At 43.7% G+C, this 120,867-nt stretch overlaps 7 protein-coding genes, 1 long non-coding RNA gene and 2 other non-coding genes across 14 annotated transcripts; 6 read left to right on the top strand and 4 right to left on the bottom strand.

Annotated features, from left to right (window-relative positions):
• Positions 1–8,294: 8,294 nt before the first annotated feature.
• Positions 8,295–52,410, bottom strand: PSPH (phosphoserine phosphatase). 3 transcript variants are annotated; one of them, XM_045543215.1, is made up of 7 exons: positions 52,395–52,410; positions 26,446–26,565; positions 14,283–14,441; positions 12,949–13,083; positions 12,311–12,456; positions 11,205–11,353; positions 8,295–8,708 (listed from the first exon to the last, which is right to left on the bottom strand). In XM_045543215.1, exons 3-7 carry the CDS (start codon positions 14,420–14,422, stop codon positions 8,601–8,603), a joined length of 678 nt encoding a protein of 225 aa, XP_045399171.1. In that variant the 5' UTR covers positions 14,423–14,441; positions 26,446–26,565; positions 52,395–52,410; the 3' UTR covers positions 8,295–8,600. The 3 variants fall into 3 exon arrangements, with proteins under 3 accessions (XP_045399171.1, XP_045399170.1, XP_045399172.1); XM_045543214.1 differs by lacking the exon at positions 52,395–52,410 and adding an exon at positions 50,601–50,707; XM_045543216.1 differs by lacking the exon at positions 52,395–52,410 and adding an exon at positions 27,211–27,229.
• Positions 52,411–52,534: 124 nt separating this feature from the next.
• On the top strand, positions 52,535–64,483 carry CCT6A (chaperonin containing TCP1 subunit 6A). The gene is made up of 14 exons (XM_045543213.1): positions 52,535–52,830; positions 53,260–53,323; positions 55,795–55,929; positions 56,748–56,921; positions 57,448–57,551; positions 58,164–58,274; positions 58,543–58,702; positions 58,800–58,882; positions 59,751–59,847; positions 60,852–60,999; positions 61,457–61,590; positions 62,129–62,231; positions 63,153–63,225; positions 63,488–64,483. Exons 1-14 carry the CDS (start codon positions 52,694–52,696, stop codon positions 63,558–63,560), a joined length of 1,596 nt encoding a protein of 531 aa, XP_045399169.1. The 5' UTR covers positions 52,535–52,693; the 3' UTR covers positions 63,561–64,483.
• Positions 56,488–56,621, top strand: LOC123633768. The gene has a single exon (XR_006733774.1). It is a non-coding gene; the product is annotated as a small nucleolar RNA SNORA22 (small nucleolar RNA).
• LOC123633762 lies at positions 61,048–61,182 on the top strand. Its single transcript, XR_006733768.1, has one exon. It is a non-coding gene; the product is annotated as a small nucleolar RNA SNORA15 (small nucleolar RNA).
• A 258-nt stretch (positions 64,484–64,741) lies between the features above and the next one.
• On the top strand, positions 64,742–76,394 carry SUMF2 (sulfatase modifying factor 2). Its single transcript, XM_045543211.1, has 9 exons — positions 64,742–64,849; positions 66,680–66,836; positions 70,244–70,358; positions 70,787–70,831; positions 71,191–71,341; positions 72,679–72,734; positions 74,585–74,669; positions 74,854–74,998; positions 76,192–76,394. Exons 1-9 carry the CDS (start codon positions 64,786–64,788, stop codon positions 76,274–76,276), a joined length of 903 nt encoding a protein of 300 aa, XP_045399167.1. The 5' UTR covers positions 64,742–64,785; the 3' UTR covers positions 76,277–76,394.
• Positions 76,395–76,889: 495 nt separating this feature from the next.
• PHKG1 (phosphorylase kinase catalytic subunit gamma 1) lies at positions 76,890–86,097 on the bottom strand. Of its 2 annotated transcripts, XM_045543209.1 has the most exons (11): positions 85,954–86,097; positions 83,942–83,985; positions 83,748–83,862; positions 83,036–83,214; positions 82,597–82,651; positions 79,901–79,966; positions 79,482–79,645; positions 78,967–79,057; positions 78,290–78,443; positions 78,002–78,127; positions 76,890–77,674 (listed from the first exon to the last, which is right to left on the bottom strand). In XM_045543209.1, exons 3-11 carry the CDS (start codon positions 83,828–83,830, stop codon positions 77,429–77,431), a joined length of 1,164 nt encoding a protein of 387 aa, XP_045399165.1. In that variant the 5' UTR covers positions 83,831–83,862; positions 83,942–83,985; positions 85,954–86,097; the 3' UTR covers positions 76,890–77,428. The 2 variants fall into 2 exon arrangements, with proteins under 2 accessions (XP_045399165.1, XP_045399166.1); XM_045543210.1 differs by lacking the exon at positions 83,942–83,985.
• Positions 78,868–81,244, top strand: LOC123632668. Of its 2 annotated transcripts, none has more exons than XR_006733421.1 (3): positions 78,868–79,347; positions 79,507–80,121; positions 80,833–81,244. It is a non-coding gene; the product is annotated as an uncharacterized LOC123632668 (long non-coding RNA). The 2 variants fall into 2 exon arrangements; XR_006733420.1 differs by having other exon boundaries at positions 78,870–79,604; positions 79,921–80,121.
• Positions 86,098–91,422: 5,325 nt separating the features above from the next.
• CHCHD2 (coiled-coil-helix-coiled-coil-helix domain containing 2) lies at positions 91,423–95,098 on the bottom strand. The gene is made up of 4 exons (XM_045543208.1): positions 94,952–95,098; positions 93,532–93,781; positions 92,602–92,752; positions 91,423–91,719 (listed from the first exon to the last, which is right to left on the bottom strand). Exons 1-4 carry the CDS (start codon positions 94,999–95,001, stop codon positions 91,709–91,711), a joined length of 462 nt encoding a protein of 153 aa, XP_045399164.1. The 5' UTR covers positions 95,002–95,098; the 3' UTR covers positions 91,423–91,708.
• Positions 95,099–102,625: 7,527 nt separating this feature from the next.
• NUPR2 (nuclear protein 2, transcriptional regulator) lies at positions 102,626–103,478 on the bottom strand. The gene is made up of 2 exons (XM_045543207.1): positions 102,919–103,478; positions 102,626–102,839 (listed from the first exon to the last, which is right to left on the bottom strand). The coding sequence occupies exon 1, from the start codon at positions 103,415–103,417 to the stop codon at positions 103,109–103,111; it is 309 nt and encodes a 102-aa protein (XP_045399163.1). The 5' UTR covers positions 103,418–103,478; the 3' UTR covers positions 102,626–102,839; positions 102,919–103,108.
• Positions 103,479–109,348: 5,870 nt separating this feature from the next.
• On the top strand, positions 109,349–109,474 carry LOC123632663 (thymosin beta-4-like). Its single transcript, XM_045543206.1, has one exon. The coding sequence runs from the start codon at positions 109,361–109,363 to the stop codon at positions 109,472–109,474; it is 114 nt and encodes a 37-aa protein (XP_045399162.1). The 5' UTR covers positions 109,349–109,360.
• Positions 109,475–120,867: the final 11,393 nt, after the last annotated feature.

The following is a 120,867-nucleotide window of genomic DNA, read 5'->3' as shown; positions in this document are numbered from 1 at the left end:
GAGAGTTCCCCTCCAGTGATTAGGAGAGAAACAAGATGGAAATAGAGTATTCTTTACAAGCCCTGGGGTTACACAGCACACCTGGAGGCCACACGCAGGCAGTCAGGGAGCACAGGGAGAGGGGGAGGGACCTGTGGGCTAACACCTTTATTGGGGTCCAGGGCATTATCCAAACAGGTCTCCCCTTGGGGATTTCAACTGGTGGACTAAAAAGCAGGCACGAGTTCCAGGAGGTAATACAGTGACCGAGAGGAGGTCACTGTGGCATATCTGCACAGTCCGTGTGGGCTGTGAGGGTCAGCGGGGCCAGGCAAGCCGGCCACATCCAACTGTCCCACAGGGAAGTGGTCACCAGGAAGCAAGAGTTGTATAAGGCAGACATCCGGATCGGCCTCCCTGAGGACCTGGGGGCACGGGAAGAGTAGGACTGGAAACCATGTCAAGAGGCCTGCTTCTGGCATGAGAAAGTCCAACCTGTATTTCAAATGGATGCCGAAGAAACATAAAATTGTAAGAATTCACTACAATCCACTCCTTGGTGCATTGGCACATGCTTTAAATATAAAACAGTTGTAGTCCAAGTGGTGGAATCTACGGATGTAGGGACAGTGTGGCTGTGGTCATTGTGTCGGAGATGCAAGAAGAGAGACCGGCGGAAAGCTGGGGGGCAGTGATCGGAAGAGAATGAGGGAGTGGGTGGTCCTCTCCCAGCAGGTCAAGGGGTTGAATGATGTGGGGCAGGTGCCTCCTGAGGAACATAATCATCTCCATTAATTTTAGTAACCTGTGTCAGAGTTGCCTTAAGGCGTAGAAGTGTAGGGTTATGCATTTGGCCAGAGAGCAGGAAGTATACCAGGATCTGGGCTAAGCAGACAGTTCAGGAAGAAAAGCAAAAAATGCTCTGTGTCCATTTGTCTCAGGAGAGACAACCCATGGGTTTATCCATCCATGGGTGGAGGTTTCGTGTAAGGAGTAGAATCGTCTCCACTGTGGAGGTCTTAGGTTGTGGCGATGTTATGTAAGGTGATGTCTTCTCCGGCAGAGAGAGTTTGGGCCAGGACAGTGTCATCTGGGATGTGAGGCTACAGTGTCCTTTTCAAGGGGCACCCACTCAACTTGATACGGGCCTCAGTATTTGTCACTGGTTGAAACAGTGGTCTACTGGGGGGGTTGGGTGTCCAGTTGCACACCAGTAAAAGCACCCAAACCAGTAGGAATAAGACCAACAACCAAAAGAGTAGTGTGCAGCTACACCCCACAGGGTTTGTTCTGGGTGGAAGTTTAGGTTGCAATGAGTCCCTGTCAGATGACAGGCCTGGCTGGCCTGAGGGACAGTCTGTGGTAATGAGTCTCAGGAGCGTATGTGCCCCAGTCTGGCCTCACCCTTGTGGGATGGGGGCAAGATCAAAAATTTAGGATAAGGCCTGGGGCAAACTAGAGAACTTCTGGGGTTTATTTGTTGTGTTGGCATTTGAAAAGAAGTTGTTTGGGGACATCATTCTGTCTTTTAGTTAAACCAGCTATTTTGGACCCAGCAGGAACATGAAAATTCTAATGAGGGCCTCTTCCAAGAGCCCAGCATGGTTTTAAGAAGTGAAATGTGTCACATGACTCCTGTTACTATGTAACATCTACAACTCTGAAGGACACAGGTGTCCAAGCAGGGCCTTGCATTGTAGCCTTAGTATCTGTGGAGACGTGTGTGATTTTGATTCATACTTTGAGTGTCTGTGAAGCAAGAAATTCCAAGAACTTTTTTTATCTTGTTGGGGACAACTTTTAGACTAATGGCCTGGTAGTTTATAATAAATGTGAAGATGAGACCATTCGTTGACCTGAGCGCCATCGTGCACGATGGCTAACTGCCATTTGAATAGTCTACCAGCGCCCATTACTGTTCACGCAGTTAATCCCAAGCGGCTCCCCAAGTAGTCAAGGGGTCGTGGGGAGAGGGGACCTCCTCCAGCACCCTGTATCAGCTCCATCCTGCCAAGCGTGCCGAGCTTGTGGGGTGCCGTGTACATGAGCCAGAGCATAACGGGCAGCTGGGATGAGGTTCGCAGGCTTGGGATCTGCGAGAGCCTCTCTTTGCGAGACAGCCCAGTAGGTATCCTGCTGTTTGCTGTTTTAATGGCGTGTAGCATGAGGCCAAGAGGGGCAATATCTTGCATCAGAAGCCCTGGGGCAACTAATTGCCAACAGAAGTGACCCAGAAACTCCGGGAAGCATCGCAAACAGTGGCCAAAGTGAAGGTTTTTTTGAGAGCACTAACAGAAGTGCCTGTTGACTTTAATTTGTAAGTAAAATTTGTAAATGAGGATTATGTTGCTGCCAGAACCCAAAAAGTATTGTAAGAGAGTGAATTTACATGTCCTCAGTGAGTGTGTCAGATGAGCCTCCTTGGGAGAGGATGCTGTCGCTGTAGTGTCATACCTCTGGCCCTGGAGAAGGTGGGTGCCATTAAGATCTTGTCTGCTAAGACTGTGTGTGATGACCAACTGTGGAGGTCCCCATGGGTAGCCTGGAAAGGGTACTGTGTCCCTTCAGAGGCGGAGACAGACTGCGGCTTTGAAAGTCTCTGGCACTGAACAGAACAGACTAGCCAAATCTGTAGGAGCAAAATACTTACCAGTTGTTGACTGAATAGAATCAGCAATGTTAATATTCCGTATTAAGTCTGGGCCCTTGGTGGATAGGCCCACAGCATTCAGTTGTAGTAGGCACCCTTTATGTGGCGTTCTCTGGTTTGTGTGGTCAGATTTGCCAGTAGGTAAAACTGGGCTGTTAAATGGAGAAGCAGTGGGGATAATCACCCCTTTGTTAATTAGGTCTTAGGTACTAGGTTTTAATCCTCAAAGGCTCCACTTTTATTTACACTGGGCCATATTAACTATCTTAAGTTGGGGTTCATGGATCCCATTTTATTAAGCCCAGTATGTAAGTGCCAAAAACTGTATGTATTGTGTCCGAGTATCTATGTCCAACGTGGACTATTTTACAGAAATGGGGCCTGGCTGTGGGAAGTTTAGGCAAGGCTACAGTTAAAGTGAGGCACACTCATTTTTTTAATATTTTGTATATTTATTTACTTTCTCAAGATTATAGGAGCAGAGTGTTGAAACTTAGTAGGATCCCCTGACAATTTGAGTCCCAGTACTAATGAAATCTATGAATGTGTTAATTAGTGCAGTTTAGCAAAAGTTACAGTTGAATTGGAACCTATGTTGTAGAAGCACAAAAGCCAGCCAGTGTCCTTTTTATCTTTTTGTTATATAAATTCTTTGGTCTATAAGTTAGTAAATGAATTTGGGATTTCTTATGGAATCAAATTATGGAAAATATATCCATAATCCATAATATATTAAAAATAGATAATTAATTATCTTTTATTTTCCCATGTATCTAGGGGCTTGTTCATAAATCAGTAAGTAATCTAGGGCTAGCATTATGTTTGTTCCGTTTGCTCAGTACTTAAAGTTTAAAGTTCCTCTTTCTTTTTCCTTCTTGGACTTGGAGTGGCCTAAAGCGGCATATTCTCCCTTTTCTCTTTTTCTCCCTTAGGTTTTAGCCACCTGAAGCCGAGGCTTTTAGTTTCTGTCTCCGATTAACAAGAGGAAAAGGGGGAAAAGGGAGCCCAGAGCCTCCCTCTGCGGCAGCCCCTGCCGCCAGACAGTCGCTTATTTTCTCCCTTTTTTCTTTAAGTCAAATCCTTAGACTGGCTTGCGTCTCTCGGTGGCGAAAGCGTTCCTTTTCTCCCTGCTTCTGTGGCTGTTTACCGGAGCTCCTGGGGGGAGCGCGTAGCCCCTGTCGTTTCCACCTTTCAGACCTTTTCACCGGAGACAAACGGGTGCGGGGTGACCGCTGCCTCTCCGGCCCGGGATGTCGCGGTCGGAGGCGGCCGGCCGGAGAGTGCCCGTCTGCGCGGGGCCTTGGCCGCCCAAGCGGGGGCCGCCCCGTGGGCCGGGCCCTGCAGCCCCGCCGATGCCCCAGCTGCGGCCGCTGCGGGTCTGACGGGCCGAACGGGGCCGGGGAGGGAACAACGGAGGGTCATCAAGGCTCCCCTGGCGCGCTCGCTGCCGAGCTGGGACAGCAAAGGAAGCGGTCAGCGCGCCACGGTACCTCCTGGGGAAAAGGGGACGGGACTGCCACACCTCACTCCAGGGAGGGGTAGAATGCACTGTGTGGGGGTCGGGGTCCAGGGACACGCCAGACCTTGGCCTAGCCCAAGAATCCCCCTTTGGAGGGGGCAGATGGCTTTGGGAGCACCTCAAGCGTCCCCGGCAAGTAGCAGTTTAGAGTGGGCAGCCTGGCAGCACTCTGCAGATGTGACAAAGCAGCACAAAGCTGCTGAATTGCTGCCAACGGGACCCCCCGGCAGGTGGTTGCCCATGGCAACAGGATACTAATGAGCCACAGCTGCTCGGAGATACCTGCCTGTTCTCCTGGGGCACTCCCCGCCTGGCAGCCGCAGCACTTGCTTTAACTTGGGGTCTTTACGATGGACAGCTCCCCTCCAGTGATTAGGAGAGAAACAAGACCGAAATAAAGAGTGTAATATTCACCGGGAAGCCACACGCAGGAAGTCAGGGAGCACAGGGAGAGGGGGAGGGACCTGTGGGCCAACACCTTTATTGGGGTCCAGGGCATTATCCAAACAGGTCTCCCCTTGGGGATTTCAACTGGTGGACTAAAAGCAGGCACGAGTTCCAGGAGGCCATGCAGTGACCGAGAGGAGGTCACTGTGGCATATCTGCACAGTCCGTGTGGGCTGTGAGGGTCAGCGGGGCCAGGCAAGCCGGCCGCATCCAACTGTCCCACAGGGAAGTGGTCACCAGGGAGCAAGAGTCGCATAAGGCAGACATCGGATCGGCCTCCCTGAGGACCTGGGGGCACAGGGGCAGAGTAGGACTGGAAACCATGTCAAGGGTGACTAAGCCCTGCTTCTGGCATGAAAAAGTCCAACTTACATTTCAAATGGATGCTGAATCAATGGGAGGAAGAGAGGGAGAGAGAAAGTAAAAGGAGAGGGTGAGAGAAGGAAGGAAAAGAGAAAGTAGAGACTGTCCGTTCTAATGGAAAATACATGGGACTTTTAGAAAGCAGGGCAGTGTCTTATTCATACTATATTTTTGATGCAAGTTCTAGAAATTCTTATAAATTAATATAATATGGCTAGAGAAGCTCAGTAAAAACGATTCTAAAGGAGGAGAATAAACATATATAGAAATATGTCCAAAGTTAGAAAATGTCGTAGAGGCCAAGGGAAAACTTCCCCTTCGCCCTCGGAAGGTTTGCTGAAAATCACTGACAAATTTCGGCAGATGAATAGGAGAAAAGGCATACAAATTTGAGGATAGTTTTACGTGACACGGGACCCTTCAGAATGAAGACCCAACAACACAGGGGAAATTGTCCATTTTTATGCTTAGGTTCAACAAAGTATGGACAGCTGTGTAGAACTATGATTGGACAAAAAAGGTAGGATCTAATGTCAGTAGACTGAGTCGGGAACCCAGCAAGACCTGCCTGGATTCTTCTTGGCCTCTGTGAGCAGCATCCCTTCCTTCTGAGTATGGGACAGGACCCTCTCTGGAGTGGGGGGTCTTATAACCTACAGTCAAACAAGGTAGGACAGATAATTTGTGGTCAGTTTTTACACAGTAAGACAGGGGGAAAGTTATAGTAATATTCTTAGGTTTTATGGCTGGCTTTGGGGAAAGGGGGTTCTGGTTTCTATGACCCACCTTAGGGAAGAGGGATTCCAGTTTCTATGGCTAGACTCGGGGTACGGCCAGAGGTAGGAGAGCAGGAGGTCAGAGAAAAAACTTTTGCTTCTGCGGCTTCATTTTAGGGTATCCTTTTCTAAGCCCAACAATGTGATTAGCAAAGTACTAAACAGTTCTCTATTGACTTCAAACTAGGACTTTTTCCAGAGTTCCATTACCACTAAAAATGAAAATCACTTGAATTTTTTGCAAAACAGGCCTTCCATCCCAGGGAGTAAGATCTCATCTGTTATATTAATATGTTCACACTTACGATCACAGTGTTAATAAGTTATTAGCTTAGGGCAGATACTCCTGGCCCCAGTAAATTATTAACGCTCTAGCAATGTACAAGGTAAAGAATGCTGTAGAAATCACTGGCCTGGCTTCCAGCTCTGAATGTGACCTCATGGCAGTCATTAACTTTGGTGAGCATGTTTCCCATCTGTTAAAAAGACAGCAAAATCTATACTGCTGACCTCAAGGTTGTAAGATCACGTGAGCAAATGTGAAAACACCTTGGAAAATGTGAAAATAAGTGGTGTGACTCATGGTCAGGTCACTCCCCGAGTTTTCTGAACCTGATTGTAAAGATTCTAAGGGCCATAGAGGCAAAAGCCATCATGCTTGTGATACCACTTACTGAGACCAACCAGCTGAACCTCTGGAATCTCCTGCTGTCTCCTGCCCCTGCTTTTGGCAGTGGCAGTCAGATGGGCCTCCCTAAGTGTCATGGAGAAACATTTGTCTCCAGGAGAAGAGACACAGAAGAATCATCAAGTCAGCAGTTAAACCAGGGGAGAAGGTGGAGACGGGGTGGGGGTGGGGGGGGAATAAGGTCACCACTGTTTTTTTTTTGAGCATATAAAAGCTTTCAGGGACTTCTACTGTTTCAACTTAACACCAAATTTCAATTCTTAGCTTTATGATACCAATTCTTAAATTTTTCTGTTTACATAAGCAGTGCTCATAATCAGAATGAAAACTAGTATCCCCAAAACAAGAAGCCATATAACAAATGCTGCCACCACTTTCAGAATCCACCCTAGCGTCAGCATGGATGTAACTCCTGGGAGAAATGTCCTGTAGCTGCTTCCAGCGAGTCCACAATTTGAAAAGTGTGAAAGTGGTTAGTGCGGTTCTTGCATCATCTTGAATTCAGCCCTGCAACACGACAAAGCAAGGATTGTGTGCGCTGCTCTGGACAGTTTGCTGAGAGCCGGGCAGCCTATGGGCCAGAGGGGGGGTTGCCTAATTGTATAAAAGGTTCCGTGTGAGCGTGATGATGCACGGAGTCTGATTTCTGGGCAGATTAGACTCCTCGGAGCCAAATTCAGTGTCCACCCCACCTTATGTTTGAGCCACAGCGCCATGGCCAGCAGACTCTGATGGTCAGGCAGTTAGAACCGATGGGGGCCAGCAGCTCCTCAGCCGTCCCACCCTCCCGCCCACCGAGCCAACAACCTGCTCCAGCTCATGCCCCCTGCGGGGTGGCAAAGGCAGAGGCAGTTTCTTGTGCTCCCCGCAGACCTGGCACGCCTGGTCCTGCCCAGAGCTCACACTGCTGAAACGCAAACCCCACAAAACAGCTTCCAGGAGAGCTGCCAGTGAGCACTCGCAGTAGTGAAACCACTGCCTCCTTGTTCGGATCTCATTTAAATGTCGCCAAACCAATGTCATGTCTCTCCTACAGAAACTCTGATTTTGAAGGAAATTTGATTCATCTTGATTTATTTATTTGACTAAATAATTATTTGGCCAAATTTGATTATTTGGTTAAATGGTAAGTTTTTCAAATAACTTCTAATATTAAAACCTTATGACCTTTTCTACTTAATTGTCCAAGAATATCCACTGCACGTCTCTTCCTAACCCTGTATCTTTCTCTTCCCCTATTTTTCCACCAGGGAGGGTATATAATCTCACACTTTCTAAGCATGTTCTGAAATTTCCCTTGCTTGGCACTGCTCAAAATAAACATAACCTTGGCTCTCAGTCTTTCCAAGTCATCTATAAAAAAGAAATGGCTTATGTATGCTGTTAGCAGTTATTTCTTAATTCATTTAGGGGGAAATGCTGATCTTCCTTTGTGATTATAAAATTTGTTTTTATTTCTTCTACTGCATGTGATTCTTCAAATATCCATTTTTTAAGGTCAGTACTTTTGTTTAAGCCTCCATTGTTATTTTTTTTAAATGCCTTTGCAACATTTCATATATGACAAAGCCTAAGAGGTAAAAAAAAAAAAAAAAAAAAGAACTTCCAGCCCTCTGTCCCGAGGCTTCACAAGGCCGGGCAGGGCAGTGGTGGCATACTGAGCCCGGCACTAAGCATACAGGAGTCTCCACTCCGTTCCTTGCCTGGAGGTTGTTTATATGTAAACACTTATAGTACCTGAAACATTAGATATTGAAACACATAAAAGGTAGAATTGAAAATTCCACAACTCTGTTCTGATACATGGATAAACTTTTATTTATATACCAAAGGGAAAACCAATATTCACTTAAGCCTGCTGAATCCAAATTTCTAAGAGTAAAGATGTTTAATTTACTATTCACCTTTAAAAGGCTTCATATAAAATATAGCTAGGAATATACATAAAGAATTCAGATTATAAAACTCTCCAGGAAATCAATGGTCATAATAATATTGGAACTACAATTTAAAAAAAAAATCTTCTAGGAATCCTAACTGTAGTTTACTTGAAAGTACAGATAATCAGTACCAACTTTATATATCAAGTTCTAATAGGCAATTGTAAGCAAACTATATCAATCTGGGTAACTTTTAAAAATTAATCCAAAGTTGTTATGAGCTGTATAAAAATTGGTATTATTCTTCCAGTTCTCCCAAAAGCTCTACAAAATCAGTGATATACCACATGGCATTGTCCTTTACTTGCTGTCTGATCACATTTCCTCCAAATCCAATGAAAACATCCTAAAAAGAGGGCAAAAAAAAAAAAGAGGGAAATAATTTTTTTAAAAAAAAATGCAGTAGCAATCCAAGGCAGTAAGTGTTGTCTGCGAGAATGAACTGTTCCTGCGGAGAGGTGAGGCCAGCCTCCCGAGGGTGCCTCCCTGAGCACACTGTGATAAGGCGCCTCCTCGCCTCCTGCACCCACCGCACTCCCCCGTGCCTCAGCCAGGGCACCACTGCTACGGGCCGTCCGGCTGGACAACGTGGGGGCTTCAGGAGGAGGGTCCTTGCCCTCTTAGAACCAAGACAAATGCTTACAACGTAAAAATCACATCAGTGGGTAAATATTTGACTTCTACGCTGGATGGCAATCACAGCCCTGCCAGGTGATTTCAAAGAAGGGAAGATCAAAGAGAAACCTGCAATACAGTGAAAAGGCCCCTGAACCTTGGATCGGGCCCCAGCCTGTCATCTCCCCACGGTGCCTTTAAGGAACCTCAGGCACCTCCCGACCTGGGAGGCGAAGAGAGTCAGTGTGTGCACAGAAATGGTTGGGGTTTGCTTATTCGAGGTGGAAGGAGATCTGTTGGCAGCACTCTACTTTTCATAGTTAAAATCATTTATAGTTGTATCATTTCATTAATTCTACTAACTGATACCCTCTTTCAGTCAAGGTTTTTAAAAAAAAATTTTTGTTTTTTTCTTTCAAAGACTCTTGTTTCCAAATAAGTCAATGATCTTTTAAAACGCTATTTTCTCTTTTTTGGCCAGGATGTAGACACAATACTGGATACACTAATTTGAAAGTGCAAAATTCTCTTACTTGCCCTTTCCCTTCCCTTTTATTTTCATATCATACAAGGGGACGATAGCAACTAGATTCTTACCTTGAACTTGCTTCCTAGCGGGCCTTTCTGCCTGTGTGGCAGCCCTGCCTGCATGCTAGCCCCAAACCAGCTGTCCCAGCACTGACTCAGCCCTTCCCTGCCCAGACGCCTTCAAGGACTTCCTGTGACCTACAGATAACTCTGAAGTGCCACCGCCTGGCAGGTGAGGTCTCCGGCGTTTGCTGAAGGGAAGCCCCTCGCCTGCCCGTCCTTGCCGCGGACCAGTCCTGCTCTGTGCCCACCACGTCCCACCATGCTCAGCTGCCTCCCCTGTGTCCTGCCAGGCCTTCACGTGGGGGCTGCCAATCTGCCTCTAGGTCACAGATTCCTCTCACCGTCTGCGAGGGCTCCACGCCTGCACGCTCACCACTTTCTCTTGGTTCAGCCAGACTGTCACCTTTGCCTGGTAGGGACGTCTGGAATTTATTGGGAGCTCCCTGAGAAGACTCTTCATTTCACTTCTATGTAATCCTCATTAAACAAGCCCAATGTTCATTACTTAGTCAACCCCAACATTGCTCATAAACATCTAAGCATGGGCTATCTTGGACCTATTCAAATAATGTTAAAAGGATCCAAAAAGATTCGTTTTAACTACTCTTGGTTCATCATTTACGAAGACTCTCACTATTTTTAGGCCTCAGGAAACTAGGTGGTAAAAAGTTCAGCATTATATTTTTGGTGCAGTTTTTCTTAAGTTAGAATGACATGATAAAGGCAAAGCCTGATGTAAAATGGACACATTTAATATTGAAGACACTCACTATAGAGCATTTGCTTCCTGCATTGACTTTAAAATGCTTAGAAATAAAACCCCTGTTAGTCTCAAAAACCAACATTAATTCCAAAGAATAAAATGCTCTGATACTTCATAGGTAAGGCTTCCCCATCAGTAAAAAGAAGATAATACTTTACTTCACAAGGGATTAAATGAGATAATGTATGAGGAAATAATATATAAAATATAAAATGACATTACAATCTTGGTTATAATTATTAGAGTTATTCACAGGGCATGGTGGCTCACACCTGTAATCCTAGCACTCTGGGAGGCCGAGGCAGGAGGATTGCTTGAGCTCAGGAGTTCGAGACCAGCCTGAGCAAGAACAAGACCCCATCTCTACCAGGAAAATGGGAAAAATTAGCTGGGCATGGTGGCATGCGCCTATAGTTCCAGCTACTTGGGAGGCTGAGACAAGAGGATCACTTGAGCCCAGGAGTTTGAGGTTTGTGGTGAGCTGTGATGCCACTGCACTCTACCCGGGATGACAGAGTGAGACTCTGTCTCAAAAAAAAGAAAAAAGAATAGTTGTTGAAGATATTATTTGGGGAAAAAATGCCAACCTTACTGAGCACACACTTGGGCTAAAAGGCAGTGGCCATACATAGGGACAAGCGTACATAAAAAGTTTTAAAAGGTTTTTTCGTTCCTTATTCATAACTTTTCTTGGGTTTGCAAAAAATCAACTGACATAATGAGGATTAATTTGTTTTAGTTGTTTTGTTTTCTGTTTTATAATGACACTCAGTTATTTTTGGTTAACTCCTGTTGTAAATCTCTTATAGTTGTAAATCAGCTATCCAAAACAAAAGTACAACCTGAAAAAAAATTAGTATAATTAATACATACAGCAGGAGGACAGGCTTCCATGTCTGTGGCTCCATCTCCAATCATGACTATTTTCTTAAAATGAAATTTTTCCTTTAAAAATTTAATAACTTTTCCTTTTCCACCAGATTCGGCTGTTGGCTGTGTCTCATCAAAACCTGCATATTCACCTTAAAAGAGCAGATAAAACAGTGTTAAAGATCCACAGAAGTATATTACTGGGGCCAGCTTTTTGCATAGGTGATATCCTCAGTTAAATGTCACTGAAAAGGCTAAAAATGGCCTTCAGTAAAGTCACACAGCCTGGAATTCCATACCTATTCCTGGGGATACACAAGCTTTGCTTTTAAATTACAAACACTTAGGTCATAAACACCTTGGAGTGAATTAGTTGTATCCTCTAAGCTCCACTGTAGTAATTCTCCAACCTCATTGAGGTGGCAGAACACCATAAAATCATAATATATTAAATTTAAAATGTTAACATATCATTTCACCCAACAGGAAATTCCAACTTATTTTCAATCGATTATTTCTATTCTTACAGTAATTACCACATTCATTCTTGACTTCATTTTTCAATGATCTCTATCTATAGGCCCTTCAAAAATGTTCAATTAAAACATTTAAAAATGTTAATATTATTTGGTTTTAAGAATATCAGCCACCCCTGACATAAATGGAGATCTCGTGAAATATGCAACTACAGCTGTGGCTTTGCTCCGGTCCAGAGGGGGGCCAGGAGGTTTCCCCAAGGGCAGATACGGAGCAATAATCCACTAACAAAACACTACTTCCTGAGCCTAAATTGCTTCAAATGCATAACAGCTCTCATAAAATTGAAATATAACACATAACAAAATAAGTCATGTAGGATGCACAGGAATTAACATTTTACTAAAAGCAGACATTTATATACAGATGCTAAAGCTGGACAGAGGTAATGACCTAAGTCTACTTTGCAGAGCAAAGGCAACCAAGGAGCAAACGAAATCTGTCAAGAAAACCATTCGTCTCAATATTTAACCCTCATGCCACCCTGCTTAAGCTGCAATCCGACAGACGTTCCCTAGGATACTGAATAATAGAACTGATGAGAAAGGAAACCATTACCATTCAAGTCTTACCATTAAAGTAGAATTTCAGCCTATTGGCAAATACATTGGTTGCTGGGATATTGAGCTTTGACGCAACATGCTCTACGATACTCCTAAAGCCACCAGATATTAGGAAAACCTGAACATTTCGCTCTTGCAGGCGACTTACCAGCTCCCTGGAAAAATAAAATATCAAATACCAAACATTGATTAATAGAGAAAAAAGAGATTGAGTAAAAGAGAAAAAAATGAAACATGAATAAGAAACTAAAATATATGTTTTTCTCCTGAATGCATCTGCCTCAGGTACATCGGACAAGGTACACTGTCTGGGGAATTAACGTTTTACATATGTTTTCCTAAATGCACTTAGAAATTGATGGGTGGGGCGTGATTGCTCTAGGAAACCATTCTACAACTCTGTCCTGCCCATGGACCCAGAAAAGCACAAGATGAAGAAACACAAGGAAAGCCTGGGCTCTCGCTGGGGAGAGAGGGAGGCAGACGAGGCAGGACCTAACCGCCAGCCGGACAAGACCTTATGCAAGTGCCAAAAGAACCACACCGAGGGAGCTCTACAGTCACAGTCAGAAACTCTCAGGAGGATGTGCCCCAAAACACCAGTGCTGACAGGGAGACAGCGTGCCCAGAGCCGAGGCTGCTCTTACCTGATGCCGGGGGTCAGGTGCGGGGGGTGCTCGGCTATGAGCCTTTGCACCTGTTCCCTGGAGGGCTGGATCAGCGCTAGGCGCTCAGTGAGAGCGGCTTTGAAAGGCACCGCCCCACCCATGGCTCGCCGTGTCCTAGGAGTAAGAGCCAACAGTCAGGCCAGCCGCGTCACGTGCTGGGTTCCCATGCCCTGCTGCCCTAGGCCTTTATCCACCGCGAGGAAGGTGCTGCTGGGAGCCCCCTGTGCAACCGACTGCCGTGTCAAAGTCGGGGAACAAACTTTTGAAGGTTTGCTTGAGAATTACATTAATGTTTTGGCGCCATGTGCTTTGTATCCACAAATACACCATCCAGTGATCTGAGAAAACCACACATCCTATCCATAGGTACCTTTCTTGAAAGCTGTGAGCTCTTGTAAACCAAGAAAGAAACCAAAGGTTAGACACTCTTGCATCGAATGCAGCTGAAAATGAAATGGTCCATGACCCGGTGGCTGGGACTGCAGAGCGAGGTGCCACAACTGCAAAGTGGGATGGCAGGAAGGAGGGAGGGGCTCTGACCCAGGACTCACGGAGAGACTCAGCCAGAACCAGCTTTCCAGTGAACCACGAGGGCCACATCCCCAACCATGACACACAGTGCCGGACACCTGGAGGCCCCCAGGCCATCTTCTTGGTTAATGATGGTCATTTCCCTGACCAAGTTAAGAGCATGTCTCATTCATATTTGTTTGCCATAAATATTTATATAAATGGATGAATGGGCCGGGCGCGGTGGCTCACGCCTATAATCCTAGCACTCTGGGAGGCCGAGGCGGGCGGATTGTTTGAGCTCAGGAGTTCGAGACCAGCCTGAGCAAGAGCAAGACCCCATCTCTACTAAAAATAGAAAGATATTATACGGACAGCTAAAAAAATATATATAGAAAAAAACTTAGTCGGGCATGGTGGCACATGCCTGTAGTCCCAGCTACTCGGGAGGCTGAGGCAGGAGGATCGCTCGAGCCCAGGAGTTTGAGGTTGCTGTGAGCTAGGCTGACGCCACGGCACTCACTCTAGCCCGGGCAACAGAGTGAGACTCTGTCTCAGAATAAATAAATAGATTAGATAGATAGATAGATAGATAGATAGATAGATAGATAGATAGATAGATGAATGGAAAATATAAACCCCAAATTCAGTTCTAAATGATGGAAGAAAAAGCCTAGTGCCCACATTTCATAGCCAGGGACTAAAATCCAGGAATCGTGGCTCTGGTCTAACATTTCATCTAAAACAGTCACTCCTTTGAAAATCTTTCATCATTTCATAAAGTCAATAAATATTGTCCCTACATTTCTGACACAGCATCCTCGACTCCACAGATTTTGGCCAGTTCATCAATTCCTTCTTCTCTGATAACTGTGCTATCAACATCAAAACAGACTGCATCTGCTGAACAGAAAAGTTTCCTCAACTCTGAGTGGGAGACCATCCTTGGAAGAATTTTCCTCCTACAAGAGAAAAAGATAAATGTATTGAAGGACATAAAATATAATTATAAAAAGATTCTACTTTGCCTACTAAAGCCAATCTACTTTAGTTTGTATTAAAGGCAGTGCAGCCCACATGAGCATCTACTCACAGATTCATTCATCTCTTAACACATTAGCACCTTCTAAATGTCAGGCTCTGGGATTATAAAAACGAATGGGACCCAATCTCTGCTTCACGAGTTCAGTCTAGTGAAGATACCAACTGGTAAATATATTTGAAGTTGAACCAATATTCAATTATTTTTGACCTAATACTTACAGCAAAAAGGCAAGTGCTAGAAATGTGCGTGTAGCACTGTGGCACAAGTAGACAAATGTTTAATCTTGTCTGTGACACAGGGCTTCAAAGAGGCACTGGCATTTGAGCTGAATCTCAACAGGTGAGCAGTCCTCTGAGTGGGTTCCCAAAGGGCAGGGCATCAATTTGGTGTTTGCTGGGAGTATGGCGGACGGAGGTGGAGGTAAGGAGAGAGGGTGGGGATAGCAGAGGGAAGAGCGTGAGAGAAAACAAGCAGGAAGAACGAGCAGATGACCTGCTGGAAGCCACCCAAGGGCTTGGCCCCGCTGCCTGGCAGTGCACAAGCAGTCAGGCCAAGAGGAGCCCAGGGCCAGGCGAAGGAGTTTAGATTTTAACTTCCAGGTAATGGAAAACCTTGACAGGCTTTAAGCCTCAGAAGAGAGGTTTGAGCTAAATGTACACATTGGGTAGTCGCCAGTATAGAGGTGATAGCTGAAGACACGGTCTGATAACACCCACCAGGGAGACAGGGAGAGGGAGAAAAGAAGAGGGCTAAGGACAGAGCCCACAGGCCCACCTCTGTGTCACGAGCCCGGGGAGGGGGCTGAGAAGGAGAGGTCACAGGAAGAAAGGAAGGCACACTGCTGCAGAAGCTATGGAGGACAGAATCGCTAAAAGAATTTGGGTTTTTTTTATTTATTTATTTATTTATTTATTTTATTTTTTTTTTTAAGACAGAGTCTCGCTTTTTTGCCCGGGCTAGAGTGAGTGCCGTGGCGTCAGCCTAGCTCACAGCAACCTCAAACTCCTGGGCTTAAGCGATCCTCCTGCCTCAGCCTCCCGAGTAGCTGGGACTACAGGCATGCGCCACCATGCCCAGCTAATTTTTGCTATATATATTTTAGTTGGCCAGATAATTTCTTTCTATTTTTTTAGTAGAGACGGGGTCTCGCTCTTGCTCAGGCTGGTCTCGAACTCCTGACCTTGAGCGATCCACCCGCCTCGGCCTCCCAGAGTGCTAGGATTACAGGCGTGAGCCACCGCGCCTGGCCAAGGGTTTTTTTTATTTTTTAAGAAAATCATTGGACTAGCATCAGAGTGAAAGAGATGCTAAAGGTTGCCTAGAACAACCTCTCATCAAAGAGACTAACATGCCGTGTACAGGGCCACGCAGATGATGCAAATAATCTGTATTTACAACAGACTGTGGCTAGAAACAGACTCAAAGGAGCCAGTCAACCCACTTCATAACTGATTCCCAATCAACGCATTTGGCAGAATAATCTGATTCAAAATTGACCTGGTGGGGGTCGGGGGGAATCTTTTGAGCCAGGGCTCACCAAGCTACGACCTGTAGGTCAAATCCATGCTGTCACCTGTTTCTGTACGGCCCATGAGGTAAGAATGATTTTTACATTTTAAAAAGTTGGGGGAGGCCGGGCGCGGTGGCTCACGCCTGTAATCCTAGCACTCTGGGAGGCCGAGGCGGGCAGATCATTTGAGCTTCGAGACCAGCCCGAGCAAGAGCGAGACCCCATCTCTGCTAAAAATAGAAAGAAATTAGCTGGACAATTAAAAATATGTAGAAAAAAAATTAGCCGGGCATGGTGGCACATGCCTGTAGTCCCAGCTACTCAGGAGGCTGAGGCAGGAGGATCGCTTGAGCCCAGGAGTTTGAGGTTGCTGTGAGCTAGGCTGATGCCACGGCACTCTAGCCTGGGCAACAGAGTAAGACACTGTCTCAAAAAAAAAAAAAAAAAAAAAGTTGGAAAAACTAGAATAATATTTGGTGACATGTAAAAATTATATGAAATTCAAATTTCAGTGTCCATCAATAAACCTTTATTGGAACACAACCATGTTCATTTGTTTATGTGTCTATAGCTGCTTCTGCACTTCAACAGCTGAGACTGTAGGGAATGCAAAGCCTAAAATATTTATTATCTGGCCTTTTAAGGAGAAAAAATGCCAATCTATGTTTTGAGCCCTTGCAAGAGAGCGCTCCAAATAGGAGACACGAGTTCACTGGAGATCCACTAAAAAGGGGAAAGAGGGGGTAAATTAATGAATCCAGTCAGAGTAGAATTTTATACTATGCACTAATGTTATCAACCTAAGGGTAAATGAAGTTTCTGTTCAACAGAAAACTGTAAGAAATACATGAATACTAAACACGTATGCTACTGCTCTTCTACAACCTATGTTGTCTCCTACCACCATGCTCTTGTTCAAGCTGATCCCTCACTTTAGAGGACTGGCTTCCCAGGTTCACCTATTGTCCCCTCTTGGAAGCTCAGCTCCCTCGCTGGCTGGTCCCTTCTGTTCTCTCAATGGCGCAATGTCCCACCATCCAATCCTTGGTCTTCTCCATCTACACTCACTCCCGTGATGAATTTGTCCTGGCTCATGGCTTTAAATGCCACCTCTATGACTCCCAAATGAGTACGTAAAGCTCAATTCTCTCTCCCAAACTCAAAACTCCAACTACCTGCCTGACCTCCACTTATATGTTTAGTAAATAATCACCCCAAACTTAACATGTCCAAAACTGAACGGATCTTCCCTCCCTGCCAAAAACTACCCTTCTTGCAGCCTTTCTTCTCTCCCTTGATGGCAACTCCATTCTTCATTCACCCTTGACTTCTGTCTTTCTTTCACACCCCACACATCATCTTTCAGGAAATTCTCTGGGTTCCACCTTTAAAATCTAACCAAAATCTGCTCTTCACATCCACTCTGTGACTCCAGCCTGAGTCATCGATGTTTCCTGCACCAACAGCCTCCATCCCAGTGTCTGTTCTCACCATAACAGCCAGAGTAATCACTGTACTTATTATGTTTATTATTTATTGTTTATCTGTCCTCAATAGGATGTGAGTTTCACAAGAGTAGGGATCTTTACCTGCTTCATTCACTGCTGGGTCCTTAGAGCTGAGAACAGTACCTGGCACATATCAGGGCTCGATAGTATTTGTCAAATTAAGTGCATGAATAAAGCTCAAATAACATCTTCACTATAAAGTCTTCCCTGATTCCCCTCAGCTGGAAATAATCTCCCCCCAGAACCTCTATAATACTTTCTGTAGACCTGTTCTTAAATATGAAATTCACAGGCCGGGTGCGGTGGCTCACGCCTGTAATCCTAGCACTCTGGAAGGCCAAGGCAGGAGGACCGCTTGAGCTCAGGAGTTCAAGACCAGCCTGAGCAACATAGCAAGACTCCATCTCTACCACAAAAACCTTTTTAAAAAATTTTTCAGTATATATTTCTAAAAGGTAAAAACTTTTTTTTGACATGGTCATTTGCATTCTAATTTTAACTATCTCTACCAAAAAAACCTTTTTAAAAAATTTTTCAGTATATATTTCTAAAAGGTAAAAACTTTTTTTTAACATGGTCATTTGGATTTTAATTTTAACGATACTACTGTACCTGCCTATATTCAGGTTTGACTGCTAAGTAATCATAAATTATTCCAGAATCAAATCAGGTTAAGACTTAATCATAGGTTAAGATCTGATATGACCTTGTGATGATGCCCTTGCTAATTCATTCCTCATCGTTAGCATAATGTCTCTATTATTCAATTCGTTTATGCCTTTCATGATTTGGCTCCTAAGTGTTTCACCAACCTCATTCTCTACTGTTCTTCTCCCCCACAAATGCATACACACACACACAACTTATGCTCAAGGAATACAAAGGACTTGTTCCTTATATATGTCATATTTTTACTCCTTTATGCCTTTGCAAATGCTGTTCCCTCTGCCTTGAATCACCACATTCCCCATGTCACAGGGAAATTCTTATTGATTCTTCAAGGCGCAGATCAAATGACCTCCCTTACACTTACTATTTCCTCCCTTCCCCACCCAGAGAATTAATTACTCCCACTCCTCTCCTACAAGTAAACTCCTTCAGGGCAGCTCCCTTAACTGGATGAATTATCTTTACATTTCTGCATCTAGCATCCAGGAAGTGTTAGTTAAATGCTTCATGAATTAAATAAAGTTGAATGCAAACTGTTATTGAGAACTCAACAAGAAATAATACAATAAAACAATTCCAACTTCATATGCTCTTAGTCTAAAATTAAAATCCTTAACAAGCAAGGATGACTATATCCATGAGACAGAATCACCATCATATATTCTGAAGGTAAAAGAAATCTCAAAACTATCATCTGAGAGCCAGGCACAGTGGCTCATGCCTGTAATCCCAGCAACTCGGGAGGCTGAGGCAGGAGGATTGCTTGAGCCCAGGAATTTGAGATCAGCCTGGGCAACACAGCAAGAGCCCATCTCTAAAAAAATAAAAAAAAAAAAAATAAGAAAAATTATCCAGGCATGGTTGTGGTTGTAGCCTGTAGTCCAAGCTACTCAGGAGGCTGAGGCAGGAGGATAGCTTGAGCCCAGGAATTCAAGGATGCAGTGAGCTATGATCACATCATTGCACTCCAATCTGGGCAACAGAGGCAAGACCATGTCTCTTTTAAAAAAAACAAAACAAAAAAATTATCATCTGGGTCTGGTCCCATGCTTTTCTGCAGAAACAATATTAACATACTAACAGAGGTATACAAGGAAGTATATACCTCTCTATTAGCTTTACCCAAGGTCACAGAGCTAACTGAGTAAATGTTAGAGAGCTAAAACTTGGATCTCAAATGCACAGAGACAACACAGAAGAGGTGCATAAATTAAGCAGAACTAAATAAGATTAAGCATTTATAAGAACCTAAAGTGGACCCCAGGAAATGTCAAAGATTTTCATCAGGAATTCGGGCCAATGTCCTGCCAGCTGGACAATGCAATGGGTGATGATTCACTAACAGTGAAAAAAGAAAGTCTGTACTTTCTTTGGGAGACCAGCAGATAGAAACAGTTTTCATAAATAGTCAAGTTCCCACCAAGCCAGAGAACTCCAGGCAGCTCCATATTCTACTCTCTCTGTGGCTCAGAAGCCACTCCTTTGGCCCTGGTCCAGCAGGAATCAACCTAATTCATATTACACGGCCAGGCGGGCTCACTATAAAGGCCTAGAAGACAGCAGGTCTATCAGCAGAGAAGCAGAGCTTAATGCAGTGCAGTTCCGCTGAGCGTGGAGGATGAGCCATAGGGAAGTGGAGAGGAAGCCAGGAACAAACACAGGGTGTCAGAGGAGCTAAAATGAGGTAAATGAGACAGGCTACAGAACATTTTAAGAATGTGCATGAGGCAACACAACATAACTAAGAATGGGCAATACTCCTGAGAATGACTGACAGGCACCCAGAGCCTCAGAGCTAGTAAGACAAAGCCTGTCAGTCCCCAGACCCTGGCACAAGACCCGAAAGAGGAACAAATGGGCACTGTCTTCAAAAGCCTCCCAATCTTGTTGAGATAATCAGAAAAATAATTATTGTGCACGTTTTTTCCAACCATAGGTACCAGCAATAGCTTCAACAAGACTATCAGCTTCAAATATGAAAGGAAATATACATTTCCTCCAATAGAGCCAGGATTGATTTCCACACCCCAGCTGAACGCTAGTCCTGACTTACGGTTCAGAATCATTGACACCTACCTCCTGGGTTGCACTGTGTTCCCAAAGACAGAGAAAATAGGGTGCTTGCGACAAACCTTCCATTGAATTTACTTGGAAGGCTGAATTTTTCCTACGCTCTCCATGGGAGACTGAGCTGGATTATAAGACCTTAGTTCTGCTCATGAAATGCTCATGCCAGAGGGTGTGACCTCCACCCCCTTGGATTACAAGGGTTTCAACTCCCTCCCTACTTGATTGAGCTGCAGAGCAAACTTGACCTCAGTTTCCTGTAGCTCTTCCCAACCTGCACCACAAAATGCTCTGCCTCCTTGTTCACTTCAGATTCGCTCTTTTCTTCATTGTCTCCACCATCAGTGACTCATAATTAATGCATATTCAAAATTCTCAAGGCCATAGGGGGAAAAATGTGCTGAGTAAGCTCAGTTGCTTCAAAGTAAATTGCGTACATTAGAATTTCACACAAAGAAAATCGTTGCTGGGGAATGGACTCTGGATTCCTCACATCTGGCTCTCGGGGGGAGCGAGGGGACGGGGCTGGGCATGGAAGAAATCCTGGTGGAAGGGTCTGTGCTCACACACAGCAGTCCCCAGGCCCAGGCCCAACCACTGCCTTCTGCAGCTCAGAACAGAATTCCCGCCTGGCTGGCCTCCAGCTGGACCCTCTTGGGCAACCAAAGGGCCAATTGATAAAAAAGCAACTGCTGACAAGCCCTTCCCGCCCCTAGTTCCAAAGTACAAAAGCAAGTTTTCCTTCAGGGCAAGCCACAGGGGCCTGATTTTGGATAAGAGGAAAAAACCTCCATGCCCAAACTCTCCCAACGTCTCCATCCATGCACCTGTCACAAGTCCTCTGAGATGGCCTTACCTCCTTCACCTTTGGCTGCCTTCCTGTGTAAAAGAACAGATAAAAGCCAGGACGGAGGTGGTGGGGCTCAAGCGCAGTTGGGAGAACAAAGCTCCCTGGGCTTTGGCGGTGGGGCGAGTCTGCTCAGGCCGCTGGGCACTGCGACAGTGCGCGACAGATTCTGAGGAGCTCTTGAATCAGAGAGCCAAGGCGCCTCCACGTTTGGAGGGTGTGGTACATGACACTGGAAATAAAACAATTTAAAAAAAGGAACCTCCATGTAACTAGGGTAGAGTTCCACCCTGGTCAATGCAATTGCTATACATTTTATGATTTTATGATTTTTTTTTAAAGTCAGTCTTCTGGGAACCTGAGGTTTTCGTATGCCACGTAGGTTACAGCAGGCAATTTTCTTTTATTCAGGTGAAGAGTAAACTGCTAACTGATAGACGGGTAACAACCAAAGGCATATGAAACATTAACAGCAACAAAGGGCAAACCGCACTCGCGGTTCTCCAGTGCTGGGCTCCAGGGGGATGGCACTCTTCCCCCCTGGTCCTGTCCTGGATAAAAATGAAGCGTAAATTTCTGGCTGCAGATTTCTCTAAGAAATGTCTGTGGGGTTTGCAAGAGCAAGAAAAGCCTAGAAAGAGAACGAGGAAATGAACATTACGGTGCAGACATATAACAAGAAAGAGAGAGACCGTCTGGCTTCAGTCGCCCTCCTGGCAGGACTGGCACAAAACAGGCCAGACGTCAAGTTTCCAGACAGCTTCCTCGGGGAAGCGCTTCACCTCCACCTTCCTCCAGCGCTGGGAAGGTGGCAGAGGGCAAACACATTCACTTCTGTGGCTCTGAGTCTGCAAAAGCTTCAGGTCTGACAGGGAACCACCTACACCTCATTGGCAGGTACACAGACACCAGGAAGGAACAGAGGGTCTGTTGGGAGGACAAAATGCAAATACGGCGAATCAGTCCCTGCCATCTTCCAGCCAGAGTAAGCAACACTCTGAGAAGAGTTCTGCTGCCCAACAGCAAGGACCAAGCCAAGAACTTTGAATTATAACTCTCATAATTAAAACTGAAAATATAAGAGAAGTGGATAGAGGTGTTAAACCTCAGAAAGAAGGAAAAAAGATAAAAAGAAGTGGTTACAAATAGAAGGCAAGAAAAACCAGAGACTGACCTGGAAGGGGCCAAATGGCTCCTTACGAAGGAAGTAAGTAATTCAGAAAGTTTGCATGGTCCTCACGGAACTCAGAGAAAAGGATTCGGGTACTCTTCCTCACACCTGAATCGTGCGGGTAATACTCATGTGGAGGAAAAAGAGTGTAAGGTATACTCAAACCCCAGTACCTGGAAATACGAGTCGTGCATTTCTTTTTCCACTCTGCTGACCACAACTGGCTTCTGCAGGAATTCTGAATCCCACCACCTACAGGCCGGGGAAGCTGCAGCCCAGGGGAGGCTCCTCCGAGAGGACCCACCGCCCAGAATGGCAAGACAACTGAAGGAATATTTTAAATTTACTCTTTTAATATAGTTCACTCTTTCTCCTTTGACACTGCTCACATCTAAAAAGAATTGTTCTAAAGACCTTCCCTATTTCCCTGATAATCTGGGAGTCATACACTGCTACTTGACTTTTTCTTTTTAATTGGGCATGTATTAAATCATGTGAAAATTTAAGAAGTGCCTTCTATTTTGTTTCACTAACATGAAAATGACAGGACTGTGATTATTATTATGTTGAAATCCTACCTGGTAGTTTTAATAAAAGACAGAAATCTTGAAATTTATATTCCTCCCTGGCCTACCATCCAATACCAAACATTAACTCAAATGAATCACAGACCTAAACAGAAAAGCTAAAACTATATAACTTCTAAAACAAAAGAGAAAAATTTCTCAGCTGTGGTTGGCAGCTTCTCAAATGGCCCCCAGTGGACCTGCCTCCTGGTATTACCACCCTTCTATGATCCCTCCCCTTGACATGGGCTGAATTTAGTGACTCTTCTAGGTAATAGAGTGTCACTTTTGAGATTAGACTGCAACACAAATGAGTGCATGTGTAACTGTAACATCTAAATAAACTCCATGGATTGAGTTTATGCACATCCCTGCCACCACCACCTCTCTTGCTCTGAGGGAAGGCAGCTGCCATGTGGTGAGCTGCCCTATGGACAGGCCCATGTGCCAAGAACTGAGAGGTCTCCAGCCAACAGCCAATGAGGAACTGAGGCCCCCAGTTCAACAATCCTCCCCCAACAAAGCATTCAGATGAGTTGGTCTTGGCCCAACTGCAACCTCTAAGAGACCAAGCCAGAACCGCTGAGTTTAGCTGTTTCCAGATTTTTGACCCACAGAAACTGTGTCAAAAACAAAATAAACATTTGTTGTTTTAAGCTGCTGAATGTTGGGGTAATTTGTTATACAGCAATATATAGCGAACACAAAATCTTGAGGGAGACAAAAATTTCTTTTTTTTTTTTTTTTTGAGACAGAGTCTCACTCTTTTGCCCGGGCTAGAGTGAGTGCCGTGGCGTCAGCCTAGGTCACAGCAACCTCAAACTCCTGGGCTTAAGCGATCCTCCTGCCTCAGCCTCCCGAGTAGCTGGGACTACAGGCATGTACCACCATGGCCAGCTAATTTTTTCTATATATATATGTTTTTAGCTCTCCGTATAATTTCTTTTCTATTTTTAGTAGAGACGGGGTCTCGCTCTTGCTCAGGCTGGTCTCGAACTCCTGAGCTCAAACGATCCGCCCGTCTCGGCCTCCCAGAGTGCTAGGATTACAGGCATGAGCCACCACACCCGGCCTCAGAAAAATTTCTTAAATAAAACACAAAAAGCATGAATAATAAAATGAAAAATGACAGATTAGACTGTATCAAAATTAAAAACTTCTGTTCTTTAAAACACACCATTAAAGAAAAAAGAAAGAAAAGACAAGCCACAGAATGGGAGAAAATATTCATAATACATATATCTGACAAAGGCCTTGTATTCAGAATATATAAAGAATTCTTACAACTCAATAAGACAAACAACCCGTTAAAAATGATTAAAAGATTTGAATAGATATTTTGAAAAAGAAGATAGATATGTAAACAAACTCAAAAGAATGACTAAAATTAAAAAGAGTGACAATACCAAGTATTGGTGAAGACATGGAACAATGAGAACTCTTGTTCATTGCTGGTGGCTATGTAAAATGGTATAACCATTTTGGAAAACAGTTTGGTAGTTTCTTATAAAGAAACTTATATACTTGCTGTAAGACCCAGCAATCCCACTCTTGGAGATTTATCCAAAAGAAATGGAAACATATTCATAGCAGCTTTATTTGTGATTGCCCCAAACTAGAAACAACCCAAATGTCCACCAAGAGATAAAGGGATAAACAAATTGTGGTACATCCCTACAAGAGAACACTATTCAGTAATAGAAAGGAATGAATTACTGATACATGCTACAACAAGGATAAATATAAAAACATTATACTGACCAAAAGAAGCCAGGCACAAAAGAGTACATATTGTATGGTTCCATTTATATGAAACCCTAGAAAATACAAATGCTATAATGACAAAGGTCAGATCAGTAGACTAGGGGCAATGGTGGCGGGCTGACTGGATGTGCCCTCGGAAACTTTTAGGAGTGATGGAAATGTTCTATTGCAGTGTTGACTATAAGTGTGTATACATTTGTTCAAATTCATCAAAATGTGCACTTAAACTGGATGCATTCTATTGCATTAAATTATATATCAATAAAACACCAGGTTTACAAAGTTGTTAGTCATGTATCAAATTATTTGAAAAATTTCAAAATCCTGACTACTTTGTTTCACCAACATAAAAGTGACAGAACTCTGATCATTATATTGAAAACCTGCCTGTCCATTGTAATAAAATACAGAAATCTTAGATTTTATTATTTTCTTCCCTGATCTTCATTCCAATACCAGTCATCAAATATTCAAAGAGCAACTATAATACTCAAATCACATACAAAGAAAATATAGTAAACACTGGGTATCTATTCAAAGAAAAACAACTCATTGTATCAAAAAGATACCTGCACTTGTGTGTTTATCACAGCACTATTCCCAAGACAAAGATATGGAATCAACCTAAGTTTCCATCAACAGTGATTGGATAAAGAAAATGGGGGAGGGGAGTGTGTGACACACACATAGAATACTACTCAGCCACAAAAAAGAAAGAAATCATGTCTTTTGCAGCAACATGGATGGAACTGAAGCCAATACCTTAAGTGAAACAATTCAAAAACAGAAAGTCACATACCACATGTTCTCACAAGTGGGAGCTAAATAATGTGTAGACATGGACATAGAGAGTGGCATCATAGACGCTGGAGACCCGAAAATGTAGCAGGCTGGAAGGGGGTGCAGGAGGAGAAATTACTAAATGGGTACAAGGTGCACTATTTGGGTGATGGCCACACTCAAAGCCCAGGCTTCACCACTACACAATATATCCATGCAACAAAACTGCACTTGCAGGCCGGGCACGGTGGCTCACGCCTGTAATCCCAGCACTCTGGGAGGCCAAGGCGGGTGGATTGTTTGAGCTCAGGAGTTTGAGACCAGCCTGCTCAAGAGTGAGACCCCGTCTCTACTAAAAATAGAAAGAAATTATCTGGACAACTAAAACTATATAGAAAAAATTAGCCGGGCATGGTGGCACATGCCTGTAATCCCAGCTACTTAGAGGCTGAGGCAGGAGGATTGCTTGAGCCCAGGAGTTGGAGGTTGCTGTGAGCTAGGCTTACGCCACGGCACTCTAGCCCAGGCAACAGAGTGAGACTCTGTCTCAAAAAAAAAAACAAAAAACAAACTGCATTTGAACCCCCTAAATCTATAAAGATTTTAAAAAGAAAATATAGTAAACAAGTTTAATGAATGAAAGAATTATTTATTTAATTCCCAACTCGAAGTTGTATCTTTATACCAATTTATCTGATAAGTAGTTATTTAAAATTCTAATTCTACTGGGAAAGAAGATGACAAAGCCAGACACTTTCAACTCTAAATTTGGAGAATTTTCCTAATCTTGCACTGATGATTCTCCGATGCAGGATTGCATCACTCATTCACACTGTTTGGTAACAGGCAGCTGTGGGATAAGACAAGTGAAGCTATCCAAAATCAAATTAATGAAAGGCCAGCCTTGAAAGCCCAGGAAATAATTTACCTGTCCTGATTAAGAAAAATAAATATAGAATCAGAGAGGCCCTGGATAAGGAAAAGGCAAGACAGGTAAATCAGAAAGTTGGGCACAGGGAAAGGACATGCCGGGACTTACCCGGCGCTGAAGCTCCTTCCTGGGCCGCCGCCGCCTCCAGGGCTCCCGCGGCTGGAACCTTCGGGCTGCAGGGGCCGGGCTGGCTCCGCCGTTCAGGCCCGGAGTCCCGAGCGAGGAGACCTGTGCAGACAGGCAGAGCCTTTACCGAGCGCTCTCGGGAGATCTGCTGCTAAGTGGGACGGCTCCCGATCGGTTTTGCATGTGCTCTTCTAAGCTGGAGACACCAGGTCTCCGCTCTGCAAAGCCCGGTTGGGAGGAAACCTTGGCCCCGCCCCCAGGGGAGGGGCTCCCCGAGCCCGCCCTCCCCCTCCCCCCGCCCCCGGGGGCTCAAGGCCTGCGGACCCGGAGGTGGGTCGCGGTGCGAGCTTTCCCGCAGAGCGGCGACCCCCGGCGCCTCCACTTTGCAGAGGGGAAACAAAAGCGCTCCCCAAGCTTCAGAAGCCGCTCCGCACCGCCACCGCCACTTGGGGTAGGGGCACGTGAAGAAACAAGAAGGGACCTCTGCACTGATTTCGCAATTAATGAAAGCCCTTTGGGGCCCTTTTCTGAAATCCACGTTTGGCTTTATGCCCGTGCAGGAACGTAGGTCCCAAAAGGACTTCAAAAACCGCGTATAATCGCAACCAAAATGCAGAAAATCATGAGTGACAAAATGTGTCTTTGCTCCTTTTCTTTCTTTTTTAAAAATTTTCTTCTAGGTGTCACTCGCCCAGTTCCTTTTATGTTGGCTACAGCAAATAAGGGGTGTTGCCCCCAAACGTTTACCTCTGGGTGCAGCTGGCCGGAGCTGGGCACGTGGCCCACCCTAAAAGACGACCTGAAACCTCAGCTGCTGGCAGTCCGCGCTCCAGCTTCCGTCTAAGCCGGTCACCCAAGCACAGAGGATGCAAGTGCTGGGGCAGAACCTTTGGTCACAGCATCCCTAACCTTTAGCTACAGACCCCTCAAAAACACAACTCTGCCCAGGAACAAGAGTCGTGATGCTCTTTGATTGGATGTGCCTTTGAAGTTCAGTATTCCCAGATTTTATTAGTAAGAAAATGGTTGCAGGTTTGGGACACCCAGTTTAATTTCTCCCAGGTCTACCAGAGATGCTTCTGATGATAGATGTAGAGGATGAATTCTGATGTTTTTAAATAATGAGGTAAAAATATTCTATAATTAATGAAGGGGAGGGACGGCCAAATAAGGGATCTGAAATAATCTAATCAAGAACCTGACTATATTTTCTAGTAATTTTGAAATAAGTATAATAAAGGAAACAAGATTTTTTTATTATTATTATTTGTAGAGATAGGGTTTTGCTATATTGCCCAGGCTGGTCTCAAACTCCTGGCCTCAAGCCATCCTCCAGCCTCAGCCTCCCAAAGTGCTAGGACTGCAGGGGTGAGTCACAGCGCCCAACAGGAAATAAGATGTTAAACACCATATGTTTGTATCTAAGTGTCAATGGTAATTGAGAATTTATTTCAAAGGGAAAAGAAACTCAAGTACAATAAATGTGAATGACTAGAGTTAATTTATGCTATTATTCATGTTTCATAGATGTTTAATATTAAATAGAATTCAGATAAAAAATATTGAATAAAATCTGTCAGCTATTCATAGTCCTGGTATCCACCTCACTCACACCTGTACTAATGTTTGTGGGCATGAGATGGCAGTGTCTAGACACCATCAGCTAGAGCACATTATCATATTCAAGAAAACATTGTCCAGAAGACACTAAGTGGTCACATATACATGTAACAATCAGGAATTTATTTTTCCAGACAAAGCATAACTGTATAAACAGATTAAAATACACTTCATTGTTGTTCTTACTGGAATAACGTTAAGTAGCACACATGAACCAAATACAATACAATATAATGAAGTCATAATAAAAAATATTAGCAAATTATTTTACAAGGTTTCAATCACAAGTGGTTAGTAAAAAGTAATACAAGTATATGCAAATGCTATGCCATTAAAAAAAAAGGTAATACAGGTAATAACTACTGTCCTGAAAAGTTTTCTATAGATCACGTTTTTGTAAGCTAACAAATTTTCTAATGATTAATTAGGTTAGAATCATGTACTTCTTTTAAGTCATTCAGTGGTAATAAAATAGTCTTCTAAAATATAGTGAATTGGAACAATCACTCTAGAAAACAATATCGTATTGTTCAATAACATGCACATTTGCTGTTATGACCTAGCAATTCTATCTGAGGAATGCGCTCAGAAGAAACTTTTATATGAGTAGCAGGAGTCTCACATAAGAATGTTCACAACAACACTGTGAACATTCACAGTCACCATGACACCCAAATTGTCACTGGAAACTTTAAAAAGAGAGTATCATTTAATGTCATAAATGATAACTCACAACATAAAATTCAGGATGGTAGTTACATCAGGGAGTACTAAAGGAAGTGAGTCTGGGAAAAGATACATAGAGTTCTTCCATGGTGTTAATAATGTTCCTTTAAGCAGGGCAGTAGATACACAGTTGCTTTTTTGTATCTATGTGTGTATAAAATATTTGCAGATAAATGTAATATTTTATATCAATGCATTAAATACCAATACATTAAGATATAATAAATGTTTTAAAAGAATATATTTCAAAATATGATTTAATATAAATATTTGCATTCAAAATATGTTATAACATGGAAATATGCCCATATGTCACATGAATAAAGCAAGTTTCAGAACAATATATATAGTTTGATCCCCCGTTTTTGAACAGAGACAACTCTGTGTATGTCTATATCCAGGTGTGGTACATGGTTATATATCTATGTCTATATATTCATATAAAAGGACACTTTTAATAGTAGTTAATTCTGGGAGTAAAAGGAGCACAGAATTTATCTTTCTACTTTATTTGGTTTCATATTGGTTGAAATTAGTTCAAATACATTTATTATTTTTGTCATTATTTACAAGTCAATTAAAAATAAGTGCCTCAGTGACAACCAAATAATTATGTATCAAAATAGTAACCTAGCCAGGCCTATAGTCCCACTACTTAGGAGGCTGAGAGAGGAGGATCACTTGCGCCCAGGAGTTCAAGTCTAGCCTGGGCAACATAGTGAGACCTCATCTCAAAAAAAAAAAAAAAAAAAGCATAAAGATGCTAATTGGTCTCAGCCAATTGTGAAATTCTGTTCTCCACCATCCCAGCTACCCTGCAACTTAGGGTGACCGTGCATTTCCGATTTGGCCAGACAGAGTCAGGCAGAACCATACTAGGGAGTTTGTGGGAAAACAAAAGCTTTCCCAATAAACATTGCTGGCACCATTCCTTCTTCTTCCTGTCTTAAATATTAATGAGGTGACTGGAGGTACAGCAGTCACCTTGTAATGAAGAAGAAAAACCAGAAAAATGACAGCTACTCAGCTATGAAATGACTGAGCCACTGATTCCAATACCAGCAGCCACCCATCTCTGCACTTCTTGTTTTTTTAAGAAAAATAAAGTCCTATAGGTTTAAGCCAGTGTAGTTGAGCTTTCTGTTATTTGATGGTGGAAGCCTAAAAAAGCTGAACAGAGATTTTATCTGCTGCCCATCACAGAGCAGACAGAGTTTGTCATTTAAATCCTGCCAAATTAGAGGCTTTTCACTAAAACCCTGAAGGACCACAGCTTAGGAATAAGTATTATGTACCAGGACCAAGGATTTGCTCTAAGACTAAGGGGAAAACTGAAACAGACCAGTCCATAATAAAGTATAATACCAAGACATCACAAATACAACAGGATCAGCTAGTAATTTAACTTTCTGACAGCACAAATGTGAACATTCTTCAAAGGAAGATGGCAGAATCTAATTCTCTAAAATAGATCATCCACAGTGTCCAACATATAATCAAAAATTAAAGGACTTGCAAAGAAATAGGAAAATGGAACCCACAGTCAAGGGGGACAAAAAGCAATCAATTGAAAAACCGCAAGATAACAGAGATGTTACAAGACTATAAAGCATACAAGACTATAAAACAATGAAGCTAAATATATTCAAGGACTTAAATGAAAATATAGTCATAATGATTGCCCATATGAGGACACCAAGGGAAAAAGGAAATTTCTTCTAAATGGGAAATCTAAATCTGAAAAATACTATATCTAAAATGAAAATTTGTGAAAGAAAGCATCAGTGAACTTGAAGACAGATCAATAAAGAACAGAGAGAAAAACAGAGAAAGAAGAGCAAAATCAACCCAAAGCATGTAGAAGGAAAGAAATAATAAATATTAGTGCCAAAATCAATGTAACTAAAAAAAAGGGGGGGGGATTTCTAAAACCAAATCTGGTTCTTTGAGATCAATAAAATTGATGAACCTCTAGCAATATGGACAAAAAAGAGAGAAAATGCAAATTTTCCAATACAGGAATGAAGGAGGAGATACCATCATAGACCCTAAAGACATTAAGAAAATAATGAAGGAATACTCTGAATATACTATGCACATAAGGCCAACAACTGTGATGAAATGTACCAATCTCTTTAAAAACCACAAACTACCAAACTCAATCTATATGAAAAATAGATAACATGGATATACCTACATTAATTAAAGAAATTTCATCTGTAGTTTAAAAAACAAGAGGCAACAAAAAGAAATCTTTTGGAAAAAATCTGCAGGCCAAGATGGTTTCACTGGAGAATTCTACCAAACATTTAAGGAAGAATTACAGCAATGTACACAATCTCTTCTGAAAATAGAAAAGCAGAAAATACTTCTCAACTCACTTTGTGAAGCCAGTATAACCCTAATACCAAAACCAAACAAAGATATTACCCCAAAAAAGAAAACTACAGGCCAGTGTCTCAGGAAATAAGATGCAAAATTCCTCAACAAAATATTAGCAAAGCAAAACCAACAATATACAAAAAGAATTGTGCCTGGTATGGTGACTCAAGCCTTTAATCCCAACTACTCCCAAGCCTAAGGCGGAAGGATCACTTGAGGCCAGAAGTTCGAGGCCAGCCTGGGGAACATAGTGAGACTTCAGCTCTAAAAAAAAAAATGAAAAAAAATTAGTCGTGCATGCCTGTGGTCCCACCTACTCTGGAGGCTGAGGTGGGAGGATCCCTTGAGCCCAGGAGTTTCATGCTGTAGTGGGTAGGTAGCTGTGATGGTGTCACTGTACTCCAGCCTGGGTGACAGAGCGAGGCCTGTCTTTAAAAAACAACAAATAAAAGACACTGTACATCACGACCAAGTGGCATTTATTTCAGGTATGTAAGACTGGTTTGGTTTAACATTAGAAAAATCGCTCCCAACCAAGACTGCACTAAATGACTGAGCCTGCCTTGGGCAGGGCCTTCCTGGGTAGCAGGGCGCACATTCCGCCCTACCCAGCCCACCCTGAGTAAACGAGCCTGCCCCGGGCCGCAGGGAGCGGCAGTGGGGACCCCGCTCCTGGCTGGGCCTGCCTCGGACAGAGAGGAGGAGGGCGGACCCGTGCTCCCGCCCCCCGCCCCCCCACAGCTGGAGAGCGGTACAGGAAGACTGTGGCCCCTTCCCCGCCACCATGGCAGCTGCTGGAATTTGCTGTCCTGGGTGACCTCCTTTCAGCACCAGGGACGCGCCTCCACCCCAAGCCAGCAAGGCAAGCTCAGTTAGTGACCTTTCTGCCCACAGGCATTTGGCGCATCAGCCTCTGACAGTGCAGGTGGTGGGGTAGGGAGGCATGTGGGAGAGGTCCAGGTTTTAGGGTCGGGCGGCAAGTGAGAGCCCATGCCGTCTGGGAGTGTGTGGAGGAGCGCGGGAGAGCAGGGGTACTATGTGCGTCCCCTTCTGCCCTCCCCCAGAGAACCACCATATTAGACTTTACTGAACCTGGGAGACGCAATTTGCATAAACACTGGTTCCCAAAGCAACCTAATACCTCTGGTGCCTCGGGCTGAATCCGTGTAGCTTCCCCCACCACCACTCACTTTAATAAGGACTTCAGCTTGATCCAAGAGTTCTTGAGCTTCCACTATTAACCTGGTGGGAGCATCTCCCAGTGGAGTTTTCTGGGGTTAGAGAGTAGACTCTCTGGTTGAGTGGGGCCACTTCAGCCCCTCGTGGGCAGGTCCTTTAATCCCCACATACCCCTCACCAGCATTTGCAGAGCTAGAGGGCAGGCTCACCCAACCTAACCCTGCCCAGCCTCATTCCCCCACCTGCCTCAGCTGTGGTAGTGAATAAAGAACTCATCTGGAAATAGCAGGGCCCCACCCACCACCAGGGGAATTAGAGGGCTTCTCCAGAGACACAGGATGGTCACAGGATCCAAAAACAATAGTGTAGTTTCTTCCCTCCAGCAAACACCAGCTACTGACAGGAAGGTAAATTTGCATGCCTGTTACAGCATTTACAAACTCAATCATAGAGGGTATAGTTGATTCTCACTCCCAAGCACCACCTACTAACTCAGAGATTAAACTGGAGATGTCATTATCTAAAACGGAAATCCAAAAGTAAGAAATAATATATGCTTCAGATGAGGAGGAACCAGCTAAAGAACTCTGGAAGTATGAAGAATCAGAGTGAAAGGTGACCCCCAAAGGGAACACCAGCTCCCTAGCAATGGATACCAACCAAAACCAGAATGTTGAAATGTCAGATGAAGAATTTCAAACATAGATTGTAACAAAGCTTAATGAAATACAAGATAAATTAGAAACCCAACACAGAAACCACAAAAACCACGCAGGAAATGAATGAAAAATTCACTAAAGAAATTGAAATATTAAAGAAAAATTAAACAGAACTTCTGGAAATTGCAAATTCATTCAAGGAATTGCAAAACACAGTGGAAAGCCATAAGAACACGTTAGATCAGGCAGAAAAAAAGAATCTCAGAACTTGAAGACAACATCTTTCTATTAAATAAGTCAGTCAAAGAGATAGAGCAGAGAAATAAGAGGAACAAGCAAAGCCCACAAGAAATACTGGATTATGTAAAGAGGCCAAACATAAGAATCATAGGCATCCCTGAGGATGAAGAAAAAAATACACAAGGATTGGATAATTTATTCAAGGGAATAATTGAAGAAAACTTCCCTGGCCTTGCTAGAAATCTAGACATCTAGGTACAAGAAGCTCACAGGACTCATGGGAGATTCATCACAAGGAGGAATACACAACATTTAGTCATTAGACTTGCCAAAATATTAATAAACATAAAAGAGGTGCCCTATGAGCTATAAGGTGAAAGCAGCAAGTAACTTACAAAGAAAAACCCATCAGACTAACTTCAGACTTTTCAACTGAGACCTTACAAGCCAGAAGGGATTGGGGTCCCATTCTCAGTCTTCTCAAACAGAATAATCTCCAGCCTAGAATTTTGTATCCTGCAAAACTAAGTTTTGTATAAGAAGGGGAAATAAAGTCTTTCTCAGACAACCAAACACTGAGGAAATTCGACAAGACCTGCCCTGCAGGAAGTACTCAGAACTGCATTATTCATGGATCAGTAATAAATACTTAAATACATAAAAATTACCCAAAAGCTAAAGGTTGAAGGCCAAATACCATAATGGTCCAGGAGAGAAAACAAAGCAACAACTTCAACCCAACAGGAAGAACAGAAATCTACCCCACTTATCAATTCTGTCAATAAATATGAATGGCTTAAACTGCCCACTGAAGAGACATAGGCTGGCTGAATGGAAAAATATACACAAGCCAAGTATCTGCTATCTCCAGGAAACACATCTAACCCACGAGGACATATTCAGACTCAAGGTTAAGGGGTGGAAAACAATATTCCATGCTAATGGAAACAAATAGAAAGCTGGCATAGCAGTACTCATATCAGATAACTTAGTTTTCAAATCAACAAAAGTAATGAAATACAAAGATGGTCATTATATAATGGTAAAGGGAACAATTCAACAAGAAGACATAATCTTAAATATTTACACACTGAACACAAGAGCACCCAGATTCATAATGCAAATCCTACTTGATCTAAATGAAATGATAAACAGCATCACCGTAATAGTCAGGAACTTCAACACCCCGCTGACAGAACAGGACAGATCCTCCAAACAGAAAATAAACAAACAAACAAGGGGCTTAAATAGAATTCTAGACCATATGGGCCTAACAGACATTTATAGAACATTCTATCCAAAAACCACCAAATACACATTTTTCTCACCAGCTCATGGGACATTCTATAAGACTAATCACATCCTAGGCCACAAAACCTGTCTCAACAAATTTAAACAAAATAGAAATTATACCATGCATTGTCTCAGACCACAGTGGAATAAAATTAGAAATCAGCTCCAAGAGAAACACTCATCTCTACACAAAGTCAAGAAAACTAAACAACCTACTGCTGAATGATTGTCAGGTCAAAGAGGAAATTAGATGGAAATCAAAATACTCTTTGAACTAAACGATAACAGGGACACAAGTTATCAAAATCTGTGGGATACAGCTAAAGCAGTCATCAGAGGAAAATTCATAGCCATAAATACCTACATCCAATAGACAGAAGGACCACAAATCAACAACCTAATAAATCATCTCAAAGATCTGGAAAACGATGAGCAAATCAATCCCAAACTCAGCAGAAGAAAAGAAATAACCAAGATCAGAGCACAACTAAATGAAATCAGTAATAAAAGAACTATATGGAAGATCAATAAACAAAAAGGTGGGTCTTTGAAAAGATAAACAAAACTGACACGCCTCTTGCTAGGTTAACCAGAAGCAGAAAAGAAAGGACTCTAATAAGCTGAATTAGGAATAAAAAAGGAGAAATTACAACTGATACCACAGAAATACAATATATCATCTCTGAATACTATAAAAAATCTCTATGCATATGAACTTAAAAACTTGGAGGAAATGGACAAATTCTTAGAAATAACACAGATTCCTTAGGCTTAATCAGGAAGATACAGAATTCCTGAACAGACCAATATAAAGTACCGAAATTGAAGCAGTACTAAAAAGCTTTCCTCAAAAGAAAAGTCCTGGACCAGATGATTTCACACCCAAATTCTACCAGACTTACAAAAAAAACTTGTGCCTATCCTGCAGAAATTATTCCACAACATTGAAAAAAAGGAGTCCTCCCCAACACATTTTACAAACCCAACATCACTCTGTTACCAAAGCCAGGAAAGGACTCAGCAAAAAAAGAAAACTACACACCAACATCACTTATGAATATAGATGAAAAATTCTTAATAAAATCCTAGTAAATTGAATTCGAAAAAAAAATAATGTATCACGTCCAAATGGGCTTCATCCCAGAGATGCAGGGATGGTTCAACATACACAAATCTATAAATGTAATTCACCATATAAATATAAGTAAAAACAAAGACCATATGATCCTCTCAACAGATGCAGAAAAAGCATCTGACAAAATTCAGCACCGTTTTATGGTAAAAATGCTTAGCAAAATAGGCATAGGCAGGACTTACCTCAAAATGATAAAAGCCATATATGAGAAACCAACAGTCAACATCATACTAAACAGGGAAAAATTGAAAGCATTCCCACTGAGAACTGGTACCCAACAAGGTTGCCCTCTATCACCACTTATCTTCAACATAGTGTTAGAAATCCTAGCCAGAGCAATGAGACAAGTGAAGAAAATCGAGGGCATCCAAATGAGGGCAGGAGAGGTCAAACTATCACTCTTTGCAGATGCTATGATCTTATATCTAGAAAACCCCAAAGATTCTGCCAAGAGACTTCTGGAATTAATACATAAGTTCAGCAAAGTCTCGGGTTACAAAATCAATGTACACAAATCAGTAGCATTCATATACACCAGCAATAGTCAAACTGAGAAATAAATCAAAGACTCAATGCCTTTCACAATAGCAACAAATAAAATAAAACACCTAGGAATATATTTAACCAAGGAGGTGAAGGACCTCTACAGGGAGAAGTACAAAACACTGAAGAAGGAAATAGCAGAGGACCTAAACCAATGGAAAACCATACCATGCTCATAGATCAGCAGAATCAACATTTTTAAAATATCAAATTTTTGTTTTGTTTTTTGAGACAGAGTCTCACTTTGTTGCCTGGGCTAGAGTGCTGTGGCGTCAAGCTCACAGCAACCTCAAACTCCTGGGCTCAAGCGATCCTACTGCCTCAGCCTCCCGAGTATTTGGGACTATAGGCATGCACCACCATGCCCAGCTAATTTTTTCTATATATTTTTAGTTGTCCAGCTAATTTCTTTCTATTTTTAGTAGAGATGGGGTCTCGCTCTCGCTCAGGCTGGTCTCGAACTCCTGAGCTCAAATGATCTGCCCACCTCGGCCTCCCAGAGTGCTAGGATTACAGGCGTGAGCCACCGCACCTGGCCTAAAATATCAAATTGTAAAATACCCAAAGTGATCTAAACATTCAATGCAATCCCTATTAAAATACCAACACTATTTTTTGTAGATTTAGAAAAAATAATTCTATGCTTTGTATGGAACCAGAGAAGACCCTGTAGAGCCAAAGTAACTTAATCAAAAAAACAAACTGGGAGGCATCAATCAATTTACCATACTTTAAGCTATACTACAAGGCTATAGTAACCAAAACATCATGGTACTGGCATAAGAACAGAGACATAGGCCAATGGAACAGGACTAAGAACCCAGATATAAAACCATCCTCATATAGCCATTTGATCTTTGACAAAGCAAACAAAAACGTACACTGGAGAAAAGAATCCCTATTCAATAAATGGTGCTGGCTGGGCATGGTGGCTCATGCCTGTAATCCTAGCCCTCTGGGAGGCCAAGGCGGGAGGATTGCTTGAGCTCAGGAGTTTGAGACCAGCCTGAGCAAGAGCAAGACCCCATCTCTACTAAAAATAGAAAAAATTAGCCAAGTGTGGTGGCACATGCCTGTAGTCTCAGCCACTCGGCAGGACTGAGACAAAAGTATGGCTTGAGCCCAGGAGCTTGAGGTTGCTGTGAGCTAGGCTGATGCTATGGTACTCTAGCTGGGCAACGGAGTGAGACTCTGTCACAAAAAAAAAAAAAAAGGCACTGGGAATACTGGATAGCCACAGGTAGAAGACTGAAACAGGATCCTCTCATCTCTCACAAAAATCAACTCAGCAATGGAGAACAGACTTAAATCTAAGGCATGAAACCATAAGAATCCTAGAAGAATATGTTGGAAAAACTCTTATAGACATTGGCCTAGGGAAAGAATTTATGAAGAAGATCCTTAAAACAATCACAGCAACAACAAAAATAAATGGGACTTGATCAAATTAAAAAAGCTTCTGCACAAAGAAACGATCACTAGAGCAAATACACAACCTACAGAATGGAAGAAAATATTTGCATGCTATATCCAACAAGGGGCTAATAACTAGATTCTATAGAGACCTCAGGAAAATCAGCAAGAAAAAATCAAACAACCCCCCAAACTGGACAAAGGACATGAACAGAAACATTTCAAAAGATAAACTTATGGCCAAGAAACATATGAAAAAATGCTCAACATCTCTAGTCATCACAGTAATGTAAATCAAAACCATAATGACATATCACTTAACTCCAGTGAGAATGGCTTTTAACGAAAAGTCCCAAAACAACAAATGTTGGCATGTATGCGGAGAGATAGGAACACTCATACACCGCTGGTGGGACTGCAAACTAGTGCAACCTCCATGGAAAGTAATATGATGATACCTCAAAGAACTAAAAGTAGAACTACCATTTGATCCAGCAATCCCACTACTGGGCATCTACCCAAAGAACAAAAAGATATTCTATAATAAAGAAATCTGCATTTGAATGTTTATAGCAGCACAATTCATAATTGCAAAGATGTGGAAACAACCCAAGTGCCCACTGATACATGAGTAGATTAATAAAATGTGGTATATGTATACCATGGAGTACTACTTAGCCAAAAAAACAATGGTGAACTAGCACCTCTTGTATTATCCTGGATGAAGCTGGAGCCCATTCTACTAAGTGAAGTATCACAAGAATGGAAAAACAAGCACTACATGTACTCACCATCAAATTGGTACTAACTGATCAACACTTATGTGCACATATGGAAGTAACATTCATTGGGTGTTGGGCAGGTGGGAAGGGGGGATGGGTATATTCACACCTAATGGGTACAGTGAGCACTGTCTGGGGGATGGGCAAACTTGTAGCTCTGACACAGGTAGTGCAAAGACAATATATGTAACACAAATGTTTGTACCCCTGTAATATTCTGAAATTTAAAAAAATCAATCAATATAATCCACTATATCAACAGTCTCAATAGGGAATACCACATGATCTTATCAATTGACGCAGAAAAAAGCATTTGACAAAATTTAATATCCATTAATGATAAAAACTCTCAGCATGTAAAAAACTCCTCCAACTAATAAGTTTAGCAAGGTCACCGGATACACATCAACATAGAAAAATCAATTATATTTCTGTATACTAGCAATGAACAATTTGAAAACAAAATTTTAAAAACCATTTATGATAGCTTTTAAAAAAGGAAATATGAATTTAATAAAATATTAATATGTTTGGGTCTGTAGGCTAAAAATTTAAAAACATTGATGAAAGAATTCAAAGACCTCAATAGAGAGAAGCATCATATTTATGAATATAAAAAGAAAAATATTTATTTACAAAAATTTTTATCACAGCACTATTTTGTAAATATGAAATATTCAGTGAAATATTATAGTTTCATTAAAAATGATGGTATAGATGCAATAGAAGTCAAAGCTGTGCAAAAATTAAAAAAGAAAAAAATTTTAATAAAAAAATGATTGTACAGAGATATCTCTACTGATAAAGATTTTCATGATGTTTACTAAGTGAAAAGTAAGTTCTAAGACATTATGTATAGTACACCTCCATTTTTGTAAAAGGAAAAATACATACATAGATATATGCAAAGATATACATTAAAGTATTAAGAATGGCCAGGAGTGGTGGCCCATGCTTGTAATCTCAGCACGTTGGGAGGCCAAGGCAGGAGGATTACTTGAAGCCAGGAGTTCAAGACCAGGCTGGGCAACACAGCAAGACCCCATCTCTATAAAAAATTTAAAAAACTAGCTGAGTATGGTGGTGTGCACCTGTATTCCTAGCTACTTGGGAGGCTGAGGCAGGAGGATTGCTTGAGCCCAGGAGTTGTAGGCTGCAGTGAGGTATGACTGTGCCACCACACTCCAGCCTGGTTGACAGAGCAAGACCCAGTCTCTGAAAAAAAAAAAAAAGTGTGTGTGTGTGTGTATGTATACATATACATATATATAGTATGCATGTATATAAAGAATGGTTGGAATTTTCCTGTATGGTTATCTGTATTGGAATGGAGGGTTATTTTGGTTTGGTTTTGTTGCATTTTTGTTTTACTTTATGCTTGTCTTTATTTCTTTCTTACTGTATTTTTGAAAAGCATGTATTACTTGTATAATAAAACCAAGGTTATAGTTTTTAAATATAAAGTTAAAAATTATATGTGTGAATCTCTGTAGCTATGTAAAGAAAATATATATTTAACTGGAAGAAAAAATGACAGACTGGGAAAAGGGATTTGCAACATATATGACAAAAGATTATGACTGATGCCTGGGTCCAATAAGGAAAATTAAAACCATTTTGAGTATTTACAACAAAGGGAAGTTAATATAGAGAAATGGATACACATTTAGTAGAAAAATTAAGAAGCCTAACAGTATGTTGAAGCAGCTCACAGATTTACTAAGAAGCCATTATCAACACTGGGGAGGTGGGATTACCAGGAGCAGGATTATCTGGTAGGAGCAGGATTATCTGTGGTGACCTCCCCGATTGGAGCAGGAGCCACAAAGGAGATACACCCATTGCCACCTGAAGCATGAAGAAAAAATACCCTGGTTTCTCATTTCCTCTTTCCAGGGCTTCCTCTTGGCCAAATCTAGCTAGATGCCCACTTACATAGAAACCAGGGGAAAAAATGTGTTTTTCCTAGGTGTCAGACACCCCTGCCATACAGAGTAGAGCCAGGGAAGAACAAGGAATGGATATGACAAAAACAGGCCAAGGATCAGCACAGGTTATTACAAAGCAGGCCTACAATTAAGAAAGAAAAACTAATTCCAGTAGAAAAATGGACAAAGGACATGATTATACAATTCACTAATGGCCTACAAACAAATTAAAATGTCTGATGAAACTAACAAAGAAATTCAAATAAAAACAAGGAGATATGAATATTTTCAGATAGGCAAAGATGAAAGGTTGATGGGCACTCATTGGTGGTGTGAATATAAATCCATGCAACTTTTCTGCTTTGAGGTATTTATCCCAAGGAGCTCAGTCAATATAGGAATACATCTCTTCTAGGATGTTCATTAGATGACAAGTTAAACAATTTATGGTATATACTCATATTGTACAATGGGAATACAGCATAGCCATTTAAAAGGATGGTGTATATCTATATTTATTAACAAAGAACTTTTAGACATATTGAATAAAAAATGCAGAATACAAAACAGCATAAACAGTATGAGCTTATTCATATAAATCGATGTATGACTGAGAGATGTTTAAAATGATTTTTACCAAAATGTTGGTAGTTGCCTCTCAATGATTTTTACTTTCTTCCTTGTACTCTTTAGTATTTCTTGAATTTTCTATATGATCACGTATTGTGCTATCTTTGTCCTCACAGGAAATATAAAGCTATTTTTATAATAGAAAAAATGATGAAAATTTACATTACAAAGCAATATGATCACAATACATAAATATTACAGTAATATCTGACTGAATTGTCCCCCTCCCCCTCCTCCTAGAAATTATGCAAAGGAATAGAGAGATATTGGGGGGGGCAGGGGAGCCTGGAAAACCCATATTCAGCAAAACTAGAAGACAAACAGTCACTGGAGACTCCAAGACCTACATAAGGGCTACCCAGAGTAGTTGAGATTGGGCAGAAGTTTCATGGGAAGGGGCACCTGGTGTGTTTAAGGGAACCAGCGTCAGCAAATACCAGAAAACATCAGCAAAAATATTCTCTGCAGATAAGTAGTTCATGCCAAACTGAAAAAAAAAAAAATTTGTTGTCCGGAACAACCAGAGCAGAAATAGGGATAAAAAAAAAAAAACTGACGTTGGGTTAGAGCTACAGGGACCATCGTAGAAAGAGGAGGTACAGAGTATCCAAAAGAATGTCTGGGAAACACAGATATGAAAAAGCTCAGAAAGTAGATGAAAAGCTCACAAAATGCAAAGGCTGTGTCCCCTGCGTGCAATGATTGGTGATGATTCCAGGGAGCACAGGTCTGGAAGCAGAAGCCCTATAGTGCCAGTTTAGAACAGAGAACCAAAGGAGGAGGCAGGGCTGCACAAAATCCACAGAGGCAGCTGCAAACCTTTGCACTATGAAGCCTGGAAGACTGCCCTGACCCCTCTTGCCCCTCCTTCACAGAAGACCCTTGCAAATGATTGGTCCAGGAAAATACAACTTGTTCAATAATGGATTCTAAAATGAAAGAAAGAAAAAAGAAGTGACACTTTTGTTATGGGCTGAATTGTGTCCCTCCAAAATTCATATGTTGACGTTCTAACTTCCAGTACTTTAGAATGTGACCATATTTGGATATAAGGTCTTTAAATAAGTGATTAAGTTAAAATGAGGTCTTTAGAATAGGCCCTAATCCAATCTGAATGGAGTCCATATAAGGAGAGGAAATTTGGACACTGAGAGACAGCAGAAATGCGTGTGTGCACAGAACAGAGATCATTCGAGGACAGAGCGAGAAAGTGGCCACCTGCAAGCCAAAGAGAGGCCTCAGAAGAAAGCAAACCTGCCCACACTTTGATCTGAGGCTTCTAACCTCTATAACTGAGAAAATAAATTCCTGTTGTTTAAGCCATCAATCTGTGGCATTTTGTTATGTAAACTAATACAACCTTTGATACAAAATTACTATGAAAATGGTAGAAAAGAGCAGCAAAACTTACTAATAGACAACAGACACCAGAAAACTGATGGCGGCAGAACAAATGAAACTGGGATTATACATTCTGCCTTGACATTTAAAAATTTAATGAATTAGCTCCACAAAGCACAAACAAAAATACAAATGTAGAAATTCAGGGAAGAGATTACAAGATAAGAGGAGAAGAAAAGACAAAACTGACAAAACCCAGGAAAGAAGTAGAGGGAAAAAATATCAAAGAAATGAAGAGAAAACTAAAAAGAACACAAATAAAAATGGACACTCTGAAAAATACATTAACCATATAAAGGATAAAAATGAGAAAAACAAACTATAAAATAATTAGAGGGAAAATAATATAATAGTTATAGAAGATAAACAAAGGTGATCTAACACATGCATAATTGAAATTTCCAAAGAAGATAACCAAAGCATTAGAACAAAATCTGTATGTAATGATATATAAATAAAAACTACTGAATTTAAAAATAAGAAAAGAATCATTTGGGCAGCCAGGAAAATAGATCAAATAACTTATAAACAAGTGCGGGAATGGGCTGATCTCACACTTCCCCACAGATGAATTTACCAGAAGATAATAGTTACAGCAGTGTTTCTCAAAGTGAGATCCTTTAACCAGCAGCTCAGCATTACCCATGTGAAGAGTATGGGAATTCTTTGCACTGTTTTTGTAAATTCTTTGTAAGTCTGAAATTATTTCAAAATGACAAATTTGAGAAATTTCACTAAGATACCATCATGAAACTGCCAAAAAACACAAAACACAAAAGTTTAATAACATAGTATGTTGTCAAGACTGGAAAATCAGAACTCACATAAGTGCTGTGAAAAATGGTAAAATCCCAAAGAAAGATAATTTGGTAACACCCATCAAAATGACAAATGCATATACTTGAAATAAAAGTGTTTTTTAGAGACAGGGTCTCATTATGTTGCCCACGCTTATGGGGTGCACTGGCTGTTCACAGGTGCTATCATAGCTCACCACCGTCTCGAACTCTTGGCCTTAAGGGATCCTCCCACCTCAGTTTCCTGAGTAGCTGGGACTACAGGCACTCGCCACCATGCCCGGCTTACAAATACGTATACTTCTGACCTACCAATCCTACTTCTAGAATGTGTCCTATGGATATTCTAACATACATGTGAAATGTCACATGGAGACTTGTAATAGCAAACTACTGGAAACGACTAGGTTCAATAGGAGGCTATTTGATTAAATTATGATTCATTCATTCAATGAATTATGCCACTGTAAAAAATATGAGAAAGCTCGCTTTACTGACATGAAAGGATCTTCAAGATACATTGGTTAGTGAAGAAAGCAGGGCAGAAGAGTATGTATGTTATCTTTTTTAATAAGGAAAAAGGAGAAGATAATATATATTCTTATTTGTTTGCATTTTCATAAGGTAACTTTGGGAAGATACATAAGAAGCAAAAGTATTAACAGTAATCCGAAGGTTGGTGGGAACTGCGTGGGTGGAGGTAGGGCTAACAATGGCACTCTCTATTGTATACCCTTTATGTTCTTTATATTAAACAAAAATGCAAAACAATATGTACAGTATATAAGATCAATATTATATCACACATAATCCAAAGCCTGGCAGCATAGATAGTAAGTGGTTAACAATGGCATATTAGTCAGAGTTCTCCAGAGAAACAGAAACAATAGGATATGTGTGTGTACGGATAGCGATTTATTTTAAAGAACTGGCTCACACAATTGGAGTCCAAAATCAGCAGGGTAAGCCAACAGGATGGAAACCCAGGGAACAGTTGCAGTTTGAGTCCACAGGCAGCCTGTTGGCAGAATTCCTTCTTGCTAGGGGGTGGTCAGTCTTTGCTCTATTATGGCCTTCAACGATTGGATGAGGCTCACTCACATCATGGAATGTAATCTGCTTTTCTCAAAGTCAACCTTGATTTAAATGTTAATCTCGGCCGATCCTAGCACTCTGGGAGGCCGAGGCGGGTGGATCCTTTGAGCTCAGGAGTTCGAGACCAGCCTGAGCAAGAGCAAGACCCCATCTCTACTAAACACAGGAAGAAATTATATGGACATCTAAAAATATATATAGAAAAAATTAGCCGGGCATGGTGGCGCATGCCTGTAGTCCCAGCTACTCAGGAGGCTGAGGCAGGATTGCTTGAACCCAGTAGTTTGAGGTTGCTGTGAGCTAGGCTGATGCCACAGCATTCTAGCCTGGGCAACAGAGTGAGACTCTGTCTCAAAAAAACGTTAATCTCATCCAAAAAACACCTTCACAGAGACATCCAGAATAATGTTAGGCTAAATATTTGAACACTTTGGCCCAGCCAAGTTGACATAAAATTAACCATCACAAGTCCACCCCTTGTCTACGTGGCAGCCATACACACCTCCTTAAACTTCATCTCCAAATAAAGACAATAACAAGATCACACTTCCACCTAATATGATACAACTATCCTACACACAACCAAAAACACACTAACTCTTTCCCCAGAAGAAGATGCAAAGTATTTGGGTGATGTTTATTCTCCTTGATATCCTGTAACTTAAATATTATGATGTAATGTTAGTACTTAAATACTATGATATAAAGTCAATATACCCTATGTTTCATGATAAAGGGATAAGAGAGGGAAGAAAACAAAGATATTTGCTTAATACACACATAGAGACACACACAAACATATTTATAACAAAATAAGAAAGAAAGACTTATGACAAATACAGTCCTCATTTCTGTAACTGGTTATGTGGTCATAGCTAGTATTTCTAACTACCTTCTTCCACTACCCAGTCCATAGTCCCTTTGCCCTCAGCAAGCACCTCAGTTGGTTGTGGTTCTTCACGTGATGGGGTGACCCAAACCTTCATTCCTGAAGGGTGTGGGCCATTATTGGCCCTGCCTGAATTGGATAGTTGTAGTTTTCCATTGACTGCAATCACAGGGCATAGTAATACTTGGGGATGCCCTAAGGGAACTCCTGTTTTCCAGACATACTCTTCTTTACTTCCATTGTGGAGTAGCAGCCCAATTTCCCCTCGGTAGTCAGGATGAATCACCCCAGCCAGCACAGTAACTCCCTTCTTTGCCTGTTGATTCAGAGGCACGAGGGGCTCAAAGTGACTGGGCGGCAGTCTTAATTTCCAGTTCAGTGGAATCAATACTTCCTGTGCTGGTGGAAACATTCCTCCCTTTGGGAACTAAGACCTCTAGGTCAGCAGAGCATAAGGTCATGGAGAAAGGTAGCAAACATTTTCTTACTGGGGCACTCAGGTCACTAGTGAGTGGTGCCATTCCCATTTCCACCCCTTGATTCCTGGACCCATGTTTCTGGCTATGGGAGAAAAAGTACCATCTATTGCCACTGATTCAGAGGATACTTACCGTAAACCCTTCTAGAGAACCCTTCCCCAGCCCTACAAGTTACTGCTACCTAGATAGCACTATGATGCAGTCTTCAAATGGCCATTCCACTATTCTATCAAGCTAACTGCTTCGGGGCATGGGGAGGAACATGGTAAGATCAGGGAATTCCATGAGCATTAGCCCATTTCTGCACTTCTTTTGCTGTGAAGTGAGTTCCTTGATCAGAAGCCACGCTGTGTGCAATACCGTGACAGTGAATAAGGCAGTCTGCAGATCCATGGTTGGTAGTTTTGGCAGAAGCAAAACTTCTGTCAAAAGAAGAAGGACAGGCAAATGCATATCCAGAGTAAGCCTCTATTACAATCAGAACAAACTGCTGCCCCTTCCGTGATGGAAGCAGTCCAATGTAATCATACTATGACCAAGTAGCTGGTTGACCATCCTGGAGAATGGTGCCGTATCAGGGACTTGGGGTTATTCTCTACTGCTGGCAGACTGGGAACTCAGTGGTGGCTGTAGCCAGAGTGGCCTTAGTGAGTGGAAGTCCATGTTGCTGAGTCCCTGCATAACCTCCATCCCTACCACCATGGGCCACTTTTTTCATGAGTCCACTGGTTGATGACAGGGATGGCTAGGAAAAGAGACTGACTGGTATCCACAGAATGGGTCATCTTATCCACTTGATTATTAAAATCCTCTGCTGAGGTCACTCTTTAGTAAGCATGCACATGAAACACAAATAGCTTCACGTTTTTCACCCATTCAGAGAGGCCTATCCACATACCTCTTTCTCAGACTTTCTCATCACCAGTTTTCTTTCCGTAGCATTGACCATCCAGCCAAACCACTGGCCATAGCCCATGAACTGCTATTCATTAATAATTGCTCTTTCTCCTTCCAAGCAAAATGAACAACCAGGTGCACTGCTCAAAGTTCTGCCCACTGGAAGGATTTCCCTTCAGCACTGTCCTTCAGGGATACCCCAGAACATGGTTGTAGTACCACAGCTGTCCACTTTCAGGTGGTGCCTGCATGCCATGCAGAACCATCTATACTTTTTCCAAATGAGCATGGTATTTTTATAGTAAGAAAATAAAAAAAAAATAATGAAAATAATTGTTGTAGGAAGTCTTCCTTAGTAGTCTGGCACTGAGAATATATCTCCATTATAACTCTTGTGTACATTGTGTATACTATGTATATCATGTTTGTCTCTTTAACAGACTGGGAATTCTGAAGGCAAGGTCCTTCTCTTTACCTATGTATATGCTTACCCCAATCATAGTATCCTGACACAAAGCACACCCTCAGGGAGTGAATGATCAACAACAAAAATACTAATTACCCACAATCAATACCATCACTCCACCCCCCTATTGCAAACCTGCACAATTTTTAGAATTGCCTTGACCCTTCCAGACTCTGAGACTAGAAATGGTAATCGTGCAGCACATGTTTTGGAATTCTGTCGATTTTATGTCAGAAACATTTCTCACCTCTGGCCTTTTGCTATCTCCATTATCACTGCTTTAACTTGGAATATCCCACCTATTAAAACATGTGTTTTACTAAAAAAGTAATACAAGCTTACAGTATTTTTTTAAGCAATCTGTGATCAAAAATACCAACAAATTTTTTTAAACTAGATAATTCTATCATTCATCTGGAAAGAAAAACAAATGTAAAAATTGGCAAAAATATTTTGAAAAAGACTAATGAAGAGATCTAGCCCTACCAAATTTTGAAACATATTGTAAAACTATAGTAAATAAAACAGTATGGTATTGGTACTTGAGTAGATAGAGCTACGGAAGAGAACACAGTCCAAAGTAGATCCAGATACACCTGGGAATGTAACATATGCTAACAATTACATATTAATTGTGGAAAACATGAATTATTCTGTAAGAAAGTAAAATTGGATTCTGTGTGAGTTTTTTCCTAAACATTAACAATCAATTCTCCAATTCTCAAACACCAACTCTTTGATTCTCCAACATCATCTAGGTATCCACCCATTTAATTCTGACACTAACTACCTGGAGTTAGTCAGACCCCACAGGTTAAGGGTTCATTCAGTCCCACAAGACTTTCCTACTTTAGACACCAGTTGCCAAGTCTCAGGTACCCAGGCTGCTGTACTTTTGTTCCACTTGTATACAAACTCGGGTCCCAAGACCCCCTCCTCAGTTTTGATAATTTTCAAGAATGACTCACAGAACTCAGGAAATCACTTTACTTACATTTACCAGTTTATTATAAAGGATATAACTCAGGAACAGCCAGATGGAAGTGATGCCTAAGACAAGGTATGGGATGGGGAGGGCAGCACATCAGTATGTTTGTTCACCAATGCTCCAAACTTCGTTGTTCAAGCACTTTTATAACCCAGTATCCACCTGGAGGTGTGTGTTGGGGGACTGAGAGTTCTCACCCTCTTATTGAGCGGCCTCCATCCCGAGGCTACCTAGGGGCCCCACCCCGAGTCACCTTATTAGCATAGAAGCGGGTATATTCAAAAGGGGCTTATTATAAATAACCAAAAACACTCCTATCACTCAGGAAATCATACTGGTTTTAGGAGCTCTGTGCTAGGAACTAGGAACAAAGATGAAATGCGTAGTTTTGTTATACCACAGATTCTCATCTCACAATAAATTTCAAATGAATCAAAGATTAAAATGAAAAGGAAAACCTCAAAAATATATTATTAATAAATAAAACGGGAAAATTTTTCTATAATCTCTAAATGAATAAGGCCTGTTTTTTATTAATATATACGTGATTTTTCACATATACATGCACATACACACAATCGTGCATCACTTAACAACAGGGATATGTTCTAAGAAATGAGTTAGGCAATTTCATAATTGTACAAACATACACAAACCTAGATGGTGTAGGCTACTACAAATCTAGGCTATACGGTATGGTCTATTGCTCCTAGGTTACAAACCTGTACAGCATGTTACTGTACTGAATACTGTAGGCAACTATAATACAAAGGCAAATGTGTTCCTAAACATAAAAAAGTTACAGCAAAAATATGATATTATAATCTCATGGGATCCTTGTTGACCAAAAATTTTATATGGCACTAGACTGAAATATATACAGTCATATTTGATATCTAAATATATAAAAAATGTACATATACATATACATCACAAAAGCCAGATGCCCACAAAAGAAAAAAATGGATGCATTTGACTACATGAAAAAAAATTTTTAATGTTTAATTGGAAAAAAGACATAAATCCAAAATACAAATGATACTAGGACAAGTTAACTGCAACACAAGTCTTAAAGGCCAATTTCCACAAAACATAAGCACTCCTACAAAACCATAAGCATCCAAGTAGAAATACACACAAAAGACATGAATAGACAGTAAACAGAAGTACAAATAGCTCTTCCTTCTTCCCTCTATCCTACATATCCACCTTTCTCTGGACATGCCAGGTGCCTTTACTCTCTGTCTAGAGTCACTCTCCTAAGCCCTCTTCCCCCACAACATATCTACATATCTTAAAATCTCATTCAACACTTACCTCCTCCAAGTAGCCTTCCCTGATGCTCAGATAAGAGTTAATAGCTTTGTGTTCACAGTACTTCATTCATTGCTTAAATATAACATTGGCCAGGTACAGGGGCTCATGCCTGTAATTGTAGCATTTTGGGAGGCTGAAGAGGGAGGATCGCTTGAGGCCAGGGCAACACAGCAAGACATCTAGAAATATATATGTGTATATATATACATATATATATATATATACATATATATGTAAGTATGTATTTTATTAACAGGGCCTGGTAGTCCATGCTTGTAGTCTCAGCTTTCAGGAGGCTGAGGCAGGAAAATTGCTACACTCCAGCCTAGGCAATAGAGCAAGACCCTGTTTCTACAATAAAGAAAATTTAAAAATAAATGAAAACAAATATAACATACTACATTTTACTGTTATTCACCTGTTTACAAGTTTATCTCCGTAACTAGTCTGTATGCTTCTTGAGAATTAAGAATCATATTTATCTCTACACCCACTGGATGAGGAGGGGGACGGGGAGGGAGGAGGGGAGGAGAGAAAGTGGGGGACCAGAGTGGAAGTAGGAGGGAAGGGGTCCTTGAAAAGTGTTTCAGGCTGCAGTAAGGCAGCTAGGACATTCTAAGAACTAAGAAGTTCAGAATGCCAGAGCATAACGAGAGAGAAAAGAGTTATGAGCCTGGATAGGCAGGCACAGGATGTAATTGACTATGGATATACATTAAGGCATTTAGATTTCAGCCTAAGATTTTGGGGATAACTGACTATAAGCAGAGCTGTGGTATATAATGTTTTGATTGCTGTAGAAGCAACATGGGAAATAAATGCAGAGCAACTATTTAGGGCACTATGATAGTTATCCAAGTAAGACAAGATAGTGGCCTAGATCTCAGTGGTGCAAATGGGGATGGAGAAAGATGGATAGAGTGGATAGAGGCAATATATAGGTAGTAAAAGTGAAAACACTTGGCGTATATGGATATGGGGGACTGAGGCAAAGGGAGGAGTCAAGGATGAAACACTGCTTTTTTTTTTTTTGTCATTTAACCTCTATTTAGTCATCTGTGAAACTGGTTTAATAATATCTGACCTATCAACCTCAAGGGATTCTTACTAGGATCAAATGATACACTGCACATGAAGGTACTATGAAAAGTATATAGTTAATTGCATTACGTTATATAAACACAGTATAGCAATTTACTGAAGACCTTCCATATCTGGCACAATACAAAGCACATTATGTAGGCAATCTCATTTAATTTTCTCAAAGATGTCACTTACCCCTACTTTACAGATTAGAAATTGAGTCAAAAAAGTAGGCCGGGCACGGTGGCTCACGCCCGTAATCCTAGCACTCTGGGAGGCTGAGGTGGGTGGATTGCTCGAGGTCAGGAGTTCAAGACCAGCCTCACCAAGAATGAGACCCCGTCTCCACTAAAAATAGAAGGAAATTATCTGGTCAACTAAAATATATATATAGAAAAAATTAGCCAGGCATGGTGGCGCATGCCTGTAGTCCCAGCTACTGGGGAGGCTGAGGCAGGAGGATCGCTTAAGCCCAGGAGTTTGAGGTTGCTGTGAGCTAGGCTGATGCCACGGCACTCACTCTAGCCCGGGCAACACAGTGAGACTCTGTCTCAAAAAAAAAAAAAAAAAAAAGTTAAGTAACTGCTCCAAGGTCACATACTGAATAAACATTGCAGAAGTAGAATTCAAACTCAAACTGACTCTAGAATTCTAACACACTGCCTTGCCTCACAAAATTTTCTTGCCTTACAATGCTCCTCTTCATTTAACTCTCTCCTGAATCAAACGGCTAAACACCTTGCTGCCACCTCAACTTCTTCATTCATGGATTGAAATGGATCTGCTCCCACAATGTAGTGAGACTTTTTGGTTGAAATTTTCCAAAAGGCATTCTGAAATTCTCCAGTTCTATAGAAACACAGAGGGAATAACTTCCTTGTTATTCTATTTCACATCATATAATGAAAATAATTAAACCATAAACTTTAATTTGCTTGAAAGTGTGACAACGGAGACTAGTAGAATGATACAATACAAATAGATCGCCTTTACAACGATCACGTGGATCCTTTTGTTTTGCTGAGAATCTGCTTAATGTCTGGTATATTAGTTGTGACTCAAAACTCCAATATTTGTTCATCATAAATTCTTTGCATTAGTATTACTTTTTAAGAAAATACTGCATTATAATATTGATTTTGATTACTGAGTTTTGGAGTCCCCTTGAATTCTGTACCTCAGAAGAGTGGAAGTCTTCCCACTCTCCTCTTCTGTACCAGTAACCAGATGCCTGAAATTCCACAAACTGCATCTGTTTACCTGTTACATTTCGTCTCCCCACTCATTTTTAACAGGAGTTAAAATAAATCTGCATGCACACCATGTAATGTCTGTAAAACTAAAGAAGTCTTTTATGAGCAGTCCTATTATTTACTCATATAGGTACTTTGTGATTCTCAAATACACAGGACGCTGGATACTAGAAAACAATTGCGGAGATCTTTGGAAAGTTTTTATCTTAAAAAGCAGTCCCCTCAAAGGTTGGACAACACGACTCAACCAAGTTTTAGTTTTCAAATCTGCCTTAATGGCCCGAGGCCTCAGCAGGAGCCTCAGCCCTATGGATGGACTAATTCTTGCCTCTCAATTCCCATCGCATTAATCCCGTAGCTTTCTAAAGGCATCCAGCACTTTCTACCTTTGCATTCTATCTCACCTTCCCTAGGCCTTCAAACACTGCACGATCCTAGGAAAGGGTCCTTATCAGAATCATTCTATGTCCCCACAGCACCTGGTACACCGCCGAACACATAGTTCATAGTCTAGAAAACTCGAGCGAAAGGGATAAAAGCAGCAACGAAAAGCAACTAAGAGCAAAACGCGCGCGTGGGGGAAGGAGGAAGCCCACCCTACGCCCCGCGGACACGCGCAGCGCTGAGCGGCCTACACGGCGGACAGGCAGGCCCTGCCTCGCGCAGAGCAGGCCGCACGCCCCGCCCCGCCTACGTCCTCAGGTCGCGGGTCAGCAAAGCGGGGCGCAAGCCGTACGCGACTCCGCAACCTACGAGCCCAGCAGCCCGGACTGCCGCGGGACAGGCTCCTCCCGTGCGTAATGGCGCCGCGGCCGAGACGCGGGGGGCGGGGCCGCAGGCAGCTGTGCGCCCATGACCCAATGAGCGAGCGCCGGCCAACTCGCGGCCCAATGGCAGCGGCGCGCGGGCACGCCGGGGGTGGGCCCGGCGCGCCCGACTTTTCCAGAAGACCCGGATAGTACCTCCCAGCCACGCCGAGCCGGCTCTGGGCACTCTGCACGCCGGCTTTTCCCGTCTTCGTCTGTTAAACCTGCCATGGCGGCCGTGAAGACCCTGAACCCCAAGGCCGAGGTGGCCCGAGCCCAGGCGGCGCTGGCGGTCAACATCAGCGCGGCTCGGGGGCTGCAGGACGTGCTGAGGACCAACTTGGGGCCTAAGGGCACCATGAAGATGTGAGGCGGGGCTGGCGGGAGGGTTGGGCGGGCACCTCGCGCTGCCGCGGGCCTGGGGAGCTCGGGACCGCGGACTCGAGTCCGCCGCGTCCCGGTCTCCGCGCTCGCCGCTGCGGTCCCCCTTCCCCGCGTCCTCCCGCGCCGGTCTTCCTTCCTGCTCAAAGCCGCTCTGCCCCGGCCATTTCCTTTTGCGTCGAGGCTGTCTCCGTGGAGAACAAAGCTGCCCTCGTGCGCGGCGCTCCCCCGCCCTCTGGGACTTGCAGCCAGCGTGAAGACTCGGCACTGCACCTTCCTTCGCCTTGCTGGGTGGAGATAACCAGCCCCGTGACCCCCGCTACCTAGGCTCCCGAAAAAGCCCGGTTTTTATGGGACTTTTAATTTGGTTTCTATTGAAAAAGTCACATTGGTTCATTTCTGCCCATTGAACAGGCTTGTTTCTGGCGCCGGAGACATCAAGCTTACCAAAGACGGCAATGTGCTGCTTCACGAAATGGTGAGAGGCTGCTCTGCTAGGTCAAAAAGGTTTTGATTTTGTGTAGTGCGTTTAATTTGTAGAAAGATTTCTAATGTTGATTCTCAAGGTAGGAAGAAATTATATTCATCGACTCTCAACGGGTAGTCATTCAGAGAAGGAACGTCATCTGTAATAGTACTTATAGTACAATACAGTGAGGAGCCCTGGAGCCTGACAGACCTACATTTGAATCCCCGCTCTTTTGCCATTCACAGTCTGGGCTAAAGAATTATAATTATGTATTAAGAACAAGTATAATAAAATCTGAAGGATTATGGGTGACTTGACACAATCTGCTGGGCAAAATGCAGCAGGATGGTTACAGTTTTTCTTTATTGAAGACAGCAATTTTTGTTACATCTTGCCCATCTCCAGCTGGAGGGGAGATAAAACTCTTTGCTTTAACATTTTTAAGGTCCCAGGGATCAAAAAAATGAGATTATTGAGGGGAGCATCTGTTTTACTCTTCCCTAAATTCCCAAAACCTAACAGTTCAAATGCAAGAAAAAGAAATGACTTGGCCTCTGATTCGAGTTAAGAATGAAATTTAGGGTTTTGATGATAGTGTACTATGCTATCAACATCCAAATGTTTATAAATATTTTCAGTAAGGACTAGGGGGTGTAGTTTTTGTTTTAGTGGGTTAGATGGTGGCCTGTGTTAGCAGAGAACAAGTGGATCCATAGTTTACAGTTGATATCAGAAAAGCCATATATCTACATGGCTCTTTATTTGGTTTTTATTGTGAAATAAACATAATACAAGGAAGCACATGAAACATTTACAGTTTGACAAATACAAGATGAACACATGGAGCTACCACCTCAGAAATTCCCTCCGCCTTGTACCTCTTTTCATCAGTCCTGAGGGGGTAGGGGGTCTGTTTTTCGTATTTTTTTTCCCTTAACACATTGCCTGCCAGGTTAGTTGTATTTGAGTCGGGCTATTCTTAACCCCGAGGCCTCCTGAAACAAAATCGTGCAGTTGGTTTCTGAAAATCCTACTTGATGTTCTTATTGTTACAATTAATATTGACAATTCTAAAAACATGGATTGTGTTGCATATAACTCGTGCACAGAAAACAATAAAAAATAACAGATTAGAAAGGATTGTTTTGTTTTAATAAAACACCATGGCCCCAGGGAAAATGTTTTTTCTAACATGGCAGTCAATGTGTTAAAAAATTAAAAACCTGTCACAAAGTTGAAAAAAATTAGAATATATGCCCTTGGATTTTCACCTTTGAAATGCTGTTTATACTGAGAACATTCTCCTATGTAATCATAATATTATACCTATTAACATTGATAACAGTATTGTATACAGTCCATACACAATTGTCCCCTCAAATGTCTCTTTCTAGCTGTTTGCTACTGTTCCCCATGTCCCATAGAAAGATGTCCATAAGCTGACATTATATGCCTATTAATATGATACTGAGAAGTAAACTGTTGCTACCTGCATGGTACTTTTGTCAAAAATATTTAACATAAGCAAATTTAAGATAGGATAGTCTACACGGTGATGGGCCTAAATTCTTAAAAACTGTGTCCCCAAAGACATAAAAGGCTGGGGAACTATTGTAGATTAAAGACACATAGCCAAATGAGGCTGGGTACAGTGGTTTATGCCTATAATCCCAGCACTTTGGGAGGCAGAGGCAGGAGGATCACTTGAGGTCAGAAGTTTGAGACCAGCCTGGTCAACATAGGAAGACCCCATCTCTACAAAAAAATACAAAAATTAGCCAGACGTGGTGGTATGTTCCTGTAAGTGCCAACTACCTGGGAGGCTAAGGCAGGAGGATTGCTTGAGCCCTGGAGTTTGAGGTTCTAGTGAGCTCTGATGATGATACCACAGCACTCTAGCCCAGGCAACAGTGTGAGTCAGACCCTGTCTCAAAAAACTGTACAACCAAGTGCAGTGTAGGACCCTTGATTGGATACTTTATAATTAAGAATCTCTCTGGTGACTTTGGAGATGCGAATATCCTGTTCTAAAACCTTTCCACACAGTGAGTGGTTTAGGTCCCATGATAATTTATGCTAAGAAGGCAATTTTTTTTTTCCTGTTTAATTTGGTCAATGCCAAACAATAGTGGAAGCTGCTGGGCTTTCATTTTAGAAGATAACCTGGCTTAGTCTCATAAGAACCCTACATAGATATAAAATTATGTGTTACTGTTACTTATTAGATCTGTCATTTTGAGTAAACCTTAACTGAATCTCAAGCTTCCTCATCAGTAAAGTGGAGATAATCTGGAAGTAGATTTATCCTTGAAAATGTTTTGATTATCATAAGTAGGTGTGCAAAATAGCTAATTTTGACTTTTTTTAATTGAAGTAATATGTAGCCAAACACTTGGGCGATTTTTTTAAGTAGATTGCACATTTTGTTTGTGGCATATTTGGACTGCTTCACCTCTTGTGATTCTTTGTTTTTCTTTCAGCAAATTCAACACCCAACAGCCTCCTTAATAGCAAAAGTGGCAACAGCCCAGGATGACATAACTGGTGATGGTACTACTTCCAATGTCCTAATCATTGGAGAGCTGCTGAAACAGGCGGATCTCTACATTTCTGAAGTATACACAACTCTATTGTTTCTGTGGTATTTTATTCTATGTAGGGAATGTCTGGTATTTATTTATACAAATTGAGGTACCTGAGGCGATTTGGTAGAATATAAAGATTAGGGAGCTTAAATCTGGGAACCTAGGTCTTTATCCTGTTCTGACACAAATTGTGGTCTTGGACAGTTTATGGAACCTTCTATGGCCTGAAAAGCATAATTTTTTTTTTTTACCAAGTTGCATTGCATGCATGATTTATATCTGTCTCTATAATGTAGATTAATAATTGAGAACTAAAAACGGGATGCTCAGGACTAGCATGTTTATTTGTAGGAAAAAAGCTAACCAGAAGCTTACATTTAAGTAACAATTCCACAACTGTTTTAGCCCAACTAATTCTAAGTTTAAAGCAAACCTTATTGATGGAGTACTAATCCACTGTCCGAATTTCCTAGGAAGAGAGAGAGGGATGTGAATCAGTTTTGGATTACTTGTGGAAAATATGTAATATTCCTGCTGACTACAAATTATTGGGACATAACTTTGGGTTTTGATATTATTCCTGGTGGTTTGCACAGTGAACACCCAAGTGTGCTTTATAGTTCCCTTGGCTTTGACCCTGTGCTAGAGCAATGTCTGTTATTTTCCTCTGCATTGAAAGGAGTATTTATCCTTTTAAATGTATTCAGAAAGCCAGCACATTATGATATCTTGATTGTATTAAAAGGTATGAGTGATTCAGAATATGCCTTCAAAAATTATCTGAACTTTATCATGAATTTAGTTGCATCTAATAGAAGATGCTAGTGTAATTGTATGTTTACTTATAGGGGCTTCATCCCAGAATAATCACTGAAGGATTTGAAGCTGCAAAGGAAAAGGCCCTTCACTTTTTGGAACAAGTCAAAGTAAGCAGAGAGATGGATAGGGAAACACTTATAGATGTGGCCAGAACATCTCTTCGTACTAAAGTTCATGCTGAACTTGCAGATGTCTTAACAGAGGTATGTGTTAAATTTTGTGTGTGTCTGCTGTAGTATACCCATATGGAAAATCCCTGATAGTAGACACTTACCCAATTATAGGGTGTTATCTAAAGTCTTCATAATATCATGCTATGTGAAATAAGTGGGTTCATTTTTTGTGGCAATGATACCTAATCTGTGTCTCTGAAAAGTAAAATGAGAAAATTGAAATAATAGTATACCTCACCAGGTTATGAAAGTATAATTAGAGCTTTCATTAAAAGGCTTATAAAATGGAGATTTCATTATTAGAAAGCTTCTAATTATCAGTATTTGTAATAAAATAGCAAGAGGTGTTAATGATTCTTTAGGTAATTAAAAATTGAGATTTCAGAAATGTAAATTACTTCAGCCCTTTACGTACAGTGTATTTGCTCATAGAAAAAAAGGTTTAAATTAGTTGAGATTTTTAAAGTGAAGAAACTGTCTACTTTAAAACTTTTGAAAAACAAATAAGTGTTTTGACTTCTGCAAATTGTATTTAATGGTCATACTCCTATTGCAGGCTGTGGTGGACTCCATTTTGGCCATTAAAAAACAAGATGAACCTATTGACCTCTTCATGGTTGAGATCATGGAGATGAAACATAAATCTGAAACTGACACAAGGTAGGTGGTACAAAGTTATGAAATATTAACACTGTTTAGAAATTTACAGGTGAGTTTTATACTTTTTGATATAAAATGCATAAATGTATTTATCCAAAGATATAAATTGGATAAATTGCTAGGTAAGTATTTATATTTACTCTTAGTGACATTTCTCTTGAAATAAGTTAAATGTTATGCTATATTTGTGGTCAGAATGATTCTGAAAAGTGAAGTACATCAGCCATTTGGCATTTATTGAACTGCTGGTTACAAAGCATAATGAGAGGCTGTTGGGGAATTTTTTTTTTTTCCCCAAAGACCTCGTTTGGAAACCTGTTTTTAAAGGAGGTGATCACAATTTAATAGCCTACCAGTTGAGACCATCTCTCTACAGAATTTTCTATACAAGATAGGGTTGTTACTTTTGTTTGAATGGCTTGTCATGTTCTGGAATATTGCTTTTCACAGTTGGCTTTACCCTAGGTTACCCTAGGTTTCACTTAAAAGTCTGGTTCAGAAAATTCAAGAAATGTGTTTGTGTGAAAATTATCAGTTCAGTGTTAATTTTGTTGTATATTACACCCCCATCTGGAAACCAGTAACATTATACTTTTCTACATGTTTTAATAGCTTAATCAGAGGGCTTGTTTTGGACCATGGAGCCCGGCATCCTGATATGAAGAAAAGAGTAGAAGATGCGTACATCCTGACATGCAATGTGTCATTAGAATATGAAAAAACGTGAGTTTATAACCCCTTAACAATAGAATAGAGAAATGGAGGAGCTTGGTATTTTGGGCAAGTCACTTTCTTTTTCCCCACTGTAAGAACAATGATGCCACAATTTGGTTTGGGGAGAATTATAGGAAACAAACTCTGAAAATGTATAAGGGGCAGGATTGGAGCTCAGTGAATTATTTGTTCAATCTTAAGACTAATCTAGTTTCAGAGGCTGCTGTCTTATCTTAAAAAATAAACATTTTCCCCCTTTCTGTTGTTTTTTTAATAGAGAAGTGAATTCTGGCTTTTTTTACAAGAGTGCAGAAGAGAGAGAAAAACTAGTAAAAGCTGAAAGAAAATTCATTGAAGATAGAGTTAAAAAAATAATAGAACTGAAAAAGAAAGTTTGTGGTGATTCAGATAAAGGATTTGTTGTTATTAATCAAAAGGTAAGAATGAAATTTTGATTTATAAACTAGTCTGTATCATCTTTTTTTATTTTTAAGATGGAAGATGTTGAAACTAATTTGTTTTATTTTGTTTTAGGGAATTGACCCCTTTTCCTTAGATGCTCTTGCAAAAGAAGGCATAGTAGCTCTGCGCAGAGCTAAAAGGAGAAATATGGAGAGGTATGGGTAGCAGATCATCTGAGTTATGTGAATTTTACTTATTTTCCAAGTGAATTGGGATTATTCCTTTTTTTCTACTTATTTTATTTTTGCGTATTTCCTTTTAGGTGTGCAATTTATTGACATTAACTACATTCACGTTATTGTGCAACTATCACCACTATTTGTCTCCAGAACTTTTTTGTTATCTCAGACTGAAACTGTACCCATTAAACAATTACTCCCTATTTCTCCCTCTCCCTGACCCCTTGTGAACACTACTTGAATTCGGTACCTCATATAAGTGGAATTATATGATATTTGTCCTTTTTGTGTCTGGCCGATTTTACGTAGCATAATGTTTTCAAAGTTGATGTAACATATCAGAATTTTATTCCTTTTTAAGGCTAAATAATATTCTCTTGTGTGTATGTACCACATTTCATTTATCTTTTCATCTATTGGTGGACATCTGGGTTGTTTCCACCTTTTGGCTATTGTGAATAATGCTGCTTTGAACATTGGTATATACTTGTTTTATTTTTAAATAAATACTGTACATATTTTTCTTTGTCAAGAAACAGCATCAAAAAGTTTCAGAGAAATAGGTTGTCCCAAAGAGCTCACCACAAGAAAGAGCTCTTGTCCACCTTTAGATTTCATATCAAAGGAATATTTGCTGATTTGCAGAGAGCAGTTTAAATAGTTAGGAGAAAAGACCGGTTTTCAGCTGGTTGGTGGTGAATGGAAAGGCTTAGGTTAAAATACATGTAGAATGTAACTTTAGTAATAATTCTGAAAAATGGCTTCCTAAAATTATTAGTCTTCTCTTTGAAAGTAACTGGTAATGTTGCTTATACATTTCTCTTAAAACACTTTAATATTTCAGGCTGACTCTTGCTTGTGGTGGAGTAGCTCTAAATTCTCTTGATGACCTAAATCCTGACTGCTTGGGACATGCGGGACTTGTTTATGAGTATACATTGGTAAGTGCATTTTCTTCCTGAAGGTAATAGTACTTTTTGGTTCATGAATTCTTCAGTAGAAAACTTAATTGAAATTCAGGATCAGAGGCCGGGCGCGGTGGCTCACGCCTATAATCCTAGCCCTCTGGGAGGCTGAGGCGGGTGGATCGCTCAAGGTCAGGAGTTTGAGACCAGCCTGAGCGAGACTCCGTCTCTACTAAAAATAGAAATAAAAATTATCTGGACAACTAAAAGTATATATAGAAAAAATTAGCCGGGCGTGGTGGCGCTTGCCTGTAGTCCCAGCTACTCGGGAGGCTGAGGCAGTAGGATCGCTTAAGCCCAGGAGTTTGAGGTTGCTGTGAGCTAGGCTGACGCCATGGCACTCACTCTAGCCTGGGAAACAAAGTGAGACTCTGTCTCAAAAAAAAAAAGAAATTCAGCATCAGATTTTTCTTTGTTTAAATGCATTTGGATGGTTTATGTGTAGTAATAAGCCATTGGTGAGGGAAAATCATACTTGTATGTGGTTTTTCAAAAAGAATTTGCTTTAATGTGGTCTATATTTTCTATTAATATGCTATATACTTATTCTCTCTGTGAGCCCTTCCACTCTGTTCACTGTGCAGCCAAATTCTGGGTTTTTTTGGGTGTTTTTTTTTTTTTTTTTTTTGAGACAGTCTCACTCTGTTGCCCAGACTAGAGTGCCGTGGTGTCAGCCTAGCTCACAGCAACCTCAAATTCCTGGGCTCAAGCAATCCTGCCTCAGCCTCCTGAGTACCTGGGACTACAGGCATGCACCACCATGCCCGGCTAATTTTTTCTATATATATTTTTAGTTGTTCAGCTAATTTCTTTCTATTTTTAGTAGAGACGGGGTCTCGCTCTTGCTCAGGCTGGTCTCGAACTCCTGAGCTCAAACGGTCCGCCCACTTCAGCCTCCCAGAGTGCTAGGATTACAGGTGTGAGCCACCTTGCCTGGCCTCAAATTCTGTTTTTGAGCATAATCTTTCTTCTACACATAGGGAGAAGAGAAGTTCACCTTTATTGAGAAATGTAACAATCCTCGTTCTGTCACATTATTGGTCAAAGGACCAAATAAGCACACACTCACTCAAATCAAAGATGCAATAAGAGATGGCTTGAGGGCTGTCAAGAATGCTATTGATGATGGTAAGATCCTCACTGTATTTAAACTGTATTCTCTTGCTGGTCTGAAAAGCATGGCTGAATACTGTGTTCTTTTATCAGTAGTTTACACAGCCAGACACCATGCAAAAGCAGTCTTCTCTTTAAAATGACTGATGATATGCTAAGTTTTTTCATAGCATATCATTATTAAAGGCGAATACAAATAAATAAACTGGTACTAATAGCTTGAAATAGCTGCCAAGTGCTAATTAGACCATTCTAGTTGAACCATTCTGCTGTTCAATGTATTAGTTGTGTGTACAGTGACTTTTAAATTTAAGTTTTGGCAGTATTTAGGTTGGTGTGGTCATAGTGAATTTATAAGAAATTAATGGCTTTCATATGTCTAGGGTTTTTTTTCCGCTCATAATTGATTCTACAGTTTTATTTATTTATTGTTTTGTAACTTAGCATTTCTCTTTTTTCCCTCATCCAACAGGCTGTGTGGTTCCAGGTGCTGGTGCAGTAGAAGTGGCAATGGCAGAAGCCCTAATTAAATATAAGCCCAGTGTAAAGGGTAGGGCCCAACTTGGAGTCCAAGCATTTGCTGATGCATTGCTCATTATCCCCAAGGTGTGTGAATACTTTTAACAATCGGTTTTGTAAACTACACCAAAATGATTTAGCTGATCAAACCTGTTTGATAGTGTAGGCTTTTTCATAATATGAATTTTGGATAAGCACATTTGATCAGTTTTCTTTCTGATGCTAGAATAGGTATTTGTCACCTAAGTGTATTTTGTTTTTAGAGGCTTGAATAGCTGAAGTTTCAGATGGTGAGAGATAATTATATTTTAAGAAATTTACAGTGTAGGGATTATTATTCTTGGGTACAAGCTTTTTGTTTTTTAATTAAACTGATGAATATCATTGTTTTCTGTTTATTCAGTTGGGAGTATAATTTATGACCAGTGTATTGTTGGGCTTGAGGTAGGTTAGAGAGTTGGTTGGTAACATAGGTCTAGTTCTTCTCTGAAAGAAAACATAGGTAATAGTTCTGTCTTCATTCAATAAGCATTTTTTTTAATTAATTGGAAATACTGTTTATTTGTTACAGACTTTACTATCAATTCTTAGTTCCTGTATTTCAAGAATTACTTATTTACTTTAGGTTCTTGCTCAGAACTCTGGTTTTGACCTTCAGGAAACGTTAGTTAAAATTCAGGCTGAACATTCGGAATCAGGTCAACTTGTGGGTGTGGACTTGAACACAGGTAAGAGAATGAAACTGTGTGTAGGCCGTGAACTAGATAATATATGTGAGTAAAGCCAGGAAAGATTAAAAATGGGGACAAATCATCTTTTTTTGCTGTGCATTTTGACACTGGTGCTATCAGGGAACTCTGGGTTCTAAATTGGAATAAAATATGATATAAAAATGGAATAACTAGATACAGTAATTAAGGGAATAGAGTAGACGTGAATAATTTGAAAGAGGATAGATTAGTTGGAGATGTTGCTGAATGGTGGTAAGTGGTTCAGGTTAATGTTGAAAGATTTTTATATTATACTTCCGTTACTTGATTTTTTAATCAGAAACTTTGATAAGAAAATATATTCAGTGATTGTATTCAAGGGTGACAAAAAGCTAAAGATAGCAAATAATGCTCGAAAAGAGGACCTAGAAATCAAATGAAATAATGATTATGGCCCTGGTCTTAGGTCCCTGTAACAATACAAATTATTATACAAATTGGAAGACAGGTAACAGATACATACATGCGATATGTACGAGACCTATTGTCAACATGATTAATTTAATAGAAAAGGTTTCTGGAATGAGGGAAATGATAAGCCTGTTTTAGCCAGATTATAGTTGAAGTGCTGTGTACTTCAGTGTGGATAAACAGGAATGTGTCCAGAAGAGCAGAGAGATTATTCAACCACTTATTAACCAAAGAGCGCCCATCAAGTCTTACAAGTAGAGGTCAGCCACTCATCAAAGATACTGTGGACAGGCATTGTGATTTGGAGTAGAAAATTGTACTAATAGAGAAGCTTTGAATTCTCATAGTTAATACTGGATGAAATGAGTAATGAGTGATAACCAAAGCAGCACAGAATGTTGGTTCTTATAGACAACATCTGATCCTATGACCTATATGTGATTTTAAGAAGACTTGGTTACCTTTCAGGTGAGCCAATGGTGGCAGCAGAAGTAGGCGTATGGGATAACTATTGTGTAAAGAAACAGCTTCTTCACTCCTGGTAAGTTTGGGGGAACCAAAACTAAAATTACCTTAGGGAATCTTCATACTCTTCATTAGGGGTGTTCCAATTAGTTGTTCTCCCTGCTCCCCACAGATAACATAATCAACTGGAAGTACAGAAACTAAACTGGCCCTCTGTGTAAAGGGGAAAGAGGAAATTTAATTGAATGTCAACTGTGCAGCTTATTTGGGAATGGGAAGTTGACTTGAATTAGGGTTCATATCATCTGAGCCATCTGATTTTTTTTCTCCCTTTTCAGCACTGTGATTGCCACCAACATTCTCTTGGTTGATGAGATTATGCGAGCTGGAATGTCTTCTCTGAAAGGTTGAATTGAAGCTTCCCTTGTGTCTGAATATTGAAAACTCTCCAAAGTGATCCTGAGGAAGATAGCTGTGGAATTTTTGTCCAAGCATCAAGTGGTTTTCAAAGGAATTTTCTTTGCCCATATGAAAAAAGGAGAGAACACTGGCACCTATTTAAATTCTGAAGTTCTGAAATTATAATTACAGTATTTTTTAAATTGCACTGAAATACACACACATAAAAGGAGGTCCTTTTTACCTAGCGAACAGAATGTTTTGCTTTAGCTGCAGTGACAAATTACATGTTAGATAAACATATGTTATCTACCTTGTTATTAAATATTCCTTGAAAAATTTTAATGGTTTAATAATTTCTTATGTGGATGTATTTTATCCAACAGTACCCTACTGTTAAGCATTTAAGGTGAAAATTTTTATGCTAATATAAATAACAAGTAATTTATGATTTTGAAAGCATCCCTGTTTCCTTAGTATAAATTTCTATGAGTAAAATTATTGGATCAGTTAGACTTACCACGCTTTTGAAATAGCTTTGCTAAAATGTTCCCCCAGAAAAGTGGGAGATAGGAGGAGTAAACTAGAGCCAGGGGAGTCCAGAGTGGCAAAAGTAGACGAGGCAGAAGTAAGATGGCTGAAGGCCTGGTGACAAAGAACTAAATAGGGCTACCAGGTGAAATGTGAGATTTTTAGGCTGACAGTATTTTCAAGCCTCTGAACTTTGCTGATGCGAAATATCCATCTCAAATCCCCTAGTATCGTGTTTTTTCACTTGGCTTACTGTTCTCTCCTACATGTTTCCACGAGATTGTTTTTATATCGTTGGTCTCTCTGCAGTCCTTGAAGGTGAAGTTGTGTGTTACTCAGCTTTGTATTTTGAGGGCGTTAGCAGCTGCCTACAGTAAGAGTGCAATAAATGTTTAGTTGAAACATTTCTGTCGTCTTGCATGGTATGCAGCACGAAAGCAGTCGCAGTACAAAAGGGAATATAATTTGTACAAAAGTTCAAACAGTGAGTGGGCTGCACTGACGGGGCTCCTCAACACAACGCGCTTTTTCTTAATTACCCTGGCGGCCCTGCGGGCGGCAAACTGCAGCCTCGGCCCCGTCAGTTAACCGCTGGGGTGCGGGCGGGGAGGGCTTGCGCACGCGCAGAGCGGCGGCCGACGGGGCGTGCGGGCGCACGCGCAGCAGAGCCGTGCGGGGTGCGTGCCGCGCTCATCCTGCGCCGGGCATGGGTCTCTGGCTGCCGCTGCTGTCCCTGCTGTCGCTGCTGCTCGCCGCACGGCTCAAGCTAGGTCAGTGTGTCTGCCTGCCCGCACCCGCTGGCGCCGCTTGTCCGGGGGGCCCTGGGGAGGGACGGGCGCTCCGCCCTGGTGAGGAGGGGGCCGCGGCCTTCGTGCCCGGGGTGCCCGGAGGCGCCCGATCTGGGGAGGCGGTTAGCAGTTCAGGTGGTACCCCACCGCCTTTTTTAACTTTTGACTTGTTACTTTGGAATCTTTCTTTTTTTTTTTCTTTTTTGAGACAGAGTCTCACTCTGTTGCCCGGGCTAGAGTGAGTGCCCTGGTGTCAGTCTAGCTCACAGCAACCTCAAACTCCTGGGCTTAAGCGATCCTCCTGCCTCAGCCTCCCGAGTAGCTGGGACTACAGGCATGTGCCACCATGCCCGGCTAATTTTTTCTATATATATTTTTAGTTGGCCAGATAATTTCTTTCTATTTTTAGTAGAGACGGGGTCTCGCTCAGGCTGGTCTCGAACTCCTGACCTCGAGCGATCCACCCGCCTCGGCCTCCCAGAGGGCTGGGATTACAGGCGTGAGCCACCGTGCCTGGCCACTTTGGCATCTTTCGACGTAAAAAAGTGAAAGAGAAAATGACGAGCCCCCCACGTACTCGTCGCCCAGCTTAAGCAGCTGACAATTTGTAAGCAGTCTTGCTCCATTCGAATCCCACTTTCCCCCTCTCCTAGAGCGTTTTGAAGTGGATCCAGGCATTATACAATTTTATTCATACATATGCAGCTTGAATAGTCAGAAGACATGAAGAAACATTACCATACTCTTTCCCACCTAAAAAATTGACAGTATTCCTTAATATTATAGCCACTCTGTTCAGATTCACCTATTATAAATGTTTTTAAATTTTAGTTTGCTTCTTAAATTAGGGTCAAAATAAAGTTTACACATTACAGTTGCATGTTGTTTCTTAATTCCCTTTCAATCTGAGATTTCCTTGCTTGCTCCTTTTTTTTCTTGCAATTTATTTGTTGAAGAAACTGGAAATGGATGAAGTCAGTGTGAGTATGTCAGAATGAAAAGAAGGCCAAAGACAGGATCCTGAGGAACATCAAAAGACCTGGACTCTGCCTTTGAGGAGCTAACTTACAGTGCTTAGACATCCTTTCTTGGGAACAATACCATGAAGTGGTACATCAAGCCAGAGAAATGTGGGCTATTGAAAACAGCACTGTAAGCAGACCAGGATCTGGACCTGTCTCCTGCTAACCAGCTCTTTAAGTCATTTTTCTTTATTGGGTTTGCTCCTGTGAAATAAGGAGATTGTAGCAAAGATCCTTTTTATTCTGTTATTTTCTGAGGCATTCAAACAACAAGTCTAAAGGAGCTCATTTAATCATTTTGTACTTGTAGTAGGTGCCAGGGATACACTGGCAAAATAGATGTCCCTTTCCTTCTGGAGCATGTGGTGTAATGGTGAGAATCACGAAAAATTTATGAGTTGAATAAGCGGAGAGAAAGACACAGAGAAACAACATGTGCAGAAGTATGGGTAGAAAGTGCTGCATGTATTTCAGGGTATGGTGTCTAGATTTCCCTAGCTGGGACAAAGGGTTGTGTAGAAGAATAAAAGGTAAGTGAAAACCTACCATGTGCTCAACATTTCACACATGTTATTTTAATTCATACAGCTACCACCTAAGAGATAGTTAGATATTATCCCCATTTTATAGATAAAGACATTGAATCTCAGATTAAATAATTTGCCAAACCTCAAAATCAAATTTTTAAGCCTCCATGTTTTGTTTTGTTATAAAATGGATATTGCGTATGATCCAGATAGTGTTTTATATATATGAATTTATTACTGATAACTCTCCTTTTTCGCTTCAGGTAATGGACAGGCTACTAACATGGTCCAGCTGCCAGGTGGGAGATTCCTGATGGGAACAAATTCTCCAGATGGCAGAGATGGTGAAGGGCCTGTCCGGGAGGTGACAGTAAAACCCTTTGCAATTGATATATTTCCTGTCACCAACAAAGATTTCAGGTACATCAGGTGTTCTTCCAGGAGGAATATAGGCCCTTTCTAATCTCTTCCCTAATATCTAAAGGGAAACTAGCTTGTTCACTATCACATATCATCTTTGCAGTAATACTGTGGGATAAATGTTATCTACATTTTTCAGGTGAAGAATCCAAAGTGCAAAGAGGTTTGACTGACTCTCAGTTAGTGCACAAACTGGGCCTGGAACTCAGATCCCCTGACTCTTCAGCCAGTGCATCTTCCATCACACTGGGCGTGGCACTGAGAAACAGAAGCAAAAGTCAAACACTAAACAGAAGCCTCTCCTACAGTGGGAAGGGATTAGGAGAAGGATCATGCTAGCTGAGAGTTCCTTAAATTCCATTTATTAATATATTGGTTGAAGGAAATGGCGTTGTTTTAGGAGTGAGACATTGTGGTTCTAGCTCAGTGTAAGAAGCCATGTTGAGCTGCCTCAGTTTCCCTAAGGCCATATGTTTTGGGTAAGCTAAAGTAAAAATGATGCAGAAGATATCTGCAACTTACCTTCAAATGGTACAGGGGGAAATAGAGAGACAGAGAGAGAGAGGGAGGGAGAGAGAAATATGGGAGGGGGCAGACGGAGGACTGGGGACAATAAGGCAAATGTGAGAAATGACTTAAATATTACATTTGTGGACTTAAACTTTTTCAAGATGAAAAATTGCAAGAAAAAAAATTGATTCAGGAGGCACAGACTGGAGTAAGCATAATGATTGTCGGTATAATCCTCAGACACTTGGACCCAGTGACTCTACCTCCAGGGCTTTGTCTTAAGGAAGAATTAAGGTTGTCTAAAACATCCAGTTATAAAGATGACGTTGTAAACAAATGTCTTAACAATTTAAGGATCGCTCAACATGTTGTATCAATATAACAGAATACTTAACAGTCATTAAAATCTTGTTGAAAAGAGTTATGAGATGTTAAGTGGAAACAATAACTTATAAAACAATATATAGGGTATGATCCAATTTTTGAAAACTATATATATATAAAATGTTTATGCATAAAGAATCTGAAAGATGAAACATTGTATTAGTTGATGGATTTTGCCCATGTTTTATTTTTAGTTCAAAATGAAAATAATTCCAGGAAAGCACCTTATTAAAGCTATTTGCAAATCCCTGGGTGAGTTGAATGTCATGATGGGATCATAAAAAGAGGCAGAGAAAGAAGAGGAAGAAAAGAAAAAAACCCCTGGGTAGGGGTAGGGAGGGAGAATCTAGAAGGATATATCTTTTAGTTGGTGTGATAATGGATGATTTTAATTTTTTTCTTTTAACCTACCTGTACTTACTAATTTTTCTGGAATACAATGTGCATTGCTTATATATGATTTTATTTTATTTTATTTTATTTTATTTTGAGACAGAGTCTCGCTCTGTTGCCCAGGCTAGAGTGAGTGCCATGGCATCAGCCTAGCTCACAACAACCTCAAACTCCTGGGCTCAAGCGATCCTACTGCCTCAGCCTCCCGAGTAGCTGGGACTACGGGCATTCGCCACCATGCCCAGATAATTTTTTCTATATATATTTAGTTGTCCATATAATTTCTTTCTATTTTTAGTAGAGACGGGGTCTCGCTCTTGCTCAGGCTGGTCTCGAACTCCTGAGCTCAAACGATCCACCCACCTTAGCCTCCCAAGTGCTAGGATTACAAGCGTGAGCCACCTCGCCCGGCCCTTATATATGATTTTAAAAAGTATTCTTAAACAGGACAGTTATTAAAGTTGGAGGAGAAATCACTGCTGATCAGGCTTGTACCATTCATGACAACCAGAAACAACCAGATAGATGGATGTACAGTATGCATTCTTTTATATTGCAAATTATGACCTGTTAGATGATGAAAATGTACTATCACTACCAACAAGTCCCTAAACTTTGCCTAGAATCCCATGACTTCTCTCTGTTCCTCTGGTAAAAGATCCTCACACTGGTGAGATGCTGTGGGATTGGTGAGCAGCTGTTGCTACACAAGCTCCTGCTCACTTCCTCCATTCGCAAAGCCCCTTTGATGGGTGAACAATGTCTTCTCATATCAAAGCTCTGGAACAGATGGTGTACTGTTAGCCCAAGGACAGCAATCCGTCTTACCCTGGCAATCTGCTTGCTGAAATTTACTAAACCATTCCAAATTATATGAAAATTCATTCTAAAATGTTAATATGTCATTTTTATTTGACTCAGTGTCTTTTATCTGTTAGATGGAGTTAATAACTATAAAACCTGTTCTGTCTACCTCCCATGATTGTCGTAAAATTAGATATGGGACGAAGACCTCTCAGAAAAGAGACTCATTCCCCACCCTTAAATCTCCTGCTCAGTGGCTTTATGCATAATCTCCAAAAACTGGAGACAACCGACATGACCTTTAACTGGTGACTGTGTAAGCAAAACATGTTGTATCCATACAATAAAATACAATTCATCAAGAAAAAGAAACAGACTACTGATAACAGCAACAACATGGATGAATCTCAGAAGCATTTTGCTAAATGAAAGAAGCCAGACCGCAAAGACTACATACTATATGACTTCAATTTATATGACATTCTGGGAAAGGCAAAACCATAGGGATAAAAAACAGGTCCGTGGTTGCAGAGGCATGGGGGAATTTTCGGGGGTGGCTAATGGACCTGTTCCGTATCTTCATTATGGTAGTGACTGTGTGCTTTGTCAAAACTCACAGAATTATATACTAAAAAGGATGAATTTTACTGTATATGAATTAGATCCTAATTTAAAATCTCCTGCCGAGGCTTTCAGGTTAATTCCTTGGTGGTCGGGAAAACTCTGTGGTGTGTGACTTAGAGCAGCGGTCCCCAACTTTTTTGGAACCAGGGACTGGTTTCATGGAAGACAATTCTTCCCCAGACAGGAGTTAGGAGGGGAAGTGGGGAGGATGGTTTGGGGATGACTCAAGCACATTACGTTTATTGTGTAGTCAAACCTCTCTGCTAATGATAGTCTGTATTTGCAGCTGCTCCCCAGCACTAGCATCACCGCCTGAGCTCCACCTCAGATCATCAGGCATTAAATTCTCATAAGGAGCCATAGCCTAGACCCCTCGCATGCGCAGTTTATAGTAGGGTTCGCCCTCCTATGAGAATCTAATGCCACCGCTAATCTGACAGGAGCGGAGCTTATGCGGTGATGCCAGCGATGGGGAGCGGCTGTAAATACAGATGAAGCTTCACTTGCTCACTGCTCACCTCCTGCTGTGCAGCCCAGTTCCTGACATGCCACGGACCAGTACCAGTCCATGGCCTGGGGGTTGGGTCCACTGACTTACAGGACAAGGATATATAAGGTTTCCTGGAGTAGGAGAGGGTGGGAGTGGGGCATGGAACCCTTTCAGCTGAACCAGGTGAAATATCTCTTTGCAGGGAGTTTGTCAGGGAGAAAAAGTACCGGACAGAGGCTGAGATGTTTGGGTGGAGCTTTGTCTTTGAGGACTTTGTCTCCAATGAACTAAGAAACAAAGCGACCCAGCAAATGAAGGTGAGAGAACCTGGTCTTGCTGCTGGGGGAGTGGGAGTGGGACTTGGACAGAGCATCCTATTGCCCTGTGGGGTCGCCTCGGCCACAGTGGAGAAGTAGATGTGAGACTAGAGGCAGAGAACAGCGAAAGAAACCCAAGCTGGAAGAGTCAGATGAATACACACTCCTGCAAGTTAACCCTGAGGTAGTTCTTGCATAGAGAGACTGGTGAGGATCCACATCAAGATAGGGTTCAAGATGCTTCCCGAACCAGCAAGAGAACATCTTGACAAGATGTCTCGTAAGGGTGGGGAGATTCCAGCCACAGCTCACTTCCACCAGCCAGGTCTCAGCTTGAAGTCTCTGCTCTGCCTCCTGCGCCCAGTCACTCGGGAAGGCGCCCTCGCTGGGCCAGCGCATTTTGCAGTCATGTTCCTTCTTTTTTGCAGCCTGTTCTCTGGTGGCTTCCAGTGGAGAAGGCATTTTGGAGGCAGGTAAGGGTTTATTCCTCTGCTTCATTTTCTAACCCTGCTGACTCTGTTCTCAAGGCCTGGCTTCCTTATACCCCTGGCACATCTAGGAACACTGAATTTAAAAGGGTAACAGGGAATTTCAGGGAAATAGCCAAGCAGTCCTGTTTCCTCTGCCCTGAGCTTCCCCCTGTTGCCCATCCTGTTCCTCCCTTTAGTCTCATAGTCTCTTCTGACCCTGGACGCCCCTCACTTACCACACTGTCTCTTCTAACTTCCTTGCTCCATCTAGTGGTAAAAGCTGAACTCAGGCACGCTAAGCCTAGCCTTCCTCAGTCTTCGTGAGCTCGCAGAAGCCTGTCTCACTTCCCCCTGGCTGTCAGCCTGCAGGTCCTGGCTCTGGCATCCGCGAGAGACTGGAGCTCCCGGTGGTACACGTGAGCTGGAATGATGCTCGTGCCTACTGTGCTTGGCGGGGGAAACGGCTGCCCACTGAGGAAGAGTGGGAGTTTGCTGCCCGAGGGGGCTTGAAGGGTATACAGATGCCAAGGCGACGCCCCTTTATCCTCTCCATCCCACCCTCCATGGGGGGCTTTAAAGGGTGGGAAGGGTCTACGTTTCCTAGAGCAATGCTTAGTAAGATATCTGTGGTAAAAGACCAGTTGGTTTCTTTTCTTTTTTTTTTTTAGATAGGGTCTTACTCTGCCTCCCTAGGCTGGGGTGCAGTGGTGTGATCATAGCTGTTCGCCGCAGCCTTGAACTCCTGAGCTCGAATGATCCTCCCAGCTCAGCCTTTTGAGTAGCTGGCACTATAGGCATGCGCCACATATCCAGCTAGTTTTTTTTTTTTTTTTTTTGGTAGAGTCGAGGTCTCACTATGTTGCCCAGGCTGGTCTCAAACTCCTGGCCTCGAGCGATCCTCCTGCCTTGGCCTCCCAAAGTGCTGGGATTACAGGCATGAGCCATTGCAGTTGGCCTTTTTTTCATTTTTAATCCATCTCAGACCAATACATCTATGAAATACCATAAAAATTAATAACTGGAAAAATGAACTAAAAAAACAGACATAAAATCTTTTATTTTTAGAGATTCCACAGTTACGTTACATTTCAATAAATATAATCAGAACAACATAGCATAGGGAAAAAGAAGAATTACCAAAACTATACACATCTCTTCCACAGGGGTGCAGGGATTAATACAAAGAATCAGTATTTACTCGTAACTGTCATTCTATAATACAATCCTAACTACACAAAAAGTTATGAAGCCAGGTGGGGGGGTGGTGCATGCGTGTAGTCCCAGCTTCTGGGGAGGCTGAGGCGGGAGGATCAGTCGAGCTCAGGAGTTCGAGGCTGCAGTGAGGTATTATCAGGCCACTGCACTCCAGCTTGGGCCACAGATCAAGACCCCATCTCTTAAAAAAAGTTATGTGAGTGAAAATCAATTCCCTACATTAAATACCTCTATACACTCTTTGAATGATCACCAGATACATCAATAATCAAAGTATGACAAATGAAATTGCTTCTTGAGTGTTCATTTATGAAATCTAAGTCCAGTTAACACATTTCTCAATGCTTAGTCAATTTCTGTGCTTATCTTGACACGGGCTGGTAACAAATAGTTCACAGACTAGCACTGCTCCCAGAACCACGCTTAGGATTGCACTGCCCTGCAGCACATCAGGAGGGCGGGGCTCCTAATGCAGTGCGGTGGGCGGAGGGGGTGGGCATGGGAAATAAAAGTAAGCTCACGCTTTTTTTCTCACCACCTCCTAACTTCCTTTTGGTTCACTCATTCTTTCTGCCCTTTTTCTTCCCCAACTCATCACCTCTCGCTCCTCTGCTGTCTCCTTGCCCTCCTGGCAGGTCAGGTTTACCCATGGGGGAACCGGTTCCAGCCAAACCGCACCAACCTGTGGCAGGTAAGACCCATGCCTCCTTCCACCAAGCGTTGATGGAGACTTGTACAGGCCAGGCACTGTGTTAGGCCGTGGGATCCAGAGGGCTTTGTGTTCTACTGAACTGATAAGCCGGCAAAGCAAAAGACAGCGTGGTAAGGACTATATGTTAAAGATTCGAAGAGTTGGGGAGGAAATCCCTGCCTGAGGGTGCAGGGGAAGACTTCACCAAGAAGGTGACATTTGAGCTGATTGGAGTTTGTCAAGTGAAAAGTGGAAGAAAGGGCTTTCCAAGCATAGGAGGCAGCACAAGTGTCTGGCTTTGCTCTGTGTGTTCAGAGATGTGCCAGATCCAGGGAGGCTGGAGCACAGAGAAACGGGGGTGAGGGAGGTGAAGTAGAGAGTGGGTTTGGGACAGATTATGAAGGACCAGATGTGCCAAGCAAAAGTTTTAGATTTTACCTTCCAGGCAGCTGGGAGCTAACTGAGACAGATTTTAAACAGTAGGAACAGCATCACTTTGACTTGGGGGGACTTGGGGGGATGCTAGTTGTTGCTAATTTGTGCAGGACCAGGTGAGGTCCAGCCACAGTGGTGGCAGGGGCCTTTGAATTTGAGGCTGTGGCAGTGGCCCGGGGGACTGTCAACACTTGAACTGGAAGTGGAATCGAGAGGGGAAGCCAAACAGGAGAGGCCTGTCTGAGAAGATGCGCAGGGTCTGGTCATTAATCAGATGTGGAGGGGTGGGCAACGTGCTGGTAGTGCTGCCATCATCCAGAGTAGATAATGTGCATGCCAGGGGTCCGAGGGATAGAACTTGATCAGTTTAGGATCCGCGTAGCTTGAGGTGCCTTTGGGTCATTTATATGCTCAGTCAGAAGTTGAAAAATAGGAGTCTGGAGCTTAGGACAGAGATCTGGGTCAAAACAAGTGGTTTGGGAGTCCAGTGTGCCTTGCAGACCTTGCTGAGAATGATACCCCCAGGGAGACGGTGTAGACAGAGAGCCACAGCCCCAGCATTGAAAAGGGCCTGAGGGTTAGACTGACCTTTTGGACGACCTTGGCTTAGAAATCAGAGCTTTGCAGAAAGACACATCTGACTTATTCACTGTTTGATCTTTGTTAACTAAACTATTTTGAGCCTCAGTTGCTAATTTTTTAAGTGGAGGCAATACCTGCCTGATAAGGTTGTGAAGATTAAATTAAAAGAGCTAAATGTAACCGACCTAGCGCATAGTAGTATTGAGTACTTTTAACCGCTTCATCTTCCCTTTTGTAAGAGCAGCTTCCATAGAGTGGTGGCAGCTGAACCCCAGTTTTAATGAGAAGAACCATAAACAAGTTGAACAGATTGCATCAGCAAATGTAGGTGACTTTTTCAAGAATTTTGGTGGTACAGAGCAGGAGAGAGGGAAGGCTGTGTCAGGGCCGCTGGGGCGTTCGCTCTGTTGGACTAGAGGGAAGGAGATGTTGCAGGAGGGTACAGGCAGGAGCAGGCCCTGCTGCTCAGGCAGGGCGTGCAGGACACACAGGAGGAAAGGAGAAGCCACTCCTCCCAAGGCACCATGGCGTGGGGGGTTTGAGGCAGAGGGTAGGAAGTTGCTGAGAGTGGAGAAAGCAGGAGTGGGATGGGCTTGACATGGACCACCGTGGGCACAGGGAAACACACACCCTTCCTGATCCAGCTGGGGGGTCGTGGTGGGGACATGAGGTGACTGGTTTGGGATATTGGGGTAGGAACCTCAGGTCACTGCCCCATGCCCTCCTCCTACCTTAGATGATACAGCAAGATGACCTTGCTTTTCCTCTGGATGGGCAGGAGCACCTGCCTTGGGACAGGATGGTAAACCTTTAGCCTTCATTTCTCCCACCAGGGAAAGTTCCCGAAGGGTGACAAAGCTGAGGACGGCTTCCATGGAGTCTCCCCGGTGAATGCTTTCCCCCCGCAGAATAACTATGGTAACATTTCTCATCAGGGTGCTGTCAGTGCTTCCGCATTGGTTGGTGGGATCATTCTGCCTGGTAGATGAGGCAGAGAGAAGCACCTCTCCCCACCCCAGATTTGCTCCCCAGGGGCTCAGACAGGGGGGAGGGGTGGTTAGGTGCTTCCTAGCCCGGGACTGACCTGCCTGCTGTGCCACAGGCCTCTATGACCTCCTGGGCAACGTGTGGGAGTGGACGGCATCGCCACACCAGGCTGCTGACCAGGACATGCGTGTCCTCCGGGGGGCATCCTGGATCGACACGGCTGATGGCTCCGCCAATCACCGGGCCCGGGTCACCACCAGGTGCGGGGCGTGGTCCAAGGGAGCGCACAACTCGAGCTGGGGCTGAGGGTCTAGATCCCAGGCAGCAGCAGAGCTGTGTTGGTTGTTGGTGCTGCTCCTGCACCTCTACCTCCACCGCGAGATGCGGGCACAGGAAAGAAAGCAAGCAGAGTTTACCGTGAAAAGCACAAAGGCCTCGGGCAACTTGTGACTTTTTCCTGCCAGCTTTTGGCACCAATGAAGACTGTTCGGCATCTTAATCATACAGGTTTCTCCTCTTGTCTTCACAGCTAGGTGGGCAGAGGGAGGGGAGTGGAATGTCCACATCAATAGGTCATTGCCAGTGATCATGGAATTATTGACCCTTCACACTGCTGGACACATGAACAATCAGTTTTTTACAATCAAGGCAAAAAGGCTTAGGGAGGTGCTGGGACCCACTCATCTCACGTGGATGTCCGGTGGTGGCACCTGAATGGTAGCATCCCTGTCTCCCGAGTTTCCTTCTGGGACTCTGTCTACTCCATCCATCTGTAGATTTAATTTGGCTGGTATCTCTGCAACTCCTTCCACCCCGGGATTTCTTGAAGACTGTGGAGAGTCCACTGTTTCTGTGGCCCCAGATTTCAGGGTTGCAGGTGTTTCTGTGACACGTGGAAACCCCTGGATTTTCCTCACCTCCCTTTTCAGGACGACTTCGTGGAGAAAACTGGGTTTGCCACAGATTCTACCCCTGAAGCAGTGGTTGGCCTTGGGCAAAACATTTCAGTCTTTCTAGTATCTGACTGTGGGTTTGTAAAATGGTGAACGTACCCTGCCTTCCAGAGCAGTTGGGAAATGGTAAACGAAGGCCTATCTGTGAAAGTTCTTCAAAAATAGGAGATGCCGATTAGAGCTATGAGTTCCCATTTCTTTCTGACAGGTTTGTTCAGCTGAGTCTAAACTACTGGCAGTAGAAGTTATTAGTCACTGTCCTTCCTGCCCTCTATGCAGCCTCTCAGGGCCACTCCCACTTCCCCCACTCTGTCCCAAGCACCTTCTCATCCCCTTTCCCCAGGAGTGGCACCCGCTCAGGACCTGCCCTCCACCAGGCTTCTTTCCAGACCATGCCCCCAGGCCGCAGCAGGCTCCGAGGGGCCGGGCGGGGAAGTTGGGTGAGCCCCCAAGCTCTTTCTCAAGGAGCGTTCACTCTCTCTCCCTCTCTCTGCTGGCAGGATGGGCAACACTCCAGATTCGGCCTCAGACAACCTCGGCTTCCGCTGTGCTTCCAGCACAGGCCGACGGCCCGAGGAGCTGTGAGCAGCTGTGCTCAGAAAACGACAAGCCCTCCTCGGCGTGTGCGTCCTTCCCTGGCCACACCCCAGACACCGCCACGCTCCAGGCTCTTCAGCTGCAGCCTCAGGAAAGAACTTCCCCTCCCCGCCCCCTGTGGCAGGCGTCTCTCCCCAGAGCCCTCAGAAGGGCTGCCACCGTCTCTCTCGGAGAAGGGGCCCAACTGACCAGCTGTGGCTGGGAGCTGGGGGTTTCTCTTAGAGGCCAAGCATTAACCATACAGGAGCCAAATATGCAAACAGTGGGAACAGAGTGCTCTGACAGGCAGTTAGTTAAAAAATTTACGATCTATTCCCTCCCCCTTTTTCCCTAATTCCAGAATCTAACATTGTTTCCTCAAGGCAGAATTTCCCCGGTTCTCTTTGTTTCCCCAACAAATTACTGGAGAAGGAAAGTGCTTTCTTCATTTGCCCCATCTGTAGTACTCCCCTCCTGGCACCTAGTTGCCACTCCATGTGTAAATCACAGTCACGTGGGCTCTTGAGAGCACACCCTCAGTCTTAAGGGTCTGGGAGAACCGAAGGATTTACCAGGTGAAGCCGTGCACTGTGGGAGTCACAGGTAAACAACACTCCAGACGGACAAGTATGGGAAGCTTCCCCTGTATTGCGAATTACATAAGGGCTCTAAGTACGCATCTGCCTCTAAAAGCATGTCCCTGAGAGTAACCTGCGCCGCTGGTGTCACTGGATGTTGTCCGGTTAGTAAAATCTCCGATTGTGTGTCTCAAATATTTCTGTATCTGTTATCCTCACCCAGGGACCTGAAGGGAAGAGGGCCCGAGTGTCAGGAACTCAGGGCCTCTCATAAGCAGAAACTGAGGTGGCACAACTGGGACGTGGAAGAGCAGGAGAGCTCCTGGTTCTCGGCCGCATCTGGTCTCCCCCCGCCCCCCACCGGGGCCTGGCCCAGTCCGCGTGTGTTGCTGTGTAGTGGGAACACCCTCTCCTCGTGTGCAGAGCCTTGGAGAGGGGTCGTGGCCTCCATCCCAGGGTTCCTGACCCCAGCCAGGTGCTCTTTCTGCGCAGAGGCCTGCACGTGATCTCACTCCTTTGACTTGTACTTCTGCCGCTTCCTCTCCCTACCTGCCCCCCCAGCCCTACCCCAGCTGCCAGCCCCTCAGAAGTCCTCCTCGGCCAGGGACAGGAGCACGGCCTTCGGTGTGTTCTCAAAGAGGGCCGCCCGGTTCTGCTGCTGCCCCTTCTTCACCCAGTGGCCGTAGATTCGGAAGGCATAGGCATCAATGAGGCGGCGCAGAGGCCGGAGGGCGTAGGGGTCGCGGATGACGATCTCCCTTGTCACTGGCTTCACCCGGCGGTACTGGTAGTAGATCCGCACTGAGGCGAGCACTGTCACAGCGATCACCTGCAGAGGGCCAGGACGGAGAACGCAGAGCTGGCAGCCCCACCTGCTGCTGGCCCCTGCCCCTCCAGCGCAGGGGGGCCCTGAGCTTGTTTGCCATGAAGCCTTAGGTGGATTCTGCCGGGCCCTTCCTCATGTCCCCCGATCCGCACCCTGCCAGCACCCACAGGGACTTAGGCCGAGGCAGCCGGTCAGCGGACACCTGCCTTCTCTGAAAGCAGAAGTCGAACCGGACCATCACGGCGGGTGGGAGGGGTGGGGCCTGCAGGCCTGGACTCGGGGAGCCAGCAGCACCTGCCCCAGGGCCCCGGTCAAGGGAAGCTTCAGTACCTTGAACTTGCCCCGGGGGCTGAAGTGACGCACTTCCTCCACCACGTACTGCTGGAAGAAGGGGTGCGCTAAGGCCTCTTCCGCCGTGTAGCGGCTCTGGGGGTGCACCACCAGGAAGCGGGAGATCTGAGAACGGGCGGGGAAGGGAGAACGTCAAGGCAGGGTCCCTCCAGCATTTCGGGAGACACGGGGTGTCCTGGCGGGCTCCCTCCGCGGCGCGGTAGACCCCCTCCCCTTCGTGGGCGTTTCCCCTGGCCGGGCCCGGGGCCCGTGGGCTTGGCCTCTCACCAAGTCCTTCACGGTGTCCGAGTAATCGTCCCACTCAGGTGAGCCAAACTGGTAGTTGCCACTCATAATCATCCTCAGCATCAACATCTGCTTCCGGTGCCAGAAGGGTGGGGAGCCGGCCAGCAGGGTGTACATGATGACACCCGTGCTCCACCTGGGGCGCGAGGGCCGCTCACCACACCAGCGGGGGGCCTGGCTGTGCCTCCCACCGTTCCCGCCTGCCCAGCGAGTGCTCCTGCCACGGCCCACCCCGCCCTCCTCCCGCCTGCCCAGCGAGTGCTCCTGCCACGGCCCACCCCGCCCTCCTCCCGCCTCCCGCCTGCCCAGCGAGTGCTCCTGCCACGGCCCACCCCGCCCTCCTCCCGCCTGCCCAGCGAGTGCTCCTGCCACGGCCCACCCCGCCCTCCTCCCGCCTGCCCAGCCAGTGCTCCTGCCACGGCCCACCCCGCCCTCCTCCCGCCTCCCGCCTGCCCAGCCAGTGCTCCTGCCACGGCCCACCCCTCCCTCCTCCCGCCTGCCCAGCCAGTGCTCCTGCCACGGCCCACCCCGCCCTCCTCCCGCCTCCCGCCTGCCCAGCGAGTGCTCCTGCCACGGCCCACCCCGCCCTCCTGCCGCCTGCCCAGCGAGTGCTCCTGCCATGGCCCACCCCGCCTCCCTCCTGCCCACCACGCACTCACATGTCCACCTCCTTCCCGTAGCCTGGGTGCTCATCGTTCATGGAGCACTCGATGATCTCAGGGGCCAGATAACTGGGGGTGCCACAGACCTCTGCAGGGATAGGGGCCACCAGGATGGCTCAGCACGGGGCCCTCGGAAGAGGAAGTCGAAAGGCACAAAGGAGATGGGACAGGAGTGGTGCTTGGGCTGGAACTCTCCTTACACGGGCCAACTTCAGGGCCAAGGGCAAGGGTGGGGTACTGGCTCACAGGGCCACCGTTGGGGCCCGTGGGTTCCTCGGTCACCTGTGGGCATCCCGGCCTGGACTTGGCAACAGGAGCCCTGCTCAGCTCATTCCCGGGAAGAGGACTTACCTGAAGAGACTCCTAGCCCCTTTTCAGGTAATGATTTTTACCTAAATGGTAAGATTTTTATTCTGGGGAAAAGTTAAGGGAGAAACCCAGGCAATCTCTGTTTCTGAGAATTGGTGAGAGAGCCTGAGCCCCTGACACGGGCCAAGGCCATGTTACCGGACCTCGAAGCTTCTCTCCTGGCTCCAGCTGGCAGGAAAAGCCAAAGTCTGTGAGCTTGATGTTCATGTCATCGTCCAGGAGGATGTTCTCCGGCTTCAGATCCCGATGCACGATGTTGAGCTTGTGTAAGCTGCAGATCACCTCCAGCAGGGCTCTCATGATCTTCCTAGGGTGGGGCAGACACATGCTACTCTTCCGCTGTGCGGGGGCAGGGAGACCAAATCTCACACACCCGCAAGTGAGGGAGGACTCGGGACAGGCTGGGCTAGTCCGGGCTGAGCCCAGGGGAGGAGGAGGCCACTAAAGCCGGTGACACACGCTCCCAGCCCAGCCAAAGGCAGTGTGGCTCCCCCATGACCTCAGTGCCTGTGGCAGTGGGACGTGGGGAAGGGAGTGGGGAGAGAGGCAAATGGACCCTCACCTGGTCTCCTTCTCGCTCAGGGTGACCTTCTCAGTGAGATAGTCAAAGAGCTCCCCTCTCTTCATCCTGTGGGGACAGAGGGTTTGCAGCTGGATTGGCCCCAAGACCCCCACCTCCTCTCCTTGCTCCCAGAGAGCTGTCTCCCACCCTAACACGTCCACAAGCAGAGGGAGCCAAGTCTGGGGAGAACTGGAAGAAGAGCAAAGGAGGCTGGAGAGGAGGTGAGGGTCCCCTGTCTGCAGTGACATCATGGACTGGGATCTTTCAGGGCTGGGGGCTGAAAAGGGGACCCTGAGCCACTGGCCCAGGGCCCCAGACCCAGATGAGGACACAAGTACCCTGATCTTTCCCAGGGAACGAACGGAAATAACTGGCTGCGCAAACGCTGGAAGAGCAAAGTTTGCTCATTGTAGGATTAAGAATTGTGGTTCTATCTTCTTCTTGGGATGATCTGGAAAGAGGTCTCTGCTAGAACAATCTAGTTATACCTTGGAGGGCTCCTCAGGGCAGCATTAAAAATAGCTTCCCCAAGCAGCTTCTTCAAAGGTTAAAGACATCTGAGCCGCCCCCACGGGCTGGACAGGACAGGGCCACTGCGCAGTCGGGACGGTGCAGCTGGTCGAGTCCAGAGGGTCCTAGGAAAGTCTCCCTTGGTTAACTGCGGAAAGGTACCTCCTGCCCCACCTGCTCGGCCCTCCAGGGAAGGCAGTGGGATCCCTGGAGCAAAAGGGGAGGAAAATGAACGGAAGGAGAAGATTTTTGGCCAGCTTCATGAAGAGGCATGAAAACCTCTGGTTCTGGCTGGTGGAGTGGGGAGGGGGCCCTGTTTGAGAGGACAACCTAGAATTTGTCACTCAGAAGTGAGCCTTGTTTTTATGATACCTGTACTGTTCCTAAAAGACAGTGTGTGAATCTAGTTTTTGTCATTCTAGTTCATTTGAAGGATACTGGAAGAACTCGCTGTTCGCAGCAGCAGAACAAAGATTTACCAGGGAACACCCGGGGCTGTGCGAGTTCCTCTGCAGGCTCTGGCTTCTGGGAGCTGATGAATTGCACACAGGTGCCAAGTGCAATCGTGTGTCAAAGTCAGACAATACTGCGCATACTCGGTAGAGCTACAATATGAAATGTTCCAACAGTACAAAATCGAATAGTTAACCCGAGTATGTCCAGTCCCTACGTTAGCTGTTCTGTGTGGAGAGATCAAGACATCCCTGCAGTAAGGACTCGTGTGGCAGCAGAGATTTACATTCTGCAGTGAGAATTCAGTGGGGAGGGGGCACCGGTGCTGAAGAGCCCCCTCCCCTGGGAACACTTCTAATAAAAACGATGGTAGGACTTGAACACACCGTTCCCACAGCACTTTGTGTGTTCACATTTGATGCGTAGCGATAAGAAATCCGTCTCACTAACTCTACTGGTGCAGAAGCAGACAATGGCGATGAAGATGATGATTTTGATTTTTGGACAACACCCCAAGTGCCACCCCGACCACTTGCCTGTCCCCTCAATACTGCTGGCCTCCCCCTTGTCCACTCTTGCCTCCTTACACTCGTCCCCAGAGAGCCAGCGGGATCCTTGTGCAAAGTAAATCAGACCCCGTCACCCTCCCGCTTGTGGCCCTCCAAACTCACCGCGGCTGAAATGCCGCAGAATCTGGTCTTTGGTATTGACCACCTCACATCCTGCCACTCTCCACGAGCTCATTCCACCCCTCACCCCCCATGCCCCACCCGGCTTCCTTGCCTTGGACTTGCCGCCCAGCCGCAGGGCCGTGTCCTGGCTCGCTCTTGTGCTGCAGGGTCTTCCCCAGGCCTCTGATCCCTCCCTCATTCATCCGTCTCTGCTCCAGTCGCCGTCTGGAGAGCCTTTCCTGACCACTCTGTCTAAAGAAGCCCTTGTGTCCCTCCCTCTCTCTCTCTCTCTGCCTGTCTCTCTCTCGCCCCTGCTCTGCTTTATATACCTCTACAGTAGTCCCCCCGTTATCTGCAGGGGATACATCCCAAGACCCCCAGTGGATGCCTGAAACCTCAGATAGTACTAAACCCTGTACATACTATGTTTTCTCCTATATGTACAAACCTATGGTAAAGTACTTTAATTTATAAATTAGACACAGTGAGAGATTAACAGCAATGATAAAGTAGAACAATTATAACAATATGCTGTAATAAAAGTTATGCTAATGTGGTACCTCTGTCTCTCCCAACACATCTTACTGTGCTGAGCTCACCTATTTTCATACCACGGTTGCTGGTGGGTGACTGAAACCTCAGAAAGTGAAACTGCAGGTGAGGGGGGACTACTGTCCCTGTATGTGACTACAGGTCAGGGACCTTGTATGTCTTTTCATTGCTGGATCCTCAGTGCTCGGAAGAAATACCGAGTGACCCACCGTCATCATTGTCACTGTAGTTGACAGTCTTTAGCATTTACATGGTGCCAGTCACTGTGCTATTATGATTGCTGTAATACCAGTGTGAAAACTGATACGTAAAGAAATCCCGCAGCCCGTAAGTGGCGGACCCAGGTTTCCTAACGTGGCAGCAGAGCCCGGGGGCTGACCTGCCTAAAGCGCCTGTGGTCCTCCCCGCATCCACAGCGCGGGCGGCTGCTGGACTCCAGACAGCGCGGGGCGGGGGCCACAGTGGGGGGTTCTCCGGGAGGCCTGGCTGACTCCAGGGCTGGGTACTTACAGGTCAAACACCAAGAAGAAGAAAGTGTTGGTCTCATAAGTGTCCTTCAGCTGTACTGAAATGGAAATGGCTAGCTCGTCTCGGGTAGCAGGGGAGCCCAGGTAGGGGCAGCGGGGCATGGGGGGGCACGGGGACAGAGGCTGCTGTGGCCAACTGCCAACGCTGGGGCGGGAGTCAGGACGCTGCTCAAAGGAGGCCAACCAGGGCTTTGGGCAGCCCGGGGACTTCAAACTCCCATTCCGCCACCCACGTCCACCCCCAGCCTGGGTCCCTCTCTGTGGGAGCAGTGAGGGTGGGGCTGGGAACCTGGAGCCTCAGGACACAGGAGACGTTCTAGATGGTTCTATCTAGCTGTGCGGTGGGGCCACGCTCCCAGGCTTGGGTTACCGGGGCAGAGTCATGGTGGAGCACCCTGCTGTGGCTCGGGGCCGCCACTCACTGATGTTGGGGTGCCCTGAGACCTTGCGCAGGATGTCCACCTCCTTCAGAGTGGCTTCCCGCAGCTCCCGCGCCTCCTCGGAGCTGAAGCTGCCTCCCCCGGTGACGTCGATGATCTTCACGGCGTATTCCTGGCACGTGGGCTTGTGGATGCAGCGCCTGACCACGCTGCTAACACCCCTGGGGGTGCAGGCGACAGATGGCTGTGGGGGCCCCTCACCCCAGGGGGAGTCCCAGGTCCAGGCCGCAGCAGAGATGTTCTGCCTTGTTATGTGAGTTACACTTTCCCCCAACTCCTAGGAACTTGTGGGAATGGTGGATGACAAAATAAAGACACAGAGGGGTGATTTGCCCAGAGCTGATGAGTAACACGCCTGGTCTCGGGCTTCTGGACTCCCAGCTGAGGGCCCTTCCTCAGCATACGGAAAGAGGCAGCACACGCTCAGGGCTGCGGCCTTCCTCTGTCCCTGTCCCTGACCCTGGCCCAGAGCTGGGTTTGGACGTGCTTGTCAACAGCACCAGGGAACTTTTTGCTGGGAGCGGTCTCTGATCTCATACCCTTCTCATCTGTCCTGGCTGCAAGAGGGCAGGACCCCACCCAGGGATTCTCCAAGTGGGCGCTGCCTCGGGGACGGAAGTGGGTCAGTCTTCAGGGCGGAGCAGGGCCTGCTGCAGCCCAGGACGGCACCTGGCAGGGAATGTCTGCGCCTTACCTGCCCAGGATCTCCTTGGGCTCATAATTCTCGTAGAAGCCCTGCGCGGAGTGGGAGTCGGGCAGCGCCTCGTCCCGAGTCATGCTCAGCTCCGCAGGGGTGACTCCGAGGGACTCTGGGGGGCGTAGACAGAAGCTGTCAGCCTCCTGCCCCAGGGGATGTGGCCCTGGAGGGCTGAGCTGCTTCTCACGCACCTTTACACGGCTGGCACACGGCTGGCCTGCGGTGAACGGCTGGCCTGCGGTGAATGTGCGAAATAAATGTTTGTAAATTGAAAACGTCCAGCCAGCTTTGTCTTTCTAGCTCTTTCTGGCACCCAGCCCTCCCCCAGGGTTACCCAGGGATCCTCCTGTCCTCACTGCCCGCAGCTTTGGGAGGAGTCGCCTGCGTCTTCCCACTGGCTGCACAGCCGTGTCCCCAGGAGACCATGTGGCGCCTCCCGTTCCAGGCGGGGACGGCAGATTGTGAGCGGCCCAGGGTTAGCGCTGACGGGCCAGCAGGCCCCTGCTCTCAGAAACTGCAGAGGGCAAATTAAAGTGCAGTCTCCTGTCCTCTCTGCGGAGCTGAGGCTGGTCCTGCTGTCCTCTGTCTGCTCTCTGCACTTGAGGACAAGATGAGAAGCTGCACGATTCCTTAATGATGTGCCACCCCCGTGGCCTCTAGTGACTGTCCTACCTTGAAAACACCCCTCCTCAGGGACACGCTTCCTGCGGTTCACCCCACTGCTCCTTCCTCACTCATCCTGTCCATAAGTTAATTTCACAGTCGCTCACTCATCCGTTCCTTCCTTCCTCATTCTGCAGACACTGAACACCCACCCTTTGCCCAGCACCGTGCCCAGTGCTCTGAGGGCGGCAGAGCTGGCTGCGTGAGTCCTGGACCCAGCCCAGGAATTGCTTGTCGCGTGTGCTGTCGTCTCCCCCAGTGGATGGTGGTCTTCTCTAGGAGGTCCCAGCCATCTCTGCCCTCTGTGTCCCCAGTAGGCACAGCCGGCACTGCTCCCTAGATGTGAGCTAATGTTCGGGCAGTGATGCCTTTGGTCCAGGGTCCTGCTGGCAAGGTGCCCCACGTCCTAGCTAACGACAGCCACGGAGCCCTGAGTGGGACCACTGCCACACGGCGCAGTACAGAGCCGGGGCGCTCGGGCTGGACCCCGAGGAGCTGAGCTGGCCGGCCTTGCTTCAGGAATGCAGGCTCCGGCCGGGGAACCGAACTCCTGCCTCAGACGCAGGATTTGAACAATTCAGGAAATCATCTACCAACAAACCGGAAGCGGCAGGTAGAAAACAGGCACAAGCTGCCACTCAGCAGGACCGAAGCTGCCTCCCGCCCCACATCCCCCACTCCTGGCCTGGAAGGCCTGGCCTCGCAAAGGAGCCAGTCTGCTACCAGCCGAGCAGCAGCCTTGGCTGCCTCGGAGATCGGGCTGGCGGTTCCAGGAATCCTGGTGTCCTCACTACTGGGTGCCTGGTTACCAGGGGAAGGTTTGGAACAGCAAGTCCTCTGAGCAGCAGGCAACCGGGCTGCCCGCGAGCCTCCTCTGCCCCATCAGGAACCTGAGGGGGCCCAGGAGTCTCTATTCCCCACAGAACAAGCCCATTTCCTGGCAAGTCCTAGGTTCCCAAGACGAGCATCTGTGTCCCTCACCTCCCAGAGCTGAGCAGCACCCACCTCCTCCCCTCCCCAGCCCTCCATGGGCAGAGGGTGTATCTGTAGCGCACCACCCCCACCCGCCCGGTGCCATCCTGGGCCCGGGCCCCTTTCCCTAGCACAGCCAGCTTGGCCAGGTTCTGGCTGCACTCGCCTTTCCCGGGGGGCTTGGGAGAATGTTTATCTTGCCCCATCCCCTGCTCTGAGGCCTGAATGGGGCCAACTTTGTGCCTCTGTCTGCTGTCCCATCCACCCCTCACAATTTTTCCAAGACCCCTTTGGAGAAGGTCTCCAAATGGGAATAGGTGGCCCGGTCCTTTGTGGGACATAATATCCCTCCCCCAAACTCTGAAAGTCCAAACATACAGCCACAAGGACCCACTTTCTGTAGCAAACTCCCCTCCAGAGGAGAGTTTCGAGAGTCAATTTGGCCAGTCTGCTGGGTCCATCTGCCTTCAGCAGAGAACAGAGATGGGGGTTTCTGTCTTCTCCACCCACAGCCTCCCCTCTCTCTGCCTGCTGCTGGCTTTTGTCCATTGCTGGCCTGGCTACTCACCGTTAGGTCCTTGCGGGCCCTCTAATGAGCCTGACGAGAATCCCAAAGGTCCCAGAGCCCCTCGGGGAGAGGGGACCAGAGAGGGCAGAAGCCGTGTCCCAAGTAGACACTTGTGGCCAGAATAAGATATCTTGCTGTTCTTCTTTTGGATTTTGCTACTTGATGACCGAAGGCTGAGGTGCCAAAAATAAATCACAACTGCAAACCTGGGACGCAGGCCAAGGCTGAGCAGGGACAGGGCACGGGGCCGAGTCTCACCAGGGGTGACCTCTGGTGGAGGGTGAGGGAAGCTCGGGTGGCCTGGGACCCGGCAGGACAGCATGAGGGGACCAGTCTTCCCTCTAGGGCTCACTTGGCCTCCAGGCCCTGAGCAGACGAAGCCAGCCTGTGGGAAACACATGTGCTTCTCTGGAAGTGATCTCAGTTTCCTTGTGTGCTGAGAGCAGGCGCTGGAGGACGCCTCAGCACACAACTGCTGCAGCTGACAGCCCTGGCTGTCACAGGGACCCAGACATCGGGGCCCATGCAGGCACTGTTGGCATGGCTGCCCTGCAGAATGCAGACCTCAAAGGTTAGGGAACTTCCCCTTCAGGGATCCACCTCTGATCTGTCCTCCATAATAATTTCATCTAAAGAACCTTCTTTAACCCATTTTGTTTTCAGCCTGCAGTTTCTGCTGGGAGGAGTACTGTGGTCCAGGAAGAGCATATGGACTCTAACGTCATCCAAGTTCAGCTCACGGTTCTGGTCAGTACGATTCTACTTGAAGAGGTTGACAGAATTGGAAATAATGTATGCAACATGCTGGCACACAGTAGACACTCATTGTTTATTGCTCTTGTTCATTCTTTTTTCAAATCCTTAAAAGCTGAGCCCAAATACCTATTTGATTAGCATTTTACAAAGCCCTTCAAACACAATCTGACCTGGACCCCAAAACTCTGGCATTAAGCAAACTTTATTTTATTATTATTTTTTTTTTGAGACAGAGTGTCACTTTGTTGCCCGGGCTAGAGTGAGTGCCGTGGCATCAGCCTCGCTCACAGCAACCTCAAACTCCTGGGCTTAAGCGATCCTACTGCCTCAGCCTCCCGAGTAGCTGGGACTACAGGCATGCGCCACCATGCCCGGCTAATTTTTTCTCTATATATTTTTAGTTGTCCAGATAGTTTTATTTCTATTTTTAGTAGAGACGGGGTCTCGCTCAGGCTGGTCTCAAACTCCTGACCTCGAGCGATCCACCCGCCTCGGCCTCCCAGAGGGCTGGGATTACAGGCGTGAGCCACCGCGCCCGGCCAAGCAAACTTTAAAGAGAATGTAACTTGCTCAAGGTCACCAAGTAGGTGAGTAGGAAAGCCTAGATCAACCCACTGTTGTGAGTGGCAGTGCTCTTTCCATTCCGTGCTGGCCACGTGTTTGTTCCAGCCTGGGGGAAGTTTTCGATGAATTGCCATATAGAAAGGAGCTCAAAAAGACTTCAGCCTATGAGCTCTAAGCATAAAGGCCTCCAACTTGCTGAAATACAATACATTGAAATGCAAATTCTCCAAGGATGAAAACTCTGGAACTCTTCCTTTTATTAATACTTACTGTTAATAGGCCTATTTTTACCCTCAGATTCTAAGCTACAGATTTTTTTAAATTTTTATTTTAATTATTATGGTACATAATAGTTGTATATCTTTGTAGGGCACATGTGATGTTTTGCTACAGGCATACAATGTGAATTAACCAAATCAGGGTAATTGGGGTATCCATCACCACAGGCATTTATCATTTCTTTGTGTTAGGAACATTCCAATTCCACTCTTCTAGTTATTTTAAAGTATACCCTAGCTTGTTGATTACAGTCACTTTGTGGTGCTATCAAATATTGTTCATCCTATCTATATTTTTGCATCCATTAACCATCCCCACTTTATCCTTCCTCCCTGCTACCCTTCCTACCCTCTGGTAACTGTCATTCTGTTTGCCATCTCCATGAGATTGATTGTTTTTAATATTTAGCTCCCACATAAGAGTGAGAACATTTGAGACTTGTCTTTTTGTGCTTGGTTTCTTTCACTTAACATGTTCTCCAGTCCCATCCATGTTGTTGCAAGTGGCAGGATTTCGTTCTTTTTTGTGGCTATATAACATTCCATTGTGTACATGTACCACAATTTATCTGTTTATTCATTGATGGACACTTAGATTGATTTCAAAACTTGGCTATTGTGAATAGTGGGCATGTAGATATCTTTTCAATATACTAAATCCCCTTCTTTTGGATAAATACCTATCAGTGGGATTGCTGGGTAATGTGGTAGTTCTGTTTTTAGTTTTTTGAGGAACCTCCATGCTGTTCTCCATCATGGTTGCACTAATTTGCATTCCCACTAAGATTGTATGAGCATTCCCCTTTCTCCACACCCTTGCCAGCATTCATTATTGCCTGTCTTTCTGATAAAAGCCACTTTAACTGGGGTGAGATAGCTCATTGTAGTTTTGACTTACATTTCTCTGATGACTAATGATGTTGAGCATTTTTCATATACCTGTTGGCCACTTGTATGTTTTCTTTTGAGAAATGTCTATTCAGATCCTTTGCCCAGTTTTTAATCAGATTATTTGATTTTTTCCTATCAAGTTGTTATAGCTCCTTATATATTCTAGTTATTAATCCCTTGTCAGATGGGTAGTTTGCAAATATTTTCTTCCATTCTGTGGGTTGTCTCTTCCCTTTGTTTTTTTTTTTTTTTTTTTTTTTTGAGACAGATTCTCACTCTGTTGCCCAGGCTACAGTCAGTGCCGTGGCGTCAGCCTAGCTCACAGCAACCTCATACTCCTGGGCTTAAGCGATCCTACTGCCTCAGCCTGTCGAGTAGCTGGGACTACAGGCATGCGCCACCATGCCCGGCTAATTTTTTCTATATATATTTTTAGTTGGCCAGATAATTTCTTTCTATTTTTAGTAGAGACGAGGTCTCGCTCTTGCTCAGGCTGGTCTTGAACTCCTGACCTCGAGCAATCCACCCGCCTCGGCCTCCCAGAGTGCTAGGATTACAGGCGTGAGCCACCGCGCCCGGCCTCTTCCCTTTGTTGTTTCCTTTGCTGTGCACAAGCTTTTTAGCTTGATGTGATCCCATTTGTCCAATTTTGCTTTGGTTGCCTAAACTACAGATTTGACTTTTGCTGGCTTATAAGGTATCTTTGGGGGAGTGGTTCCAGGACCCCCATGGATACCAAAATCCACAGATGCTCAATTCCCTTATATACAATGGCATAGTATTTCCCAATAAAATATGCATATGCTCTCATATACTTTAAATCATCTCTAGATTACTTATAATACCTAATACTATGTAAATAGTTGTTACACTGTATTGTTTAGGGAGTGACAAGAAAAAAAGTCACTACTCGTTCAGTATAGAAGCAACTGTCCATTTTTTTTCTTACCAAGTATTTTTTTCCATCCTCAGTTGGTCGAATCTACAGATGCAGAACTCTGGGATTCAGAGGGCTGACTGCATTTTCAACGCATCACAAAATCCCTTCTGACCTTAGTGCAAAAGGCCAGTGCACCAAGTGTATTATTCCATGACTCCCAACAGGGAGAGGCCAGACCAGCCACTCTTACACTTTGTCAGTGTCAGTAGTTCATTTTTCTTTGATTGATTTGGCAATATTTGGATACCCACCATACACCATCATACCTTGGACACAAGGGGCACCTGGGCATTAACACTGTGGACTCTCAGCCGTCCTAAGCCTCCAGGAAAATGAGCAAAGGAGCCTACTATAAATCCAGGAGGCATTATCCTTGGGACCTGGTTACAAGTGAATTGTTTGTGGTCATTCAGGTCCTCTGGGCACAGAGTCTTGGCCCCTTTCAGGAATTAAGCATTCAGGCAGAGTGAGGCACTCCAAGAATACAGATGAGGACAGGAAGCTGCAGCTGAATAATCTGTTCCTTTACCAGAACCTCACTTGCCTTGCAATAATAATGGAGGTCTCTGAAACTTGAATAAAAATCAGATAATGGAACATATGAAACATACTTTTTTTTTTTGACACAGTCTCTGTTGTCCGGGCCAAAGTGCCATGGCGTCAGCCTAGCTCACAGCAACCTCAAACTCCTGGGCTCAAGCAATCCTCCTACCTCAGCCTCACGAGTAGCTGGGACTACAGGCATGCACCACCATGCCCAGCTAATTTTTTCTATTTATTTTTAGTAGAGACGGCATCTTGCTGTTGCTCAGGCTGGTCTCGAACTCCTACCCACCTCAGCCTCCCAGAGTACTAGGATTACAGGCGTGAGCCACCACACCCAGCCTGAAATGTACTTTTCAAAGTATGAAAACTAGAGTGGCCAGGCACGGTGGCTCACGCCTGTAATCCTAGCACTTTAGGCGGGAGGATCGCTTGAGGTCAGGAGTTCGAGACCAGCCTCAGCAAGAGCGAGACCCTGTCTCTACTAAAAATACAAAGACATTATCTGGACAACTAAAATATATATATAGAAAATATTAGCCGGGCATGGTGGCGCATGTCTGTAGTCCCAGCTACTCGGGAGGCTGAGGCAGAAGGATCACTTGAGCCCGGGAGTTTGAGGTTGCTGTGAGCTAGGCTGACACCACGGCACTCACTCTAGCCCGGGCAACAAAGCGAGACTCTGCCTCAAAAAAATTAAAAAAAGAAAACTACAGAGCAAAACGTAGGCTGGAGATCAACTCCTAACAGAATGAAATTTTGAGCTTTCTATGAGGGATGGGTTCACTTTACAAAAGTCCATTCATTGTCTTAAGTCCTTCCCTGACATGGAGTGGGTGGGTGCAGCCAGCTTGAGTCTTCTAGGAATGGAGGCTACAATGCCTGAAGTAGAAGAAAAACACCTCCAAGGGAACTGCCTGTATCAACAGGATGGTTTTCATCTTCAACCAATTAATTGGAAATACTAGGCAACAGTGACATGCAATGCTGACCTGGCCACAGGGAACCCACCCAATAATAGGTCTATTCCCTCGTTTCCTTTATCGTTCACCTGATTAAAACAGTATTTTAAACAGTTTCCTACTACTGCTCAGTTTACTGAACTCTAGGCCAGTAGCAACTGGAACCTTTTTATTGAGCAGCATGTTTGCTAGTGAACTACTTATATAACTCCCCAGGGAGCTGTCGGATCCTCCGGATGGGTGCTTATGCAATACTTGGAGACTACATACTAGATTTAACTTAAAAGACATGTTGAGGACAGGCACTGTGGCTCACACCTGGAATCCTAGCACTGGGGGAGGCCCAAGTAGGAGGACTACTTGAGACCAGGAGTTTGAGGCCACCCTGAACAAGAGCAAGACCCCATCTCTATAACAAAGAAAAAAATTAGCCACTGTGGTCCCAGCTACTCAGGAAGCTGAAGCAGGAGGGCTGCTTGAGCCCAGGAGTTTGAGGTTGCAATGAGCTATGAAACAAAACAAAACAGACACATCCTAGAAGGAAATCGCTTTATTTAATTACCTTGCAAATAACATTACAACAGCTGGTTTAAGGAGGCCACACCAACCAACAGTTGCCCAGCCCCCGATTCTTTACCATCTCAGTGAACTTCTACACAGTAAGAACACCCTCTTCCACTGCAATTCTGAAGCAAGGAAGCTATTAAATGACAGAGAAGAGGTTTAACTGATGATTTTACACTTTATACTTTCACTATCAATTACTAAATTAACTTGCTCTTGAGAGCCGATTTTTCATTTCTTCAGTTTGAACTTCTTGATTAGGATAATCCTAGAAACAGAAAAAGTAAGTCAGAAGAGTACTAGCTGCATATTCTCAACGAAACAGAAGCCTTTCAAATCATGGAAGGAGGGACAAACAGCCCAAGGTCACTGGTTTCTTTTGCAAGCTATTGAAGGCATCCTGTGACTAACAAAACTTCAACTCTACACTTGCCACAACTAAGAAAACACAGGGCATATGTGCTTCTAGGGACAGAATCCTGAAGCAGAAATTTAGCCTCTTTCGTACTAGAGGTAGCTTCACCAAAGACTTCTGATAAACTTGGACATGCAATCTCTTAATTCCACAATTCAACCACCTGCAAGGACCAACTTCTCCCCTATTTCCTACCTAAATGAAGGTGGGAAAATGAAAATAAACATTTTAATAGATGGTGAATTCTTAGGCCAAGAGGAAGAAATTACATAAAACAGATGACTGCCAACATTCCAGAGACCCTAAATCTCAAGACTGCCACGGAGGGATTTAGTGAATTCTTCTTTCTCAATTAGGTATAAAGAATGCCAATAATACATCATTCATTATGTCCATTCCCGGATTTTGGTGAAAACAGACTATAATTTTATATTCATGGCCTTAAGGCTAGGCGATCACTCACATGCAGTAATCATAATAAGATCTATTAATAGGATATTGATTTATACCATCTTAAGGGAGAAACAAGATTAAGAACACGACTGGTAAAAGCTTAAGGCAATGACTAAAACCTGTAGACTAGCTCCTTGTTAGAAGAGTTAAATTATTCCTAGAGAAATTTAAATAAAATCTCCTCTAACTTGTCAATTTATGTATTAAACAGACTTCTAAGTTCTATAGGGTCTAGGAATACCACCATGAATCAAGCAGATCTAAGCTAAAAAAATAACCTACCGTTTGCAAGTCTGCACTGCTTCAGCACTTCACTGAACCCCTCACAGAGCTTTAGGTCGCTCTGGTTCTGGGCACATTCCAAAAACTGTTTTATCTCATAGAAGCAAGGGCCAACCTGCTGCTGCTGTGCCGGCTGGCTTCCCTGAGGCTCCTGCAAAGACAAAACATTCAATACTGTTGAGAAAGGAAATCATATTTATACCTAGCAAAAGGCAGTATCCATTGTCCTTGCAGTTAACCGGGGAAACAGAACTAGAACCAGATGCAAATAAAAGTTTCTATCAAGTAACATCAAAAATGAAAAAAATGTGAAGGCAGAAAGCAAACAAGTTTTAACAAAATTCCAGTTGCAATCAGATTCAAGAACAAAGATGCAAATAAAGCAGAATGGTTATCTGTGCATCTCATGACTAAATGGCTCAGAGAAGCTTCATGAAAATGGGACTATTACAGAAAAATCGATGGATGAGAATTTCAAGTACACCAGAAACGAGAGTATACATCCATGCACATTAGAAAAGAAAATCCACATACCTCAGAAAGATAGATAATAGTAAATATCAGGTAAAAGATCACAGAGCACAAAGTTATTAAAGAGATTTTTGATTACTTAACTAAGATTGAGATGTGATTGGTAGGAAGCGTCACCAAGATAAAATATTCAGTGGGGAAAATACTTGTTTTACAGTGAGTCAGGTTGGACTGTTACAATTCTACTCCTTGGGAATAAACATGATCTGTATGGTATTTGTCGATACTGGCTTAAGGCACTAACTCAACTGCCACATGTGGCTTTTGATAACCCATTGTCTATTAACAGCATTGTGCATTCTAAAACTGAAGACAATGCCTACACATACAGAACTTACAAACAACTAGGTTTTCTCATAAAATACAGCCATGGAAGGGAAATGCTGCCCAAAATCTTACCTGGTAAGTGATGTCAGGGTTTGAGGGTTCAGCATTATGTCCTCCACTGAAGCCCCCAGTGATGGCATGACCCAGTGTGTGGCCGACTGCAGAGCCCACAGCCACACCTGCGGCAGTGGTGGCCATCTGGGCCATCAGACCTGGCTGCCGGGGTGCAGCAGCAAGTGAGCCAACTGCAGATGGTGGGGCTGCTGCTGGCGGCTGAGCTGCCGGTGCTGGCCTGGGGGCAGTTCTCATCTGAGGGGCCCAGCTGTGAAAGAAAAGAACAGAAAGTATGAAGTTCCCTCTCCCAGCCAGTTTTGGAAATAGTCCATTTAAGAACTATTTATATCACTTTATCTTTTTAATCTTTTGTTAAGATTATAATCACCAAGCATAAACTATTTTTTTCCTGCTTTTTTGCAGTAGTTTCCATGTATTCACATAGCCAGCAGTATCTCTGAAAAAAATAATCCCAAAGTTTCATGAAAAATAATACAATATTAAAAGTTAGGCTGGGTGTGGTGGCTCACGCCTGTAATCACAGCATTTTGGGAGGCCGAGGTGGGAGGATTGATCGCTTGAGGCCAAGAGTTCAAGACCAGCCTGAGCAACAGAGCAAGATCCCATCTGTACAAAAAATGTTTTGTAGAGACTATGTGGTGGCACATGCCTGTAGTACCAGCTACTAGGGAGGCTAAGGCAGAAGGATTGCTTGAATCCAGTTGGAGGCTGCAGTGAACTCTTGGGCTGTGATTATGCCATTGCACTCCAGACTGGAAAGAGCAAGATCCCTTAAAAGAAAAAAAACAGTCATAACCATATTAGGTGTTAAGGAAGAAATATCACAAGAGGGGGAGTATAATGTGGGACATCTCAATTTAAAGATGATCAAGAAAAGTCTCACGAAGGCAGTAGCATTTGAATCAGGACCTAAAGACGGTCTTCTGGGGAAAGAAACTAGCCCAATTCGCTCACTAACAAATTAGAAAACGGAAGCCTAGAGAAAGTGGCTTGTCTGGACTATTAGACCAAAATCAATTTCAACTACTATCTGTAGAGCATTTGGATGCTTTCAACAATTTCGCTAATATGTCCAGCACCGCTTTAAAATTTTTCACATGGTTCATGCTCCCTCTGTCCATATTTTGATTATTTCCTTGCGTACTCTTCCCCCAAATAAGGCTAGGTCAAAAGGTTACGACTTGACTTCGTATCAAGTGGCCTCTGGCCATAACTTTATGTCTTTCCCGCCCTTCGGATGAGATGCTTTTCTCCGTAAGTGAATTCCTTCCCTAGACTCCTAGCATACCGTGAGTACACAATCCCCTCGGACCCGCTAAGGCCTCCGCTCGCCCCCGCCTGCGGCCTCCCTCTGCGTCACGGGGCCGGCGGGGTCCGGGCGCCCACGCTTCGACCCCAAACGCTGCGACGGCCTCACCTGGCCGGAGGGGCCATGCGGGAGGTGCGGCTTCGGCTTCCACGCGGCATGGCGAGCGCACTGCGGGTCGGCGCCCGAACAGCGAGGACCCGCGAGCAGCACGGCAGCTTCTGCGAGGAAGAAGAAGAACGGAAGTCGGGAGGCGGGACTGGCCTCTGCGCATGACAAGTGAGAGCAGGCGCGGGACTTCCGTTCGCCGGTGTCTCCGCGGCCCTGAAGGTCATTGGAAGAGCAGGACGCCACGGGGACTCCTTGTCCTACGCGGTTGACGTCGTGAGCTCGGCGCCAGGGATTTTTAAGAAACCGGAAGTTCCTGTGGCGGTTGCAGAGCTTCTCTGAGGCCGGTGCGAGTCAAAACCGGTGGCGGTTTGCTTCCTAGGCCAGAGGTGTCCTCGCTGCCTGCTTCAGACATCCGTATTAGCATGGAAGGTTAAATCCAACCTTGAGAGGGAGTCACATCTCTGGTTTGACGGCCAGGGCAGCTTGGGGAAGTTACTTAACGTTTCTCAGCATTAAGTTACTTCGGGTAAGTATTTTTTGAGGCAGAGTGTGTGGACACGTAATACGAACTGAACGAAAGAAACGAAGTTTTAGGCAGGGATCGATGGAGCTGATTTGGCTCTATTTGTATTTCTCTTTCTTGTCTGTGGATCCCGCCAACAAAATTAAATTCAGACGGTAATAATGCCTTACATTTATGTGTTACTATACATTTTCAGCTCCCTTTCATATATATTATTGAATGCCTCCAGAATTGGGGTAGTATGTATACACTGATAGTGCAACAAAAATTTACTGACTGGGTAGCTAGGTTCTGGAGATACAGTAGCAAATTCACAGAGTTTGAATTTCAAGGAAGGGCAACACAAACGCCTACATATATCAGGTCGTGGTGACATGAAGAAAAAGCAAGGTAAGGGAGATTACAAGTTATTGGTTAGACAAGGCAGGACTTTGAAGAGGGGACATTTGAACAGAGCCCTTGAAGAGATGGGGAAGCAAGCCATGTGTTTATGAAGGGTAAGAGCATTCCAGGAAGATAGAAGAGAGAACAGCAATTGCAAAGGCTCCAAGGGTCTGTGCTTTAATACTTGGTAGGAACATGTAGAATCGCTGCAGTAAGGGAAAAGTTGGCTAGTGGCATTTCGTGATGGGCTTCATGGAAAAGTCCTTGGTAGCGGGTTGGGGTTTATCCAGGAGAAGCAGCAGAGATGGAACATCCATTTCTGTTATGATGTCAATTAGATTTCTTCCCTCCACCAGAGATGGCAGAGTTTAAAACAGCCTTCCCATGCTGTTGCTGTTTCCATGTCCCAGAAACAGCAGAATGTACTTGGTACCGACGGGTGAATAATGCAAAACCCTTCCGTAAAAAACAAGGTTTTTTTTTTTTTTTTTTTTTTTTTTTTTTAGACAGAGCCTCACTCTGTTGCCCAGGCTAGAGTGCCATGGTGTCAGCCTAGCTCACAGCAACCTCAAACTCCTGGGCTCAAGCAATCCTACTGCCTCACCCTCCCGAGTAGCTGGGACTACAGGCATGCGCCACCAGGCCCGCCTAATTTTTTCTATATATATTTTTAGTTGTCCAGCTAATTTCTTTCTATATTTTTTTAGTAGAGATGGGGTTTCGCTCTTGCTTGGGCTGGTCTCGAACTCCTGAGCTCAAACGATCCTCCTGTCTCGGCCTTCCAGAGTGTTACAATTACAGGCGTGAGCCACCACACCCGCCCCGCAAAACAAGGCTTTAAGTTATTTTTAAGTTATTTTCACATAATTCATAAGCAGAGATGGAGAAAGGAGTCTTAACAAAGGACACGTCCTGCTACAAGAACTTAGAGTGAGCAGAACTTTGGACAATTCAAGACAAAAAAGAATCCAGACCAGAGCAGAGACAATTTTACTCATACTTGGCTAAGTCATTAATTCCTAAATTGAAAAAATATTAGATGTTTGTACAGAGTTATTTTGTAGTAGTAAAGGATTGGAAATACTCTAAATTGCTGTCAGTAGAATACTGGTTTAAAAATTATGATACATTCCCATAATAGGCAAATATATTAATAAAAAAAGAATGAGGAATCTTCTCTATATTGATGTGAAATGATTTCCAAAATACACTACCAAGAGAAAAAAAAAGCAAGGAGAAGAATTGGGTATAGTGTGCTATTATTTGTGTAAAATGGAGTGAAAAAACCATATTGTATGTGCATAAAGTTGCCGAAGTTGATAACACTGGTTGCCTTCAGGCAGTGGCACTGGGTGTCTGTGAGGGGTCATTCAGTATCTTTTGGATTTTGAAACAGTTAATCTATTCAAAAAACAAATTAGAACATGTAAAAAGTTAATTAAAACTAAGAACAAAAAACTTAGGAATTGAGAATAAATACCAGAATTCTTCTACATATCAGTTTGCTGGGATAGGTGTGTGAAGTTCACTCTTTAGTAAAATTTATGTAACAACTTCTCATTCCATAATGATTTCAGTCATTTTAAACAAATTTACAGTGATCAATATTTGAACCAAGAACTCTTGTAGGTATTGTTATAGATGAGACATTTGGATGGACTCTTGATGATTGCAGTAAAAATTCTGCTCAAATTAGGCAACAGGCACCAGAAATTTTTAAACTATGCAAATTGTGTTCCAGAAATTCCACTTCTAGGAATTTAAGAGTGTCATGATTGTTGAAAGAAATTAGCTGTAGGTATGTTCATTTAATAAAATGTATAAAATACAGAAACCTGTAAACTAAGTGTCCTACAATATAGAATTAAATTATGATACATATATATGATGAAAGGTATGCAGCCATTAAAGATGTTATGAAAGAATATTTGAGATGTAAAGTATATTTACAATATATTAAGTGAAAGAGCAGGTTACAAAATAGTACACATAGTAGGTTTACATTTGGAGAAAGTTCATATATATTTTGAAGACTGGAATTACATATACCCAGATAAGGATTTTATCCATTGGGTAGTGGAATTACAAGTGATTTCTTGCTTTCTTCCTTTTTGTTTTTTCCTTGTCCATATTTTCCAATTTCTCTACAATGAACATACTTACAATAATTAAACATACTAGGGTAGTTTATATATATACATATATATATATATATTTAGAGATAGGATCTCCTTATGTCATCCAGACTGGTCTAGAACTCCTGGGCTCAAGCAATCCTGCCTTCCGGGTAGCTGGGACTACAGGTGCAAGCCATGGAGCCCCGCTGATACCATGGTAGTTAAAAGTATGTCCACTAATTGATACTCTCCTCAAAATGTGGAGCCTAATTATTCTCCCCTTGGGTGTAGACTGGATTTAGCGACTCAGTTCTGACAAGAAAAAGCAAAAGTGATAGTTTGCAATTTTGGAAACTAGATCATAAAAGATACTGTGGCTTTCCCCTTGCTCACTCTCTCAGCTCACTCACTCTGGGGAAATCCAGCTGTCACCCTGTGACACCACACAGCCTCTAGAGAGGCTCTTGTGGCAGGGAACAGAGGCCTCCTATCGGCAGTTATGTGACTGAGCCATCTTGGAAACAGCCTCTAGATGACTGTAGTCCCAGCCAACAGCTTGACTGCAGCGTCATGAGTCACCCTGAGCTAGAACAACCCAGCTATGCCACTCCTGAATTCCTGACACACAGAAATGGAGATAGTGATGCTTGGGTTGTAAAAGAAAATACAAATCTCAGGACCCCCCACCCCCAACTCATGCAAAAGGGAAGATCAAGCTTGGAGTCTGAGTCATGCAACACCCCCTTCCAAATGAATAGCTCTTACAGCCTGGTCCCCATGGGGAAGGTAAAAGACCTCAGGTGTCTACGGAGGACTATCCCCACAGATCATTCATAAAGAAATTCTTTGTTGGCAAGGACATGCAAATTGTAACTTTAGGTCTACAGGTTAAGTCTAGCTGCTAAAACTAAAGTCTGTTCAATTCCACACTCATAATCTTGATTACAGGTTTATCTTCCCAGGTGCAGAACAGAGACAAGACAAGATCAATCATTCTTCCACCTACCCAGGGATATCTACATAATTGATTCTTCCTTCACTCCGTTTTTTCTTCTAACATTAGCCTTATCTTATGTAAAATGTAGATTTTTTTGACCTCACAAGAATGTAACCATTTGTATCACTGCCCACCCCCCTCTCCTTTTTTCTTTCTGTCCCGTCCCTGTTAAAAACAGTTCCCAAATCCTGCTTCAGAAAAAATAGTCACAGATCCATCCGTGGTTTGAGTTTTTCCCAGGTGTGTCCTCAAACTTTGGCTTAATAAACCTTCACTGATTGAGATCTTTGTCCCAGTCACTTGTTTTGGGTTGTCAGGGCTCAGAAACTGATATCCCAAAATATCACACGTAGACATGCTGAACTGAACCTCTCCCAAAGAAGTTGAAGTTCCTTTTTCTCCCTAAGATCCAGACCCACCAAAAAGGACAATTGTTTTTTTCTTCCCCTCCCTGTAAGACCAAGAATGTAACCACACCCGAACAGACCCTCTTGCTGTCAAAGAGGACTAGTTACAAATTAATCTTTGTTCCCAGATCCATTCTTCTCTCTAGTAATCCTTTATTGCCCCTCGACAGAATTCCTCTTCTCCCCACTCCCATAATCTGTTTTGCCAGGGTGGTATATAAGCCTCTGTTGTGGGAATGGGTAATCATTCTTTGTAACTCTCCCGAAGTAAACATGTTAAATAAATTTGTATGCCTTTTCTCCAGTTAATCAGCCTTTTGTGGGTTGATTTTTCAGCAAACTTCAGAGGGCAAAGAGAGAAGTCTCCCTTGTTGGCTCCCCTACAATAACCATTTGTTTTAGGCCAGTAGGTTTGGAGTAATTTGTTAAATAGCAATAGATAATACACATTTTCTACAGTGACCATATTTATAATTTAAACTTTTCATATTTAAAATAAGCAAAATCAAGCCAAGCAAGGTGGCTCACACCTGTAATCCAAGCACTTTGGGAGGCCAAGGAGGGAGGATCGCTTGAGGCCAGGAGTTCGAAACGAGCCTAAGCAACACAGTGAGACCTTATCACTACAAAAAATTTTAAAAATTAGCTGGGCATGGTGGCATCTACCTGTAGTCCTAGCTACTTGGGAGGCTGAGGTAGGACAGCTTGAGCCCGGGACTTTGAGGTTACAGTGAGCCATGACCACACCATTGCATTCCAGCCTGGGTGACAGAAAGACCCTGTCTCTAAAAAAATAAAATTAAAAAACTAAATGAGTAAAATCTAGTAAGCAGAACATCTTATTATTGCTTTGATATGGCTTATGTCTGTCTGGGGATGCTATGTTTAACAGCAGGAGCTGTGGAGGAACTGAAATGTTTAAGACATTATGGTCCTTGCACTCGATTTTTCTTTGGATAAACTAAAACATATAAATACAGTGCCTTGCACACATCAGACCAAAAAAAAATAAGGAATGAATACAATTATTGATCTGTAAGTACTAAATACTATATGAACAAGTGGTTAAGTGGTGTTTACATGAAGTTCTACAGGATTTCAAGGGAGTGGACATTCAATGCAGATGAAGGCTTCAGGGAAAAGGGAGCACTTAGGTATAGGTGGGATTAGTTTCAAAAAATTAACACTGTCAAAGGGGAAAGGACATACTAAATAGGACAGCACAAATTCAAATGAAGAGGCAGAATTGGTTAAGGGGGCAGAAGGCCTGTGTCAAGAACCAGGGTGTGTTTTTGTAAGCTGTGGGAAACAAATTTAAGAAAATCCAATAGATGATCTCCAGGACAATGTAAGCAATCTAGGCTTTTTATCCTACAATGTTAGAGAAGCCATTGAGGGTTTTTACATGATTAAAATGGTGTGGAGGCTAAAGCAACTCCATTTTAGATGCTAGACTCTCAAGTTGACTTCTGATTAACCCAACATCCAGGAATGCCTCCAAGAATTCTACTTTATCTACTGTTAAGTGCACATCAAAACAGCTTTGTCCCTTTCCCTGAGGGGTTGACTTCAGTTGTCCTACACATCCCATCCTTACGACATATAAGCCCTGGGTCTGGGGGTAACAGTGAGGGGATCTACTATGTCTCAGCCACCTGAGACATGGCTTCTGTTTGTAAGTACCTATTAAATGTTTCTGAGAAACTGGATTTGTCAGCCTCTTTCTTCAGGCTCTCAGCTTCCTTGGCTTTTGAGGGTAGGTTTGCATAGACCTGCTTTCCATGGAACAAATGGTCTTCAAGAACATTAATCTGGATACAGTGTCTGAGACCTAGCAGAGGGAGACTAGGGATAAGGAGTAAAATCCTAAAGGCTAAAAAAGTGGCCTTGGGAACATTACTAATTATTTTAGTGCCAACTACGTATCAGGCACTAAGAGCTTTACATGCATTATTTCATTTACTCCTTGGGAACTCTTGAAACAGGTACTAGTATTACCCCTATTTTATAGGTAAGGAAAGAGATGCTTAGAGAAGTTAAATATCTTGCCCAAGTCTATACAGGTGTTTTGTTTTGTTTTTTCAGACAGTCTTGCTCTGTTGCTCTGGCTAGAGTGCAGTGGCATCATAGCTCACTGCAACCTCACCTGGCCTCCAATGATCCTCCTGCCTGAGCCTCCCAAGTAGCTATGACTACAGGCATACGCCACCACGCCCAGCTAATTTTTCTACTTTTTGTAGAGACAGGATCTCACTCTTGCTCAGGATGGTCTTGAACTCCTGGCTTCAAGTGGTCTTCCCACCCAGGCCTCCCAAAGTGCTAGGATTACAGGTGTGAGCCACTGCGCCCAACCTATACAGGTAGTAGTCCAAAGCCAGTACTACTACCACATCACACTACCTGGACGCTGGAAACATTTTAAAAGAAGAATTAATGTAATGAGTTAAAGAATTTTAAGACTTCATGACTAGAGAGGAAGTTTGGGGAGGGATGGCATTCTATAAATTTAAAAATAGCTACCATTCATTGAGTTCCTATTAAGTTATAGGCCCTTAACTGTGTTAGATGCTTTATATATTTTATCCATGATCCTCACAGTTTGGCAAGGTAATCCAATACTAATCCCATTTTACAAACGAGAAAACTGAGGTTTGGTGGAATTTGAAGTCTGCTGGATGCCAGAGTACTCAACTGTCAAAGCCAGGACTCAAATTCAGGCTGCTCCTTCTAGTATACCATTCTTCTCTCCTAACCAAGGACTCACTGCTAGGCGCAGAAGGACTGACTGAATGCGGACTGAAAAGAGGAAAGCTAGACTGCCATTTTCTGCATAATTCTGTAACAGTAACACAACTCTTGTTTAACAGTTGAGGAAAACTGATGTTGGACAGAGTGAATGCTTTTTTGAATATGTGCTGGTTTGGGGACCCTAAACACTTCTCTTGAAACTTGGGAGAAATCAAAAAATTAAAAATGCATTTGAAAAGAACAGCATCATTTCTTTATCAATTAGACTACCTAGATTCTGACCCTTTTGATGATTTTAGGTTGACACACTGTTCAGTACACATTATAAAAAGTAAATATTAAGCCTTCAGAGTAGTCTGTGACATTTAGGTAGAAATCTTGTCCAAATTCCTATCTTTGGTCTCCCCCCTTCATCTTTGTGACCTCGTCTTATAGAGAACTCACGTATTTGTGGACTTGAAACGAGTTACCATAGTAACTGAAAAGAAACCGGAAGAGTTAAAATGCCATTCTTGCTGCTGTCTTTTAATTAAAAACCCTAAAAAGGCATACCCACTTGGACGTTAATTAACAATCAACAAGGAAAAGCTATTGAAGCAGTAAAATCAAGCGATGTGGAAAAGTTCTGTTGACCAACATGGCTCTCTCCCCCTTAGGAGCACAGTTACAGTTGGAGTCAGAGAAAATACTTTTATCAGGTCCTTCTGGTATCCTGTAGAAAATCAGACAAAAACACAAATCAATCATTCGCTTTAGTCCGAGCATGAGCACTGGAAGTAAAAAGCTCTCACTTGTATTTTTTAAAAGATGTCTTCTTCCTTTCCTAGCCCCTTCGTAGTTTTACACCATTCCAGCTGCAGTCTGTAGATGACATGGGGTGTCGGGTGCTGATGGGGGCAGCCTCAGAAGGGCCGACTGTGCCCAGATCCAGCCTCACGCGCGGCCGGGGCCTGGCCGGCGGCGGCCCGCACGCACCGGCGCTCAGCCGAGGCGAGTGCGCGGCCGGGGCTGGAGCTGGCGCTGGCGCCGCTTGCGCTGGCCGTTGAGGAGCTTCTGCGCGACCTTGCGCTCGTGGCCGCCGGGCACTGGCCGGTTGGTGCGCAGTGCCTGCTCGCGCCGCGTCCGGCCCTTGCTGCGGCCGGCCCCGCACGCCGGGAAGTCGCGCAGGTAGTAGTAGTCGAGGCAGTCGTAAAGCTCCTCCTCGAAGCTCACGGGCGGCCGCGCCCCCCGTGGCGGCGGCCGGGCTCGAGGCTGGGCACACTTAAGGGCCCGGTGGGCGCCCCGCTCCATCTCACCAGCCGCCCGGCCGCCGCCCGCGCGCGCTTCCGGAAGGCCGAGCGGCCCCGCCCCGCGCTCCGATTGGCTCCAGCAGGCACAGGGGCGGGGCCTCTGTGGCGTCACAGAGCGGGCGGCGCGTTGGGCGGGGCCTGTGCGCTCCCGTCCCGGCGCTGGTGACGACCTGGTCCCGGCCTGCGCGCTGGGAGCCGGAGAGACCGGTTGACAAACTGGCCGAGCGATACGTTTACGTCAGTCAAAGTAGGAACGTGTCCACAGTGAGGAACTGCTTCGAGACAGCGTGGGGCTGTGCACTCGTCCGGAGGACTTCTGTCGGCCACCGACATTAGGCTATTTGATGACACAAAGTGCTCAGTGACGAGTGCTGTAAAGTCAGAGATGTAGCTGATGAGGGAATACCTGTTATCCCAGGGACATTTTTAGAACAGATCCGTCTATAGAAAAGACTGGAAGGAAAGTCCTCAGATGCAAAGGCATCTCCGGCCGGCGGCGCCGCACGGTGTTTCACGCTTGCTGCTTGCCCGTCGGTGCGGCGCCGGCTGACGGAGAGCGGTGGGCGGGGACGGCCGTCTGCCCCGCCAGCCCGGCCTTTCGCCCCTGGGCGCCATGGCCTATCCGCGGGCACCGCCGCCCCGGCGCCCGGCGACGCTAAGCGCGACAGCGCGAGGTCGTGTGGGGAGATGGCCGAGAGGCGGCCGGTCGCGGCAGCCCGACACCCGGCGAGCGGGCCGTGCGCGCGGCGGCGGCACGAGGCCAGACGACCCGCGCCCGGGCGGGTTCCAGGTCTCTCGCGGAGCGCCGCGCTGCGGAGCCGGGCTCATTACGGCCCGCGGCGGCCCGGCCCTCGCGGACTCCCAGGTCTAATTACCTACTTACTGCCTCCCTACACGCGGCTCCCCGGAGTCACTGCGGGGCAGGCCTTGCTTTGCCTCCGTTTGAGGAGCGCAGATGACAATTCTCGCCCCACAAAAATTTCAGCTACCCCTCGGGGTTTTTCAACAGATCGAAATCAATTCCTTGCTGAAAAAGAAGAAGAACAACAAAAACTTCTCAAATATTTGATCTTGCTGAGTTTCCGTCTGTGACTAAGCTGCGGATTCGCACCCCGGAGCCAGACCCCTGGCGGAGGCCAGGCCTACACGCCACGCCCTGAGGGCAATTTCGGTGGTTTCTGAAATGAGATGAGTCCCGAGAGAGTGTTTTTAATAAAACACTGAGGGGATTTTCTGCTTCCACCCACATGTCTTACATCTATGCTATTGGGAAAGAGAGAACTAATATTTATTCTCTGTATCACTTTCTTTTGTACGTTATCTCTGTTTTCTTTTTTTTGAAACAAGTTTCCCCCTTATCGCCCAGGCTGGAGTGCAGTGGCGCGATCATAGCTCTTGGGATCCTCACCTCCTTGGCTTCCCAAAGTGCTGGGATTACAGCTGTGAGCCGCTCCTCTCGCCCCTCCAGCCTACATTATCTCTTTTTAAAAATCTGTTTAAAATTTATGGTAATCTTCAGACATTTTCAAAAGTGAAGTGAATAGAACAATGAACTTTCATATCCCATCACAGAGATTTAACAGTTATCAAGCTCCTGGAACATTTGATTTATGCATCCCTTTCTGTTTTCTTCTGCAGCATCCTTTTATTAATAGATCAAATTGCAGACATTATGTCATTTCACCCCTATATATCTCACATTACTGCTCTAAAAATAGTAGACCTTTTCCTTATGTAACCACAATGCCATTTTCATACCTGACAAAATCAACTGGTCCTGTTATGACCTAATGCCCAGTTGGGAATAAAATTTCTCTGGTTGTCTAAAATACAGATGTCCCAAGAGTCTCCATACAAAGGAAAAATTTCGTAATAAATATTTTGTAAATAAAGGTACATTTAATAATAGCTACAATTCCCATCTTCCCTATATATGGTGACTTTGGGGACACCCTGTACATCATTTTACCATTGGTTTGTTCAACTCAGAATACATACAAAATCTACACATGAAATTTGCTTGTATGACTTTTAAGTCTTATATCTTAGAGCAGCCTCCCCCTCCTTGTAACTTTTCCCTGGTATTGACTTGTAGAAACTGGGTCACTTGTCCTGTAGAATGTCCCACTTTGTGGATTTGACTACTTCCTTCAGGTATCACTTAAATTGTTCCTCTCTCTTCCATATTTCCTACAAATTGAAGTTGAATATAGAGGCCTTAATTATACTCAGATTCAATTTGGGGGGACAAGAAAACGTCTTAGGAAATGATGTATGTTGGCCTGTCACAATGCCTCACTGTCCCAGTTTTAGCGATGTGGGATCAGGTGGGGACATTCTGACCTTGCAGTTGTAAAGTTCCTCGTTAAATTTTATCTAATGATTTCGTCCATTGTTCGTTGCTTATTTGCTATTACTTCATTAGGGGTTGTGGTAATTTTCTAATTTAATCATTCCTTTCATGTTTATTGGCTAGAACTTTCCCTCATGAACTAAGCCTACTTGGTTAGCCTGAAACACCCTTTGACAGGAAAGGCAGGACAAATGCTTAATTGTTCCCTTTTAAAGTTGGTTTTTGAGGAATTGTAATGGACTCTACCTTTTTTCTTTTTTCTTTCTTTTTTTTTTTTGAGACAGTGTCTTACTCTGTTGCCCAGGCTAGAATGTCATGGCGTCAGCCTAGCTCACTGCAACCTCAAATTCCTGGGCTCAAGCAATCCTTCTGCCTCAGCCTCCTGAGTAGGTGGGACTACAGGCATGTGCCACCATGCCCGGCTAATTTTTTTCTACATATATTTTTAGATGTCCATATAATTTCTTTCTATTTTTAGTAGAAATGGGGTCTGGCTCCTGCTCAGGCTGGTCTCAAACTCCTGAGCTCAAACCATCTGCCCACCTCGGCCTTCCAGAGTGCTAGGATTACAGGTGTGAGCCACCGTGCCCGGCCTAGTTTTTTTCTTTTGATAATCATGAACTTGTGGATCTTTAAAAAATATAGTCATTGTGTTTCAATTTTATTCTTTTTGATGCTCAATTTTCCCCATTTTTTGCCTAATGGGAGCTCCTTCATCATGTAATTTCTCTGTTATTTTGGCTTTAACCTAACGTTCATGGAGAAAGTCCTCGCTTTCTGGCACACCAGAATGTCCAGGCTCATCCTGTACATTCATGCCCTAGACCCAGAATCAGCCATTTGTCCAAGGAGTCATGGATCCTTTTAATGTGGGGAATGGTATCTAGAGGCAACAATCTTGTGCTAAGTGTATCATGTCCCTTGATCTTCTTGAATAAAATTTACAGGAGGCAGTTGATTTGGACTGAGCTTCTGTACTAGGCCCAAGAGACCAAACCACATGGAATCACTCGTGCTGAAGCTCCATGCCATGAGCCAAAACTAAGGTATTTATCTGACCGTCCAAGAAATCAGAAGAAAGAGAGATAACAGCCAGATCCCCAAATAGGCCGGTGTTAGCTGGCATGATAAATAAGTCCCTTCTGCTTTAAACTTTACAAAGGAAGTAACTTAGAAATGACCAACCGCTTTTTATTCTGTTTCTGCTTTTTTTCAGCTCTTTTCTGCCTATAAAGCCAAGCTCCTCTGCTCAGCTCACTGGAACACTCATTATCTTATAGAAGCTCTGGAAAATAGTCAAATGTCTACAGCAACCAAGAAAATACCCAATTTTTTTAAAAGCCACATTCAAAATAGTAGGAAACATTGTACCATTTTTACTCACCCTTGCTCTACCTCTTCCATGGCACAGCAGTGGTCATGGTGTGAAGTAGATGGCCTCCCAGTTTCTAGTTGTATAGAATAAGGTATTGCTCAATTCTAGAACTGCAAATAAAAGCCAATTAGATCTTTAAACTAAATTTGTTGTAGTTTTGACTTTTGACAATCTTTACAAGAATGCTGTGTGGTATTACTGTCCCAATTTTCCCTATGAGATAGTAACTTTCCCAAGGTTATATAACTAATGAAAAGTAGACTCAAACTGAGACTGAGGTCTTATGACCCCTAGGTAGTTACTTCTTTTATTTTACTGTGCCTCTTGGTGTGAACTTAATACTTGTTAGTTCACAGACTTATTGCTAATCATCCGAGCCCTCTTAGCTTCTGAGATGGTATTTAAAAGCAGGTGCCACCATCTGTCTTGCTCTCCTGCCCAAGGACTTTAAGCTAATGCTGATTATATCACTGGAAAAAGATTTAAAATATGCCTTACCCAAGGTCCATGGCAGAGTGATCCTCTGTGTCTGCTTTTTAGCTCATCTTATAGGAGCTCTGGAAAACAGTTGTGTCTACAGCAACCAAACAAATATACACACAAAAAAAGCCACATTCAAAATGGTGGGAAAATTTGTGCCATTTTACTCATCCTTGCCCCACCTCTTTCATGACACAGCAGCAGTGTTGGTCTGAAGTAGGTAGCAGCCCAGTTTCCAATTCATTCCCTCCAACCAGAGGAAGCAGAGCAGACGTTTCTGCAGTTCTCTAACCTGTCTGGGGGCTGCATGATGGACTGGATTTTGGAAGTTCAGGTGGAAAAGCAGTGGGAAGTGCTCAGGAAAGCTGTAGGGAGAGTACAGACCCACAGGTACCTAGGGAAGAGATTATAGATGGAGACATACAATAGACCATGTAAGGCCCTAAGAAGAAGCTGTGAAATTAAGACTTTCAAAAGCAGCTGTGTATATGGAGAAATTGAAAAAGCCACACAGAGACAAGATACATACTCAGAAAAGAACTGAAAAGACCTTAAGCTTCCACTTCAGTCTGATCCCAAGGCTCAGAGAAGGCCCAGCTACCCAGTAAAGGACTGTCCCAGCACAGAACCAGTCTGCAAAGACTGAAAGAGGGGGCTGTCCTTTCAAATGAGCAATTTTTAACAACTTCACAAAATCACAAGGCATGCAAGGAGGCTCCTTTAAAGGAAAAAATTAATCGGCAGAAACCATTCCTGAAGAAGCACAGGCATTAGAATTAGACTTACTAGACAAATACTTTAAAAAAAAAAACTGCCTTAAATATGCTGGCTAAGGGAAAACATAGACAGAGAACTAAAGGAAATGAGTAAAATGATATATGAACAAAATGAGAATTTCAACAAAGAGATAGACTTTGTAAAAAGGAAACAAGTAGAAATCCTGAAACTAAAAAGTACAATAAATAAATTGGAAAATTCATGAGAAGGGCTCAACAGCAGATCTGAGCAAGCGGAAGAAAGAGTCAGTGAACCTGAAGATGAGGCATGTGAAATTATCAAGTATGAAGAGAAGAAAAAAAGAATGAAGAAAAATGAACAGAGCCTAAGGGTCTTATGGAATATCATAAAGCAGACCAATATATACAGTTCAGAAGGAAAAGAAAAAGAGAAAAGCAAAGAGAGATTATTTGAGGAAATAATGGCCAAAACTTCCAAAATTTGAAGAAAATCATAAATCTACAAATATAAGAAGCTTAATGACTCCAAGTAGGACAAACCCACAGCAAACATCATACTGAATGGGCAAAAATTGAAAGCATTTCTGCTTAGAACTGGAACCAGACAAGGTTTCCCTCTATCACCACTTCTATTCAACGTAGTGCTGGAAGTCCTAGCCAGGGCAATCAGGCAAGAGAAGGAAATTGAGAGCATCCAAATGGCGGCATAAGAAGTCAACCTATTGCTCTTTGCTGACGATATCATCTTATATCTAGAAAACCCCAAAGATTCTGCCAAGAAACTACTGGAATTGATAAATAAATTCAGCAAAGTCTCAGGTTACAAAATCAATGTACACAAATCAGTAGCATTCACATACTCCAACAACAGTCAAACTGAGAACTAAATCAAAAACAGTACCTTTCACAAGACTCAATAGTGGTCACTGCACAGATTGGATCCCGCTTGCTCTGGCACCTCGCTCTGCTTCCTCTGCAGCCATATCTGACAAACCTGATATGGCTGAGATCGAGGAATTTGATAAGCTGAAATTGAAGACAGAAACGCAAGAGAAAAATTCGCTGCCTTCCAAAGAAACGATCAAACAGGAGAAGCAAGCAGGCAAGTCATAGAGGCGAGTGCTGCCAATATGCACTGTACATTCCATGAGCATTGCAATGTTATTGTACTTCTTTTAAATGTTTAACTTTGTAAGATGCAAAGAGGTTGGATCAAGTTTAAATGACTGTGCTGCCCCTTTCACATCAACAAATCAAGAACTGCAGACAACAAAGGCTGTACCTACCTCTCTCGTCTGCCTGACTGGCAGGGAAGGAAAAGAACTCGCCTGTTGGTGAAGGAAGAAGCGGGGTGGGATGACAGTGAAATCTTGAGTAAAACAAAACTGGCCCAAGGTTTCCTGCAGGCTATAAAATGCAGTTTAATCAAAATGTCTTTTTGTTGTTGTTCAAATGATTTTAATTATTAGAATGCATAATTTTTTAATATACAAATAAAAAGTTTTAAAACCTGAAAAAAAAACCTTTCACAATAACAACAAAGAAAATAAAATACCTAGGAATATATTTAACTAGGGAGGCGAAAGACCTCTATAAAGAGAACTATGAAACACTGAGGAAGGAAATAGCAGAGGAAATAAACAGATGGAAAAACATAACATGCTCATGGATTGGCAGAATCAACATTGTTAAAATGTCTATACTACTGAAAGTGATCTACAGATTCAAGGCAATCCCTGTGAAAATACCAACAACATTCTTGGCAGATCTAGAAAAAATAATTCTGTGCTTCATATGGAATCAGAGGAGACCCCACATAACCAAAGCAACCTTAAGCAAAAAGAACAAATTGGGAGGCATCAATTTACCAGATTTAAAGCTATACTACAAGACTATAGTAACCAAAACAGCATCGTACTGGCACAAGAACAGAGAAATGGACCAATGAAACTGTACTGAGAAGCCAGATATATTAATAAAACCATCCTCATATAGCCATCTGATCTTTGACAAAGCAGACAAAAACATACAGTGGGGAAAAGAATCCTTATTCAAGAAATGGTGCCAGGAAAATTGGATGGCCATATGTAGAAGACTGAAACAGAATCCGCATCTCTCTCCTCTCACAAAAATAAACTCATGATGGATAACAGACTTAAACCTAAGGTATGAAACCATACAAATTCTAGAAGAAAATGTTGGAAAATGTCTTATAGACATTAGCCTAGGCCAATGAACATATGAAAAAATGCTCAATGTCTCTAATCATCTGGGAAATGCAAATCAAAACCACAATGAGATATCACTTAACTCCAGTGAGAACAGCTTTTATCAAAAAGTCCCAAAACAACAAACGTTGGTGCAGATGCAGAGAGATAGGAACACTCATACACTGCTGATGGGATTGCAAACTAGTACAACCTCTGTGGAAAGTAATATGGAGGTACCTCAAAGAACTAAAAGTAGAACTACCATTGGATCCAGCAATCCCACTACTGTGAATCTACCCAAAGGAAAAAAAGACATTATATGAAAAAGACTTCTGCGTGGAAATGTTTATAGCAGTACAATTCACAATTGCAAAGATGTATAAACAACCTATGTGCCCGTCAATACATGAGTGGATTAAGAAAATGTGGTATATGCATACCATGGAGTACTACTCAGCCATAAAAAGAATGATGAACCAGTACCTCTTGTATTTTCCTGGATGCAGCTGGAGCCCATTCTTCTAAGTGAAATATCATAAGAATGGAAAAACAGCACCACATGTACTCACCATCAAATTGGTACTAATCAATCAACACTAATGTGCACATATGGGAAGTAACATTCATAGGATGTCAGGCAGGTGTGGGGGGAGGACCGGATGGGTAAATTCACACCTAACAGGTGCAGCGTGCACTCTCTGGGGGATGGGCATGCTTGTAGCTCTGACTCAGTCAGTGCAAAGGCAATTTATGTAACCTAAACGTTTGTGCCCCTGTAATACTCTGAAATTAAAGAAAAAAAAATCATCCCAGCTACTTGGGAAGCTGAGAAGGGAGGGTCACTTGAGGCCAAGAGTTAGAGGCTGCAGTGTGCTGTGATTGTGTTTGTGAATAGCCACTGCACTCCAGCCTGGGTAACATAGCAAGACCCCACCTCAAAAAAATGTTTTTAGTTAAAAAAAAAAAAAAAGAATGTTAAAAAAGCACAACTCATCCTAGTCTGTCTAGCCTTGACTAATGAAAAGGGTCTTCTGGTCATTGAAAAGGTGTGTTATTGTGTGTAATGAGGATAGATCATCAAGCTTGTTCATGATCTTTTCATGATCCTCTGCTTAGTTTTCCAAGAAACTTTACATTGGGAAGGGAGTCATTAGAGAATGAACCTGAATGTTGAAGTTACCAGAGGGGTAATGCCTCCTTTGTAAATTAATAAATGGACCACCTGACTTAAAAACCAGGGAGTTCTGTTAAAAAGAATCACTCCCTAGGACCCTGACCTATGCTGGGAGCATGAACAATTGGAGTTTTTGGACCTATAATATTGTAGGCCACATTCCATATCATCAAGGCACAGCCCTCCCACAAAGCGCTGCCAAAGCACCAGCTGGCTGTCTCCACGGGGCACTGCACGTGGCTGTGTCTCCCATTTGCCCAGGAGATGCTGTATTCCAGCTTTCCCTCACACTCTGTATCCCAAACAGCTCCTGGCACAAGGCCTTGCGATGTGGCAGGTTTCTGAGTCAATGTTGATCTACTGCAGATCTGACTTCAGATTCCATCACGGCAGTTTGTGTTTGAGAAACCAAACAGAAGAGAATGGACCCAGCCTGGCAGTTTAGCAGTCTGAAGATATAATTTGTTCAAAATGAGTGCAATGCCTCTAATTTTCTAAGTCTGCCTTTGCTCTCAGGGCTCTTTGAATGATGCAAAGTCACTTCTCCCCAGGAACCTCAAAAGTACATTCCAACCGATGCTGGATCTATTTGTCTTTCTAGAGCTCATATCTTAAATCTTCCTCCTTAAATTATCCCCTCTTTATATCATCTCCCACCCATTCATCCACAGGGTTAGCCAACACAGATCTCGGGAGGTCAGACAGGCAGCCTAAAGGAGAGAAGGAGGCCAGAGGAATGAGGGGCACTGGTGGGAATTGTGGCAAACCGAAAGGCATTTGCATTCAAAGGTTCTTAAACACTGTTCTGATCAAACCAAATGCATGAACAGGAAGCCCATTTCAGTCACCGGCAGCCAATGTGGGATGTTTGGTCTACATTCTACAGTACAAACTGCTCAGCGTGAGTGACAAGGCCCTTCCCAACCTGGTCTCTAACAACCTGCCTTTCAAGCCCAGCTGCTCCTGCTCAAGTCCCTGTGCTCTACTTACATGACATACTTGCACAATACTCTCCTGCCATCTTTGCTTGTTCACTCTTCCCCCACCACAAATATTTATTGAGCACCTACTATATACCAGGCACTATAATAGGTGCCAAGGAAACAATGCTCAATGAGGTATAAGAGATTTTGCCCCCATGGAGCTTACAGTGTAGTGGGGAGACACATGCATCAACAATTACCAGGGTGTGATAAGCCCTGTGAGAGGAGTACAGGGTGGGACTGAAACATCCCCTGGGGCTCCCGGCAGGATAACAGAGAGCAGGGCTTGGGAAGGCTTCTCAGAGGACCAGACATTTTAGCTGAGGCTAGGGGTGAGCAAAGCAAGCAAAGATGAGAGTGAAAGAGTGAGGGTGAGGGTGGGGGGCAGGGAGAGGGTTTCCCGAAGAAGGAAAAGTAAAGGCCCCCAAGGAAGCTGGCATTCCCTGTGGCTGGAGGGTAGGGATGGGGTGGGAGAGAGAAAACTGGCAAGGTGAGCAGAGGCCAGATCTAACTAAGCCCTGTGGCCAAATACAGAGTTTGGACTTTGTCTTAAGGGAAATAGGCAACCACAACAGATTTTAATCAAGGATCATTTTGACTCAAATTTGCCTTTTAGAAGAACCCCTCTGGTTCCAGTGTGGTGAACAGGCTGAAGTGAGCAAGCCTGGAAGTAAGAGGACAATTAGAGGCCCTCACAATCACCCAGCCAGAGATGACGGTGGCCTGGCCAGGGGAGTGGCAGTGGGAGCAGCACGGACCAGACTTGGAAGGTAGAATTGATGGGACTCAGAGATTGAGCAACTGTGGTGAGAAAGACAGGGGGAGGTGCTGACCATGAGCCTGCAGCGCCCCTGCTTCCTGCCCATCCTTTCCAGCTTAAACCTCTCCTCACTCCTCACAGACCTTTCCCCACCCCTAGCACCTTGCTGCCCCCCAGCACCCTGTCCTCTGCTGGTTTACCACGCCAAATTGTGTGATGGTCAGTGCTTGGACACCCTTCTTCCCTGTTGCACTGGGCAGGGATGGTATATCAGTCAGAGTCTTATCAGGAGAGGAAAAACACTCAGTAATTTTATTTTATTTATTTTTATTTTTGAGACAGAGTGTCACTCTGTTGCCCGGGCTAGAGTGAGTGCCGTGGCGTCAGCCTAGCTCACAGCAACCTCAAACTCCTGGGCTTAAGCGATCCTACTGCCTCAGCCTCCCGAGTTGCTGGGACTACAGGCATGTGCCACCATGCCCGGCTAATTTTTTTTTTCTATATATATATTTTTAGCTGTCCATATAGTTTCTTTCTATTTTGTAGTAGAGACGGGGTCTCGCTCTTGCTCAGGCTGGTCTCGAACTCCTGAGCTCACACAATCCGCCCGCCTCGGCCTCCCAAGTGCTAGGATTACAGGCTTGAGCCACCGCACCCGGCCCACTCAGTAATTTTAATACATAAAAATTATTAACTATAACAAGGGATTGGAGCAATGAGAGATTGTCTAGTAATAGCTAAAGAGAACCCTAAAGAATATAGGATTTGCAGATTTAGGGTGCAGCCATCACTCTTAAGGCTGAGACAGAGCCCCAGGGCTGAGATCCAGACCCTGTTGGAGGGGACGTGGTTGTGGCTAATTGGACAGCAGAGAAGTCGCTATGGCGTCCCATGGATAGTAGTTGTCAGAAATCTTCCCTCCAGAATTGACTGGAGCCTACCTTCCAGTGTGACAAGAAAAGTCATTCATGGAGTGGTGTCTCCTCAGAGGTACTTTGCTACAAAGCCAACCAAAATGGAAACAACTGGTGGCTGGGTGCTGCTGGCCACTGTCACTGGAGGAACCAGGCTCTGGAGCAGCTACGTGAGCTGCAGAACCCTGATGCTGAAAGAACATCTGCACTGCAGGAGCTGGGTGCTAGAGAAGCCACGCATGCTGCAGGAGGCTGCTGAAAGCACGCCAGAACGAGGAGGAAAACATATCCCTTCTTCCCACGGTGACTCTCCACAGTCCTCGGCTGACAAACCTTAACATCGTGCCAGCTGGCAAAGAAAAAATACTTAAATGACCCAGCCCCATATTTTCAGAGCAAGCAATGAAGGGTGAATTTGGACCCTACAGACAATAAATTGATAGCTGGCACAGACCCCATCCTGTTCATCATGGCTGCTGGAGTACCGTCGGGGGCTAGAAATCAACACAGCAAGTAAGGTTCAGAAAGGACTTTTCTCACTTGTGGCCTCAGTGGGAAACAGAGGGCTGGGGGGATGGAAAGCCTAAACCAGGGTTCAGTAAACTCTGGTCCATGGGCCAAATTGGGCCTGCCCTCTGTTTTTGTAAGTAAAGTTTTATTGGAATGTGGCCATTCTCACTTGTTTACACATTGTCTGTCGGCTTTCATGCTGCAAGAGTAGAACTGAGTAGTTGCAACAGAGACAACGTGGCCTGCAAGGCCTGCAGTAGTTACTCTCTGGCGTTTTACAGAAAAGGCGCAGGTCCCTGGTCTAAACCCTAGTCAGAGTAAACCTAAGGGTTCAGCAGAAAGTCAAGGGCCTGGAAGCCAAAGGGAAAGTTGGTTGTCTCCAGTGCCTTTCAAACAGTTGGAGTTCATGAGCCTGAGCCCTGGACGTGAGAATTCTTAGATTTTCCCTCCATAGTCTCATCCTCTCTACTTCTAATGAGCGAGGTGCTGTTCAACACAACAGGCCTAGCTGGTTACGCTGTCTGCTCCAGTTCCGGATGGTGACTTCTGGGTTGCTGGTTCCCAGATTTTAACCTCTGGGTTCCTGGTTCCCAGCCTGCCACGTTGTTGGAGTAGGTGGAAATAGCTCAAATCTCTGTTACAGAGGTCATGGAGCCATAGGTACTGCCTGACAGTGGCTCCTGCTCCCCAGACTGACCTCCATACATAGGTCGGGATCCAGTGCAAGCTCTCAAGTTAGGACCTCTTGTCCAACATGGACTGACTCATTGATTCAAGGACACTACGCTACTGACAGACCAAGTGACTATGTGAAATCAACAAAGAATAATTTAACAACCACAATGATGACATGTTGACCATGAACGCAGAGGTGTCGCCGAGCTCTGCAATAATGTGTCTTTGTGATCTTCGAACACAACAGGCACTTTCCTGCCTTGGGCCTGTTCTCACTGCCTGGAATGCTCTTGCCACACTTTGGAATGCTTTGGTCTTTCCATTTGGTTTTTTTTTTTTGAGACAGAATCTTGCCCTGTTGCCCTGGCTAGAGTGCCATGGCATGGTCCTAGCTCACAGCAACCTCAAACTCCTGGGCTCAAGCGATCCTTCTGCCTCAGTCTCCCGAGTAGCTGGGACTACAGGCATGCGCCACCATACCCGGCTAATTTTTTCTATATATTTTTAGTTGGCTAGATAATTTCTTTCTATTTTTAGTAGAGATGGGGTCTGAGTCTTGCTCAGGCTGGTCTCGAACTCCTGAGCTCAAACAATCCACCCGCCTCAGCCTCCCAAGTGCTAGGATTACAGGCGTGAGCCACCACGCCTGGCCCTTCATTTGTTTTTAATTGTGGAAAAATGCACATACCATCAAATGTGCCCTTTTAACCATTTTTAAGTGTAAAATTCAGTGGTATCAGTACATTCACACTGTTGTACCATCATCACTATCCATTTTCAGAATTTTTCACCATCCCAAAGTGAAAGTCTGTTCGCATTTAAATCTCTATTATCCCCACCTTCCATCCCAAGTAACCTCTATTCTACTTTCTGTCTCTATCAATTTGACCACTCTAGATACACCATATAAGTGGAATCATACAATATGTGTCCTTTTGTTTTATTTCATATATAGGGAATCATACAATATGGGTCCTTTTGTTTTATTTCACTTAGCATAATGTTTCTGTGTAATAGAGTGTAGCAGAAGCTCATTCCTTCTTAAGACTGAATAATATTCCATTTTTGTGTATATACCACAAATGTCAATGGACATTTTGGTTGTTTCCACCCTTTGGCTATTGTGAATATTGCTGCCATGAACTTGAGTATGTAAATATCAGTTCAAGTCCCTGCTTTCAGTACTTTTGTCTATATATCTAGAAATGGAATTGCTGTATCATACAGTAATTCTATGTTTAATGTGTTTAATGTTTTAAAACTTGCCATATGGTTTTCTACAGCATCTGCACCATTTTAGATTCCCAGCAGCAAAGCACAAGCCTTCCAATTTCTCCATTTCCTTGCCAGCAACTGTTAAACTGTTATTTTCTTATTTCTTGCCTTTCTTTCTCTCTCAATAATAGCCATGCTAATGGGTGTCAAGCAGTATCTTATTGATTGTGGTTTTGATTTGCATTTCCCTAAGGATTAGTGATGTTGAACATCTTTTCTTGTGCTTACTACACATTTATAGATCTTTGGAAAAATATATGTTGAATTCCTTTGCCTGTTTTTAATTGGGTTGTTTGTCTTTTTTGTTGTTGAGTTGTAGGAGTTCCTTATACATTCTGAATACTAATACCTCACCACATATATGATTTGTAAATATTTTCTAAATTTTGTAGTTGCCTTTTCATTCTGCTTTGATGTACATATTTTTTAATGTTGATGAAGCACAATTGAAGCACAATCTATTTTTCTTTTCTTGCCTGTACTTTTGGTGTCATATCCAAGAAATCATTGCCAAATCCAATGCCATGAAGCTTTCTCCTATGCTTCCTTCTAGGAGTTTTATAGCTTTGGCTCTTATACTTAGGTCTGTAATCCACTTTGAGTTAATTTTTGTAGATGGTGTAAGAGGTAAGGATCCAATTTTATTCTTCTGCATGTGGATATCCAGTTTTTCTAACAGTTACTGAACGAACTCTCCTTTCCTCATTGTGTAGTCTTGGCACCCTTGTCAAAGATCATTTGACCATATCTGCAAGGATTTATTTCTGTTTCTTTATTTAGTTCCATTGGTCTACATGCCTGTCTTATGCCAGTACTGTGCCATCTTGATCACCACTACTTTGCAGTATGTTTTTAAATCAGGAAGTGTAAGTCCTTTAAGCCTTTTCTTTTTCAAGATTGTTTTGGCTATTCAGGGTCCTTTGAGATTCCATATGAATTTTAGGATGGGGTTTTCTATTTTTCCAAACAACATTATTGGATTTTTTCAAAAGAATCTGTAAGTCACATTGAACTATGAACATCTTAACAATATTAACTCTTCCAATCCAGGAACATGAAATTTCTTTACATTTATTTGTATCTTATTTTATTTCTTTTAGTAACATTTTATAGTTCTCGGTGTACACATCTTTCACTTCTTTGGTTAAGTTTATTCCTATGTATTTTATTCTTTTTTGATGCTATTGGAAATAAGATTGTTTTCTTACTTTCCTTTTCAGATTGGTCATTGTTAATGTATAGAAACACAAATATTTTTGCATGTTGATTTTTATCCAGCAACTTTGCTGAAATTGTTTATTAGTCTTGATAGGTTTGTGCAGGTGTGTGTGTGTATATAATCTTTAGGGTATTCTACATATAATATCATGTCATCTGTGAACAGAGATCATTTTACTTCTTTTCCAATTTGGATGCCTTTTATTTCTTTTTGGTGTCTAATCACTATGGCTTGGACTTTCAGTACTATGTTGAATAGAAGTGGCAAGAGTGGTCACCCTTGTTGTGTCCCTGATGTTAGAGGAAAAGTTTTCAGTCTTTCACTATCAAGTATAATGTTAACTGTGGGCATTTCATATACGGCTTTTATTATGTTGAGGTAGTTTCCTTCTATTCCTTGTTTGTTAAGTCTTTTATCATGAAAGGGTATCACATTTTGTCAAACACTTATTCTGCATTCCTTGAAATAATCATGTGTTTTTTCCCACCTCCATTCTGTTAATGTGGTATATTTATTACATTGGTTAATTTTTGTATTCTGAGCCATCCTTGCATTCCAGGAATAAGTCACACCGGGTCATGGTGTGTAATCCTGTTAACATGCTGCTAAATTTGGTTTGCTAGTATTTTGTTGAGGATTTTTGCATCAATGTCCATAAGGGATATAGCCTGTAGTTTTCTTTGCTTATAATGTCTTTGTTTGGCTTTTGGCAGAGTAATGCTGGCTGCATAGAATGAGTTCAGAAGTGTTCCTTCCTCTTCAATTTTTTGGAAGGGTTTGGGAAGGGTTAGTGTAATTCTTCTTTAAATGGTTAGTAGAATTCACCAGTAGAGCTCTAGCCATCTGGTCCAGGGCTTATCTTTGATGGGTGGTGGATGTTTGATTTTATCTCCTTAGTAGTTATAAATCTATCCAAATTTCCTATATCTTCATGTTTAATTATTGCTAGGTGTATGTTTCTAGAAATTTGTCCATTTTATCTAAGTTATCTAATTCACTGTTTTATAGTTGTTATAATATTCTCTTATTTTATTTCTGAGGCATCAGTTGTAATGTTATTTCATTTCTGATCTTAGTTACTTGAGTCCTCTCTCTTTTTTCTTTGTTGATCTACCTGTTTGTCAATTTTGTTGATCTTTTCAAAAAACAACTTTTACTTTCATTGCTTTTTTCTATTACTCTTCTATTCTCTATTACATTTATCTATGCTCTAATTTTTTTCTTTTTGAGGCAGAGTCTTGCTCTGGGGCCCAGACTGCAGTGCAGTAGTGTGATCATAGCTCACTGTAACCTCCAACTCTTGGGCTAAAGCAATTCTCCTGCTTCAGCCTCCCAAGAAGCTAGGATGACAGGTGCGTGCCACCATGCCCAGCTATTTTTTTCTTATTTATTTTTGTAGAGATGGGGTCTCATTCTGTTGCTGAGGCTGGTCTCAAACTCCTGGCCTTCAGTGATCCTCCCTCCTCAGCCTCCCAAAGTGCCAGGATTACAGACAGGCATGAGCTACTGTGCCTGGCTTCTAATCGTTATTATCTCCTTCTTTCTGTTGCCTTTGGGTTTAGTTTGTTCTTCTTTTTCTAGTTCCTAGAGGTGTAAAGTTAGGTTGTTGATTTGAAATTTTTAATCTTTGTTTAAAAAATTCTTTCTTTCCTAAGTATACTGAGTCTCAATCTTCTTTTTTGATATAGGCATTTGTCACTATAAATTTCCTTCTTAGAATTGCTTTTGCTACATCTCATACATTTTGGTATGTTGTGTTTCATTTTCATTCATTTTCTCTGAAGATATTTTCAAATTTACCTTATGATTTCTTCTTCGATCCATTAGTTATTTAAGAGTGTGATGTTTAATTTTCATGTATCATGATTTTCCAATTTTCCTTTTGGTATTGTTTTCCATCCCTTCACCTTGGGTCTGAATGAGTCCTTGTGGGTTAGATGGGCTTCCTGAAGACAGCAGATACTTGGCTTGTATATATTTAACCATTTGGCCAGCCTATGTCTCTTCAGTGGGCAGTTCAAGCCATTAACATTTATTGAGAGGATTGATAAACGGATTTCTGTTCATCTTGTTGAGTAGAACTTTGTTGCTTTGTTTTATCTCTTGAGCAATTGTGGTATCTGGCCTTTTACCTTTAGCTCTTGGGTGATTTTACACTGGGGAGTGTCTATCGTGTTGATCTGTGTATGATGCCATTATGAGTACTTCCTGTAGGGCAGGTCTTATTTGGACAAATTACCTCAGTGTTTGCTTGTCTGAGAAATACTTTATTCCCCCCTCATAAATGAAATTTAGTTTTGCAGGATACAAAATTCTAGACTGGGAATTATTTTGTTTGACAAGACTGAGAATGGGGCCTCAATCCCTTCTGGCTTGTGAGGTCTCAGTTGAGAAGTCTGCAGTTAGTCTGATGGGTTTTCCTTTGTAAGTTACCTAGTGTTTTCACCTTATGGCTCATAGGAGTGCCTCTTTCGTGTTTACTTTGGCCAGTCTGATGACTATGTATTGTGGTGTTTGCCTCTTTGTGATCAATCTCCCAGGAGTCCCTTGAGCTTCTTGTACCTGGATATCTAGATTTCTAGGAAGGCCAGGGAAATTTTCCTCAATTATTTCCTCAAATAAATTATCCAACCCTTTTTATTTTCTTCTTCACCTTTAGGGATGTCTATGATTGTTGTGTTAGGCCTCTTTACATAATCCCATATTTCTTGTAGGCTTTGCTCATTCCTCTTATTTCTCTGCTCTATCTCTGTGACTGACTTGTTTAATTGTTAGGTGTTGTCTTC

The sequence above is a fragment of the Lemur catta genome, chromosome 2, assembly GCF_020740605.2.
Source record: "Lemur catta isolate mLemCat1 chromosome 2, mLemCat1.pri, whole genome shotgun sequence".
In the NCBI taxonomy this organism is placed as follows: Eukaryota; Metazoa; Chordata; class Mammalia; order Primates; family Lemuridae; genus Lemur; species Lemur catta.
The sequence above is the reverse complement of the archived record's forward strand: the minus strand, read 5'-3'. Positions and strand labels throughout refer to the sequence as shown.

Bases quoted from the DNA above. Each gene is read 5' to 3' on its own strand.
- LOC123632663 (XM_045543206.1), top strand. From the start codon at position 109,361: ATGGCTGAGATCGAGGAATTTGATAAGCTGAAATTGAAGACAGAAACG.
- SUMF2 (XM_045543211.1), top strand. From the start codon at position 64,786: ATGGGTCTCTGGCTGCCGCTGCTGTCCCTGCTGTCGCTGCTGCTCGCC. The intron at 66,837-70,243 runs GTACATCAGGTG...ATCTCTTTGCAG, and splicing joins GTCACCAACAAAGATTTCAG to GGAGTTTGTCAGGGAGAAAA. The intron at 72,735-74,584 runs GTAAGACCCATG...TTCTCCCACCAG, and splicing joins ACCGCACCAACCTGTGGCAG to GGAAAGTTCCCGAAGGGTGA.
- PSPH (XM_045543215.1), bottom strand. From the start codon at position 14,422: ATGGTCTCCCACTCAGAGTTGAGGAAACTTTTCTGTTCAGCAGATGCA. The intron at 13,084-14,282 runs GTAGGGACAATA...TCTTACTCCTAG, and splicing joins GAGGATGCTGTGTCAGAAAT to GACACGGCGAGCCATGGGTG. The intron at 12,457-12,948 runs GTAAGAGCAGCC...TTATTTTTCCAG, and splicing joins CACCTGACCCCCGGCATCAG to GGAGCTGGTAAGTCGCCTGC.
- CHCHD2 (XM_045543208.1), bottom strand. From the start codon at position 95,001: ATGCCGCGTGGAAGCCGAAGCCGCACCTCCCGCATGGCCCCTCCGGCC. The intron at 93,782-94,951 runs GTGAGGCCGTCG...TTTCTTTCACAG, and splicing joins CGCATGGCCCCTCCGGCCAG to CTGGGCCCCTCAGATGAGAA. The intron at 92,753-93,531 runs GTAAGATTTTGG...TTGTCTTTGCAG, and splicing joins ACCCTGACATCACTTACCAG to GAGCCTCAGGGAAGCCAGCC.
- CCT6A (XM_045543213.1), top strand. From the start codon at position 52,694: ATGGCGGCCGTGAAGACCCTGAACCCCAAGGCCGAGGTGGCCCGAGCC. The intron at 52,831-53,259 runs GTGAGGCGGGGC...CCCATTGAACAG, and splicing joins CCTAAGGGCACCATGAAGAT to GCTTGTTTCTGGCGCCGGAG. The intron at 56,922-57,447 runs GTATGTGTTAAA...CTCCTATTGCAG, and splicing joins TTGCAGATGTCTTAACAGAG to GCTGTGGTGGACTCCATTTT.
- PHKG1 (XM_045543209.1), bottom strand. From the start codon at position 83,830: ATGACTCGGGACGAGGCGCTGCCCGACTCCCACTCCGCGCAGGGCTTC. The intron at 79,058-79,481 runs GTCCGGTAACAT...CTATCCCTGCAG, and splicing joins GCCAGGAGAGAAGCTTCGAG to AGGTCTGTGGCACCCCCAGT. The intron at 78,128-78,289 runs GTGAGAGGCCAA...GCCCGTTCTCAG, and splicing joins CGGACACCGTGAAGGACTTG to ATCTCCCGCTTCCTGGTGGT.
- NUPR2 (XM_045543207.1), bottom strand. From the start codon at position 103,417: ATGGAGCGGGGCGCCCACCGGGCCCTTAAGTGTGCCCAGCCTCGAGCC.